Source organism: Amblyomma mixtum, chromosome 2, assembly GCF_055824585.1.
Source record: "Amblyomma mixtum isolate Tamu chromosome 2, ASM5582458v1, whole genome shotgun sequence".
Classification (NCBI taxonomy): Eukaryota; Metazoa; Arthropoda; class Arachnida; order Ixodida; family Ixodidae; genus Amblyomma; species Amblyomma mixtum.
Window position 1 is genome coordinate 241315929 of NC_143013.1, and position 144179 is coordinate 241460107.

A 144179-nucleotide genomic window follows, 5' to 3' on the forward strand; every position below is an offset into this window, starting at 1 on the left:
TGCTTAACGCTCTACAAGCATTTCATTACTTGTAATAAGATTTAACGTAAAGTAGAATGTGTTGATTTTTTTGTCAGGTAAAGCGTTCCCGGTAATCCAATTATTTTTTTCAGTAATTGTTTACTTGTAATCTTCTATTTTGTCTCCAAATACAAGTTGTAACCAGCGCTACAACAAAGAGTATCTGAACTCGGCGAAGAACACCGGTGTAGCATCGAATTCCTTCGCATTGGAGCGACAACGCTTGATCTTTGGACGAGCCGCGAGGACGAGAATGTACGCATATAAAATGCTGAAAGGCGTGCATCTGAGTACCTTTCCCTTCCGCCGTTTGCATTTCTCAATTCAGCAGGACGGCACAAGGGAATGTCATGTTGAAAAAGCGTATGGTTTGTCCCCTGACTACGTGAAATGCGAAACGCTGAGCTTTCCGTAGCTTCGCGGTGATACACAAGGGGTTCATAGGATAAAGCAACGCATTTCCCGCCGGCGGGTTCATTATGATGTGCTTCCGTGAGGCTACCTGTGGGTCCATGAAGGTAAACGGAAATAATGCAGAATAAAACAATAAAACAGCTGCAGGCGATACTGCCAGCGCAGGTAATGCAACAGAATGTTAAGACCCGAATTCTTGGACATCAATTTTAAGTGAAAAGCAACTGTATGTTATTGTAAGGTGCAGTTACAGGAATACTGAAGGTAATGCTTTTTTTTCCGATAGGTAGGAATTCTTTCTTTTAAACTGCGGCTATCACCTGCGTCGAGTAATTAAGGCTCCTTAGAAAACCAACAGGGAATGTTTTTGACGGCAGCAAAAATGTTAATGTAAAACACTACAGAGAATGTTTACTACATTCCAATCGGAGCGAAAGCACGGATTTGTGCTACGTAGAACAACGTTTTTAGATCTAAAAACGTTGACGTAGAAGGCGACGGTGGGCAGGCAGCGCCGCGGGACGGAGCAGATGGGAGTTGATGAAGACGACGCTCTCCAATACACGGGCGCTAGAGAGTGCTACAGTTTAACACGAGGCGCGTTGGCTGCGGTGATAGCCTAGTTTTCTCGCGGAGCGGCCCTTAAAGGAGCTTTGTTCGCGCCGCCGTGGGTTCGACTCACAATCATGCATAGTTTTAGTAGTCAGTTACATTACTGGCATTACTCATTTACTTTTCACTGGCTGTAATTCCAATCCAGCACTTGCTTCCTTTAACAAGCACGAGACTGGACTAAATAAAGAGCAATCACTTCAAAACGTAAGAATCATAAAAAAGAGCGCATGATTGAATTGAATAAAAACATCAGGAGATGTGTACAAGTTTAACGAAAATGCAACGCACGGTTTAGTGCTGAAAAAAAGCTGCACCTTAAATATGAGATAATAATGGATGAATTATATTGCAATACACCTTTTGCCTTAACACCGAGACAGAGTGCTTGAGGACTATATTCTGTAGGCAAATAATGTACGCGTAATAAACTTCTAAAGGCAGCCCTTGCTCCCGGTGACAACTGAAAGCCATACTCTATACTAATATATTTCGAACATGATAACATCCCCGCCATAGGAACTTAATATTTCAAAAAATACAAGTGCTACAAAGATAAAAAAGGAGAGGTATATGAGTACAGGGACTTTGAAGAAAAATATTCCGTAACTATACAGGAGCTCAAAAATTCAGGGGGCACTTTGTTGACCTAAAGGGCCGTGATACGAAAGCCTTAAGCGTAGTGTTGCTGCTTGTGTCCCTGATGTGTGGTTAAGACGTTAAGCTTCGCCTCTAAGAGTACAACGCGACAGTGTCTTGCAACGCTGCCAGGGAGTCCGCAGAACAAGGGAATGTATCTGTCTCGCATACCTCGGTGGACACCTGAACCTCGCCGTAACTGAAAGTGAGGAAGATGGGAGTGAACGAAGACACCGTATTCACCAGAGACGCCTTTGTTCATTCCAAACCATGGAGCAGGCATGGCGGAATGGTAGCCTGCTCGTCTCGCACTCCAGAGACCGGGATTCGATTCCCGAGCTCGACCAGTTTCCTACTCGGTTTTATTTATTTATCTGACCGGACTAGAAAGGTTAATTAGGCTAATTAGGTAATTAAGCAATTAACTAAACTCAGTCCAACTTACTTGGAGCATCACTATACAATCTCTTTAATTGGCTGCATGGTTACTAGCCAAAGTACAATTGGCCCCGTTTGAAATTCGCGCGCTGTGACGTCACGACCGTTTCGACCAATTGAAAAGCGTGACATTTCTGCCGACACCTTCTGCTTACAACAATGAGGCATTAAAGGCTTCCGCCTTAAAGTATCAGGCAAGCATGAAAAATGTACTACACGGGAAGCTGTAGCGTCACTTCCTTGCTATAGTTCGGTCAGAAAGTCTCAGGTTGGTGTCACAGAGAACGGATACGCAGGTTCAAGGCTGTGCATGCAGTTAGCATGCGGGTTCCGGCTCTACAATCATTCCCCAAAATTATGAATACGGACATGTTGGCAGTTATTCATTTCTACTGTCCACTGCTACATCATAACAATGGTAATGTCGATTAAGTTGAAAAGCCGTGGCCTGTTTCCCTGCGCTAATAATTCACTACAGTAATCTCGCTACCTAGGAGGACTAACCGCCCTAGGCTCAACTGTGCTACACAGCGGATTAGCACTACCAGATGAGCACTGCACACGAATTGAAAATCTCAGGGAATTCTTGATTTTGACTACGCTGTGCGAACATCGCTGTGCGAACACCAGAATCATCACGATAAAGGCAAAACAATGCATTGTTAAAAATTAATTCCATATGGTTCCAAGCAGAAACGAGCGCTGGCTCGCAAGGAATTTTTTCCTGAGAAGAACGGTCACATTTACATGACAGCAGTGTGACTCTTAAGAGCCTAGTCCAGTTTCGCAGCTTACTTTCAAGGGATATTTCTTTAGCAAACTCATCTTCTTCCACGCCGTGAGCTCTTATCAAAACCAAACACTTCTCCTGTTTTGCCCGAAGTCATAATCATGATTTAACAGGAAATTAAGCCATCTTATGCTGCGGTTGTCTCTTACCAGCAGAAATAAGCTTCCATTAGTTCACTTGCTCTTTTATCCCAGTGGCGAAACGCAGCCTTTGTAATGAAAGGTAAACCAGCGCAAAACACACGACGAAGGAAGAAAACGACACACTACGCGCTTCCTTCGCCCCGTGTTTTACGCTGCTTACCTTTATTTAGAACGCTGTACGAAATTGCCCAAATTTCTGCCTTGAGGCAATCTTTATGTCGGTAACAGAGTGGCTCCATATCTTTTTTCAGCTTTCCCGCGTCTGTGATCTTTCAAACAGGAACAGCTTGATACAGATGGTGAATTGATGCCTTCACGTGGACGAATGTTTATTCTTAGCCTAGCTTGTCGCATATGTACTTTCTTGCATGACAATGGGAGCTCATACAGTGCAGCGCAGGCCCAATTCATAACCCTTTACCTCTGTGACAGTTGACGCTTAGACCGGCTAAAGCATATCACCTTTTTATGACAGTTCCTAACGACACCGTTCAAGACAAAACAACCTGACAGCTGTATCTTATCAGTATACACACCTTAAGACCAGAAACATGGAAGCTAGTGAAAAGGATTCTACTTAAATTGAGGACCACGCAGCAAGCTATGGAAAGGAAAATTAGAGGTGTAACTTTTGAGCAACACGGCAGAAGCCAACCTTCTCTGAAACTAACGAGTAGAGAGGATGTCTCCCTCATAGCCGTATGCTCCTTGATTTCGATTACTGTTGAGGGCCGCCGCGGTGGCTCAGTGGTTATGGTGCTCGGCTGCTGGCCCGAAAGACGCGGGTTCGATCCCGGCCGCGGCTGTTGAATTTCTGGAGGAGAAATTCTAGAGGCCCGTGTACTGTGCGATGTCAGTGCACGTTAAACAACCCCAGGTGGTCGAAATTTCCGGAGCCCTCCACTACGGCGTCTCTCATAGCCTTAGTCGCTTTGGGACGTTAAACCCCATAAACCAACCAACCGACTGATTACTGTTGATATCGTTATATACGTCAGAAGAAGCACCTCTTTTCATTCTCTTGCCTGCTGAAGAGGGCAGAGTGGCAGGGATGTAATGCGAAGACAAGATAATCGATGGTCTTTAGTGGCAAAGGACCGGATTCCAAGAAAAGGCAAGCGTAGCAGAGTGAGTTAGTAGGTTAGGTTGGCGGATGTGATTTAGAAGTTTGCGGTGATAGGGCGGCCACACCTGGCACAGAGGGGGGTGGATTGGGGTTGTGGGAGACGCCTTTTTCCTGAACGCAGTCCAACCGTCAGGCTCATGGTGATATGTTAGTCAGGGCTAGAGCGCTTACAGAGCAGAAAAAACGATTACCTGGCCTGGGGGAGGTCAGCCATCCGTGTCGCATGCAGTACGTGGAAGTACTGCAGTTTTACTTTCCGGCACCTAAGCATACTTCCATCACATTGAGTTTTTGTTTTCAAAGCATTCCCAAGCGGCGCTTTGCTTATGGGACACAAATGCGCGTTCACAGAGATTGGGAACCAATTTCTGCAGAGCTGGTGAAACCTAGGTGTGATGCATTCATTCTTTTCTTCTTGGCTCTTTTGAGCAACTTGTTTCGAGAAGCACGGGAGAAAAAATTTCCCGCGCCATTTGACACTTTCTTGTTCATCGATGGCACTCGATGAAGTAAATCCGTGTCACTCTTTCAATTTTTTATGGCGAGAAATGTACCCAAAAGTGGATACAAAGTTTTCAGTCGGAACTACAAGAAGTCCCTTGCTTCTCACTTTCTTCTCCTGTACTCTTGAAAGTGAACCGCTTCTGTCTTCATCTCCTCTGGACATTTCGTGAGGCGACCATTGTCCTCCTTTATTTTTGTCGGTTCTGCTTCTACACTTTTAGTTCATTTATAATTTCTACTATATCGTCCGTAAGTTCCTAGGAATATGTGTTAATCAATGTCATGGATTTTCGGACTGACTCGACCTCTTCTTTAATTACCCTTATAAGCGTATTCTTCAGCTCTACCTGAATTGACATTAAAATGCGCTGAGATTTTTCGCGCCTTCATTTATAGTCGAAAGTGCGTTGTCTCCCATAATGTCAGTCACAAACAGGGGAGTACAACACCCGAGATCTATCTATTAATGTCCTAAATAAATAAAGGCGTACACATGTACGTGCAAAGAGCGGAGCAGGCAGTTCATGACAATTCCCTTTTAGGGTGTCCTGGACTGCTCCAGAATGACGGTCAGGGCGTGCTACACACATTAGCTTTTATAGCCCCACCTTGACGTCGACGTTCCTGCTAGCCACGAAAGCGCAGTTGGCCGCTGGGCGTCAAAGCGCAGTTTTCGGCCCTCCAGTAGCTCAAGAGCAAAGCGCAGGCGCGATAGTTATGAGGCATACGCAGCAAGTGCCAGCACGTGCAGAGCGCTTGATACGGATACGAAGCACGACAGCGACGCGGAAAAGATTTTTGTCGATGGCGGTTACGCACAGAGCGAAGCAGGTTGTTTGTGATGGCTCTGTACCGTGGCGTCCTGGACTGCTCCGGAATCACCACAACCACGCCAGACCACAATTTTATCGTTGTTTATCGTTCAATCTTTTATAAAGCTCCGGAAAAATTTATTCAGGCGAAGCTGCTCGCATCGAAAAAGAAACACAGGTTTATCATCATGATCATCATCATCATCAGCCTGAATACGCCCACTGCACGGCAAAGGCCTCTCCTATGTCTCTCGAATTAACCCTGTCCTTCACCAGTTGCGGCCACTGTATCTCCACAAATTTCTTAATCTCATCCCAGCTAACTTTCCGCTGCCCCTATGCTACGCTTGCCTTCTCTTGGAATCCAATCCGTTACCCTTAAGGACCAGCGGTTATCTTGCCTTCGCCTTACATGCCCTGCCCAAGGCCACTTCTTCCTCTTGATTTCGACTAGGATGTCATTAATCCGCTTTTGTTCTCTCACCTGCTCCGCCCGCTTCCGATCTCTTAACGTTACATCTATTATTTTTCTTTCCATAGCTCGCTGCTTTGACCTTAACTTAAGCGGAACACTCTTGGTTAGCCTCCACGTTGCTGCCCCATAGAATTGTACCGGCAAGATACAGGTGTTGTATACTTTTCTCTTGAGGGATATTGATAAACGGCCATTCATGATCTGAGAACCTGCCATATGCGCTTCACCCCATTCTTATTCTTCTAGTTACTTCTCTCTAATGATCCTGACCACTTGTCACTACCTGCTTTAAATAGACATATTCTCCTATTACTTCCAGCACCTTCCTATTACTTCCTATTACTTCCAGCACCTTCCTATTACTTCCTATTACCTCCAGCAACAATTTCGAACTGCTGTTCTCTTTCTAGACTGTTCAATATTACTTTGGTTTTTTGCCTGTTAATTTTTAGCCCCACCGTTCTACTCTGCCCTGACACTTAGGAACTTATACTGATGGAATCTCTGCTCACCTTGGAGCTTTTTTTATACCTGCTGCAGCCTGGGAGGGAGCCTTTCAGGACGAGCCGAAGTGATACACAGCGACATATTTATTGCAGTGCACATGCTACACTGTACTGTTGGAGTGCATATTGCAGTAGCAGAGCCTAGTAACACATTTACCACGCTCAGGGGGGTAGAGGAAGAATAAAAGCAGGGCGGAGATGTCTCCTAAGGCATCAGGCCGCACAATACACGAGGGTAAGTCCACACATGACGGGTACACTGCACGCTATAGCCAGAGCGACTTGACGACGACGAAGTCGAACCGCTGCAAAAGTGTTATGAATAACGACGCAGTGGTAGCGAGAGCAGCTTGGGGCATCCGCGACTCCGGGCGCTGGACGCGCCTGCACACACTGCCGTCTCGGCATGCGCAGAAGTCACTTCCCACCCTGGTGCAGAGGACCATCAATGTGGTTATAGCTTAAGGTACCAACCACCAAAAAGAACCGATCGAAGCCGCGCAGCATAGCCGTAGCCCGTGGAACTGCCATGCGAATGGTCCGAGAAGCTGTTTGAGGGAGTCCGGTAAACCATAAAACGAACACCCTGATGGGCATGTGAAATGGAGCGGGACATACACACCAGAAGGTCCTTCAAAACACCTACTGGCACAGCAGGATGAGCGACGCAGGTTGCACAGTAGCGGGCACATAGAGGCGCGGGAAGGAAGCCGAGCATGAGGCGCCCATCATGGCCACCTCAGAGTTGGGTAGCAGCGCGGTGGCAAGGTAATGCGGTGCTGAAGGAACCACTGTGAGCAGTCTCGCGTTGAGATATGTCTTCGGACGGTCGCGCGCGAAAACGGCTCAGAGGAGCTGCGGGAAATCATGGGGTCCCTCAAGAGCAGCCGTCATGGCTGGCGCGAGCAGCGAAGGAGGCCAGAAGGACACGATGGCTGATGCCGCCGTCCACCCTCAGGCAGGAAGAGGACGGGCCCATGAGAAATGCGGCCACCGTGGGTGCGCCGTAACATAGTTCGAACGAGATTTTACCTTCGGGCACCACTCTTGCAAACATGCTTCCGAACGGCGCACAACTCCCATCGAACAACACATAAGCTTTGTTATCTTTTAAGCACTTCGCACTTTTAATGCATTCCGAGCAGCGACGTTGCCGCCAGGTTCGGAAGCAATAAGCATAGGGTGTTTTCTAGGGAACCTATAAAAAGTGGTCACTTCCCGTCATATACTGCGCCCCACACAGTATACGACTCCACCGGTTCCATTATGATCTCCGCGCACTAAACCGACCGCATTTCACATCGCCACAGCAAAAAGCACAGCCGAGAACTGTCGAACAAAAGACTGCGCCCGCCGGCACGAGCAGCCATTCCACCATACTGGCTTTCCTGAGAAGACACGAAGCAAGCCGCGACGCAGCGCTCCATACTGTGCGCTGCTTTTCCTAAGTTGGGGCCGTTATTCTAAAGATTCCCTTTCGCCGCATATTTGAGGTTTTTATGTTCTCTATAGGGCTGGTGTAAAATGCAGGCATCGTATGAAAAGGTTGATTTGATTATTTTAGACATCAGCCGTGGTTGTTCAGGTCAAGACCAATATGAAGTCAAGCCGTCACTCGAGAAAAGCAATGAAACAATATTGCTGGCTTTACGAACCGCGACGATACCGGGACTACATTTAGGAGCTGGTTAGCTCTGCGAAAACGAAGCAGCCTGCTTAATAGGTACTGTTCCAGCTATTGAAAACGCGTTCCAAGTCACTCCAGGGAAATAGTTAAGTCCTAGCAGGAGGTTCGCGAGGTCAAGGAATTGTGCGGTATGAGTAGAACGGCGCGGTTTTTCGACGGCTGGTCTGAACTCCGAGAGTCAGATTATCAAAACCGTGACAAGCGCTCTTAGCTGTCTGAATGAGCGTATAGATAACAGTCGTTGATAAGTTATACGCACACCCCATTCCTCTCACAATTGCAGGTAAATAATGTGGAACCAACATCAACTAGGTTGGATAAACCCCCATAGGACGTTAGGCAAAATTTATCACGGTTTCAAAAGGTGATGGAACCTCGTCAGGAATCGCAGAAAATTTATGACATCACGTTCTAGTTGTATTTTTATTCTTATGCAAGGGAGTTCATATTTTGAGCATGGAGTTGAATTAGCACATGTCATGTGGACATTCCTATACTGGAAGATTGGTGTTTAGTACGTAGACGGGAACGTGGCACGCTCGCAGTCCGTGGCGTCTGTCGTTAAGCCCGACAATATTTTTATAGGTAAAATGAGGCAACAAGGCCAACATGTGCCGACGAAAAACTCACAACTGAGCAAGCAGGTGCTTTCGCGCATTGGCGATCCTTACAACAGTTCTCGGCGCCACCGCAGCGTGGCGTCCATTTCGTTAAAAACTCCTATCTAGAAAACGATTAAGTTAGGTTTTTGTAATGACAAGTAACGGATAATAGAGATAAGGACTTCTGTTTCATATACAGGAAAGCGGTGAAATGATACCATTTGGCCGTTGGTCCTAACTTATGCTTTTCGTCTGTTCAATGAGGATTCACTTAATTCCTAAATTTTTCATCAGGACCTGGTTGTCAAAAAGTTAATTCAAAGCTTGTACTGGAAGCTACTCTAGCCAGTTTTCAGAATGTATACTTCAGCAGTGTCACAAAGCCCGCCTGTAGCCAGTGTCGCGCAGTACTGATTAGCAAAACGAGGGCTTTTCTGGTGCTGCATCCTGCTTCTGAGTTTTATTGCGTTAGCAATACTACTCCAGGTTTCGCCTCGTCGCGTAGACCAGGTCGATAGGGGCGGATGACCTTGAACAGCCACTGAACAGCAGGTGGCGCGCCGTTGCTTCAGCTGCGCTCCGCCAGATGGCACCGCCGTCGGCGCGCCGCGCGTATAAATGGGTGCTTGCCTTGGCGTGAATGCAAAAATCTGTTCTCAATCTGTTCTGTGAATCAATCTGTTCAATCTGTTCTGTGAATGCAAAAATCTGCAATCTGTTCTCGCTTCGGCGAGCGCGGCTTCGGCCGCTTATCTGTTTTTTGAGCAGCGTCCGCTCCGGCAGACGCAGTTGTTGCTGCGACGCGCGTCTTTTCTTTCCTGTTTCTCTTTCCTCTGATCTTTTAACTCTCTTCTGTCTGCACGATGGCAGCGGTGGTGGCTCGGCTGGAGCCAGTAGAAGGCCCGTGCAATTTTCTTTTCATCCTTCTCTCAGTCACAACAACAACAACAACAACGTGAATGCTTTGCTATGCAGTCCTCCAAGAAGAAATGGCAGCGACAGGAAGGAGCGAGAAAGCGACAACATGCACAAGAGACGCCAGAACAGCATGAAGAACGTCTTGCAAAGCGTCGTGCTCAGCGCCGCTATGGCTCTATGCGCACCGCCCGTGTTCTTCGACAGGAACGGACGCCAATGTCGCGAGCCTACCTGCTCTTAGTCTGAAAGAGAACGGTCGTAACCGCTGTGTGTCATGTCTTACTCTACTACCAAACTATCCAGCTAAGCCACCAGCTACTCCACAAACGAACACACAAGCGTAGCCACGCAGCCATTGCTAAAGCAAATTACCCGGTTTAACCAGGGCTAACCCACTGCCAATTTTTTACTGCCTAGAAACATACCTGATGCACAGACTAACATCTGCAGCGAGGATAAAAGAAATTCGAGGGTACACTTAAATTCCTGCTTAAGGGTATGACGGAATAGCGTCAGTGGGTTATGCCTGTATATGCAATATTGGTCATTATCTACCTAAGTTCATAGATCGCTGCGAGTCCTCAAAACACTGTTGGCGCATTGGTGCAGCGGTTAAGCGATGCTCCGCTGCCCCGACAGGTGCCTGTTTCAAACACAGCCACAAGGTGCAGCTTGTGAGACCCAGGTTATTGGTCGGGAGCAAACTTTTGACCAATCATCAATTTTACTGCCACAGGCTATGGTGGCCAGTTTGCTCACAGTCCGGTGGGAAGGTTGTGATGGTGTCGCAACGTCACGTGACTTAAATTACAGGTTGCTTCTGCGGGGATTTTCACTCACGCTGCACTGACGACGGCGGCTTTTCCACAGAACGGGAACCTTAACACCATCGTTTCAGAAATACGCCATTTAGAAACCCCACAGTCCGCTATCATGCAAATTCTACACGAATTCATGTTTCCCAAATGAGAAAAAACCCTCGCATTCAACAAACGTGCTACATATTAAATAGATATGTATTATAATCTGAATTATGCCGTTTTATTACTGCCTGGTTCTGGTCAGAGTGCGTCGTGACGAGTCCTTAAGAGTTGTGCACCAAGCGCTTGAGTTATAAAAACAAATTTTCATTGTCCGCCGCACTGGAACATGACGAACAATACAGAAGTGGAGCTTCAACTGCGCTGACTACTGGCCATTTTATTTCTCAAGACCAGTTTCATCTTTTTGTACGGTAACGCTAAGAAGCGGGGATACGCGAACATATGAGCTGCATAGCCACAGAGTACAATTAATGCCAGGAAACCACAGCCGAACGAGATAGATAAGTAAATATTGGCTACGGTTTAGCTCTGGTTAAACCAGGAGTGAAGGGAGAGCTCCGCCAAGCCGCCTACTTATGCAGCTGCGACACCTCTTCCCTTCCATTCCCCCCCCTCAGTCGACACAGCGCATGCGCACAGCTGTTGAAGCCCGGTTTCACCGGAGCGCCGCACCGCCGGCAGCAGCATCTGCTCCGTTCCACTTGACCAACCGGCTCAAGGCCACGACGCCGCCACGGAGCTCAAGGGGTGACACGCTGAAGGCTCGAAGAGCTGGCGTAGTGTGTAGCTCTCGCTACAAAACAAGATCTAAGAATGAGGATAACATATTAAGCCGTGTCCACGTGAGTCAACAACAAACTATACGATGATCATGACGGCCCCAGCTCGCTAAAAACTAAGCACGAGCGCTGGGTTAACTGGGTTAGCAGAATTTTGATTAGCCAGTGCACACGCGGTCATTGATACCGAGACGCCGGAATTTTGACCACCTAGGCAAGTGGCGTCATCTGGTGCCACCACCGGGATTCTTGTTTAAACTGCTGTCTACCGCGCTGCGGCGGCACGCTTTGGCGCCAGGGCGCAATTGCTAGAAACTCTTTCAGACAAACAATCCTGTGCCTTCGCAATATCGCTATTGTAGGTAGTAAATTTAAAAAAAAAACAGTTCGCACTAAGTGCGGCTTCACTTGATGATACTTGAAGCAATACAACAACATACGACAATTTTACTAGGCACATATTGATGTCCTGTAACCTCGGCGGACGGAACGTGACGGACAATCTTTCCTTTTATCTTTTAACCCTCCTCTGTCTGCACGTGGCAGCGGCGGTCGCTCGGCTCGAGCCAATCGGCAGGCCCATGCTCTTTCCTTTTCATCCTCCTCTCAGTAGCAACAACAACAATGGGCTTTGAAAATGCAGCCGTTAAAGACATTCCTGCAATAAAACTTAAGAGGGGGCCCAGCCGCGGTGGCTCAGTGGTTACGGCACTCGGCTACTGACCCGAATGACGCGGGTTCGATCCCGTCCGCGGCGGCTGAATTTCGATGAAGGCGAAATTCTAGAGGCCCGTGTACTGTGCCACGTCAGTGCACGTTAAAGAACCCCAGGTGGTCGAAATTTCCGGAGCCCTTCACTACGGCGTCTCTCATAGCCTCAGTCGCTTTGGAACGTTAGACCCCAATAAACCAAACCAAACTAAACTAAGCCAAAACTCTGGAGGGAGCGCGACGCCAAGTGGCCAGCCTTCTCAAGTCAAGTGCTCATGAAGCCTCTCCTTCCCCCGTTTTTCGCTCTCCAAGTCAGTCCCCAATGCTTTCGCATTCTTAGGTTTCAGTGCGCGCATCTGCGCGTCCCAACGCGCTGGAGTCTACAGCAAGGAGTTGTTCGACAGTCAGTTTGGCGCACTGGTCCTCACATGCCCGTGCTCCTTTATTTCTTTTATGCGTAGCATATTGCAATCAATCAGTTCAGCCCTTGGGCGCGGCCGGGCAGCCACCAAACCACGTGACGTGACTTCACGTGGTTTGGTGACGTGACGTGACATCACGTGGTTTGGTGACGTGACGTGACCAAACCACGTAAAAAAAAAGAAAAAATAAAAAAAGAAGAAAAGAAGAAAAAAGGAAAAAAAAGGACGCCTGAGCATGGTGGTGGTTGCCACCACCCCGTTTCAAAGGGGGCGCTCCTATCCATCCATCCATCCATCCATCCATACGTCACGGTGGAAAAGCTGCTGAGAAAATCGAGTGCCGCCAAGCAATACCTCGCGCAAAAAGACCGCGCAATATGCAACGCATTCTTGGCTTAACCAAGCTAAGCCTGGGAATCTTTTTTCTATTGTGCCATGGCTTGACATCATCCTGCTTGCAGTGCCGGAGAGATTTTTATTACATAATCTCAGCTGCACTGTTCGCTGCGCATGCGCAGTGTTTCTATAGCGACAGGGACGTGCCTAGGCGCGTCGTCCAGGCCAGGGTGTCAGACAGCAATTTTTCTCTGGTTTGGCTCGACATTCAAGTTCAGTTCCGATTTCGGCTCCGTAGCGGCATTCCGCTCCCGTTCTAATCGGTTCAAACCGGTTTAGGGCCAAAAAGAAATGCTGAACGCAAATAGGTTTTGATAACCTTGTTCTTCTCTTTATTTTCTGTGTAACGGTGGTACATGCAATAAAAAATGGTTCGTTTTTATTGCGAGATTAATCACTTTAGCCACTGTAATTTGCGGTCTGTGGCAAGAAGACAAGAATGTACAGCAAGAGCCGCAAAATGAACTCAAGAAAATTAAATCCCCTGTGCACATGGTAGAATCCATTTGACGAGGGACCTAAGGTGGATTTCGCGGCTACAAAACCTTCCAGCTTCAGAAATTTTGGAGACCCTGTCGCGCGAATTACAGGCCTTCCCTGAAGTTTGTGTTAGTCGGGAATTAATCTCACGCAGAGTACTTACGCAGGCGCCTTCAGAACCGCCTCATGCGCCCTCTGCTTACCGCGCACTATTCAGAATGGAAGCTGTCCTGTATCGCCTGCTTTATACACACACCTTTCGGTTTTTGTTAATCAAAAAGACTGGCGCTTCACACAAGGACGAGAAATAGACATACACAAGATTAGCGCTTCTCCTCTGCACTCGTATGTATCGTCGTCGTCGAAAGCGCTAGTCTTTTAATTAAAATGTACAACCAACTAGCCCAGCTTTCAGCCTTGACCATTCTGACGCCCCGAAACCAACTTGTCCATGCCTCCCCCCCCCCCCCCCCGCACACCTCCAACATGTATCCGCTTCCGTCGCTTTACGATATTGTTTAAGAATACGCGAGACCCCCTTAATCACCCATTCCCCTCCGAAAAAGAGCCTCGCAGGAACGCTGGCTCTCCCTAACAACTTAGAGACTGTCAAAAGTATTTCTATTTAAATCTGATGTTCAACATCTTTTTTGTAACTCACGTAATATACCTGGAGTCCCTATAGCAAGTATCTCCAAAACGCAGGTAATCGTGGATTCTCGCTAGTACAGAGTAAAATTAAGATTTTTGCCCATGGCGTTGATGTACTCTCTTTCGTTTTGATGAAAAGTGTATTATAAAAAAAGCAGGCTTGGATGGGTTGGAAGCACTTTGTGTCTGCACGGACACAAATTTCCAACATCATCTTTGCGAAGTTGCGTTACGACACTGTTACAAGTGCTGCTTGTGCCAGAAAGAAAGAAGTTTTATACGTTACATAAAATTTTTGTGACTCTTATGGGGCGTACAAAAGAGATCCTATGCGTCGACAGTTGTTTTGCTCTTTTGATAGAGCTTGGTGAACCCGTCATGCACTTTGTGCACACAATATTTTGTCAGGCTTTCTAATTTTCGAAACCGTAAACCATCCCTTCCTGACATCTCTGCTCGATATGCGGTTAAGTGCTCATTTCTTTTTCCTAACAGCGTCGCGCTGATAGAGTCGGTTTCCTCACTCCTCGCTTTTCCTCAGAATGTCTGTACCGGCTCTCCAGAAGGCAGATGGCAAAGGTTCTGATCGGCCACTACCTCTTCAACCCATTTACCTGTAGCCTTACCTAACCTTTCTTGGCACCAGTGTATTAAAGCGAGTTCAGTGAATGGAGATCCAGTTGCTCGAAAAAACCTTTTAGACGTCAGACGTGATGCTTACATGTTAGGACGTGCCTTCGCGCTGTAAGAGGACACTTGTGCCGCGGTCAGTTAATTGCTACCTGTGCGAGCAACTAGAAAGTGTTGAGCTGAGATTATTGGTGTTGTGTAGTGTCGTCATGTTGTGTTCTTTCGGGTCATACATCAGTAGGCCCTAAAAAAGGAAACTGAATCACACCGTACCCAGTAAGATTTCCGCCTGTGGTGGAAGACACCGGAATTCTTTTCGAGCTTTTCGTGTTAAATATACCGTTTCTGAGTGTGTGGAAAACCTTCATGATGAATAAATACGCAGAACGGCTGCTTTCAACGACGTCGCTGTTCAGAAAACACTGAATTTTAGCGCATAATGTATATGCTGCCTAAGTTCGACCTTCTGCCTGGTTGACCTTTCTTAATGTGTGCGCATTCCAGAATTTTGATGTGCGAGCGCGTGAGGCCGTATGTCCACATCGCTGAATTCAAGCCGGTCAGATAAAGCAAGATCAGGGTAATGGAGGTTCCTGACATTTCATAGAATAATAACAACAACAACAATAACAAAATGATGCCTCAGATATGGCCGAGCAGCCTAAGGCATCGGCAAACGAAGCTTTTCTGTTGCGCCGCCACTATTTCAAATCCTACTCGGGGTTTGAGTATGGTAGCTGTATTTTTACAACGCCATCTGTATGCCCTCCCATTCCAAAAATAACCGTAATGTGTGCGTGCGCGTGTGCGTACGCAAGCGCGTGCGTGTGCGTGTGCAACCTCCATCTTTTATGCACACTCCGGTGAGCGCACATCCGGGCGTTCAGTGGTAAAAATGCATCTTCACCCACCTTCACCACTACCCTCATCCGCATGCAGCCGATGTAGCTGGGGCCGTCTTCTGCGACTGCTCGGCGTACGCTCACACGAGTTCCACGAAAGAACGCAAACAGCCTTAAACATCTCGTATCAGACAACAAGAACCCGAAGCGCCACAGCGCCCGGCAGAGAATTCACCATCCAGCAGTCCGAGAACAACATGACGAAGCCGCCCTCTATCGATTCCAACGACATTATTTTTGTAGCAAAACGATTTCACCGCCATAACACAAAATTATTTGATCCCATTTACACTTCATTGCAGTATCATTTATCTGGCCGTAATCAATATCGCATGACAGCGAGCGAATGCATATCCGCATTGTCCGTTTGTGTAATTTATGTAATTGTGTAATTTGTGTAATTTAAACGAACGCTGTCGAATAAATTTATGTTGGCTTCTATCGAAGGAAAACCAGCTACTAACGATGAAAAAACCACTCTTAATGAATACATAGCTCTTGTAAGCTTTGTTTACATTAACAGTTGTCTTTTCTTGTAGGTGGAAAAAAGCAAGAATTTAAGTACGGGTATCGCTGCCAAAGGGCAGTCTCGCAAGTACAAGCGCAATGACAAAATACCAGAATAACACCACGTATCTCGAAGACTGACAAGCGTGCATGAAGGTCACGTGTTTGGATACTGAAGTATACAAGTTTTATTTTGAAACCGTCAGTTCACTTTTAGCACACGAGGAAGATGGAAAGAAAAGACAGTCTGAATGTTGGAAGTCGAGTAAATCCTACACTTGGCATCGCAATAGGCGGCCAGCTGAGTTTAGGTAGATTTTATGTTTCACGGCTATGTGCTCAGCGTGCTCCCGTGCTTTCGTCTTGGCGCGTCTCGATTTAGAAGCGCAAACCAGCAGATCGCTTCCAAGTACCCCTCAAAGTGCTCCTCGAACGAAGTGCGTGCAGCGTCACGCACCGGAGACTAGGGAAACCTCTGCGGCCAGCTAGCTATTGCTGCATGAGCCTCCACGTTTGCTAACACATCGCTCGGCGCGTTTGCTTCGTCAACGCGACGTGCTTGACTGCATAACCAGCGCTACGATGCCTATTGGGTTTTGCCGCCACTGAAATGCGAACCCCGCGGCCTGCTATCAAGCCCGCGAAGTTGGGATCAGTAGCCGAGCGCCACAGCCGCTGAACCAATCTCTCCATTCTCTCATTAAGCTTACCTACGCAACTCAGTACGGCGATTGGTCGGAAAGATGCGTAGCTTGTTGCCAGCTTTCCAGCCTTCAAGCAGAGTGAATTTTTCGGCGCCTTCCATTCCGCAAGGGCCGCATCATTCATCCGAGAAGCATTGCAATATTCGAAGATGTGAGGCAAGAGTTGCGAGGTATCTTCGAGTTAGCGTCATAGCTCACTTTGCCAGGGCCCGGATACGTGCTCTTGTTTGACTCGGCGATAGCGGGGTAAGTTCTTTTGTCGTCAAAGGTAGGTCGAATGCAAGCGTCGCTTCCTGCGGTGGCCCCGGTTGGCCATCTGTAGAGAATACCGATGGCCTCGATCCCTCTGACAGTAATCGACAATATTAATCGGAAACTGATTTTAAAGGTTTTCTTGAAAGCAGAGACAGTGCGGCGAAGAAGTCCAGCTGTTCGTGCTGTTTCCGCATGCCTCGCACGGTTTGCCAAAAGGCGCACATTCAACGCTGAATAGAAGTTTCGCCTTCTACGTCCACTAAGTTTGTCTACGTATCGCCGGTGGGATCGCTGAGCCCACCCGCCGGCAGGTCGGAAGGTCTTCAAGGTTTCTTTTTTTGAGAACTTTCCCTTCTGCACGCCTGAAAATAGCTCATAATCATCATCATCCTTACTAAATACGCCCACTGCAGGGCAAAGACCTTTTCCATGTCTCTCCAATTAACCCTGCCCTTTGCCAGTCACGGCACAGTATCCCCACAAACTTCTTAATCTCAACCGCCTACCTAACTTTCTGCCGCCCCCTGCTACGTTAGTCTTCCCTTGGAATCCACTTCGTTACCCTTAAGGTCCAGCGGTTATCTTGCCTTGAAAATAGCTCACAGCATTTCAAATGCTCGTCGTTTTGTGATTAGCAGCCATTTTTAGCTGGCATTCGTGGACTTGTTTACAGGCAGTAAGCTATTGTCGGGACTTATTCCTCATTGAGGGTTACAGCAGTGATTCGCCTGCTTGCTGCCTCCTTTTATAGGCCCCAATCCGCAGATTTGATAAGTAATTTTTGGGGTGATTTTTGCACACAGACAGCTTATACATGAGTTGGGTAATGGTCACTTCCACCTGTTACCAAGTGAGTGCACCATGCAAAGTATTTGTGCAGCTGTAATTGTTACAAAGGTGACGTCGATGCAGCTGACAGTCGTCGGACCTCGGAGGCAGGTAACGCTGCCGTCATTCAGAGTCCCCACAAACTATATGCGGTGAAAGCGACGTCACTATCAGGTTCTGAAGCCTAGAACTGTAGAGTGGCCTCCCTGGCTGTACATATACTCCAATGAAAGTGTAACCTTGCCCGCCAATCACTGTGACTACGGACAACGTAATCGTTACCACTGTGAGGAAGGACATCAACAAAAGAAGTTGGAATATCCTTGAGGAAGGCTATTAGTAATCTGCTGACGTCCTGTAGTCGTTCTGAGTGATGAAAATAGAACCCTTGCAGTCGAAAGTGCTTCTCGATACGCAATTCTCAGATGCTGAAAATGAAGCGGTACGCTCACAGTAGCTGCCGGAAATTTGAAAGTTTCAAGCTCAAACCGTAAGTGTTCCAGTGAAATAGGGTACATGTATGAAAGATTTGAATGGTCAGTTCAGTTGAGGCTGTCGCTGTAGAAGCCATGATTGCTGCTCAGATATGCGGTGCCCCTGTTGAGCGGGAGATGGTCACTCCATGAGTTCCATAGCTAGGACAGCTATTAGTTCTGGAAGACATTGTGACAAGAAGATTGCGCGCCCCAGAGATGGCTGCAAACACCATAGTGATCAGTAAGCCTTGGACGTCCTGTTTGGTGCTGCCGTTTGGTGCCTTTCAAAGAACTTCCTGTAGATGAGGCGCCTTAGTCTGTGAGCGAGAGCGCCCATTTGTCGAGTCTTACTCCAACAGCTTTGAAGTAGGCGGTCTACCCGCAGGCTTGCAACGTTTCTTTATTTCTGCTGTTGCATGTGCGTTCCCTGATCTTTTATCTCGTTGTGTCGATGCAGGTTGGTTAAGGTCTGCATCAAAACACCGAGAACCACTTCCGGGTTGAACGATGGTTCATAACGCTTCGACGGCCTCCCTTGAACTTGCTGCATAGTGCGTGCAAGTCTAGCAGCTTTCTTTTTAATGCACCCTACGTATGAAGCAGGCTGTGGGTCACAATAGCTCGAGCACTTAGGTTGCGATCTCGATGTGCATTCCTTGTGCAAATGAGGGCCATCACAAATTTGCAGCGGACAGCACCCGTACAATTTTCGTGATATGGCCATGCCTGTAATATTTCCAGTGTTAATTTGGTTCTCTTCACATTTAAGAAACTCGCATGCTTTGGGATGTCTGTACGTACTTCAAAAACACCGCATTTAGGCTTGATTACATGTTTCATGACAAATGAAAGCAAATGTTTTGTAGCGCTAGCAACACGTAGACGCTGAGTCAGTTTACACCTGGCACATCGTGGTTGCTGCACTGCACGTCCACGGTAACTGACTGTCAACGTGCTTCATGCAGCAAGCGCATGCTGACGACACCGAAGACGACGAAGAGTGGCAGGTGAGCAAGTAATAGTAGTAATTAAACATCCAGGAGAAGCACACGATGACTAGACTGAACGGCTTCATTCAGACGCCGGTGCTCGGAAGTCTGTGTGTAAGCGGCATGCACAAAACTTGAAATCCTGCAGGTTTTCATAGTCACTAGGAGCGTTTACAAGAATGCCAAATGCCCCGACAACTTCGGCCTTGCTAGGATGTAGATGTGCTGTCTTAAATACTGACGACAACCAGATTTGGGTTATATATACACACATACGCACATATATGTATATATATGTGTGTATGTGTGTGTATATATATATGTAATAACGTGACAGCCTGTTGGCCTTGTCAATTAGGGGTGGGAGGCTCGTCAAGCTATTGAGTTTTTGGCTTTTTGCTCCTACCCTAGCATTTCTTTTCTGTTCAGGAAAAAAAATGCTGAATAAAGTTGATTGATTGATTGATTGATTGATTGATTGATTGATTGATTGATTGATTGATTGATTGATTGATTGATTGATTGATTGATTGATTGATTGATTGATTGATTGATTGATTGATTGATTGATTGATTGATTGATTGATTGATTGATTGATATCTCAATCCCGAATTGCGCGCAGTAAGATCAACTGCAAGTTGACACTATGAGGTAATGACTCGAAATGGCGCTCTCGGCCTGTTGCGGCCAATTTGTCTCGGCCAATTTGAAGCCCTCTTAACGGCATTCTCGGATTTGGACTTGAAAACGCTCAGCTTTATCGGGATGTGCCCGCACTTTGTCAACGTCGTCAAAGTTCGGTTGTTGTAGGCCTCCAACGGTTGCATTAGGCTCAAAGACGTAGTTCAACATTGTGAAAGCTGTTCGATGTCTCATGCATCCCGTTCCTTCAAACTCCAGCCGCTAATCTGCATTAGTAGCTGAGAGGTTAAAACATGAGGCCGCTGTAACCGAAGATTGAAAATCTCAAAGACGTGCCCTTTGCGAAAATGCGGTCTCTGCCGCCCCGTTTCATGGAAACAAAATGGAAATGGCGCTGTTGTGCTGACAGCTGTTACTACATGTTAACGAGACCCCGTCGTTATTAAATTATATGGAGGCCTCTTGTCGGGCGTCTGTCATATCCTATTATATGCTTAAGGACGTTCAACCCTACATTCCACATGACATACGCGAGGCAAATGTCAGCCCTCGAAATGCAAAACCAAAAGGGCAATCATATGGGTAATAATTTCAGCAGTTTAACAACGAAGCGAAACTTCGAAGCCGAAACTGCTTGCCATGTTCTGTCTGTAAGAAGTGCTCCTAGAGGGAGTGTAGCCAACATCACCGCCAGAAGAAAGTGAACCATTTTAATACACTCTTCATTTTGAACGAATATTGTTTTGGCTTAGTTTAATCGGGTTTAACGTACCAACGCGACTCAGGCTATGACAAATGCTGTAATAAAGGGCTCAAGATAACTTAGAGCATCTGGGGTTGTTTAACGTGCACTGATATCGCACAGTGCACAGTTCTCGAGCATTTTGCTTTCATCGAAATGCGACAGCCGCAGCCGGGATCGAACCGTGTCTTTCGAGTCAGGAGCCGAATAATACTGCCACAGCCACCACGGCGGCTTTGAAAGAAAGTGCTTTGATTCACTGATATATGACTTGCTATTCCTGGATTACACGACTGCAAGAATGCACGCCTGCTGTTGAATGTTTGCTCGTGCATGCAGAAGAAAGAGCACAAGGTAGATAGCCACTAAAGAAACCTTTATAACATTGTTTCGTTACGTCGCTTGTAAGCACCCCGTAATTTTACCATTGCCGGGGTCCCCGCGCAGGCATTTGGTTACAACCTGGCTTGCTCTCCAGTTATGTCCGGCTTTCCAGGCCCAATCGGTCTCGTGGATGCAAAGAACAAGGATGCTAGCTTCAACATGAGCACAATTGTAGACATTCTATGCTCAGGAGGAGCCAACCAGAAACAAAACAGTCCACAGTCGACGAGAGAAACATGCATCATGAAGCAAGAGCTGCGCGCATAATCAAAAGCAGGCGCGAGGGAGGCAAGAAAATTGTGCTCCAACTAAAGAGAGAACGCACCACAAAGACAGAAACTCTGGCGTTTGAAAACCATTAAGAGCTTCAACATTTTCAGAACCTTTATTTGGTAATCTCGCAAGGTTATTGGGCTTTCACAAGCTATTAAATACATCTCTCCTGTGCTTCTTTTGATAAGAATACTTATTTACCATCTCGTGCATCAATGCGTACGAATTTACAGCCGCTGTATTTCTTACCGTCGCAATAGTTTCAAGCTTGCTTATATGCAGAGGGAACATAAGCATTTGCCCGCTGCACAAGTTTCTGCGACCTGCATGCCAGCTGAAAGGGAGGCGGTATTGGCGCTTTGTTTTGCCGAAACAACTGCTTCAGCGGACTTTGTTGTTATAACTTGCCTGTTTTTTCAAACTTTTTTAGCATATATTTTTTTTGTGTGAAAGCAGTACTTCAGTCGGTAAAACCAAAACAGAAAGTTTGCGTGATGCTTCTACTTGAGGGCGAGCTTGGGTGACCTGCGGAAATAAACTAAATATTGCCGCGATTGCTTTTCGAACCCACAGTAGAGCTAACAGATCAGCTTAGCTGGCCTTTGTACGGGAGCACTATGCTATTGACATAGCGGACCAGGCCTCGCGTTCGTCATCATCACCAGCCTGACTACTCCCACTGCAGGGCAAAGGCCTTTCCGAGTTCTCTCCAATTAACGCTATTCTTTTCCAGCTGCAGCCACCGTATCCCCGCAAACGTCCTAATCTCGCCCGCCCACCTAACTTTCTGCCGCCCCCTACTACGCTTTCCTTCTCTTGGATTCCACTCCGTTACCCTTAAGGACCAGCGGTTATCTTTCCGTCGGATTACATGCCCTGCCCAAGTCCATTTCTTCCTCTTGATTTCTCGCTAGAACACGTTCTGCGGCAAATAAAAGTTTAAGTAGATGAAGCACACAAAAGGCAGCACACAGACAGAATAACATAAGACAGGCGTCATTAATGGCTATTTACATTGCACATCGTCGTCTTCAGTAAATTCTGCGGCACGAATAGATCAGAGAAGCCTTACCTCGATCAGAACTTAGCCTGAGCTTAATATCGCGCCATACGTGCCGACGACCCCGCAAATCAATATTATGAGCCAACATGGCAAAACACGCTTTCGCACGTCTACTTGGTTTAACTAAATACTGATGAAATTATTTATCGCAGGACAGGTAGAGGATGAGAGAACGGAGCGTGGTATCCTTAGTACGGGACTCCATTAGTGAAAGCTGCTGCCCTTGCTCGTCCGATGAGCTGGTGTTGAAGTCCTTCTTCCGAGCTGGACAGCTCCGCCTCCCACCCCTCCCGCGATGGCTTACTTATATCAATGACTTTTTTTTTTACAGTCCATATGGTACAGGTCTGCCTCCTCCCCACAAAATCTGCATTTTTACACGATTGACTTCGAGTTTATGGCGTATATTACGTACGGGATAAGGAAGGTCTCAGTCTGTAGTTTACGGAAATAAATCTCCTCGTGTCTGCTCATGGTTTTGGCAGGTGGGGAATATGCCTGCCGCTCTAATCTGAGGTGGTGTATAATGAAGTTTCATTATGCTATTTTTGTGTCCATGAGTATGTACTTCGAGGAGGGATATCTGGTCGCGAGAGCTATTGCCACCTCTTGTGCTGTTGTTGTGTCGGGTCTGACTACTGTAAGTACATCGACTGTCTGCCCTTTGTGAATCAGCGCCACTGTGGCTAGTACACCTTCCGGACCTGCGCCATGTACATAGAATACGCCTTCTTGCATGCCGTAGTGAATTTGGATTCCCTTTGCCCTTCATTGTCTTTGTGCCAGGTGGTACGTCTGGTGCATGTTTCTTAGAAGAGGAGTAGCCTTGAAACATCCTGTGCAGGTGCTTTGGATAGCTTACTTAGTAAGAAGCCGGAGGTGACATTGAATATTCAGGTTTCTCTAGACACTTGTCCCTGTCTATGTGGTTGTCAATAGGACGGCTTGAGCCGTGATGTGTGCCTGGATGAGTTCTTTGATAGTGATTTGGACATACTCTGCCTTAAAGATTTGGACCGCTAAGGAGAGCAGTCGCTCTGTTGATGTTGATAGCGGTAGTCCTATAGGTTTTCAAACATCATTCTAATTGTGATATCGGGATGCTTTATTTCAGGTTTCTTCAGGAGACGATAAGGCTCTACATATACGATACGGCTGATAACAAAATACCTGTATTCTTGTGGCGAAGGGTGTCATTTTCCTTCATACCGTGTTTCCTGAAAACTTGTTCACTCGCGTCTCGGAGCTTTTGTAGTGTGAGTAAACCATTGCCTGTTTTAAGCCCAAGAATTTTGAGTTTCTAAGTCATGTATTGGGACATCGATGATCGGAATTTCTATAGTCTTGGTTCTTCTTTAGTCGAATGATAACAGTCTCTGATTTGTCAGGAAAACACGCGAGTCAAAGACCTTTCGTATAAGTTTCAACCGTCGTTGCCGCTTCCTGGAGAGACTTTTCCATTTCGCCTATGCTTAACGCCGTAGCTCATATCGTTATGTTATCTACGTACAACTGATGATTGACGCCAGTATCATATTTAGTTGGGAGGAGAGATCTATTGTAGCTATGTTGAAGAGAAGTGGAAAGAGCATCGCTTCTTGCTGGACACTTCATTTTCCCCTCTCAACTAGATGAGTATTGTTCATTTCTACTTGCCGTTCAGTGTGGAAGCTGCCACTACGCGAGTCGCCGAGCCATTTTACGGAGCTGACCAAGGGCCATACTGCGCATGCGCAAGGAGCAGTGACGTCACATGGCGCAAGCTGCCGCGCCGCCGTCGTCGCTGCGCAGGTGACTCAGAGGCATAGAGTTTCTGACTATTACCTAGAGGGAAAGCTGGCGACCCCTCTATGGGAGTTTGCATGGAGACCCCTCGAGACCACTTCAGCCACCATGGGCGCTCAAAGCATCATGGGGCGGCGAGCTACCGACTGCAGAACTACAACTTTTGGCCAAAAAATAATAGAAAAATAAAGCTGTTTGATAACTACGAATGTCCGAACATTCAATATCTTGTCTAATGATTGCAACAAACGAACAGAAAAGCATTTAAGTGCAAAGTTTGTCCAAAATAAGAGATGACTAGCTTTCCTATTGGCCAAGTGATGAACACTAAAAAAACTAATATTTCGTAATTAACAGGCGCACTTTTAAAAGTAAATATGTTTTCAAAAATAATATTGTTGCTTAGATACTTTAAGAGGTTTTTTAATGGCATTTCGGAAGAGTAAAACCTTTTATTGGCGTCGTGTGTCGTCGCGTTTTCACTATTATGGCTTTTGCACACTGCATTCGCGCGAACGTCGTCTGCGCACACACGGACAGCGTTTTTGGAATGAAACATCTTAGTAATGATACTCCGTGTTCCCAAAAAACAATGACTGTCTCGCAACAAGTAGCTCACCGCCCCATGATGCTTTGAGCGTCCATGGTGGCTGAAGTGCAGCGCCGCCAGCTTTCCCTCTAGGTAATAGTAAGAAACTCTATGCTCAGAGGTGCCGCCGCCGCGCTCGCCAGTTGCGCATGCGCAGTAGCGGCGCATACCTGGGGTGCCGGGGCCGCTGCCAAGCGCTCTACATCGCCTCTCTTTCACTCTTCGTTGCTTTCGCAATCCTTCAGGTTTAACCAGAGTTAAACCACTGCCAATTTTTTTTATTCCCTTGTGTACACGCGGAAGTGATATGGCCCAGTTGAGGGTAACTTTCTCGTTCGATGAAAGGATGGAGAAACAAAAAAAAGGGATTGAAAAGCTCAAGGCTCTACTGGCTTCTGTAACATACTAACGTGGCCGCGTTAAGGCTATCGTTCTGCCGAAAATCCGGCGTAGTCGGTGTAGGCGATATGAGCGCTAAAGCAGGTGGCCCACCGGCCACTCAGGTCACGTGACTTTGTGTAGTCATCGCAAGCTGCCCACCGTAGCAGGTGCAGTTAATAACTTACTAGTCGCGACAAGTTGACCGGGACGAGTAACCTGAGTGTCGCAGCTATGCCCGACAGGCGGCAGTGTTAGAAGAAGACATCTGCCGGGGCAGTGACGCATGCTTAATCGCTGCACCATCGCTACGGGAGGATTATGAGGACTCCCTTCAACCTATGCAATTCAAAGTAAATAGTGACCAGTTGTGCTTATATAGGCATGTAGACAGAACCTAGGGGACAAAAAAAAAGAATTCTTGCGCGGACGCCTCCTTTGATGCTAGCGCAGTGTACTCTTAAGGGTTGGTTAAGCATTGTGTGAAGGCGTTAGAAACACTATCCATATCTACGTAGTCATATGCAAAGAGGACCCCGGGCTGCTTAAAGGACCGATTAACACTTAGAACAGAGCTTAAGTGTCTGCTAAAACTTTTGGTGGCAGTTCTGGTCATTTCTTCATATACGACGGGCTCCCAGGAGCCTCCAACGCAGATACACCCTGTGGATACGCTTCTGTGTACAAGGCAAGCCGTTGCTTGAGAGGCTAACATCCCCAGTTCTGCCCACTCATCACGCAACTCCAAACCATGGCGTCAACGGCTGGAAGCTTGACCATCTAGGACTCCGTGAGTTCTACCTTATTGCTTCTCAGTGTGCCTCGTACGCCCACTTCGTCTCATGGCGACAAGTTTATGAGGACTGGCTGAAACTACGAGCGGCCCATGGCTTTCAAAACCATGGCTTTCAAAAGGTGGAATGAAGACTGTAAGCTGCAGAATGTCTATTTTGCCCTTCAAGACGTCGCCAAAACACCGTTTGAAATCGTCTAGTCCGGTATATCAGAACCTGGCGAGATTTCAGGCAGCAGTTGATGGACTTTCAGGAGCAGTGCATGCAAGAAGAGGGCTGAAATTTCCCTGCAATCAAGATCTCGCCGGCGAAATGAGAGCGTCGCCATATTCCTGAAAGATGTGAGGCGGCTCTTCAAAGGCGCTGATCATTCAATGCCGGGAGCGAAGAATGTGCGCCAACTTACGCCAGAGGTCACAGAGCAGCCGGTTATTGCGCTTGCGTGGGACCCTCCCAGCGCAGTGGTCGCTTATGCTAGGAAAGCAGGCAATGTACATGTAATCTGTAGCGTACAACAGTGGTCAACCGAACAGGACAATGGCACCTTCCAAGCGTAAGCAGATGAGATTCTCTGTCTTCACGACCAAATGCCGACGGTGCCGTATCCCGCTCCCGACTGACTGAGCATGTCCTATCACATGTATTTGTGAATATCTCACAACAACTTCTGACTGGTATCCTTCTCCACAGATTTCGCAACTCAAACTTCGTTCCTTCGCTCTGTGTTCGTCACCTGCGCCTGCCCCAGCCGCTTTGCTAGGCTGATCGCCACCCGGAACTCTAGATCCCTGCTGCTTTCGCCTGCTTGCCTTCCATCGTGTAAGACATCGCCACGGATTCTTGCGCTCATGTCCCGCCTCCGTTGTTTTTTTTATGCCACCAGTTCGAGCACCCCATCTATCTGCCCTCAAGCTCCCTGAATTCTGATTATCGGTCTCGGAACTTTGGTTTCTTAGAGTCGAGTCATTGTTCCGTCGCCACCGTGCCACTTCTGAGATTAAAATGATCGACCGTCTTTTGTGCGCTCACACCTACTACGGCTGCGATTGGTTGCGATTTCCTACGCTGTCACCTGTCGATCGACCTTGTGATCACCTTATTGACCTTAGGATCACGCTCATGTAGCGCACTGCTGCAACAGAGCCGCGTCGTGTGCTGCAGCTATTTTTTTTTATTCGGTGGAGCTCGGCTATTTCAAGCCTACCGATTTGTTGCGCCGCATGACCACTATGGATGGACATTTGGCTACTTCACATGACAGAGCATTCCTGTGGGAACTCTTCCTACAGCGCTTCCCTCTACAGGTACACATGACCCTGGAATCCCTGACTCAGCTAGCCTTTAAGGTTATGGACATACGTCTCCCCTCCGTGGCTGCAATTGATCACCCTTCTGGCCCTCCGTACCACAGCGGAGCTGCTGAAGACTGCTATGGGGTCTCGCCGATGCTAACGCAGAGCTCACCTGGGAAATGCGCGGCTTACTGCTGGTGTTGCTGCCCTCCAGCCGTCCAGATTGCGTTCACCTCCTCAACACTGCCGAGCCACCCCAATCATCCTACCAGGCGATCCCCCCCTCCCAAACACTTTACTTTTTCTACTGTGGCTGCGGCTCTCGCGCACGGCAATCCCGCCTGCCTTGCGCCTAAGCGGGAAGCGGCCGTTCATAGACCGTCCCCCCGATTCGCCTCCTCTAACTGCGGTCAACGCATCGACCGTACGGACGTACGGCCACAAGTCATGGACTGTTCACATCGGACTGCAGTGTACGTTTGTCTGGTTCTTTGGCATAGCGGACATGCCTCGCCAATCAGTGGAGCCGGATATTTAAGGAACTACAGGCTCGTTGCTGACAAACGGCATAGCCGCAGCCTGGATTCCGAAAAGATCTTAGCCGACCAAGGCGTTTCATGCCGCGCTGCACCCGTCTGGCTTCCCCAAGCTCACAGCATCGTTCCCGACAATTCGTCAGGCGGACTTGCCAAATTTTTGTCCTCTTCCAACCATCATCTATTCAAGCACCGAGAGCTGACACGGTGACACATCAAACTGTGACCGCTCGACCTCCTGTATTTACTCGTGCTCGCCGCCTCACACCGAGAGGTCCCATTCTCGTCATATAAAAATTTCAGCACATGCTGGACCTCCTCTTCACCTGCCCTTCTCCAGGACTTAGCCATCGCCCCTTCGAATGGTGCCCAAAAAGACATGTGACTGGTGTATGGGCGATGATTATTGTGCTCTTAAGGCAGCCACAGTTGCATACCGCTACACAATTGCCTAAATCCAGGATTTTACACCGGATTTTACATTGTGCGCCACCTTCCGTAAGGTCGATCTTGTGAATGCATATCACCAGGCTCCTGTGGGGCCCTTGGATATTCGAAATACCGCCATTATTACACCTTTCGGCATGTTTGTTGACGTTGGTTTCGTTTCCGAAGTCTTACCCGGTTTTACGTGCTGTTTCACCTATCTTGACGACATAGTCGTCTTCGGCCCAACAGCTGTGGCCCACAATTGCCACCTGCGTGAAACGCTCTCATTATTCATCCTTCGGCCTTGTGGTCAGCGGTCCCAAAAGAGACTTCTGTGTCTCGGAGATTGATTTTCTCGGCCATCGCGTCAACGCTCATGGCATTCGCCTGCTAGCGGCTCGGATCACAGGTATCAGACAACTTCCTCGGCCAGCCACAACCATCCAACTAGGCGAATTTCTCGGTCTCGCCAACTATAAGCGCCCTTTCATTCCTGGCTGCGCCGCAATACATCCTCTTCAGGGTCTCCTCACGGCCACACAAAACCTAATTCTTTTGGCGGTCTGTGTTCAGTTGCATCAGAAAAGCCATCCCCGTCGTGACTGGTCCACCTCAAATGTGTCGCCACCACGTGCGTCAGGATTGGCGCATCTGACACCGCTCTCGGCACACTCTTGCAGCAGTTCTTCGCGGGAGCTTGGCAGCCAATTCACTTGTTTTCTAAGAAGCTTCAGCTTCCTGAGCTCCGCTACAACACGCTTCGACAAGAACTGTTAGCAATATAATTGGCGCTAAAACACTTTCATCATTTTCTCCAGGGACACGCCTTTCATATTGTCACGTAGCGGTGTCTGCAGTCTGGAAAGCAGGAAGACAGCGAAAATGGGTTCTAAACAAAACTCCTTATTTTGACTGGCTTGCTTACGCAAAGAACTAAATGAGATTGCGGCGGCGTAGCAACAAGCCTGTTCGGTGGTCGTCGAACCGAATGCCTGCCGCTCTCGGCGGTGATAATTTAATGCTGATAGCGAAATTTTAACATGAAGCGTGGAAAGTAACTAGAACATTCCGGAATGGAACAACGTAGAATCGGCTCCGCCTGGCGGCGATCAATCGAGATTAATCTGCGCGCGTCTTGCACCACGAAGAAAGCGATGAAGCGGCGTGCCGGCCGCTTTCAAGACTGAACAAAGACTACAAAGATTCGCGGCATTACTCCGCTCTCAAAGAAGCATCGACCCGATGCTTTAAAACATACGGCGATTACAAACAAATAAAATAGATTACGCAAAAGTAAGCAAAGTGTGGAAACACAGCGTCCTTTAGCAAGCATAATATGGCTTTAGACGGCCGACATGGACAACTTCTAGTCGTACCCAGCGTCGATGGGATCCACTCATTTCGTCAGTCCAGTTCACCTTGCAGACGAAGAACCTTGTACGGACCGAAATAGCGGCGCAGTTTTTCATTTAATCCACGGCGACGAATGGGCGTCCAAACCCAGACACGGTCTCTTGGCTTGGATTCAGGTTTGCGTCGTGAGTTGTAGCGTCTGGCTTCGGCCCGCTGTTGGTCTTCGATCCGTGCCAAGTACTTGTGCATGCTATTTAAAATATCTTTAGATGAAGGCACTTTATCGGATGATTGGCGGGTTACCAGGGTTAAATCTTTTGCAAAGGTGGCGCCAAAAAATTTGTGCAACATTATCGCCCCATATCACTTCCACAGCATGCAAGATCCTGGAGCATATTAATCACTAGCTTTTAGCTATCTGTCTCGATTGCCAAAAGCTGAACGTGGGTGCAGACAAGGGTATTCGACATACACAGAGCTATTTGAGCAATTCACAATTTTTCAGAAATAATTAGTGAAGGTAAACAAACAAATGATGTTTTTTTAGATTTTCGTAAGGCTTTCGGCATGGTTTCACATAGACAGTTAATTTATAAATTAGGTTTTGCAATAAAGAACAATAAGCTAATAAGCTGGATCCAAGCTTACTTGTGAAGCAGGAGCTAGTTTGTTATCCTGAGCAATTCCATCTCACGCAGTATTCCAGTTAGGTCAGGAGTCCCCCAAGGATCTGTTCTTGGACCGCTTTTGTTTATTATATTTATTAATTATATCGTTCGCGATCTCACTGTTCGTGTTAAGTTATACGCTTACGATTGTGTCCTTTGTGTAAACTTTGGTTGTACTGAAGACCAAAGCAGGATAAATAATGACTTCCAGAAGGTAATGCGTTGGTGTGAGATGTGGCAAATGGCGACAGATTTTGATAGGACAGTCTATATGAGAATAACACTTAAAAAGAAACCTCTCCTGTTCCAGTATGATACTAACAACAATCCGCTTTCCGAGGTAACGTGCTACAAGCATCTCGGCCGCTGGATTTCTAATAATCTTCCCTGGGGAAAACATTTTGATAATGTTTCGGCTAATGCTCATTGCGATTTGCAACACCTGAAGCTCGTTTACTTGCTGATTGCCCTGTTGTCCGACAAATCTTAGAATGTGCTTTAAATATCTGGGATCCCTACACTAAGACCAATATTCACAAATTAAAAAGGATTAGAAAAAAAGCAGCGACATCTGTCTGTAATTCTTATGGCCGCTCACCAGAAAAAGTTGTTTACTATACGTTACTGATAGGAACTATATTTGGCGCTTGAAATGCTTTTTTTTATTGATCAAATGGCAATACAATACTGACATCTGGATATTACTTCGTTACTCTAGTGGCCATGCTACACGCATGCGACATTCAATTTCAATAAAACTTTTGTCAGCAAGAACTAACTGCTATAAATTTTCCTAGTTCTCTAGAACCATCAGAGAATGAAACAATCTTGCCAATTATGTAGTTACATTGAATTCGTTCTCGCTCTGTGAGTTACATTTACAATAGTTGGTAATTTACAGAATGGCTGACTAAATTGCTTTAATGTTTCTATTACGCTTTTGTGCGGGATAACACCAGTGATGTCGTTTTGCTAATGTTTATATACTACTGTAGTATGGTGTTGTAAATTTGTTGTTGGTGACGCCTAGGCTGCTGTATATAGTTTTCTCGTATTTTGTCCTTTTCTGTTACTGTGCAATTATGTGCACAACCCACATGTTATGGTGTTATCTTTAAGACAGCAGTATATATAAATATAATAAAAAGTAATCGGGCAACTCTTCGGGCTTCTGCGCGTTGAATGTAGGTGGCGACGTCAACTTTATCTTCTTGGGTAACATTGGGGAGCATGGCGTCTAGTATGGTCGTGGCCTCCCTCCCTGGACGAGCCTGAAAGGCGTCATCTGGGTGGTCTCCCGCACTGTGGTGTTTTAGGCGAAGACAATGTAAGGCAGCATGATGTCCCAGGTCTTGTGTTCGCCATCGACATACATGGCGAGCATATCGGCGATGGCTTTGTTTAGGCGCTCGGTCAGTCTGCTGGTCTGTGGATGGTATGCAGTTGCACTCCGGTGGCTGGCTTGGCTGTAACGCAGGATGGCTTGCGTCAGTTCAGCAGTCAGTGCTGTTCCTGTGTCCGTGATAAGCCCATCCGGGGCGTGTCGCAGAAGAATGCACTTCACAATATTCTGGTGACTGCTGCTGCTGTTCCGTTCGGTAGGGTTTTTGCCTCGGCGTAGTGGGTCAGGTAGTCGGTCTCTATGATGATCCACTTACTTCCAGACGTTGACCTCGGGAAAGCATCAAGCAAGTCCATGGCGATCTGCTGAAAGGGCCTTGAGAGGGGTTTGATGGCGTTCAGAAATCCTGCTGTTCGGGTGGGAGGGGTCTTTCACCGCTAATGATCTAGGCAGGTTTTCACATAATGTGCGACATCGGCAGACAGTCGGGGCCTGAAATACTTGTCTTGAATGCAGCAGAGATTGCGAGAAAAACCGAGATGTCCAGCTGTCGGCTCGTCGTTTGAAGCGTGGAGAAAGTCTTCACGCGGACTTGCAGGTACAACAACGAGGTAAGCTGTTTTGTTAGCAGTGAAGTTCTTCTTCACGAGGACATCATTCTGTGCAGAGAACAAAGACAATCGTCGCTTGAACGAGGCTGGGGGTAAAGAAACCTCGCTTTGCAAGTATTCAGTCAGGCATTTTACGCCGGGGTCCGAGCGTTGCTGCTGTGCAAAAGAGTTGGAGTTGATGGGTCCCAGGAAGGCGTCCTCATCATCGTCCGGCGGTAGTGCATCTACAGGGGCGCATGACAGGCAGTCGGCGTCAGAGTACTAGCGTTTGGAGTTGTAAACGACTGTGACGCAAACTCCTGGAGGCGCAGGCTTCGTCGAGAGATGCGGCTGCAGGAGTCCTTCAAACTGGCAAGCCAGCACAGTGCGTGGTGATCGCTGACTACCTTAAACGGTCGTCTGTGCAGGTAGGGGCGGAATTTCGGCGTTGCCCCGAGGACGGCCAGGTACTTCTTCCCAGTTGTCGAATAGTTAGCCTCGGCCTTGGACAAGGAACGGCTAGCCTATGCGATTACTTTTTCCAGTCCGTCGGAGTTCTGAACGAGGACGGCACCTAGAAAAACGCTCCTTGCGTCGGTATGAATTTCAGTCTCGGTGGTTTCATCACAGCGCGAGGGGTTCTGTGGGGACTGCAAACGACGCTGAAGTTAGTTGAAGGCTTCCGCTGGCGGCGCTTGCCATTTAAATGGCCTGTCTGCCTTTGTCAGTTGGGTCAGAGGCTCAGCGACTTGCGAAACGTTCTTGACAAATCGTCGGTACTACGCGCACAGTCCGCGGAATCTACGCACAGCTTTGTCGTCGGCGAGCAGTGGAAACAATACGATAGCGGCTATTTTCTGCGGGTCTGGACGTACATTCTCTTTGCTAACGACTTGGCCTTGAAAGAGCAGCTCTTCAAAGGCAAAGTGGCGCTTCTCTGCTTTCAAGGTTAGGCCGGAAGACATGATAGCGTCTATTTCTGCTCGGAGCCTTCTAGATTCTGTTCAAGGTTCGAGGCGAAGACAACGACGTCATCTAATTATACCAGACAAATTTGCCACTTCAGACCTGCCAGCACTATATCCATAACTCGCTGAAATGTCACTGGTGCGGAGCAAAGACCAAATGTCATAACTTTGAACATGAAGAGGCCATCCGGATTGATGAATGCGGTCTCCTGGCTGTCTCTTTAATCGACCCCAGTTTGCCATAGCCGCTCTTTAGGACCATCGATGAGAAACACTTGGCGTTACAGAGCAGCTCTAGTCGGTCGTCTGGTGCGGGGGAGGGGCTAGACGCCGTTTGTTGTGCTGTTAAAGCGGTGGTAGTCAAAGCAGAATCCATGGGCGCCGTCTTTCTTCCTCACTAGAACAAACGGTGTCGCCCAGGGGCTCTTTGAAGGTTGGCTGACGTCGTCGCGAAGCATTTCTTCCACCTGGTCACGGATAGCTTGCCTCTCTCACTGCGACACATGGTAGGCGCTTTGGCGGAGAGGTCGGCCGTGCTGTTCAGTTAGAGTGCGATCCTTGAAAATTGACGTTTGTCGGATTTCGGTGTTGACGAGAAGCACTCGCTGTAGCTTCGAAGCATATTGCGGATAAGCTCTTGTCTGTTCGGGGGCACGGCTGGGTTAATGTGGGCGAGATCTCTGTACGGCAAATCTTCTGCGGATTGGTCGGACAGGGTGAATTCTCGTATGTCGTATATTTCGTTGAAGAAAGCAAACGTCGTTCTTCTCTTAACGTGCCGGTATTCTTCACTGAAGTTAGTCAGCAGTACTTCAGCTTGGCCATTGCGGAAACGTACGATGCCTCTTGTGATGCCAATTGCTCGGTCTAGAAGCAGCCGGATGTTGTCCTCGATGATGGCTTCAGTGTTATTGCCTTTCTTGGGGCCTACTGTTAGATGACGCTTGAGTGGGATAGGACGCTCATTTGCTCCTCCAGGACACTCAGGGCAGCGTGTTGTTACAGAGTTATCATGGCAGAGATGACCTCGTCCATAAAAAGCTTGATAAGCTTGGATCGCAGGTCGATGATCATCTCATGCTCATTAAGGAAATCCATGCCTAAGATCACTTCGCGGGAATATTGCCGCAGCACAACGAAGGTCTCAGGATAGGTATGTCCCTTGACATTCACTCGCGCTGTGCATCGTCTCATTGGCGCAATGAGGGGACCCTCTGCGTTGCGAATTTGTGGACCGTCCCATGCGGTTGTGACTTTCATCAGCTGCGCAGCGAATGTTTGATGCATCACCAGGTAATCGGCTCCTGTGTCGACTAGAGCGGCAACTTTCCGGCCGGCGATAAGCGCTTCTTAGTCGGATATCCTGGCTCTTGCGTTGCACGTCATCCTCGACGTCAGGTAACGGCTTCGTCATGTATGTGAATCGTGGGTAGGGCGTGTCGTCGAAGCTTTTCTGGATGGTGGCGTCGTTTTGAAGACGGCTCACGTCGTGGTCGAAGTTTTCATTGCATGCGGCGTCATTACATGTCATTGTCATTACATACGGCGTGTCGGGGGCGGCGTCTTCATGCGGTATGGTCGTTCAAGGATCGTCGGCGCTTGTGAGCAGGCTCACCTCCATAGGTTGCTGTCTTTAGTTTCCCTACACGCGGGGTGAAAGGGGGGGGGGGGGGGGGGGTATAGGAGACCTTGCTCTTACCGGGGCTGTGTAGTTGCAGCATAGCGGCGAGAAATGCGAGTGTTACGGCGATGGTGAGCGCGAAAGGCGGTTCGGCGCATATTCCTCTCGAAGCAGGCACGAGTCGATTTCTTGCGAAGGGACGTTTTCCGAAGCGTGGTAATGGTGCGTCAGCGGCAATGCCATGAAGACCGATGCGGTGGTACGGGCAGTAACGAAGAATATCGCCGGCTTCGCCGCAATGGAAGTGCAGAGCGTGGTTGTCTGAAGTCCTCCAGGCGACGCATGGGGCATTGGGCATGGGCATAGTTCGTAGGCTGGTCGGGCGAGAGCAGGGAGCGGCGTTCGGGAACAGCTGATTCACGTCGAAGAGGTGGCCTTAGGGTGTGTCGCTGGGGCTGAGGACTGCGTACTGCAGCGTCGTAGGTCAAGGCTAGAGGTTCAGCTGGAGGTGTGGATGACTTGGAGCCAACCGCATGCTGCACATCGAGCACTATTTCTTCAAGGATCGCTACTTGAGGCTGGTTTGAAGACTAATAGGTAGGTGTGCCTCGCCCTATACCCGTGTTTTATGTTGAACCGCACAGATATAGCGGTCTTGGTATCGTATCTTCGCAACCGCAATGTATCTCTTTACACAAAAAAATAGAGCCGTTGCTTTTTCTCATGAGCCACGGGGTGGCAGCACAAGCAAATTTACTTCCTGTAGGTTGAGGTAGATAGAAAAAGGCCTCACCCGCACTACAACAATTAAAAATTACAATTAAAATTTAAAGGTCAATCGCCAAGAACATGTGAAAATTTTGATAAAAATTAAGAGGGGAAGAGGTTCAAAACATGAAAACAGGAAAGAGTAAAGTCACTCTTTAAGCTACTTCAGACTACTTGGGCGTTCAATAAACACTCGTGTTACTTGTTTCTTTTTTGTTCGTCCTCTTCGATTGTCCAAATCATCGATGACGCTTCGTAAGGCCGCTCGACTTACTGAGCAAATTTAGCAGTTGACACGCACGTCGCAGCGAAAAATTTTCAACTTTTTGGAAACTCGCCACTCGCGCCTGCGTGACGACCCAAAACAGGATTTTGCACCGCGGCTGCAGGACTCGCTGCCGCCTTCGCTTGCATATGAAACTAGCTTTAGTCGCGGGCGCAGTATGTTGTTTTGCTGTGCTGCCTTCTGGAAGCATGCTAGCCCCCTGCCTTGCGGCCACTGGAGAGACTTCAGGGAGCAGCGCAGGCATGCTGCGGGTCGTATGATTTCTCCAGCATATTTTTCATCATGGCCTGTCATATTTCAACTACCTTTTGATTTTTACTATCTCTGGTTTTCTGTTTTCTATATTTTTTTCAAGCTTTCCTGTCAATATTTTTCTTTCATGTGTCGTTAAGACACAATTCTGCGGGTAGTGGTCGAAGACGCGCTTCAGAAGCACTTTAACAATTACTCTCTGCCCTAATGTTGAATCACTGGAAGTAAAATGGAAATCGTCCGTGCCCAGTGATGGCTTGTGATATGTAGCGATTGCAGCAAATTTTTGGTATTTATTTAGTGTTCCTAACCCAATAAAATGAAAATATATATTTTATTTCCTTCTGCTGGATGTTATTCCAGTTATTTGCAGGTTGTGTTTTCAATTGCTTTTTTTATTAATTGTGTATTTATAGGCAGCTTTTCTTCCTCTCCTATTTCTGGCGCTTCCTTCGTTAGATGACCTGGTTTATGGTTTAGGGGTGGTTTAACGACCAAAAGCGACACAGGCTATGAGAGACGCTGTAGTGAAGGGCTCCGGAAATTTCGACCACCTGATCTGCTCTTTCATTGCCGGTATATCCACTGCGTGTCTTGACACAGGTTAAAAAATACCTGGTATCGCTAGGGCCTTAGCAGTTTTTTCTTGACTGTGTGTATGACAGGGTTAGTGTTGCTCGGTTTTCAAGAAGCACAAGCGATGACGTTAACAGAAATAGGGAAGCAGATAGCCAATCCAAGTAGACAGGCAGGTGACCTAAAGGGGGAATTGAAAAACTGCAAATAGAAAAACATGGCTTCGCTCCTCGCTTTTGTTGAGCCTGGCACAACACACAGGTTAAAAAATACCTGGTATCGCTAGGGCCTTAGCAGTTTTTTCTTGACTGTGTGTATGACAGGGTTAGTGTTGCTCGGTTTTTTTTATGGCTTTAAGTAACGACTTGCTATCAGTAAATATTTGAAATTTGTTACGGTCACTTTTATCTCGATAAACTCTGTGGCTTTATCTATGGTTATGATTTCTGCTTCAATGTTAATGGAATATTTTGGCAGTTTGTATTGTTTTTGCTCTATTATTTTTTTTTCTTTTTTCAACACTATGAAAGCTGCCGCAACTTTTTGTTATTTTTTATCCGTCTGTATATATTTTAAATTCAGTATCCATGTCCTGTTTTATATACGGCAAGTTTGAGAGCCAGATGATACTTGAGCAATTCATACTTGTGTGAAATCTGCTGCTCAGAGAATGTTGCGTCTTTCCAATGAAACTTTTTTCTTTCCCGAGTTATTCTACACAATTCTTTTTCTTGTTCGATTTCAAGAAGCACAAGCGATGACGTTAACAGAAATAGGGAAGCAGATAGCCAATCCAAGTAGACAGGCAGGTGACCTAAAGGGGGAATTGAAAAACTGCAAATAGAAAAACATGGCTTCGCTCCTCGCTTTTGTTGAGCCTGGCAACGCGCTTCCAATTTTATGCGTAGCATATTGCAATCTTTCAGTTCAGTCTTTGGGCGCAGCCGCGCAGCCACCAAACCACGTGACGTCACGTGGTTTGGTGACGTCACGTCACGGAGTGACACGACGTCACCAAAACACGTAAAAAAGAAAAAAAAGGAAGAAAAGGAAAAAGGAAAAAAGAAAAACAAAAGAAAGACGGCTGAGCATGGTGGCGGTTGCCACCGCCCCGTTTAAAAGGGGGCGCTCCTATCCATCTATCCGTCCATCCATACGTCACGGAGGAAAAGCTGCTGAGAAAATCAAGTGCCGCCAAGCAATACCTCGCGCCAAAAGACCGCGCAATATGCAACGCATTCTTGGCTTAACAAAGCTAAGCCTGGGCATCTTTTTTATCTTTTCTCCGCTCCACTGAGTGAGTAACCCCTGGCCGCCCTGCATTCTCAGCGCTGTTCCAAAGTCACGCAGCCCGCGTGCAGGGCGACATCCTTCGAGTTGTATGCATTCTTCTAAGGCGAAAGCCTTTAATGGCTCATACTGTCGTGACCAAGACGTGTTAGCAGGTTTGTCCGCGTTTCAGATTGGTCGAAATGGTCGTGACGTCACTGCGCGCGAATTTTGACGGGTTTCCACCGAAATATGTGAGACAGTTACTGCGCAATTTCCCTTCCCCAAATACAATTTTCAACTGGTGTCCACCGAGATATGTGAGACAGTTACTGCGTAATTTCCTTTCCTCAAAAACAATTTTTATTTCCTTCATTACGGCCCCTCTTTCTCTTTCTTCTTTCAGTCCCATTCCTCCCTTCCTGTACGGTGCGATTCAGGTGTCCACCGAGATGACAGAGAATTACAGCGCATTTCCTTTTCTCAGAAAGAGTTGCGTTCAAAGGACAACGCATCGCGCCGAACGGGTGGTCAGGGTTGCCAGATGGCTATGACCTCAGGTAGCCAAATTGGCCTCCGTAGTAGCCCAAACGTAGCCAAAAGCGAAATTTTTGCGTAGCCCAAAAGTAGCCAAAAATATTTGTTTTTGTGACGACATTTTTTAAGCATATTGAATTAATTTTAAAGAGGAATATTTACATATTAGATTTCTTTCCCGCATATGATGTCTGAGGGGGTGCGCACGGCGTGTTCTTTGCGTTGTTACGTTTTGTACCCGTCATGCGCGCTAACCAGTGCGGCTAACCAGGTGCGCTAAACAGGTCCTAAAGATGGGGTCGCAGTTCCACTTTGCAGGCGCGGCAGTAGGCCATATCACCTGAGGCGGGTGACAACAGCCAGTCTGCACATGGAAAAGAACGGCGGCGCTATATAACGCAATCGCAGCTCTAGTTTAGGAATATTTCTCCTTTTAAATGTTCGCGCGCAGATTAGACACATCGACAGTGAAAATACCTTACTGTATACTTACGCAGCCTCACATTTCAATTTTATGCTTTAAGGCAATGCAATTTTATGCTTTAACTTTCACGTAGTGTCCACTCTTTATAAAAGAAATCGAAAGGCCATGATCCTTGACCGCCTGAAACACGTGGGTTTTCTCGAACACAGCGTTTACAAATTGTCATTTTGTAGGAGACACGCTCAATTTCTTTAACCTGCTATAGCCTGCATTTTGATTCCAGCATGCCTTTTATTTCTGTCACTGTATAATTGTAACAGAGCACATTATAACGAATTTAACTTTTTTTTTCACGCATAAAAAAGATGCAGCCCAAAAGTAGCCACATAGCCAAAACGAAATTTCTGACGCCAACTCGGACAAAAAGTAGCCCAATTTGGCTATTAATAGCCCAATCTGGCAACCCTGCAGGTGGTGGCGTTCCGTGGGCTCCCTGGCAGCGCTACAACACGCTGTCGCGTTCCGCTCCTAAAAGCAAAGATTAAGCGTCATTATTTGGCAGTTAATTAATGCACCAACAGAATGTGAAGAGAACAATCGCGTAGCAGAATGAAGCACTTAGGCTTACGCCTTTCACTACTTTAGCCGCTAAAGTTCCTCGTAATTTTTTTTCTCCTGCGCTTCTCTGCTCATGTGGCATGTATTTTTCCACGCTTTCGGCGTTTGCACACCTCTTTCGTTCTCGGAGACTACGAGCGCGGCGAGACTCGATTCTGGCGTCCTCTGACTCAGGGAGCCATTTATCGGAGTGTAAAACGTACTGTGCGATGTCAGTGCACGTTAAAGAACCCCAGGTGGTCGAAATTTCCGGAGCCCTCCACTACGGCGTCTCTCATAGCCTTAGTCGCTTTGGGACGTTAAACCCCATAAACCAACCAACCTAAAACGTTGTCAACGCCAACGCCAATGAACACAATGAACGCCGACGGCCTATGGCTTCAGCGCATGCTTCTTGCCCAACGCTGTCAATGCCGCAGCCCACATCTCTCTCTATCTCATGACCTCACGTAACTTTTAAGTGCGATTCAGGCGTCCACTGGCCCAGGGAGCCAGTTATGCGAATTTCCATTCCTTAAAAACGTCGCAGTGCAAACGTTGTCAACGCCATCGCCAATGAACGCAATGAACGCCGACAGCCTCTGCCTTCAGTGCTGTGTTTCTGGCTCAACGCTATCAATGCTCGCAGCCCACATCTCTCTCTCTCATCACACCACTTAACTATAAGCGTGATTCCGGAGTCCACTGACCCAGGGAGGCAGTTATGCGCACTTCCCTTCCTTAAAATGATCGCAGTGCAAAAAGGTTGTCAACGCCATCGCCAATGAACGCAATGAACGCCGACAGCCTCTGCCTTCAGTGCTGTGTTTCTGGCTCAACGCTATCAATGCTCGCACGCCACATCTCTCATCACACCACTTCACTATAAGCGTGATTCAGGAGTCCACTGACCCAGGGAGGCAGTTATGCGCGCTTCCCTTCCTTAAAATGATCGGAGTGTAAAACGTTGTCAACGCCATCGCCAATGAACGCAATGAACGCCGACAGCCTCTGCCTTCAGTGCTGTGTTTCTGGCTCAACGCTATCAATGCTCGCACGCCACATCTCTCATCACACCACTTCACTATAAGCGTGATTCAGGAGTCCACTGACCCAGGGAGGCAGTTATGCGCGCTTCCCTTCCTTAAAATGATCGGAGTGTAAAACGTTGTCAACGCCATCGCCAATGAACGCAATGAACGCCGACAGCCTCTGCCTTCAGTGCTGTGTTTCTGGCTCAACGCTATCAATGCTCGCACGCCACATCTCTCATCACACCACTTCACTATAAGCGTGATTCAGGAGTCCACTGACCCAGGGAGGCAGTTATGCGCGCTTCCCTTCCTTAAAATGATCGGAGTGTAAAACGTTGTCAACGCCATCGCCAATGAACGCAATGAACGCCGACAGCCTCTGCCTTCAGTGCTGTGTTTCTGGCTCAACGCTATCAATGCTCGCACGCCACATCTCTCATCACACCACTTCACTATAAGCGTGATTCAGGAGTCCACTGACCCAGGGAGGCAGTTATGCGCGCTTCCCTTCCTTAAAATGATCGGAGTGTAAAACGTTGTCAACGCCATCGCCAATGAACGCAATGAACGCCGACAGCCTCTGCCTTCAGTGCTGTGTTTCTGGCCCAACGCTATCAATGCTCGCACGCCACATCTCTCTCTCATCACACCACTTCACTATAAGCGTGATTCAGGAGTCCACTGACCCAGGGAGGCAGTTATGCGCACTTCCTTTCCCTAAAATGATCGAAGTGTAAACGTTGTCAACGCCATTGCCAATGAACGCAATGAACGCCGACAGCCTCTGGCTTCAGTGCTGTGTTTCTGGCTCAACGCTATCAATGCTCGCAGCCCACATCTATCTCTCATCACACCACTTAACTATAAGCGTGATTCAGGAGTCCACTGAACCAGGGAGGCAGTTATGCGCACTTCCCTTCCTTAAAATGATCGCAGTGCAAAAAGGTTGTCAACGCCATCGCCAATGAACGCAATGAACGCCGACAGCCTCTGCCTTCAGTGCTGTGTTTCTGGCTCAACGCTATCAATGCTCGCAGCCCACATCTATCTCTCATCACACCACTTAACTATAAGCGTGATTCAGGAGTCCACTGACCCAGGGAGGCAGTTATGCGCACTTCCCTTCCTTAAAATGATCGGAGTGTAAAACGTTGTCAACGCCATCGCCAATGAACGCAATGAACGCCGACAGCCTCTGCCTTCAGTGCTGTGTTTCTGGCTCAACGCTATCAATGCTCGCACGCCACATCTCTCTCTCATCACACCACTTCACTATAAGCGTGATTCAGGAGTCCACTGACCCAGGGAGGCAGTTATGCGCACTTCCTTTCCCTAAAATGATCGAAGTGTAAACGTTGTCAACGCCATTGCCAATGAACGCAATGAACGCCGACAGCCTCTGGCTTCAGTGCTGTGTTTCTGGCTCAACGCTATCAATGCTCGCAGCCCACATCTATCTCTCATCACACCACTTAACTATAAGCGTGATTCAGGAGTCCACTGACCCAGGGAGGCAGTTATGCGCACTTCCCTTCCTTAAAATGATCGCAGTGCAAAAAGGTTGTCAACGCCATCGCCAATGAACGCAATGAACGCCGACAGCCTCTGGCTTCAGTGCTGTGTTTCTGGCTCAACGCTATCAATGCTCGCACGCCACATCTATCTCTCATCACACCACTTCACTATAAGCGTGATTCAGGAGTCCACTGACCCAGGGAGGCAGTTATGCGCACTTCCTTTCCCTAAAATGATCGAAGTGTAAACGTTGTCAACGCCATTGCCAATGAACGCAATGAACGCCGACAGCCTCTGGCTTCAGTGCTGTGTTTCTGGCTCAACGCTATCAATGCTCGCAGCCCACATCTATCTCTCATCACACCACTTAACTATAAGCGTGATTCAGGAGTCCACTGACCCAGGGAGGCAGTTATGCGCACTTCCCTTCCTTAAAATGATCGCAGTGCAAAAAGGTTGTCAACGCCATCGCCAATGAACGCAATGAACGCCGACAGCCTCTGCCTTCAGTGCTGTGTTTCTGGCTCAACGCTATCAATGCTCGCACGCCACATCTCTCATCACACCACTTCACTATAAGCGTGATTCAGGAGTCCACTGACCCAGGGAGGCAGTTATGCGCGCTTCCCTTCCTTAAAATGATCGGAGTGTAAAACGTTGTCAACGCCATCGCCAATGAACGCAATGAACGCCGACAGCCTCTGCCTTCAGTGCTGTGTTTCTGGCTCAACGCTATCAATGCTCGCACGCCACATCTCTCATCACACCACTTCACTATAAGCGTGATTCAGGAGTCCACTGACCCAGGGAGGCAGTTATGCGCGCTTCCCTTCCTTAAAATGATCGGAGTGTAAAACGTTGTCAACGCCATCGCCAATGAACGCAATGAACGCCGACAGCCTCTGCCTTCAGTGCTGTGTTTCTGGCCCAACGCTATCAATGCTCGCACGCCACATCTCTCTCTCATCACACCACTTCACTATAAGCGTGATTCAGGAGTCCACTGACCCAGGGAGGCAGTTATGCGCACTTCCTTTCCCTAAAATGATCGAAGTGTAAACGTTGTCAACGCCATTGCCAATGAACGCAATGAACGCCGACAGCCTCTGGCTTCAGTGCTGTGTTTCTGGCTCAACGCTATCAATGCTCGCAGCCCACATCTATCTCTCATCACACCACTTAACTATAAGCGTGATTCAGGAGTCCACTGAACCAGGGAGGCAGTTATGCGCACTTCCTTTCCTTAAAATGATCGGAGAGTAAAACGTTGTCAACGCCATCGCCAACCAACACAATGAACGCCGACAGCCTATGGCTTCAGCGCCATGTTTCTGGCCCAACGCTGTCAGTGCATCCCGCAGCCCACATCTCTCTCTCATCACCCCATGTACCGATAAGCTTGATTCAGGCGTCCAATGACCCAGGGAGCCCGTTATGTGCATTTCCTTTCCTCAAAAAGATCGGAGTGTAAAACGTTGTGAACGCCAACGCCAATGAACACAATGAACGCCGACAGCCTATGACTTCAGGGCTGCGTTTCCAGCACAACCTTGTGGATTCCAACGGATGCAGCGCGCATCTGTCACTACCACCACGTAGATTAACGCACGATTGAGGTATCCACTGTTCCCAGAGAGCAGTTATGCGCCTTTCCATTGCATTCCAAAGTCCCGCTCTATTGGTTTCGCAGCTTAAAGCGCGACTAAGGCGTCCACTGCTGGTTACAACGGACAACGGTGACGGCGACGCCGCGAAACGAAGAAATGGGCGCCAAAGAGCTGCGCTCTAAACGTCGATGGAATTTGCGAGTGGTGTACTACGTGGTCAATGGAACTAAACAAAGCCAAATGTAAAGTACTGCGTGGGTCGCGCATGTCGACCCGCCCCAGTTCTTATCATCTTGATAACATCGAACTAGAATAAGTGTCTTCATACCGCTATTTAGCCGTTCACATAAGAAGTGATCTAACCAGGTCTTTTCACATCAATTCAATAATTAACAACGCCAGCCGTGCGCTTGGCTACCTTCGCTGTAACTTTTTCTCTGCCCCCACGTCACTGAAACTTCTCTATGAATCTCTAGTTCGCAGTAAGTTGCAATATGCTGCGTTCATCTGGGATCCCTTCACGGAAAACCTAATCAGTTCCCTCGAACTAATTCAGAATTACTCGGCACGTTTCATCCTTCAGGACTATAACCGCACGGCTAGCGCAACCGCTATGAAGAATACATTACAGTTAACATTTCTTGCTAGCCGTCGAAAGCACGCTCGCCTTTGTTTAATTCATAATATAATGTACCATAACCCCAGACTGCGCCGCACTCTTTTACTTCCTCCGTCATATGTTTCATCACGAGTTGATCATGTGCACAAAATTGGCATTCCTTTCTTTAAAACAAAATGCGCTGCAGAGTCTTTCCTTCCACGAACAGCGAAAGACTGGAACCACCTTCCCAGAAGTACAGCCTCCATCATCAAACAGCGTTCTTGTTCCGTCTTAGCTACCATTGTTAATTGTAATTGAAACGCCTTGTACTCAACCACTGTATAAAACCACTCCCCTCTTCAATGCCCTCGGGCATTGAGAGTAAAATAAATGAAACGAAATGAAATGGCAAATTCATACAAATACGTTTCGCTGTATCGATATGATTTCAGTCTGAGAACTTCATATTTCATTTCCTTTTCAGCTACGTTTTCTTTAATGTATCAGATTTTGAAAAGGGCTGTTACAACACCCTATTTTTTAGACTTGGTATCCTTCGTTCTCAAAGGAAGACGGCTGCAAAAAGGACGAAACTCTCGAGCGCGCTTCTTCAGGGCAGCAGACTACCTCTTCAACGTTAGGAAAGCTGTCCTTGACCGCAGCGCGAATCCTTCATGGATTTCTCTGCACAGTTCATAGGGCTTTCGCTCAACTTGTAGCAAATGAACCAAATTTGAAGCGCTGTTCCTTATATGGTCCTAGCTTATCCATTTGCCTGTTGCCAATTTGTCGGTTTTGTTAATGGTTGTTGGAAATTACTCTAACGATTTCTTAGAAGAAACTATCTGTAGTACCGGAAAACATTAATTTCACATTTCTTGTGGGCACACCGCCATGACGCGGCGTTCGGGTCGCATCAGCCAAATAGGGGCCCTGCGACGTAGATATAGCATGAGTTCTTTATTCTTTGTATGCAGAGCAAGAGACATCGTGACTCTGAACGTCCAAAGAGGTCGCCAATATCGTAATATTTAATATGGTTACGTGGTGGCCAGCCGAAGAATGAGGCGTGATTTACGATGGACAACAGATGATTTAATGGCCACTGGCCTAGCGCGAGCGCTCCTTCCCGCGCCACTGCCAGGTACGTCTTCGTAACATTACCCGGGGCCACCGAGCGATCGTCCCGTCTCGTAAATAGAAGACATCGACGAAGGGATGCGCGAGACGGCGATGGGCTTCCAGGGCAGAAAAGAAGTGGCAAGGTGGTGAAGTGCTGGCCGCCGCGGGAGATGAGACGATAGGCGAATGTGTCCCGGTCCACGAAGCATCCGGGTCGTAGGCTGCCAGAAGATGACGACCTAGGTCTTTGGACGCACCGAACGGCAGGGGCAGGGGAGCGGTGTCCTCATGTGTAGGCGGGGTCTTGGGTCGGTCGGGTCATTATGGTCCCGGCAACGTCGTCAGTTCTTCGTGTCTTGTGCTCCGGGCTGGGGACGGGGCTGGGGTGAGCCGCGAGTCGGGTCAGGTCGGGCGGGCTGTGGCACGGCCGGGCGAGGCGGACCAGGTACGGCAGACGTACACGGCAGGCGCAGGACGCCTAAGCTTCGGGACCAGGATGGTGATGAAGGGACGCCCGCACCTCACACCAAATGTTACGTGGCGGCCAGCCGAAAATTGAGGCGTGATGTAGGATGGACAAGAGATTTGTTGTTGTCGTTGTAGCCTTTGACAGGACAGCAAGGTGTGTCGATGATTTAATGGCCGCTGGCCTAGCGCGAGCGCTCCTTCCCGCGCCACTGCCAGCTTCGTCTTCTTCGTAACAATATTTTAATCTTCTCTAGAAATGCTCGTTTTTAGCTCATGGTGTTGTAGCGCAGCGGGAATTTTCGGCACAGGCAATGAGTTGGCATCCAGATTGGGCGCTGTCTTACTGATTGGTGGGGCGCCCAGTTTTAATACTATTCTTTTATACTCGCGAAATGGATCCAAAATATTATGCCTCTGAGTACTCAAAGCATTTTGCATGCCACAAAAATGGAAAGAAGCAGAGAAAACGAACGAAAACTAATAAGAATAAAGCTTGGGCGACACTTTCCGTTCAGTTTCGAGCCTTCGTGGAGGCGAGCGCGGTTCAAACCATACCAAGGTGGAAGCGAAAAAAAAGCCAGTCGACACACCTTGCGCAAAAATGTTTAGAGGCCATACAGGAGACGGGAGGTGAGTTTGAGGAGGACGGGGGGAGGGGGGACAGCCGAGAGCATTGCAATCCTACCAACAAAGAAACATCGGGTAGCCTCCTTTGTTGTTAGTCACCCCTGCGCTCTCGGCGGCGCTACGTACACGGGGGACGCCGCCGCCAAAATGCGCAGCTGTGGACTGCCCCGCCAAAAGAACACCTGCATGCAAGCTTCCGCTATTCTGCCTCTATTATACTTTCGCTGCGTGTGCGCTAAGCGCGGATATGATTGGAGGCGCCCAATCTCAGTACCGGGTGAGTGAAATGAGTGAGTGAAACGCGTTTTCGTCTGATCTTTTCATTTCGAATTTTTAAAGTGCAATAACTTTCGTTTGCATGCTCATATTTCAATTTCTTTTTGGACTGGTGTCAGGAACGCATGACAAAAATATATAACGATAATAATCAGTACCGAGGAAAACATCACAGTGCCCCTTTAAGGTTCTCTGCCGTGAGATTTCAATCTATACTACTGAAGTAGAAAAAAATTTCATTTTTATTGTGCGCGAAATTTCTCCAAAGTTCTATGTCACATATCGCCTCTCCATGGGGAAGGTTATGTAGAAATGAGAACTCTAGCGCCACTTAGTGCAAAGAATGCCCTATATTTAAAAGTGCTGAGGATTCAAACTATCACCGCACACCATCCGAAACTTAAGTAAGCGAGCCGGTGTTTCACTGGGAGCACGGGCAGTGCCTGAGGGTGCTGTGCTGTCTGCTATCCTCTTCAGTATACTCCTTCTCCAAATCCCCATACTCGCCCAAATTTCAGCTTCTATGCTGACGTCATCCCTGTCTGGGCCAATCAAGGCAGTGGTGCTGACATAGAGCACAACCTACAGTCGCCCCTCAACATTATCGATTCGTACGTTCGCGCTGCCTAGCCTGCTCTCCTTCCAAGTCGGAACTCTGCCTCTACCGCCCCAGCCCGCACGAGCCCGCGAACCCTCCCACCTCACTCACGCTAGGAAACCACCTCATTCCCCTAGACACCAAGCATAGCGACACCATCCAAGCTCTCCAGACCCAAATCCAGAAAATCACCACCTAATTTCGCGCGAGGTGATCGGGCGCGCCGGTCTGCGAGAGCGGAACACTCTCTACCTCACCGAAGAAGCCTACCTCACAAGCCGCATGGCGTACTCTTTCCCCTACCTCCCCTTAAAGCAGAAGGAGCGGGACCGCATGAGCACGCTCCTCAGGAGCTGCACGAAGATCGCCCTCTGCCTACCCCCCGCACCTCTACTGCACGGTTCCTCAACCACGGTACCCACAACAAGTTTGAGGAGTGGGGAGAAGCCAGCCTAACAGCACAGCTTATTCGCCTGTCGAGTACTGCGGCAGGCCGCACTCTACTGTGTCAGCTAAGAATCACCCCGAAAATCCATCCTACCGAGGGGGTCACCCTACTTTCAGATCTACGCGCCCAACTCATCTTCTTTCCCATCCCTAAGAACATGCACCCCGAGCACGGCGAAGAGAACGCAATGCAGCCCGCGCCAAATCTCTCCACTATCTGTACGGCGACAGTTTCGAGGTAGCCTACGTGGACGTGTAAGCGTACTTGTCGGGCTCCCACATGGTCCTCGCCGTCACTAACAATCAGTCCCGATTACTCGCATCAGGTTCCATCATCACAGACTCAGCCGAAAAGAGGAAGCGGCCTTTGAGCTCGCTCTCATCTCCACCTTTGCCACCAAAGTTTTCCCTGACTCAAAATCCGCCCTATCCAATTTCGCCAAAGGCCTGATAACCCGCACCGCGTCTGGGCTTCTACGCTTCTGGCACCCCACCCGCCCAGTACCCTTATCTGGGCCCCCGCACCCGCCGGCCTCCCGAGTAACGATGAGGTTCACTCCCTCGTTAGAGGTCTCACTTTCTGGACCGGAGTTGGATCGCCTCCGCCATCCTAGGATTGTCTGCTTACCTCAGAGATATCCATACCAACTACTGAGATACCAGGCCCGTTTACGCAGCGCCGTCTCCCACCCTAACCCTAACCATAGTCCTTCAATGCTTTCCCTAACTCAGGCATCCCAATGGCGCCGACTCCAGACCCGCACTGCTTTCTACCTTATTCTTATTCATGCCCGCTATCTGGATCAGTTCCTCTGCTCCTGTAAGCTCTGTGGATAAACAGGAGACTTTATTCACATGCTCTTTACATGCCCTACCTTCCCACACCCTCCATCCCCAACCACGGCGGAGTCACACTGGGAGACCATCCCGGCCAGCTCCGCTGCTGGTGACCTGCGCCGGAAAATTACCGACGCCTTGAAGCGGATAAAGGGCTATCGTTGGCCTTTAAGGGCAGCCCGCTAAGGGTTGCTTCGTGCCATGTAAAGGGGAGGGCAGGGTTTGCACCCTCTGCATTGCTCGGAAATAAATGTTTTCACCACCACCACCAATTCAGTCATCTCGATAAACTTTTTAGCTTGTTGTTACCCGCACAAAGTTCTGAAGTACTTTAACTTTGTGGGAGTAACGGGTGCGTACGTGAGGTATCCGTTGTTTTCTTCTCTCCCTTAGAGAAATTTATCAGCGTCATAGAGCATGAAAAATGTGCCAGGAGGGCAAATACGCCTTGACAAATGCAAGAGCCATTCATACGTTTAAAGGCTATTTCTGTTTGATAATGTGAATGGAGACACCATTAAGATGTCGTTGGATGCGGCAAAGTAATACAGCTCAGTGAAGACCATTATCCAATTTCTAACTTTATTTTACCAAATCCTGCATTACCAGTTAATATTGTCCGCAGTTTATAATTATTGTGTTAAGTTCCACTCCCCACTGCGGTGCCTCAGGGGTTATGGCTCTCGACTGCTGACCCAAAAGACGCGGGTTCGATTCCGGCTGGGGCGGTCGAATTTCTATGTAGGCGAAATTCTAGAGGTCCGTTTACTGTGCGATGTCAGTGCACATGAAAGAACCCCAGGTGGTAGAAATTTCTGGAGCCCTTCACTATGGCGTCCCTCATAGCCTGAGTCGCTTTGGGGCGTTAAGACCCCATATACCATCAAACCTTAAGTTCCGCAAAACTTTCTATTGGTATGGCTGGTGCCACTTTTTAAGCTCATAAACAAACTATTTAATAAGTTGAGTTTCTTTATGCATATACGCGCCTTAAGGACCATCTAAAATAATATCTCTCATGAAAACAACTGATTAAATTCTTAATTGTAAGAATAAATGTAGGTAGTGATGAAACTGTTACCGCTGCGAAGAGACAATCACGCATCTCTTGTGTGAGTGCTATGTCTTTGTGAACGAAAGACGTAAGCTGCGTTGTGCTCTGGACCGCCTTGATCCTCGCCCTTTCACAGAGGCCAAGATCCTCGGTCCGTGGCTACAGCAGTCGAGGGCAATCAAGGATTACAAGGCACTGTTTTGTTTTTTTTTTAGAGAGAAAGCCTTAATTGACAGATTGTGACTGTTTTCAACTCCTTCTCTCTTCCTTCTTTAATCTCCTCATTCACTTACACTGTGCAGGGTAGCCAACAGGAAATCTTCCTGGTTAACAGCCCTGCCTTTCCCTCCCTCTGTATCATCTATCTATCTCAAGAGATCAAGCATGCATCATGTTTTACAAAGCTGAGAGTGGTATGGTAAAAATTACTACATCTCCCGTAATCTGGAGTAGATGTAAGCATGAAATGGTTACGGGCATAGCACATCGTGCCACCGCCTTCAACCGCTTTTATTGTTTCAAAAGGAAGGCGCGTTCAGCGGCTGTTCCAGGTTTTTCTTCTTGCCGCGTCGAAGCAATCGCCTGCAATTGTGCGGTCTTAGGTAGGCATTTGCGGTCCGTGACGGCCTTGTCACCTTCCTAAGCGGCCGCATAATCATGGCGTTGTTAGCAGGGGCGAGCAGTCTTCTGCTTTGCGTATAACTCGGAAAGCAATCTCTTTCCTCAAGACGCTTTCTAGCTCTCCTTTAATCAGGCTCCATTGCTCGGCTTAAGCATCTGTGACGCTGACGGCATCAAAATGCAGAATGGTGTAGAAGCGTGCGGGGCCACGACGTGACGATGGCTTGACAAGAATATTGGAGAAGCAGCTCGTTCGAGTGCTCGCCGAGCTTGTATACCTCCGCCTGACAACGTGTGAAACGCCACGAGCTAACGCCGCAGCACGGTGACAGACTTGATTCGAAACGCCCGCACATGCTTCTAACTGCTGCTGCTGCCGCCCCAACCGCCGGCGACGGGCGGTCTTCTGCTTGCGTGAGTGTGTGAGGACGGGGTGCCATCATTGCCGACGGCGCGGAAGTCCTTGTTCATGAGTTAATACGCCGGTCCTCTACGAGGGCTTAGAGAGTGGAGCAGTCGTCTCGTTAAATCTCATGCGCTGTCACAATGATTCCGTTTCGCTCTAGGATGGCGGGAAATTCGCGCCCGAACGTTGGTTGTTGGTTCTGGTTCGACGTCATCTCAAGGTCATCGACAACGGTGGCTAAAAGTATTTGATGCTTAAAATATCAACCAGTTTTTCGCAAATTGTTGAAATAAAGTGAACATCTGGGGCGCTATGCCGGAAGGCCCGAGTTTGGCTCTCGCCCGAGTTTCATCCGAGTTTGCGATGACGGCAGTCAGTGAACGAAGATAGCGCGGAACGTGCGCAGGCAGCGGACAATAAAATGTAGAGATAAAGCCACGTAAAGGCGATACAAGCGCACCCTGCGCGCCTGTTTCACACTTCAAACACAATACACTGCGCAATACCAGGCCGCAGCGCTACCTGAAGTTATCAGCGCCATATCAGCAATCGCGAAATCGTGACTTCTCTGCTATCTATCTGCACACTCGCCGCTAGCCGTTTGACACGCCTTTTCGGGCGCGTCAAAGGCGTGTCTTCTCTTTCAGGCTCTATCTGTCTCTCCATTTCCGAAGACGAACAGTGCGCACTAGGTGCGCTCTTGTATCAACCCTTCCTCTTCTCTCGAATACGCTAAAAGGCAACAGATAAAATTATGAACATTTTGTTCATTTCCAAATGTATTTTAAAATCTGAATCCAATGAAGCGTTGTTGGAAAGCATAGCTTTAGGAAATTAACAAAGATTTGACACTTTCTGCCGCTAGAGGCGATAGTGAGGCCATTACTTGCAGCGTGGCTTGCATACGAACTAGAGCGGCAGCCCACCGTGTCGAAAACGAGAGAGCTCCTGCGCTGACACGCCGCCGGTAGCGCTGCCTTCGACTGGAAAGACTGGGCAACTACTACACGCTGAATCTGTCTTATTTTTCGGCCATTGCGATAATATATTCTATTGTGTCGTATATCAAAATATAACAGTTATGCATCTTCTGGCTTGCATAATAAACAAAAGCAAAAAAACTGAACTCACTGCACCCCCGCGTCACTGCTGCTCTCTGCAGTGACCTCAGGTGGAGCTCTCCGCTGCTACGGCCGCTGCCGCACCCCGCTATGGCCAACCATTGCTTTTAGTACGCCCTTGGCGAATCTCAGCGGTAGAAATTGGCCGTCCGAGCGGCTGTGATGCGGTGTGAGAAAAAAAAAGTTGCTGTTTGGCTGTATTCAATGATTCATTACGTATGCCTGATGTGTGTGACGCCTCTTAGTGCACTGCGGATGCGAAGAGCGTGCTACCCAGCGACACAACTCATCCTATGTCATCAGACGCTGACTAAAAGCTGTGAAGGGGGTGGCGCTCGTATCTGCGTAGTATTTGTTAACGTCGCGCACTTCAAGGTTTTGCGGACTGGTTTGGTCACTAACGTCGATCGCCGTTGTATACCGCAGGGACATCGCATTAATATCACTCGGGCAGGTGAGGGATCCTGTTTGTAATAATGGAATCGGACTTATAACAGAGAAAGGTGTTACGGTTGTGAAGGACGCAGTGCTTGCGTGCTGGAAATTACACACTTTATTGCACTGGGTCTGGAGCAGCGATCGTTTGTCGATCCCAGATGTGTTTGACACACTGACGCTGAGCTTTATCACCGATGAAAGGACGGCCAAGCCAAACACCTGTGATGCGATGTTGTTGGAGTAGGACGTGCTCCAAGCACCGGCTCGCCGTCGTGCTCCGTGTTTGACGCCTTGCAAGCAGGTGTGACGCGCCTTCAGCGTTGCGCTGTCTCTTACGTGGTTGCAACAGGCTATAGTGTTGTGCAATCTTGGTATGCGAGCGAAGAAATCGGCGGCTTTCGCCACGTTGCGTGTCCTTCGCAGAGGTGCTTAGATTAATCAGCGATGACGTCCGTTTTGCCTGTTATATTTCGATGGTCAACATCGTCGATGTCTGTCAGCAATCAGCACAGCCGCGCAGCATAGCTGTAGCAGGCAGGAATGTTGGGAGTGGCCCACCCATAGCGCGTACGCCTATAATTTATGTACGGCACGCCGGGGGCGTGACCAATGGTTTTGATTGACAGGTGAACTCGGAGCTAAACTCGTGAACGGTGAAGTGCCCCGAATTCATCTCGGGACTGTCATGGTGGCAGCAGCAGCAGCCAGGGTAATCGCTTCCTCTGACGGCAAATGTCAGTACGGCCGGCTGGATCCGTTTACTGCCTTGACCGACGACGAATTCCAGCGACATTTTCGCCTCTCCAAAAAATCGGTACGATGGTTGTGTAAATAGTTAGGCGACGACCCACGCCTGCGGAGAGTGCGTACCGGGCTTCATTCGCTTTCGGTCGAAGAGCAAGTCCTCTGCGCCCTCCGGTTCTTCGCGGCCGGGAGCTTCCAGGGGAGCGTCGGCGCTGACCGCTTTATTGGACGCCAATAAAGCACTGTGAGCCACTGTGTGAGGGACGTCTCCGACGCGCTTATCGACGCGGCTGTGCAGAAGCGGTGGCTCGCTTTGCCCACGACTGCGTCCGAGCGTGCGTATGTTGAGGAGTGTTTCCTTCTGCGCGGCGGCATCACAGACGTCGTGGGATGCGTCCACGGGACCTACATTAGCGTAAAGGCCCCTTCGAAGTCCAGCCCTGACATGGTGAAGGCCAACTATTTCACGAGGAAGGCACATTATGCATTGGAAATTGCAATCAGTAAAAAATAATTGTTCTCTACCATTAGTTCAATTGTGCTACCATTAGTTCACTCATCTGAGGGCGTCGCCAGAGCTCGGGAAGATTCCGAGTTTCAGCAAACTCGGGCCTTCCAGCATAGCGCCCCAGAGCCTCGCAGCCTGCGAGGAATCTTGACGTCATACGAAATGTGTTCATGCAGGTGCCCTTACGAAGAAGTGATGACGGGCCATTTTTTTGGTATTTTCCTCGGACCTCCGAGGTGTGTATATTTCATAAGCCCTTAATATTTCTATTGTGTATTTTCAAAATATACAACACGTGGCTGGAATGGAAGGTTGGTGTTTCTGCCTTAGTTTGCAAAACAAATTTTTGGCGCACCCGGATCTTTGCCACGGTAGGGCCGAATGGCGACAAGTTATGTCTCTAACGAATTCCACGGATCGTAAGCATGCGACATCACAAAAGGTCATTAGCACAACGTAGCTGACTGATGTCTGCTTTGATATTTGTTGCGACATTACATTTCACTTGCTAAAATATTACTCATACGTTAACTGACATTACAACTTCAACTATTATCACGATCGCGGGGGTCAAAATTCTATGCTTGCTTTCTTGCTTTCCACTTAAAACGTAGAATGTGCCCTAAACGGGGGTAAAGAACCTTATGCTCGTGCTACGCGTCTTCTGACCTCCTTCTCAAAATGAAGTATAGCGCTCTGAAAAGCATTCATGCGGCATTCAATTGCAGCTTTGTTATTTTTATTTTCGTTTTCAGATGACGTCTAAATGTCATTTTCAGCGCCTCCTGAGACGTCATTAGCAGAAAAGGTGAATAGTTCAAATTCCTAAATATATTTTCAAAATGACACCTGGAGCAACGAAGGAGAGCCGGTATATATATGAGTGGGCTAGAGATAGACTACAGAATTTGTCCCTCAGACGAACAAAATGAGATTCCCTGCCATGTTCATCCTGGGTCTCATGTTATTGGCACATTTTGATATTACGTGAGTAACATGTTCTACGTCACTAATTTTTATAATGCTAAAGAACTTCTATATGTTTCTTGTGGCAAGCTCCCGCAATCTAGACGCGTATGTGCCATTCGTTTTCGCAGCTTACCGAGGAGGTCTTTGAGTAGTCCATCCCAAATGAGGTAGTGGTTGTCATGAGCCAGTCACAAACACTTTTTTCTTGCAACATGATTTGATTGTTAAGTCCTGTTGTACTGACTTCAACTGCATCTTGTATACAGACCCACCAAAATTTCCAGGCAAGGTAGAGTACCAGACCATTGTACCCTCGCAGATAATTTTGCATGGTGCGTTAATTTCCATAGGGCGTAACCTCGCTTCGTGAAGTTATTTCACACAAAGTTTTCTGTTGTTTTAAAACACATTTGCTCAACGCGACCTTCTCCATTAATAAAAGAGCTGACCTCTGGTCTCATAGTACATAACAAAAGTTATGACAACTACGTGCGTGTTAAAACATTGAGCACATGTTATCAATTCTACCTTTCTTCTGCTGTAGAAGAAAATGATGGTTTTTTATGTTTTATTCGGCTCACTACTACAATTTATTTGAAACGGCGTTACTAGTGACAAAAAAAGCCGCTGATAGCCTTGTTTTTTTTTATTTAGTCTTGGTTACACGCACTGAAAAAAACGAATATAAGTCACTCTTGGAGTGTTGCGGGTAATTAACTCCGCAATGATATGAAACAAGCAAGCTTTAGGTTTAACCGATAATGTGCTTACCAGAGCTAAGCAGTTGTCTGATAATGCCTACGCGACACGCAGAAATTTTGGTTAGTAAATGATAGACATTGGTATGGCGGAAGTACGCGTAAATAATGTCATTTTATAAATATTCTATATGCAGATTCACACTGTATTCCCGCTTCATGACAGTAGGGTGTCTAGACTGGTAGTGTTTATCAGGTTCCCGTCTAGGCGAAACATGAAGAGTTACAGCGAACTTCTTCCGAAGTGATTCACGTGCAAAACTTGTGTCTTTTTAAGCCGAGGCAAAAAAAAATATTTATTCTTTGATTTCCGATTGCAAGGGACCGACAAGGTAAGATCTTAAGTGGCAAATTGTGTAGAAGCAACGACACTGGCTTGTCTGCATCAAATAATGTCTGTGATTTGTGTCATCAATAAACATGCAGTATATGTGCTGCTAGCTTGGCACTCAGGAGAAAAAAACATGAAGTGTTAGCGCACTATACCTCTTTGTTAATATTAGAAATAATGTACAGAATATGGCTTATGCCTGGCCTCTAATGCAGCGCCTTTGACGCAGATTCTCGCGGAGACGTGTTTTGATCACTTTTCTCCTCCCTTTCCTACTATTCCAACAAATGGCTACAATGTAGCAGGACAGAAACTTATAAAAGATATTTTCAGGCCCCAGACATACAGTTCTCACAGTTCTTCTCGGAAATAGGCATGCCCCGGATTATCAATGATAATTAAAATGTTTGCTCTGCTTGCAAAAGCATTACTTGCACTACTTGCAAAAGCCCTACTTGCAAAAAACCAAAATTTGCTTTAAGTCGATAATGCTCCGTTGAAAGAGCGCATCTATGCCTTGATATGCACAAAGCTTATAGAGCCTCTCGCCCTCCCTCAGGGATAGGCAGTGATAAGAGCGCTGCGCCACAAACTTCCGTATTCAAATCTTTTGTGTAAATCCATTGGAGTGTATCTACGCACTGGACAGTGGAGTGTAACTGTATTGTCATGCAAAGCGGTCTGAGTATGACCTGCGGCGTTGCATTCTCACAGCCTCCTTCTAAAGTGGAAGCTATATGATGTAGCCGTTTACTTGTAATTGGTATCACTGTAGCCGCAGAAGAAACGTTCAAAAGCGAGAACTCGTGTTCATTGCCGAGCAAAAAGAATTTCGCCATGTGGACAATGGGCCATATGGGGCAGCGTTTGGATTTAGGCTTTTCAAGATTTTCCTTGTGCAGTCTTGAGCTTCGGTTTGCTTCCCTGTTTGTGCACATAACACCTAGTAAAAAAGTGGCGGGGTTTTAACGTTGTCAAACCGAGTAGGCACGCGAAAGCATGTGTTTAGCTTGGTTGGCTTGTTACTTCTACACGGTCTGTTGCCACGCTAAGTTTGGCCAAGGTCACCCTCCCATTGCCTACAACTACACGTGGCGCGACATCCCTCCGAATTTACCCGAGCTTCCTTCTATTGGCCGCACGTTGCGCGACATGCCTCCGAACTGACCCGAGATTACCCCAAGTTACTCCGAGGCTTCACATAATATTTCTGGTTTGGACCGTGTTAAGTAGTGCTTTCGCACTAAGAATTCCGGTCCCCACATGTTCGTCCATAACAAAGAAGTTATGTTTCTGGGATGCATATTCTGTTTAGGCTTTCCTGGAAAGCAGGTTTAAGCTTGACTGAGCCTCCAGACGGCAGGAGTCCTCATTCGACTGTAGGTGGGCCGTCTGGATACATTCACTGGTGATGTTTCCTTGCATGGGGATGTTTGCTTATCGACCCCTTTCATGAGGACGCAAAAGGCTAGCTGCAGCACCGAAGCTATCTTTTTTATTTGGTCGGCGACTTGGTAGCACTGAATGTGGAGGCCTAGTCTGGCCTAAGTGATGTTTTCGGTCATGAATATGAAACCAGAAAGGCATTTCGAACACTACCACTCTCATCCGAGACAGCGACGTTTCTGTCTTTTTAGGGCACAGGTATTCCCGGTTGACGATCGCGGCTACCACCTTGTGTTATTAACTCTGAATGGAGCTGATCCCACTGGTTATGTAACCGACATGGTAGAGCAAAAACTGCAAGTTGCTTGGACAATGTTTTCTTCGTCTGTGCCACTTTCGACCGCTAAATTGATGCTTTGTGCCGCGGCAGGTTCACTTCATCTAGCCCTGTGTGTGCTGCGTGACTTTCGAGATCTGAATTCGGGAAGAGGGCCTTGCTCGTCGGCGCCGTTTTATGCGAGAGCATTACTTGGCTCACTGTGCGAAAATCCCGCCGTCATCAGAGACCCGTGACCGAAACGCGATACGCAAGTGACATCATCATCCCTTCTGGAGCAACAGGCCACCGGCGTCTCCAACGCCACGTACCTCAAAGCGTTATTGAGCTTCCGCAGGCCGTATCAGCCAGATACACTTGCTTTCGCATTTTCACATCATGAGAATTGCTAGGTATCCCTATAATTTCTTCACCTCGATTGGCAGGGTCAGTGACTACTCGATTGGAACTTCGGAAGCCGATGGCCATTTGCGAGTTCCCCTCACTAGACCAAAGCTGTAGCATTACGAAGGTCGGAGGGTGATGCGAGTGCTGCTAGTGACTATTGCAGTGCGTCGTCCCGATTTATAATCAAGGTAATCTGCAGAAGTGGCACTTAGAGGGCTTCCCAAACGGTTCACATTCCAGGGTTTTAGAATAGGGGGCCCTAAGAAAATAGTAGGCCCTAACGATACGGACGCGCACAAGGGTGATATTTAAATTGCAGGTTTTTTCTATGCAGCGGCACTTTGGTTTGTTGAATGCAGCGCCACTACGGCCGAGAAACGAAATGCTAAGAAATAATTGCATGAAAGTTTCGTTTCATATATCGGGTAACTTTATGGCACCGCTAAACTCGGAAAGAATAACCGAAACAAACGAGATATACAAGAAATCCATTTGATGCAAACAGACGATATGCGTAAAGCTTTAGAAATGCGAAGTGCGCGCCGCCATCTCTAGCCGCTCCGAGAACTAGGCCCGCCAGGTTGGTTGGATCGAGAACGCCGAAACCGCTGCCCAGTGTTTGGTTAAAATGGTGGCGCTTCCTTTGAAGCGCTAAATACTGATGCATTATTGCGCTAGGCTGTGCACGCTCCGAAGTAACTACGATGCCTGCGGGGAACCAGATACATTTCATCCTCTTTCACTGGCGCAAAGTAGAGGAGGCAGACTGTTTCAGCCGATCTGCACCTTTGTTGTTGAAGCACATAGTCCTGTTACAAAAAGCGCATTCATTAATTTGCCGCCAAACCGTGGCGATTGGATCTCAGTGCCCTCCATCTGAAAACTTCGATTGCTCCTTCCGTGGCGAGCTAAGTGCACTCAAACCACCATAGGCCGATTACTGCTAAGGTTTCTACGTGTTCAGTTAGGTTTTTCTTGTGTTTGTTAAATTATTTTAGAAGTTGCTGCAAGGTGCCACGCACTATTTTCCTCTAATGTGATGTGGTCGCACTCGTGTGTATTATGCACGTTAAAGCGTCTTTGTGATGTGGAGCACATCATCTCTAAAAAAACTCCGGTACAAATCATTTATTGTAGTGCGAAAGAACTACTTCACAAAGTGTGACCGGTCTACCGAGTATGTGTCCAGCATGGCCATGAGGGTGACCTTGACCAATGGAGAAATAAAAGAGGTACAAGTAATGCCGAAACCTCAGTGGCGTGAACAGATCAGCTTTGCTGGCCAACGCACGAGAGCACTATTCTATTGCTGCAGACGTTCATGCTTCGTGTTGTTATTGTTGTTGTTGTTGCCTTGGTGGCATCGCACTTACCCACGACGGGGGATAGGCCAGGGTTCAGCGAGGAGTGCCAAAAGACGGGAAATTGGAGCCAAGCTAATGGATTAACTTTGATTGCCAAGCTAATGATATAACTTTGGGTAAGAATTCAAAGGAATTAAAGATGGACTTATGCATTAAAACAAAAAATAAAAAAAATAATCTCGCGCTGTTCAAACTGCGGCGCGGACAGGCCACATCAGCTTACCCTCGATCAGAGCCTAACCGGAGTCTAATACCGCTGTCAGATGTTCCGATGATCCAGCAAAGCAAATCCATGAGCCAACCAAGCTAAACACATGCTTTCGCACGTCTACTTGACTGAAATACGCTAACTCTCTGCCACTTTATTATTTACTTAATTTTTTTTCAGGGTTCCTACAATCGTTATTCCCGGCGACAAAAATATGATAAAAAAGTTGATAATGCTGCTAATTTATCGTGAAGGAAGGATGCATTTCAAAAGAGAGAGAGAAAGAGAGAAAAGGACGGAAAGGCAGGGAGGTTAACTAGGCGATGCCCAGTTGGCTACCCTACACTTGGGGAGGGGAACAAAGGGGAAAAAAGGAAAAAGAGCAGCAATGAAATGAGTTTTCTAAGTGTCCAGCGACCACTATGTCACAGGGACAGAGGGCGCGCGCTGAAAACTTAAAGATTATAGGCGGGAATACAACCCCGAGTCCCTTAAGAAATTCAGGAGCGCTTTCACCGCTTTCCTTTGTGAGGAAGGTTGTGTCCAAGGCCCCAGAACGTTGGACTCTGTTAGGACGCGAGTCCAAGCGGTGCAGAGTAGCAATTAGGAAACCGCGCTCTCGCTCAAAACGAAGGCAGTCACAGAGGACGTGTCCGATCGTTTCGTCACAACCGCACTGGTCACACGCTGGAGAGTCAGTCATGCATTTCAAAATTACAAAGTACCAATGTGCGCTGGAAACACTCTGGGTCACCTGTTTTATTATCGTCGTGGCAAGCTGTAACAGCTAGTTCCGCGACAAAGCCATTTGTCCACCTTTGGCAGCAAGCGAATTAAGTGTGAGAAGTAATCAACGTATGCTAGTTTCACACCTACGCACACAACTTGGCCACCTAATCAAGTTCATGCACCTAGTGCCATTTCTTTCTCTAAACAAGCGCGCTCCTCATAGCGGCAAGGAAGGGGGAATTCAGGATCTCTCAAGTTGTTTATACAACGTTTTTTCTGGGTGCACTGGCAACATCTTCTTGAAAAATAAAAATGACGTTCAATAGCGCACGTAAGGAAAAAAACTGCGTCTTTGCTTGAAATATTTTAAAAGGATAGCGGATCGGGCTAGTTGGTGCAGATTTCGCATTTTTCGAAGCGCTAAAACAACAAGGACGCAGAGGGAACAGACAGGGACGAGCGCTACTTCCAGCTGGAAGTAGCGCTCATCCCTGTCTGTTCCCTCTGCGTCCTTGATATTTTAGCGCTTCGAAAAATGTAAAAAATTTTAAATTACATATGCATACTTGCCCCTCCTTATATCGACTGCTAACAGCGCTATATCCGCCTCGTGAACATGGTGCACTAGAAGCTAAAATGGCGAATATCAGCGTTGGCAACGGCGCCGGGATCTGTATCGGTGATCGCCCTTTGCATTTATTAGAATGTAGTTATGGCTGGCCTATCTATAGCCCATTCTTTATAAATATGAGTTCACTTTCTCGCAGGTAGCCTGAAGTGGTGCTCACGTTCCGCCTCTCTCCTCAATAAAAAAATTACTTCAGATAGTTCATATTCTGATCTATCATTACTTCTCGTTAGAAGTTTGATTTCATCAAGCCGCGGCTCACAGTTTTCATCGTTCTCATCCTTGCAAGAGTGGCACGGCGCGGATAGATTCTGGAACTAGTCCGATGCGTTTCATATCATACTTTCATGTTTCCTGGGACGTACAGCCCCCGTCAAAAGTATTCAGCCCAAGCGCTTTGCTTCACAGCTGTTTAGCTTGGCTTCCTAGCGCATCAAGCAGTCCAAAATTTGGGAGGATTGAGGACGAAAAGCCATTCCTCTTTCGAGCGATTACGATCAGTGAGGATTAATAACGAGGCATGTGAAGTCTCTCAAGCAAAGCCTCAAACCATTTTGGCAGTGCACTTTTGACTGGGGAGGTGTGCGTTGGCTCAACGCCCAGCTGGTTCGACATATATTTTCCAACATGAAAGGCAGATCTTGTAGGTCGCGTCTGTGACACACTGGACGTACTGTTTTGCGCATTTCGTTCCACAGCCGGAAGTCATAGGGTCACCACCACTGACCTTCTAGCACATTTTGTCCAATTTACATGACGCAGAGAAGGCCATAGGGACGTTGTACTTGTTTCCAACCCTTCTGAGATTGTGTGACACCCTCTGAAAACACAGTATCACCACTCGTTTCGCGTTGCTAAGTTGTCCTTCACTCCGTGTTCTCTGACACTCCCTAGGTTTTTTGCAACAGTGCCCCGGTTACCGCCGTCAAAATGTGGCTACAGAACTCTCCTTCGCACACTCTGGCTACCTCACCCTGGAAGGTCGCGCATAACGTGTGAGGGCATGACATTAGTAGTGGAGATTGCAGAGACAGGGTCACATTAGCCGTCTTCACTGTTTTTGATTGGACCCAATTAGTGGGCAAAACAAGCTTTCTATCTCTATGTAGGTAGCGCCACCAAGCAAGCCTTTCTCCGAACTTGATGCTGAGGTATAAAAATTTCAGGCAGTTTTAATCACTTAACTCAATCGTGATAGAGAGCGCCTTAGGACGTTGTCCGAATTGCTCTAATTTTTTTCTTCGTTGGTTCCTCGTAACTACCTGTGCTACGTTACTTCAAAGGCACTAAAAATCATACACATATCTCAAAATCTTTAGGACAGCTCCGTCGTCAGTTATTGAAGACGAAGTATTGTCTGTTGCTCAAGAAAAGCGTTGCACAAACCTTGAGCGACACTTGATCCTATGCACATACCCTGGCCCTGTGAAAACCGCCGGTTATCAAGCTCTACAAAAGTCGCTTTCATGAAAACTCCACAAGTGACATTGTAGACATTGTAGTGACATTGCAGACACTTATACCAAATATTCTGGAAGGTAATCTTTTCATTTCTTTCTGAACAATCTTGCTGGCGTAGGTTGCGACGGCTTTCTTTACTTCCTCTCTCTTCCTCTTTTCAGAGCTGCTCGGCCACCTTAACTACCTTACCAATATGAGAAGCGACATTCTTCTCCTTTTCTCTTACGCGTGCATCTAATTTTGCCCTATTACTAGTCTCTCTTCCTGACCACTGTGTGGCTTCTCCTTTCTCTAGTGCATGATCAATTTTCTGCACAGTATAATTTTCTGCGTCACTTTTCGTACCCTTATTAGCTTCACCAGTTCAGCTCTTCTATTCTTTCAGTGGTGCTGGAGGCTTTGACGCTTTGACATTTCTTAATCATATTGTTACGGGGATGTTATGGGGAAGTCTCTATTGACGGCTGCGTTGCGATGGCCAGCACTCAGTTCAGACTCCAAGGGCCCAGCTTCACACTGTCAACGTCGTCGTCGTCCAACGCACCGCCACTTCGTCGTTCACGATTCGTTCACGAATCATGCGCGAATCCAGTCCACTTATACAGTAACCAGTTCACCGGTAGCACTGTCCCCCTCGGCTGAAGGCAACGTCCCGGCGCGTGTTAGGCGTGCGATGTCGAGGCTGGGTGATAGGGCTTTAGGCGAGCCACATGAACGACTTCGGATGTCAGCGGACCTGACGGGGACTTTGGGTGGAGCGGCGTGATCTCATAGGTTACGTCGGGCACTGCCCGTAACACACGATAAGGACCTGTGTAGTGCGGCAGAAGTTTTTCACATAACCCCACACAACGGGATGGGAGCCACAGCAAGACGAGAGATCCGGCAGGGTAGTGCACATCACGGCGCAGACCATCGTAGCGGTGTTTTTGAGCCTCTTGAAAGGCGGAGAGCTTGTGATGAGCAACCTGGCGGGCGGCGTCTGCTCGGGCGATAGCATCATGCGCATAGGTAGTGACAGGGCCGGCTGTGGGCAGCTAAGTGTCGAAGGGCAATAAGGTGTCTCGTACAAAGAGAAGGTAAAAGGGAGAGTAGTCAGCGGTATTATGGCGCGGAGAGTTATTGCGAAGGTGACAAAAGGCAAGCTGATGTCCCAGTCCTGGTGGTCATCGGATACATACATGGCGAGCATGTCTGTCAGCGTGCGGTTGAGGCGCTCCGTAAGGCCGTTCGTCTGAGGGTGATAAGCCGTGGTGAACTTGTGATGAACGGAGCACGAACGGAGGATTTCGTCAACAATACGGGAGAGGAAACAGCGGCCACGGTCGGCAAGGAGTTGACGGGGAGCGCCATGGTGTAATATGCCGTCGTGCAGAAGGAAGTCGGCGATGTCAGTGGCGCAGCTGGTTAGAATGGCGCGAGTTATCACGTACCGCATGGCATAATCGGTGGCGACGACAATCCACTTCCCTGAGGAGGACTCCGGGAAACGCCCAAGTAAATGAAGCCCAACACGAGAAAACGTGTCGGAAGGGATGGCAATAGGCTGCACGTGTCCAGAAGAAAGAACTGGGGGCTTCTTTCGGCGCTGGCAGAGGTCGCAAGTGGCCACGTAGCGTTGGGCGAAGCGGTACAAACCAGGCGACAAGAAACACCGGCGCACGCGGTTGTACGTACGGGAGACACCAAGATGACCAGCCGTAGGTGCGTCATGCAGTTGTTCGAAGATAGTGCAGCGTAGGTGTCGGGGAACGACTAGCAAGTGCTCAGCGCAATCACGGCGCACGTTGCGGCGGTACAGCGTATTCCCGTCCAGCAAGAACCTGGCCAAAGAAGTGTCACGCCGGTCTGTGCTGAGGCGGTCGACGCGAGAGCTGAGGGTGGGATCCAAGCGCTGTTCGTCGGCAATGTGGGAGAGGTCGGAGATGGAGAGAACACAGGCGTCTGACTCACAGTCTGTAGAGGAAGGGGCATCGACGGGATAGCGTGACAGGCAGTTTGCATCTTGATGGAGGAGACCGGACTTGTGAACTATGGCAAAAATATATTCTTGCAATCGCAGTGCCTACCGGCGAAGACGGGCAGTAGGGTCCTTGAGAGAGGAGAGCCAACACAGGGCGTGGTGGTCAGTTATAACAGTGAATGGTCGATTGAACAAGTATGTGCGGAATTTTCCAATGGCCCAAACGAGAGCGAGGCACTCGCGTTCTGTAACGGAGTAATTCTTCTCTGCGGAAGAAAAAAGAAGAAAAAAGTGTTTTCGTCTACTTTGTCTGCGTCGTTTGCGCTGTTGGCATTCAAAAAAGACGGCTTGCGTACGCAAATCACGCAGTGCTGGCCGCGTTGTCGCTGAGCAAGTATGGCGCCAATTCCGTGACTACTTGCATCGGTGCAAAGTTCAGTCGGGGCAGACGGGCTGACATGGGCCAAGAGAGGGGGTTTGGTGAGGACGGCGATAAGGCTGGAGAATGAAGTAGCCTGCTCTGGTCCCCAGGAGAAAGGAACGCCTTTCTGCAACAGATTGGTGAGAGGGCGAGCGATGGCTCTGAAGTTCGGGAAGAAGCGGCGAAAGTAGGAGCAGAGACCGATGAAACTGCGTGCATCGCTGGGCTAACAGGGACAGGGAAAATCACTGACGGCACGAACTTTATCAGGATCGGGTTGTATGCCACTTGCATTCACCAAATGGCCGAGGACTTTAAGTTCGCGGTGGCTGAAAGTACATTTTTTTTAGTGTAGTTGAAGACCGGCGCGGCGGAAAAGTGCAAAGATAGACGAAAGGAGAAGCAGGTGGGTTCCAGACGAGGGCGAAAAAACAATAGTATCAGCTAAGTAACAAAGACAGGTCGTCGACTTGAAGCCGCGGAGTAACGAGTCCATCATCCGCTCAAATCTGGCAGGGGCGTTAAAAAGTCCCAAAGGCATGACCTTAAATTGGTAAAGCCCATCAGGGGTGACGAAAGCTGTTTTCTCGCAGTCTCTAGCGTCAACAGAGTTTTGCCAATAGCCGCTACCAAGGTCGATGGAAGAAAAGTAGCGGGCGCCATGTCAACAGTCTAGGGCATCATCTATGCGTGGAAGGGGATAGACGTCTTTCTTCGTGACCTTGTTCAGAGGCCGGTAGTCGACGCAAAACCGCCAACTTTGGTATTTTTTTTCCACGAGCACGACAGGAGATGTCCAAGGGCTGTTGGAAGGCTCGGTTATATCGCTGGCCAACATCTTGTAGAACTCTCGCTGGATGACCTCGCGCTTTGGTAGCGACACACGATAAGGCCTCCGGTATATAGGTTTGGCATCGCCGGTGTAAATGTGGTGAGTGACTACCGATGTTTGGCCCAGAGGAGCAGGACCAAAGTAAAAAATGTCGGAGTAGGACACCAAAAGGTTGTGAAGATGCTGTGCGTGCTCGGGTCTCAGGTCAGAAGCAATCATCGCAGAAATGTATTGCGGAACGTCGGCCGGGTTGTCGGGCGCTTGCAACACAGTAGAAGGCGGTCCAGGTGAGAGCATTGACGGTACAGTCTGTGAGAGAAGACAAAGTAGCAAGCGATATGCCTGCACGAAGGACAGGAAGTTAGGTGCTATTCTTGGTGACACTCACGATGAGGTGCGCAAGAACAACATTGAGGGAAAGAACGGCATCGGTGGGTGGCGAGGCAAGATAATCACCATCAGGAACAGCAGGAAACGGTGACATACGCAGGTAAAGGGTAGAGTCGGGGGGCAGGCGAGGAGCGTACTCGGTGGAGCGAAGGCGGGGCGTAAAGCTGGAGGGTGTGTCGGTTGAGCAGAGAGGCTGGAGAGGCATGTCCAGTCGAAGAAGGCCTCTGGAGCAGTCGATAAGGGCATAATGAGCCGTTACAAAGTCAAGACCAAGGATCACATTGTCAGAGGAGTGTTCGAGGACGGTGAACAAAACTGGGATGTGATGATCGGCACCAGTGACGCGGGCAGTGCACAGGCCACTGACGGCAGCAGTGCTGCCATCGGCAACGCGAACGGTGGGCGAAGCGGCAGGGGTTTGAACTTTTTTGAGGCGACGGCAAAAAGATGAGCTGAGAACCGATACTTGGGCACCAGTGTCAATGAGGGCAGAAACAGGAACACCATCCACAAACACATCGAGGAGATTACAGGAAGAAGGCTGGGGCAGTAGAGGATTTACAGGTCCGGGTGCCAATGCAGCGTCACCTCCGGGAGCTGCACTGGCTAGTTTCCCGCGAGGCGGCCTGCAGAGGATGGTAAATAACTGTGGTGCGGAAGAGGTGAGTGAGAACGGTGGGCTGTCGAGGAGGGAAAGCAGCTGGATCTCTGAGGAGGCGATGTGGACTCGTCGCTGGGTGGGTCATTCCGAGGCTTAAAGCGACGGGGTCCATAGTCATAGCGGCGGTCAACGTAGGCCAAAGGTCGGGGTGGTGCGGACCAACGGCTGCGGCAGTGGCGAGATATGTGGCCTACGCGCGAACATCTGAAATAGATCAGCCGGTCATCAGGGGTACGCCACTCACTTGAATTGCGGTATCGGTAACTTGGGACGAAGGTGTTGCTGGTCGTAGCGGTAGCGATCACGGGAGAGATGGGGCTCGTACTCCGAGGTTCGACGTGGTGGCTAGAGGGCATGCCCAAGTTGGCGACCTCCTGGCGGACGACAGCTTGAATAAGTGATATTGTGGCGAGGGTGTTGTCCGACAAGGGCGCGTTGGTTGTAACAGGAGCTACGGCCTCCAGTTCACGGCGTATGGGTCGGGGTTTGAAGGCTGCCTCAGTGTCGGCAGATCCTCGCACGTGGAACTGGCAGCTGTGTTAGGCTGGCGGTCAAAGCGGTGTGCAATGCGCCGGTGCTTGGCCTGCTCGAAGCGTCGACACACCTGCAGAACGTAGTCAACCGTAGAGCAGTCCCGGCATAGTAGAAGATGGGAGGCATGGTGGGCAATGCCTTTGAGAATGTGGCCTACCTTATAGTCTTCGGTCATGTTGTTATCTACCTTCCGGCACAGTGCCAAGACGTCTTGGATGTAGGTGATATATGATTCAGTCGGCGTTTGGGCGCGAGCTGCAAGTTCTTTTTTGCCAGCAAGCTGACGGCCAACTGGCTTCCCCAACAGGTCGCGGAGCTTCTGTTTGCAGACATCCCATGTGGCAATTTCTCCTTCGTGGGTTTCGAACCAGACGCGTGCGGTGCCGGCAATATGAAAAATAACATTGGCTAGCATCAGCCTGGCGTCCCACCTATTGTGCTAGCTAACACGGTCATAAAGCGAGAGCCAGTACTCGACGTCCACGCCATCTGTATCGCAGAATGTGCCCGGGTCACGAGGGTGGGCTACGACGACAGTCGGTCGGCCGCGTCGGTAGCCATCTCAACAGGTCGGCTCGTCGGCTCGTCGGGTCGTCGGCATGTCGGCTCGAACCCGCGACCTCCACCAAGAGATTTTACGGGGTTGTTATGGGGAAGTCTGTACTGACGGCTGCGCTGCAATGGCCGGGCACTCAGTACAGACGATGATGATGATGATGATGATGTCCTCAGCCTGAATGGCACATACCCACGGCGGGGGATTGGCCAGACTCCAAGGGCCCAGCTTTACACTGTCAGCGTCGTCGTCGTCCAGCGCACCGCCACTTCGTCGTTCACGATTCGTTCACGAATTATGAGCGAGTCCAGCCCACTTATACAGTAACCAGTTCACCGGTAACAATATGTTTTGTCCCCTGAGAAAGCTTGCCAGTATCCTGCCTAGCTCCCCTATCGACTACTTCCATTCAGAAAATTTGAGAAAATAATTTATTAGTTGAACACTAAGGTCGACATGCCAGGTTATATCGGAATATCTGGTATGAAAGAAGATCATAAATTCTGCTACTTTTCTTCTTACCTCTGAATCTTTGGTTTGGTTTGGTGTTTATTTTATTTCAGAAATGAAAGGAGAAGCCAAAGCAAAAGGCGGTAGGCCTGACTAGGCCTTGGCTCCCTGATACAGGCGGCTGCACACATCTTTCAGCGTCTATGCAGGACAAACAAAGAAACTAAATAATATAACAACAATATGACACAAACAAGCATGAATTGAGTACATCAATGACATCAAATAAAATCACAATATGAATAAACAAGCACGAATTAAATACATCAATGACATCAAATAATATAACAACAATTTGACGTAAACAAGCATGAATTGACAAATTTTATGCCGCAGGACGTTTTCATGGAAACAAAGACTTGTCAAAAACATATATTATAGCGAGTATAGGCCACAAAACTAAACAGGATCCTCTTCCAAATATTTTTTATGCATTTTTTAGATACCTTAGTTGATGAGTATTCCCGTTCTAGTGAAGTTTGGTTGATGACAAATGGTACCTGGAAAGTTCATTTCTGTTTCCCGTAGTTAGTCCGAGTGATGGGCACAAGTTTTTTTCGTGTTCTCAGATGGTACATTATGGCAGGCCTGTCAGGTAGAGTGGCATACAATCGGTTATGGTGAATATACCACAGTAAACGAAAATAATAAATTTGTTGTACTGCTAGAATAGCATGTTTTTTGTATAAGGGTTCTGTAGGTAAATATCGCGGTCTCCCAAATAGCCTTCAATGGCTCTTAGAGCTTTTTTCTGGAGAATAAGCAACCTATTAAAGTTACCGGATCCAGTGGTTCCCCAAACAAGAATACAGTATTATATTTTGTAATAAAAAAAAGCATAATACAATGAAACCTTGAGCCAAGTTGGTATTAAGTTAGTAATTTTGTAAAGACATCCTACAGTTTTACTGAGATCTTTCACTAAATTGGAAACATGCACATTCCATGAAAGGTTTTCATTGAACCAAACACCTAGAAATTTGTGGTTGGACACTTGTGCTATGATATTGTTTTTGTATTTTATAACTACAGCACATTGTACAGTAGAGTTGATGGGCCTAAATATTATGTATGTGGTTTTCGTGAGATTCAGGCCAAGTTTATTTGCCATCAACCAATTCTCTAACCTATTTAAATAATCACTGACACTTATTGCTAATCTAGGCAAGGAACATTCTGTGAAAAAGGCATTTGTGTCATCAGCATACATTATTAGATCGGGTGACAGGCTTTATGCTTGCTGTTTCCCTCATCCTCTCTTGAAGTCTAGTCTTCAAGATTGTACGAGACCTTACAATCTTTTAGTTACCACATCTCACCCCACCGAAGCACTTTGAAGTACATCGAAGTATTTTGAAATACTTCGATGAGTGAAATACTTTGCGGTCGCTCTGGGCTTTTGATCATTTCCTTTTTGCGGCCCGCAGTGTCCAAATGTTAAAAAGTCTCCGGAGGCGTTGCAATAATATTTCTTTTTTTTAGTGACCATTATTTTGATGCTCAGTACAAGACCGCTGGGGTCACGTTTCGATGAACACAGAAAGGAAAAGTGTATTTTATTGCGTAGTACGTGTTAAGAAACCCAGAGTGGCCTAAAATACGCTCTTCCCCAATGGAGTTCCTCATAGACATTCATGTTTTTTTAGAAATTCAAGGCTCCCAATCGAAGCCAATCTTGGAAAAGGTGGCTGAGTGTCGAAATATCGAAAGAAGGCCCTCCTACAGTGGCTTATATGAGACTTCAATAGCCCAGTCGAAAGCGTCAAGATAAAATCGAGCAGATTCTAAGCTCCTGTTGGTAAAACTGGCTGTTTGTTGAAATAGCCCAGGCCTCCGGTGGCCTCTAATTCAGAAGGCGGTGACACTGATGGAAATCAATCGCCTGTCGGGCGTTACAACGCTCAAACTAGAACGCCACAGAAATGGAGCCTGCTGCCGGATTTTGCGCTTTAGAACCGGCGATAGCGGCCTGTTGTTGCTGTTCTTCAACCACTAAAGCGTACCGTCCAACTACTCGTATCATTCAACGTGGCAAGGCGGATGCGTCCGAAGTTGACCGGAGTCGCTGTGTCACCGACGCTGATTAAATTTGGTCAAGAGGTCGTGCAGTTAGGCTTCCTCTCAATCCATGTGAACCAATAACTCTATGAAAAAACTCTGATCCCAGGATTCATTACTTTTCAAGACATTCCGGGCAGCAGGGTAAAAAAAATTATTGTATTTTTTTCTATTATTTTTAAAATTAATTATTTTTCTATTATTTAAAAATGCCTCTCTAGCAGATACAAATACAAAATATGTAAATAGGCGCAGAGTAACTTCCTTTCTAAACCCACACCGTGGCCCTGTTTCATCTGCGTTGCTGCTAGAACAACCTATGTGCACATGACCTTGCTACATCGTATCAAAAGCCGGACGCCAGCCTTCTTTGTGCAGACCCGAGCATTCCCCGAGCCCACAACTTCCAGCTCAGGCCCGGCGCAGATCCGGCGAAACACCGCATTTTGCGCGAGCCGTGATTGCTCCAGCCCGTGCAGTGATCTAATTTCGGTTGCTTTCACTTTTAGTCTAGCGATTCCGGCTTCTCTACGCCCACTGACTGTGCTCCCATTTGCAGCACATCATTTTTATGAACCCTAAATTATTCCCTCAGTGGTCTGTGCTAATAACTTTCTTGTGTTATTCCTGCAACCTACGCCATAGTCGCATTGTGACAGCTCACCTGCATGCTTCTTCCACACATTGGCAGCTACTTACGTCGGCCGTCTGTTTTGTAATCAGCCCGAATTTTGGTCAAGTGGTTTTTGTTCCGCTGGCTGTCACCACTTCGTGCATGGAAAGGAACAATAAAAAAAGTGCGTTGATGTCATCTCTGACGTAAAAAAAGAAATACAGACCAAGTGGCTGCAGAACAGAACGTGATAGGCCGCTAAGCCGAGCGCCACAGCTTCCGCGCTGTCTCTAATTCCTGGCAATGGTATAGTGTTTTTACTTCTCTTATTGCGAATTCCATGTCTCCATTTTTAAAAGCGTTCAGCCATATGGTTGGCATGACAGGATTCCGGCACGTAGGCCTCCACAATGGTCACTTTGTAGCTCTCATTAAACTTAGTTTCGATGGCTATTCCATCTGACTACTGTTATCGAATTCACCTATGATTATCATCTATTTACTTACTGATCGCCAGTCCCATACCTAATTCTCGTCTGTTTGAAAACTCACACTAGCACAGTACGTGCCGGCCCTTTTGTATTGGATATGCTTCGTCTGCCCTCCTTAGCTCACTTTGTCGTACGACATCCTATTAAGCCACTCGATCTCAAACTCCATGCTAGCTTTTATTCGATAAGGTTGTCCACCACGCACAATTCACACGCACACAACCACAAACGAGGTTCGTAAATCGTACAGAATTATGCCCACCCCAAGTGACTGGCGGTGACAACAGAACATGCAAAAGCATTTCGCCCTTCTCCCGTGTTTTGACGGTCTGGGGAGGGTACCACACCACCCTTCCCATGCCATGAAAGCCGACAATTGCAGGCGTATACTCGCCAAGCCAACTTAAACATGATCAACGCTTTCTCTAACAAAAAAGCGCGGCACTAAGACTCACATCGGCAACGCTCTGACTGACGAAGTGGTGAAAGCGACAGTTTCCGTTTACCGCCTACTAGAACAGCTATGACAGTGAGCCACTAATTTGTTATCAAGATCCATAAACTGCTGCTGTGTGCGAGACAATTTCTATGGTAGCTGAAGCATACATGATGTTATTTCATGGCTAGTATTAAGGGTAAACCAGGCATTTAATGTGACGTGCTACTGTTGGCTAGCACTCTAAGCAAAATGTGCTTACGTTCCTTTAAGTTAGAAGCGACATCAAGATTTCAGGTCACTGCTTCTCTTATTCAGGCATCTAAAAAAGGAAATGAATGGTGAATATTATTGAATATTAATGTATATGAATGTATATGAATGAATATAATAACACGCTGTCCTACACTCGTGCAGAACAGAGAGCAATTCGCTCCAGAAGAAATAAGGGTCTTGTTTTAACGTCGGCACAAGTTTTACAGTAATTTAGACGCATATTTGGAAATAGTTATTTTTAACAGTGTTAAAGACTTATCGTTCTCCTCAAGTAAATGGGTCCACATAGGTGCCTGATCTGCGTGTTGTCTATTCCAGACCATAGCACGTGATTACCTATAAGGTGCCTTCATAAATAAAACCTCATAGGTACGAACTTTTGGCAGGTATTCTACCACAGATACTTGTTTTATTTTATATTATGATATACGCACCAACGAATATTTTATTGGTACGAATACTTCCAATGAAATATTTAAGCATTCTGAACGATCAAAAACCAAGGAAATGAACAGCTGTACGCCTACTCAGTAAAATAATGCCTGAAAAGTTTCAGGTCCCAGAGACTTTTTTTTCTTTTGAACCCTGCAATCACTAATACTGTTAATCGGCGCTTATATTGCTACGTGACGGCAAGCCGATAACTGAGACGAGACGACAGCTGCTTACAGGATTATTTAATGGCGGACGGCCTGGCGCCAGCACTTCTGCACAGTTCGTCATTTTCTAGGCCGTCACAATATGTAAAATTGGTGAAATTCATATTTGTTTATGAAATAGACGCCCATGAATGGCTCGGAACAAACCTTATTTTTGAGCGCAGCTGCACCAGTACTCGAACTGCAGGCGACCGCATATGGAACTCGCAACGCCCGGCGGAGGCGGCTCTGGATTTCGTCGTCAGCAGTGCGCACCGCCTACCGCCGCTGACGAGCCTCGCTTCAGGCAAACGGCTAGCGCCTTTACAGGGCGTGTCACTCTGGTTCCATTTCTGGCGAGGGGCTCATACCTTACCGATGATGTCATCGGCTAGCAGACGATGGCGCGCGCGCTACGCCCTCCTCCTCCGCTTTCCTTCTCGCGCACACTCCGCTGTCGCCGTCTTTCGTTCTCCGCTGCTCTCCGCGCTCGGTTACGCCAACGACGTCGAAAGACGTTGTTCAACCCGGGAAAAGGCGCCTTATAGCTGCGCTCTAAAAAGAATCTTTCAGCCGTAATAAAATAACAACCTTAATAAGTCAGGTAACACTAATATGCGCGTAACTTGTGGTGCGGTGAAATATGCGCGATAGTAGCACCCCTAGTGATTCTTAGGGCCCAAGATTCACCATTATTGCAGGCTATATGTGGACTGGGCTTCCCGTGCGTTTTCGCCACAGGTCGGAAAACAGCCTGTTCATATAACAAAAGCTGATTTTCCGGGATGCCGCGTGTGGTGCCACAAAACTGACATTATAGCAGAAGTGATGATGTAGTTTACTAGCAGGCACTCTCAAACAGAATTATTTATAACTGTACTTATTATTACTAACCAATCTGATGTTCTCTGACGACAGCAAAACGAGCAACGGCAGCCTTTGCACAAAAAAAAAACTGACCGAAGGTTATTCCGAATGTGTAAAGCTGGAACCGCATGACGCAATTTCAGGCGCGATTGCCGCGCGGATGGTGGGACGCTCGCGTCATTGTGACGCGTGCCCAGCATACCCCATCACGAAATCACGCCGCCGCGTGGTTCTACGCGAAGTAGAAAAAAACGCCTCGCGCGGCGCGTCCACTGACATCACGGGCGGCGTCCACCAATCAGCGTGTACTCACATGTCATTTTGGTTTGCCAACAGATGGCTCTACTCTCCGTGCATCTCATCGGAACCTTTTTGGAGGAACTTTGTCGTTATCTCTCCGTTAACAACATATTCAGAGATATTACAGCATTTGCGCCTTGAAAGGCAGACACTCCCGAGACCCGCTAAGGGTCTTAGCAGATCATAAGAATGTCACCTTCTCAGGCTGCAAACTATGTCATTTAATAATTCAGCTACGCTTCATGCCATTGAGCGCGAGTCCTTTTCGGCACAGTGCAAATTTTGTGGCCAGAAGGCAAACTTATACCATATGGTATGGGCTCGCGAAAAACGTTCCATGCGGACTTGTTGCGGTGAACAGACCGTTCGTCACGCAACCGGTGCAGGCCCGTCATACACCTGACGCCACTCCACTGACTGGCGTCCGATTTGCACAGAAGAGCGATCGCTGCAAGCGTAATCGCTCGTCGCTGGGTACAGAGGGCGCCACAAATCTGTGGCGGAGAACGGTGTGTCTCTTCTTTCCTACTCGTTTCTCCTTCGTAATAAGCCCACAATGCCGTGCTATCAATAAACATGTCATAAACAGCTGGAACTGTACGATGAGGCATATCGGCGAAAGTTTATCACCGATAAAGATTAATTGCCCACTGTCGTTCAGTGGCTAACACTGCTCTTGAAGTGAAAACCCTCAACATTTTTCTTTCAATATATTTATGCAGCATTCCACACGAGCTTCCAGGACTGGAGAGCACTAAGATGAAGGTCGCTGGCAATGAGGACCACAACAATGTACGCCAATACTTTGAAAGCAGAAAAGGGTCCGGCAGAAAAATGAAAAATAACACACTCCGAAGGAAATGGAAGCAAGAAAATATAAAGCCTAATGGTTTGAACGTAACTATTCTTGAAAATGGCATACCTGTGACCAACGCGTCCTACGGAAACTATTCGTCTCAATTTTTGGGAAATTGGAGCCTTCATGCGCAGTGCCTTATGCCGGTAAGTAAGAAGAACTTCGGAGAACTGTGTTCACTCCTTCAGTTTTGATAAACCCGCCCAAGCAGGATTCTACCTTTATGGGTATATTTTTAAACGCTGTTTAGCAAACTTGACTCACAGCAAAAAGTTAGGGATTACGATATAAGCAAGTGTAACACAACCTTACTCTGACGAAACACCTGGGAGGGAAATTTTGAGCGCATTTATGCTGCCGCTGCTATAATGGCTAGTTTCGAAGACTCCCATGCAAGAGTTAAGGCACCCACATAAATTGGTACGTAAGCTCGCTATTAAGTGACCAATGGACATTAAGGCCTGTAGCTTAAGGACAGGTTATCATTGACCTTGCCAATTTCAGTGTGTCGCCGAGAGAATTTTTTCTAGAACCTTACTGCTTCCACATAAAAAAACAAGCGGAATGATGTGATGTCGTTAACTTGAAGTACTTTATTACACCTTGAACGGTATAACTTTACCACTAAAGCTCGAGCGCTGCGTGCCATCTTGCTGTTTTCGACATGAATATAGGCGATAGCATGATCCGCTACAGAAGAGGTGAAGAGATCTTCCGGACAGTAAGCGCGACGGATCATAGTAAAATCGTCCGCTGGTTGTGCTTCCGGTCCCAACTTTCTCCGCCTGTTCTCTTGCGTCCTCGAAGACACTGTATTGATATCTCTCTCTACTACTCCATTTACGCTGGACCAACGCTGTAGTCTTGCATTATCCAAGATCAAGGTAGACGCCGCATCTACTATTCTTCGTGATTTATTTTGGCATTAAATGCGAGCTGCAGTTAAGCCAAAGCGAAACTGGACCATGTTTTCTAGGACCACGCTGTGTTGAGACGCTGGTGCTTGTAGTGGCATATGTAGGTCGTTTATAAGCCCACTAACACTCTGGACACGTTGTGAGGAAAACACACCTGATATCTACTCAGTTCTACAGGTTTCGTGGCCTTTCGTGGTGCAGGAAACAACGAATGTATAATAAGCGATGAGAGACTTGTTCAAACACGCCAGAAGCCGCGGCTCCTGCCCATATCTGCAACAGCGAGCCTGCGCCGCTATACTAAACATTACAGCGCACGCTTACCTTTATGAACTGCTTATTTCTGCGCTCTCGTCATGCACATATAAAACACGCGCAGGCCTTGCGACGGTGAATTGCTATCAGTGATACCCCAGCACAAGTATATTAGTGGACAAACGGTGCCAGCCTGTATCGTAACTATACGAAACATGCAAACAGTACAAGAAAAAATGCACCGAAAGTATTTAGCAGGCGATTTTATCATGATTCTTTTCGTTTCGTTGGAAACACACCTCACCCTTTGATGCTAACCTAACAAAGTGCAGCTGTGCATGCCATAATTATGACAGCATTTACAGGGCTGCGACGAGATCAGCAACGTAATGGGGCAGTGATCAGCTGCGCCACCTGCGGTGGCTATCTCACAGCTTGAACAAAATATCTCTTTTCCATAAAAAAAAAAAACATTAGCGGATAACGGTTGAGCGCTATCTGTCGTGAAACCTTCCGGTGGCAATAATAATGTATTTTGCTATGCATTCTCAAAATTATGCTCGCTTTATTAAGCCAGCCTAATATGCTTAATATGCTTGCCAGCTTAATATGCTTAGCCAGCTTAATATGCTTGCCACTGTATTTTAATTGTCACTAAAGATGCCCCCACCAATATACATTTTAGGTCAACTGTAGATCAGAAAAAACACCCGTCCTTGACTCTACACTAAGACAGCTTCGTGTAGTTTGTATCTTTTTCTTTGCGCTACTTAGAAAGCCAACCAAATACGAACGTCTGCAAGGAAATGTCCCCTGAAATTTTTCTGCGTGATATTAATTAATGCTACATGAAAAATACTAGAGAGCGTTGGGATACAATGTAACTTATTCATCTGGACAAAGTAAAGCCCACCGCTCGATTTTCGATGTTGCTGACACCCTGCCAGCGATAACGCTAGGTCGGTGGCCTTGTAAGCAATATTCGCGGAACACTCTGCACCGGCTCGGGTTGTTCTTAATATCCTATACTTCATTATAGCAGAGCAGTTATTTGCATAATGGCCGCAATTTAGTATGTCAAAGTCGTTTCCAGGAATAAAAACGGTGTCAATTCCGCAAAATCTTTAATAGTTACAGCTTTCAGCAGTTATGAATCTTGCCCATGTTAGCCTTTACTTCATATGCGACATGGCGGAACGCTAATAGCTTTCACGGTTATGTCAGATATGGTACACAAGTGCCACTACTACTTACCCTTAAAGACTTGTTGAAAAGCTCTTATTTTACTGTTGTCTGATTCGTCGGAATGCACTTGCAGTATGTCGCCCGGTATTTCCGCTGGCAGCAGCTCAAGGGCTTGAGTATCCGGTAGCAGATGCCACGGGCGGCAAAAATTTTTTACTTCTGTTCTGTTTTCTTTAATAAATAACCGCATACTACGTCCTATTCGTCAAGCCTTATTTGTTTGTTTAAAAGTTTGTTTGTTTAGCATAAAGCATGCTTAAGTATAAAGCATCAAGCAGTTTTTTCTCTCCAATTGGTGAGTTTCTGTTCAGTGCAACAAAATGCGGCGCCGCTGCCGCCGCCATTGTCTGTAACGGGGGAGCAGTTCCAGTCAAGCCGACGATTTTTGTTGGCTTTTCTGCCGCGGTCCTAGCACTATGATGTAGTGCTGAATAAATAGAATTGAAAAATTGAATTGAAATTGAAAATAGGGATACACAAAATCACGGACCTAAAAAAATTGTTTAAGGGTCCCTACCACTGCAAGCTAAAACATATCATATAGACGACAACAAAAAATAACGCACTATATAGCAGTAAACATATTATGGCAATAGGCACTGAACACTACTGAAAACACCAAGTAAACCTCTTATTTTTCGACAAAAAAACACAAACCAAAGGACTAATGAATATATACTAGGATGAACTGAGTAGAAAATGTTTTAATTGTTCGTGAAAAGCATGAAAGTTCATTGAAAGGCATGTGGCAGGAAATTCACTAAAACCACATAAGGGCTAATATGAAATTTCAGAAATGTTTTCTGCGTTAAACACTCTTAAAACTCGCATTCAAAATTCAAAATATTTGATATTATATTCGTACTACAGTCCTTTCTGTTCTAAAGCGGATGCGGATGTCAAACTTTAAAATCGTGAACCATGCACCATGTCGCAAAGAGTGCGGCTGTGGTAGAAACAAGAATGGCACTTTGAGTTATTGCACATTTATAAGTGGTGGTTGACACCTGCATTTCTGTTTAGAGTAGTCCGATAGTTCTATTAATGTATATTATATGCAGCCTGATGATATAACAAATTAAAATACACAAACTGTCCTCTGCGATTTCTTTGGCTGCACTAAACCTAACTGGCCGTTTTTACCTGTCCTGCAATTTTAGAACTTCATAACCGCTCTTTCATACGTTTGTCAACAGTGCAATGTTCGACACCCTGAAGCGTGCACAAGCTTGGAAAAAGTAAACTGCACCTGTGTTCCCATGAACGAAAGTCCATATGGCCGAAGCGTTGGTGTGTGCGCCATGGAAGGCGTACCACTTGGAAGCCAGAATTATGGAAGCACCAGTGCATGGTTACCGGTTGGACGACCTGTGTTTAAACCATATGACTAATAAAGTGATCTGTTATTTGTCTCTCCGCCGTTTATCAAGCGTTCTCACTTGCGATGTCACCATATACAGGGTGTGTTCTGAAAGTAGTAGGACTGGTTTTTTCCTGGGCGAATGGGCGAACGAGAGGTGGTCTGCGCGTGCAGGATCGTTGAAGAGGGATTTTGGGAATGCTGAGGAAAATCGCCAGTCGGCTCTCGGCCGTTGAAGAGAGGAGGTCGCTTGTACAGTGAACCCCTATCGAAGCGCCTCGTCACACAGAATCATGGAGCGTTTACTAGATCAGCGATATGAGATAAAATTTTGTGTAAAACTTAATAAAACAGGCAAAGAGACTCGCGACATGATTAAGAAGGCCTACGGTGATGCTGCCATGGGTAGATCAGATGTTTTTGAGTTGCGCAAGCTGTCTATGTTAACGGCCACCTGTCTAAGTCCGTCCCAGTAACATCCGGTGTCCCACAAGGATCTGTCCTTGGTCCCCTTTTATTCTTAATATATATTAACGACTTGCCCATGCATGTTTCCAGCAGCATTAGAATGTTCGCCGATGATTGTGTCATTTACCGTACCATTAACAATCGCGATGATCAACACACCCTTCAGGCAGATCTTAACAGTGTATTAAATTGGTGCAATAATTGGTTGATGTCCCTTAATCCTACTAAATGCAAACTCATGTCTTTTTCTCGTCGTCGCAACCCTTATCGTTTTTATTACTCTGTTTCTGATACACCGATTGAGCTAACAGAATCGTATAAATATCTGGGAATCACCGTCTCTCCTGATCTCTCATGGCGCGCTCATATCAGTAACATCATTTCAGCATCAAATAAAACACTAGGTTTCCTGAAGCGTCACCTCCGTCTTGCCCCACCTGAGGTAAAGCTGCTCGCGTACAAATCATTGGTAAGACCAAAATTAGAATATGCATCTGCCATCTGGAACCCACATCAAGTATATCTAATCACTGCATTGGAATCTGTTCAAAATCGTGCCGTCCGGTTCATTCATTCCTCATACTCGTACGACACCAGTGTTTCAACTTTGAAAGTGAAATCCGGATTGCCACTCCTTTCATTTCGTCGCCGCATCGCTAGCCTCGCTCTTTTTCACAAGTTTTTTTATTCTTCCCTGAATCAAGCACCGTACATCACAGCCGCAGCACGCATATCTCACCGCACCAGTCATCCACTGCAAGTTGCACGCCCATCGTCGCACACTACTACTTTTTCTGCATCGCTCTTTTCGCGAACAGCTTCAGACTGGAACGGCCTTCCCTATGACATCGCCGTCATCGCTTCGCCATCTGTTTTTCAAGCGCGTGTAACAAATCATCTTCAATGTTAATCATTGCTGTTTTTCAAGTGTATTCCCACCCCTTATGTAACACCCCCTGAAAAGGGGGCCTTTAAGGAATAAAACTGAACTGAACTGAACTGTTCCGAGAAGGTAGAGTATGAGTGGAAGATGACGACCTCTTCGGATGCCCTTCGACCAGCAAGACCAACAAAAATGTTTCGCGAGTGAAAAATGTACTAAACAGTGATCGTATGATGAGTATCAGAATGATTGCGGATGAGTTGAGCATTCCACAAACCTAAGTTTTTGAGATTGTGACAGAAAACTTAGCCATGAGGAAAGTGTGCGCGAAGTTGGTGCTGCGAGTGTTGTCAGAGGAGCAGAAGGCCAACCGGAAAGCGGTCTGCCAGGATCTTCTTCATCATGTGAATGAGGAGCCCGATTTTCTGGACAATGCAGTGACTTGTGAAGAGACGTGGGTGTCTCAATACGACCCTGAGAGCAAGTGGCAGAGCTCAGAATGGCACATCGCTTCTTTCCGACGCCCCAAGAAAGCGCGAATGAGCCAATCCAAGCAAAAGTCCATGCTCATTTTCTTTTTTGATCAACATGGAGTCATCCACAAAGAGTTCGTACCACTCGGACAAATAATTAATGCAGTTTTTTGCGTGAAAGTCCTCAAAAGACCGCAAAAACGCATTGTTCGTGTCCGCCTAGCCATCGCAAGCAATTAGCGGCTGCACCATGACAACGCGCCGAGCCACAGAGCGTTCAGCGTAGTTGAGTACCTTGCCCAGCACAAGGTGGCAACACTGCCTCAGCTCCCCTACAGCCTCGACTTGGCCCTGTCAGACTTTTTTCTATCCCCGAGAATAAAATCGACGCTCAAGGGTAAGCATCACAGATCGGTAGAGGTGGTTCAACATGCCGTGACGAGGGAGCTAAACAGCATTCCGGTCCAGGCGTTCCTGGAGGCGTACGAAAACTGGAAAACTCACTGGCTGCAGTGTGTAGATGCGGAAGGGTGTTACTTTGAAAAATTGCAATCATTTGTACTATTAACATGAATCAATGTTTTTTTTTAAAATGAGTCCTACTACTTTCAGAACAGACCATGTATAGCATGTGGTCTGCAGTAAGTAATCATCCTTCAAAGATATGCGGCTTCTTAGCTCTATTTTCTGTCTCTACTTTTTTATTGCTTCAGTTTTGGACATTAAAGTACAAATATAAATTTCCCATATTTTTTTTGGCTTGCCCACCCAACTACCATTTCGTCGCAAGAATTTATTCGATAAGTTTCATATTGATGAGCTAACATTAAAGGGGATAGAAGTAGCTGATGCTTTATTAAACAGTTTGTTTTTTGGCAAAAAGCGCTTATTATGAGAGGTCCACCAACCACTTACAAAGGTTCTAACAATGCGTTCATGATGCCGACCACGGCGCATGAAGTCACTTTACTATCAGAACATCAAATAGCAAAAAAGTACCCACATCGATGATCCCGGATGCAGGCATTTAAGTGTGTAGTACGTATTTCACCCGTAGTAGAACACGTAATAATTTTAATTCATTTCCAAGCTACCTTTCCTAGATATCCCTGACATTGAAGGCTACCATTGTTTTCTAGGTAGCGAGAAGAGAAATACTTATGATTATCGTCCTATTCTCACTTTTTCTGTTCTTTCGATATGTACCAAAAACTTGCTCCTTAACCTTACAGACAGCTTTTTCAGCCTGCTCTAACAGACAACACTCTGATAGTTTAGTTTCAGAAAGAGGTGCTCAATGGAGACAGCTCCCCTAACTCAAGAAGGATACACCTAAGAGTCTTTCAATAAGGGGTCATATATATTAGGCGTATTTATGGTTTATTCTAAAGCTTTTGATTGTACTGACAACAACACTTCGCTAGATAAATTTTAATGTACTGTTGTTTGAGCACCATTCTTCGATTTTTATTTACATTGTATATGAAACATCGCTCTCAAATTCTTGGCAACACATGATTCTGCGTATGAAATAAAACTGCGTACAGCCATACTGTAGGCAAGCCTATTAGACCTATAGGTATTTAAGTTGTATATAAATGATGTTTTAAGACTTGCTGCCCCACCGGGTTATTTATGCGGTTATTATGAGCCTATAGCTGTAAGGAACTAATTCCTAGCACCTAATGAGCAGAGCGATTTCGCCACTGGACAAACCCACACCTGTAACACACTTTAATCATAAAGACAGCGAGAACAAAGGCTGTGTCCTTCGGGGATAGATCAAGTATCATTGACAGCAACCTAAATCTGAAATTTGGTTCGACGAATGCACAGTTAGTTCGCAAATTTAAGAGCCTCACCGTATTTTTGAGCAACAAAATTCTTTGAATCAGCAGGTAGAAGATGTCATAAGGAAGCTTTCTAATGTTATCCGAATGTTGTGCAAGAAGCATTGCTTTCTACCAGAAAATTTCAAGCCATTCTTCTACAAATCTCTAATTCTGCCAGCGCTAATTTATTGTCATATGCTTTAGGGTAACGCGACAAAAACAAATTAGGATTATTTACGTTAGTTTGTGTTTACGGGTTTATGGGGGTTTAACACGTGGTGCTAGAAAGAGGGCAGCATTCTGAAGCCGCAAGGAATTAGCCTAACGCGAAGCTCCCACTCACTTGTCCGGAGTCAGGTTATCACTTGCACGCTGCAGCGGCTGATAGGCTGTGGAATCATTCTCACGAGTACACATTAAAAACGAGAAGGGTCGCATCGGCCTTCAGTAGAGTTCGACAACAATATGTGGCTTTTCTGTCCGCGCATTCGCCACACGGTTTGAGCGCGCTAACACTTCAAACTAGAAGAACTCATTTTTTTTTTTTTACGTGGGTGCGACCTCGTGTTGCCCACTTACCAGAGCAAAAGGCGGCGCGAAGGCGACCTTCATTCCTCACGGCATCATCCCCGGCGTCGTCGGCTGCGTCGACGGCACGCTTATCGCAACCAAAGCGCCGCGGTTGGATGCATAACGTTATAGCGTTAGCGTGATAGCGAACCAAAAGAAAATGACATTAGCGTGCCGTAAGAAACTTATCCCCACAGACAGGTTTAGTAGAGCGTTCTAAGAAGTTTAATAGTGATCGACGTTTGCAGGCGAAAGGTCATGGATTCGCAAGGTTCTTGGCATGGAAGCGAAAGGTCCCTCTAAAGTGGTCCCCACCAGCACTAACGTGCCAAAATACAATATTTCAGAGTATTTTAAGCCAATTATTACCGCAGCGTTTATTTTCGCCACAAAAATGACCCAGAAAGCGAAATAAAGTTAAAGAAGAAATGTACTACAGTGGTGCCATCTAGTCAAGGAAATGTTAACTAGAAATCATTCGAGCGAGAATATTTTCCATCACAATGCGTTTAATGTTCTAAACATTTATAGATTTTTTATCAATTGCTGTGCTACATGATTTAAATACATAAAAGGCCGCGACAAAGCTATAAATATATGTTTGTTTCGTTCAGGATGTTTGTGTTATGTTCCAGGCAGTTGCAGATGGTTGCAGTGCAGCTAGAGGCCCCATTAGGCTTGACTGCTCCAGATTCTAGAGCGTATCTCAAAAACTGGGCTGAATTGCAGCTTAACATTTATTGTCCAAGCAAGGTAAGTCAGCGAAAAGCAACAACGCCAATATTTCCCGGTAAACATGCCGACCGGAATAGCAAATACTGCTGAATCGGCTGAAGCGGACGGCTCTGGCTTGGAAGGACGCCGCCACGTTTTCACGCTCAGGACGCAAAAGCCACATCTGCTGCTATGCCAACTGGGGATTTTCTGCGCGAGGCCTCCACAGAAAACGCCCCGCCCAAAAAGAAGCGCCTCACACAATCCTCCTCCATTCACTGGGGTGACCTCAAGTGCTGGAGGCAGAACTCGACGCCATATTCGAGGCTAAGCTGGAGGCCAAGCTATCTGACTTCGAGGCGCGAATCGGTGCCAAACTCTCCACTTTCGCAGAACCAATAATGACGCGACTCGAGACTCAAATGGAGTCTATTTTCTTTCCGAAAATCATGAGCTCGTTCGAAAATAGACTCGAACAACTGGACCTCCGCCTCCAGCGCAGAGAACAAACTCAAGAAGCCCTCATCCCTGCCCTGCAACATCATATACACACCTTTCCTTTCGCAATACCCCCATTTCCCTCCCAAACCACCACACCTCCTATCCTGAGCCCACCCACGCTCCAATATGGTGGGACGGGACAATAATCAGAGCAACCTCACACTATTAAAATGGAATTGGAAAATGGAAAGTGGGCCCCGCTACAGCAGTTCCTACCTACCCTCACCACTCCCTCCCCCCAATCCCCCGTCATCGTCATCCTCCTTCCTGCAGGATATCCAGTACAAAGCCCATCTTTCCAGCTACAATTCCCAACACTCCTACGACACGGACACGCCACGCGTCACTACACTCGTCAACAGAACACTCACAGTAAGCCGCCACGGTGGCTCAGTGGCTATGGTGGTCGGCTGCTGGCCCGAAAGACGCGGGTTCGATCCCGGCCGCGGCGGTTGAATTTCTTTGGAGGAGAAATTCGAGGCCCGTGTACTGTGCGATGTCAGTGCACGTTAAAGAACCCCAGGTGGTCGAAACTTCCGGAGCCCTCCACTACGGCGTCTCTCATAGCCTTAGTCGCTTTGGGACGTTAAACCCCATAAACCAAACCAAACCAGAACACTCACAGTATAGCACATTCCATTCCGCTCCTCAGTACCGCGTATATTAACAGAACTATACCCCGCGTACCCCAGCAGCAACCTCTCTACATCGCTAACATTTACCATATCCCATCAGAGCCCATACACACCTTCATTATCATTACCCTCCTTCCTCACATCTGTCAAGCAGCCGGCGCACTCCCCTACTTTTTGGCGGTGACCTATATTTACAGCACATTGACTGGAGATACCGCTACACAACACCCAGGGGAAGGTGCCTCTGGACAGAAATACAGGCACTTCAACTTACTACACCCAACAACTTCCTGTTCCTCACACGCATCAGCACCAGTGTGCAACTGGACACCAGTCCGGACATCACGCTGAGCCATGCCATACGAAACGTGACATGGGAACGCACCACATAGAACATGCGAAGTGAGAATTACCCTACTGATCACACTTCCCTGTCATGCACCGCACAAAATTACCCGCCAACTTTCACACATTCAATGTGATGAGCTGCGCATCATGCGCAGGGACCTCCCCAACATGTCCATTCAAGACATCGATGGAAGGGCTGAGGTTCTTCTCACTGATGTCGCCGCACATACACAATACATTGACACACCTGCATGAAATAGATAGTCGACTGGCACATATCTGAGAAGCACACAACCGTCTACAAACCAGGTGGAAGCGCCAGAAACACAACCGCAAATTGCGGAAGCACCGCGCAGCAATTCATGCTCAGCTCAACTCTCACACCGAAACTTAACCGCAAGAACTGGGGCGAAATCTGCAGCGGGATGTACGGTAACCTTAGCAGCAAACAACCTTGGCAGCTCCTGCGCCACCTCATTGACCCCATTCATTCCAGATTAGCCACGCATCAACACATCACCCGGCTCATTCGCAACGCACCACTCACACCCACAGACCTAATCAATCACATCATAACTACACATGCTGCGCCGGGCACAAAAACCCCAATCCCAGCATATGCAGGTACACGTAACCCAGACCTCGACGCAGACATCAAAGAGCAGGAGGTCCGCTCCACCATAGAGTCGCTGCTTACCTCTTCAGCACCGGGGGCCGAAAATCTCGAACAGAATGATACGCAACATAGACGACGTGTCCGTCACCCAGATCAAAGATTATTTCAATGCATGCTGGCAGACAGGCACCCTCTCCCAAGCATGGCGACACGGTAAGACCATTTTCTTCCCAGAAACCAATAAATCTCAGTTGGATTGCAAGGCTCGGTACTATCACCATTCCTACTAAACGCCGTTCTCATCCCCCTAGCTGCTTCTCTCAACCGCATACCACACCTTCGACATACTCTATATGCCACCGACATCACCCAGTGGACTACGACAGGCAACAATGATCACACAGAAGACACTCTCCTACAGACAGCCACACACACACACAACAGCGCGCTCGCGCTGTAGGCCTCACTTGCTCCCCAACCAAATCCGAACTCCTAATCCTGTGCCCTAAACCCTCCACCCATCCTTGAATCTGTAATACTGTTGAATCTGTATTTATATATTATTCAATGTTTATAACGAACGTCCTCTGTTGTATTTTCCTTCATTTCATTGGTTGCATATGCTTGCTTCAGTTGATTGTAGTTTTCCGTAATATCTTCTATATATTGTGTAATATTGTGCAATATTTTTCTTTCTTATGTTGACGCCTGGGCACGCTATTTTGTGCACTTATTGCATGGGCCAGAACTAGTAGCTTGCTAAGGGCCCAGATGCCTTTATCACCGCTTTGTATAACCCTCATCCAAAGTAAATACACTGAAACTGAAACTGAAACACCCATCACATAAGAGTGGACGGACAATCGATACCAATGGAAACACAATATGAATACTTAGGATCCACTTGCAAAATAACGGGCACAATACATTTACTAACAAAAAAATTATAAAAAATTGGCAACGATTACGTTACTTCCTAATGCAAAATTTGAGCGCAGCTCATCAGCTGTTTCAGCTTTTCGATAGATTGAAGCAAAGAATTCGAGCAAGACATGTATGTACAATTACAGACAACTTGTTATTTTATACACACATATTCCTTCTTCAAGAAACACTCCCCTAACAGTTCTTCATTGTCGTGAAGAAAGCTTTCTGGTCGGAGAAATAGATGGATATATGCTCGACTTGCTGCACCAATGCCTGCTTCTCAAAGACGAGTTCTGTGCAAATATTTCGCGAGGTTGTCACAGCTGTAGGAGCCGTTACGAGCGAGTGGAACGGGTTGTTCTCCCGCATAAGTGGTAATAAATTCCCGCTTGTCTTTATATCTACATTAAAGTGCCCACTTCGGCGGCGCGAACGGCAGGGTCTTCTCAGCGGCGGCGCTTAGCCTGTGCCTCAGTGACGCGCACTCATGGATCATCTCGACGGCGGCGACGGGAAGCTTCCGCTTCGGCGGCACGCACCTCTGGTTTCTGGAGGTGACGGCGCTGGGTCTCTGCTCTAGCAGCTCGTTTAGCAGCAGCGGCAGACGAATGACTTCTACCGGTTTCCTCGCTCATGGCTCACAAATAACTTGCAGAGAGTAAGCTATTTATAAAGGCAGGCGGTTCGCCGTGACAAAAGGCGGCGGCTATGCGTTTCGGCTCGGGCGGTTGTCACCCAACTTCGCGCACTTGTTGCGTGCGTTCCCAGACACCCATAGAGCGTGTGGGGTTAGCGGTCTCGGACTCAAAGAAGATGCCCTCGACTAAGCGTGGCCAGCTCAGCGGACACTAGCTACCAAGTGACAAGAGGTTTTTGGTCGTTTGGTGCCCAGCTTTCGCAGGTCGCAAGCCACAGATTCGGTCGGAGCCAAAGGTTCATAAAACAAAGTTTATACAGCAATGAGACGATACAGAAGATTTCACAATCACTAGTACAAGCACATACAAAGTGACTAACAAAACAATGCAACTTGTGCAGTTACACTTGAGAGAGATTACAATACAAAAGAATTATGGTACTTAAAGTGCACTACCACAAGAGAAAAGCAAACAAACAAAACAGTTTTTTCACTGAAGCTGGCGGCTCGGGTGGTCAACGCCTTTCTTATATAGGCTCGCTACACGTCTGTCGGTTCTTCGCACCAAGGCAGGCGTGCACATACACACAGTGTCGGCTGTGCAGTCTCCTTCTCGAGCTGGGCGCGCGTCCTCATTGGTCAAAGGCCGAGAATGGCTTCGAGAAGCACCTGGAACTTTCTGTAGTGGCGCCGCCGTCGTCGTGCGAGTGATGAGGTTGGGGGCATCGCTTAGAGCACACAAGGCTACGCCCTCTCTGTCAACATCGCGTAGAAACGATTCGGACAGTGTAGAACAATCGACGGCAATGCCCCCGCGCGCCGCGTCGGCGAGCCGTGTGAGAGGGGGCAGCCACACGCACAAGGCTAGTCGCTCCCCAGAAGGTTCCTCCTCCCCCGTTTTACGACGTGGCCGGCGAGAGCTGTCCGCACGGCGCTGTTTTTTTTTTGTTTCTTGATAAGGAGGGGAGGAGGTCGCGCTTTTGCTCTCTCCTGGTTACAACCGACAACGGCGACGGCGACGCCGCGAAACGCATGAACTGGCTCCTAAGAGCTAACTACGGGCTCAAAGAACACATATGCTGCCTCATCCACGCCTTCCTACTGAGCCGTTTTCTATATACCATCCCCTTTCTCAGACTAGACCGCAGCGAAACAGGCACGTTAGAAGCCTTCCTTAAGAACGCGTACAACATCGCTCTCCATCTCCCCCCTCACACACAAACGTCAAACTGCCTACAACTAGGACTACACAACACCACACATGAGGTCGTTGAAGCCCACAGACAAGCTCGATACCTTCGGATCTCTAAAACCTCTACAGGCAGACATATTCCATATAGACTCTATATCTGAGTGCCCGCAAACCGCCCTCAACTTCTTCCCCTACCTTCACACATACATTGCAACTTCCTAATTAAACAGCTCCCACGCAACACACACCTTGAGTACCACGCCACTAGCAGAGCGGCGCGCGCATGCACCCTCCACAAATACTATGGGTCCCAACAACACGTGGTATCATCGTTGACTCCTCGATTTCATTGGACCAGCGAACCTTTTCTCATTTATTTCGGCATCCTCATCTATCATTACATATATTTTTATGCCCTTATCCTACCAACATCGCTTAAAAAAACGCTGTATGAGTGGACGCGGCCTGCCCGGGCACGGCTGCTGCGGAGGTGGTTGTAGGCCACACGGGCTGTATACTTATCTCCGCCGTACTTCCACTGACCTCCACTCCAGAGTCAGCAGAGGAGGCTGCAATAGCCGCCTCCATTGTCTACACTGAAGCCCGGTAACTTCTTTCTGACTCTAAAATCGCATTATTAAATTTTGCTAGATGGAGGATCCGGAAGACGGCCTACTCCGCCTTACAATCCCTTCCTGCTAGACCACCCCGCCAGGTGTAGCTAATCTGGGTGCCTGCGCACTCGGCAAACCCTGGTAACGAGGCCGCCAATGTCCGCGCCCGAGGGCAAATAAACCGGGCGGCTGTGAAATCGAGCCTAGACGACTTAAGAGAGCGCATGCATACCATCAGCGAGCTGACGCAGGCCTATCAGGCCGAACGTTACCTCTACCCTTCACCCCACCCATCCCTTACCAACCACCGCCACATCTTGTGGCGCCGCCTACAGACCCAAACACTACCCACCGCCTACCTACTATTACCTACTATCCCGCATCCACCCGGGTGCCTTCACCAATCCTGTTCCTTGTCCCCTCACGCCACCGCTACCTTAACACATATCCCCACGGAGTGTCCGGCTGGTCTTCCCCAGCCGGGCTCGGAGCTTTCTACCTGGGAGGAATTGGCAGCCTCACTCCCCGCGACTGACCCGCATCGACAGAAGACCGCCGCCGCGCGGGCCGCGGATATGCTCCAGCGTCACTAACTGCAAGACATCTAACGCAGTGGGGCCATGCCTGGCCCGGGCTTGTAGCCCACACCAGTGGATAATAAAAATTTTCTTGCTCTCTCTGAAAATTGCCTGCGTATGTTAAACCTATTTCCCCGTTAGCGTTCAGCGCATGTGCACTCTGGACCTGCCACTCTGCTATGCACGCAGGTAGGCGAAGCTCGTAATACTAAATTTCAATTCAATTTCAATTCAATTTTATTCTCCAGTTATACACTGGAACGTTCTCCGGGCTAAAAGGACCGACTGGGCCTTGACTGAGTCCCGGAGTCGTTTACAAAGCAGCGACAGGCAATATATACGGAGAAATGCTACCCAGTACAAAATCAAACTGAGTGTACACATATAATATGTACGTGAGAGGGTACGTGCTCTACGTACGCGTTCGTTAGCTTCGTTCACAAAGAAGGAACTCCGGTAAAACTTAACAACCGGTTTATTGGACCGAACGGTAAAACAACAAAATTTTACAGAGAGATTGGAAGCACGGCCTTTCCGTTGAGCGTCTCACAAAACCACTGTACCTCGATGCCCAGCCGATTACTCCTTTCTCCCTCTTCCGCCGCCTCTCCCGCCTCTCCGACCTTGGACACTGAGAGTTCCCAGAAAACGGCGACCGGAAACAACACCACCTTGTAAACCGAGCTGCCCGACCTCACAGCCCGCCGCCCGGTTCAGGGGACGGCCGCGGGATCCCCTTTCGGGTGCCTGCCGCTTGGTCGGCTCGCGCGCGCACACTCAAACACTCACACGCGCACACACGCGCACACACACGCGCACACACCCATGCACAAGGGTACCTGGCCGAGCAAATCGCGTGTCGAATGGCGCCGCATCTTGTCTTCCTTTTCGTCTCCGACACACAACCCCCCCCCCCCCCCCCCCCCGAACTGATGAAGTCATTTGCTATTCGGAGAGTTCCAGAGGGAATATTAGTTGAATTGGCCGCCGAAGTCTTGTTCCTCATGGCATTCTGACCTTCAAAGCTCTTGCCCTGTTGTCTTTTCCAGTAAAAGCCCTTCCTCTGCTCCTTGCGGATCCAACATATTTCAGCCTGATCCAGTTATTCGGCGGTAAGAGCTCCGACTTCATCGTTGCGTCGTCTCACCCTTGAGACGAATCGAAGCCCTCAAGCTGTTACTCTGATCAGACTTGTGAAGGAGCTGTAGAGCTGAATGTCCATTAATGCAGGGGAAGGCATGTGATATGACGTGCCTGGCAGCGCCTTCGTTGGCTGTTTTCGCTCCAGCTCCGCATCGGTGAGCGTGTTCTGCATCAGTCCCTGTGGCCATTCGCCATCAGGTTTGCGAAGCCACTGGGTCCTTGTCCACCACACGTCACTGGCCGCAAGGCGAGAAACGCCAATGCCGCGCGTCAGGAGATCCACGGGATTCTCGTTTCACGGGCAGTGGCTCCATTCATAGCCTCCGGTGACACGCTAGATCTCGCAGACACGGTTTCGCACAATCTGCTGTCAGCGTACCGCGTCTCCTAGTGTCCAGTAAAGCGCGATCGCTGAGTCGGTCTACAAAATTACGCGATCCGGGTGCTGCCTGAGAGTGCTTAGTATGTATCTGCATAGTCGAGCGGCGAGCAAACATACCATGAGCCCCAGCCTTGCTAGAGTGAGTTCTTTTAAAGGAGCCACCCTCGATTTGCTCATCACTATAGTTGAAGTTAGGCCGTCTTCCGAGTCGATGGTAAGGTATGCGACCGCCCCGTAAGCCGCGGGACTGGCGTCTGCAAAGATGTGTAGATCCGTCCTTGCTGCTTGCCCGCCGACATCCGCTCCATAGTACCGCGGCACCTGTATCTCAGGGAAATGTTTCAATTCGCCGTACCATGTGAATCAATTTTCGGCTATATCTCTTGGTAGGGGATCATCCCAATCCACGTTTTGTCGCCACAGATTCTGAAACATGATCTTGGCCCGCACGATAAAGGGTGACAGCCATCCCAGCAGGCCATAAACCGCGCCGTAGTTAGTAGCATGGATCGTTTGGTGTCTGGTTTAGCTGTTTTGTCTGCAACGCACGGCGCAAAGGTCAGGTGATCTAAAATGGGGTCCCATGCCAGCCCTAGTACCTTGAGTACAAGGGCTTGGTTTAGTTAGAGTCTTGCCCAAATAGCTGGCGCAGCCTCTCGTTATTTGACAACCACTAGTGCAGCTTCATCGAGGCGGCGTGGAAGATTGCGTTGGCTTGCGTGTATAGCTTCACGGCTTCCTCTTCGTCGTCTGCACCAGTTAGCAGGCCATCGACATAAAGGCCTCGCTGCAGCTGGATCGCGGTGTGAGGAAAATCTGTTATTCTTCTACCAATTACTTAGGTTCGCAGTGCCAAGGTATGGAGGCAGTTTGTCTGCTCGGCACCGTCCGCAATAGGCCCTTGAACAGTCCATCCAGCTGATGTTTCCATCGCCCTCAGTCGTTTCCCCAGTTTGACGGATCTGCCTGTCGTTAAGTCTCATATGTGGTCAGGCCCAATGAGCAGCGCAACATTTTCCGTGCCGCCGTCAATTGAGAAGAAAGCTGATTTGCACCCATGGGACCTTAATTTCTGCGGTACATTTCCCGGTGGCGAAGGAATCGGTTGGTCACAAATTACACCTGTTTCCAACACTCCGAGTTCGCGCTCGCATCCGCGCTTTGTCTTTAGAGTAACTCTTACTCTTCCGAACTCTCGTTCCTCTTGGTGGCCTCCAAACACAACGACGGTCAACCTTTCATGCGCAAGAAGCGTGCATAGTAGTTTCCGCGAGGTGTCAGCGATAATGTAAGAGCGCTGACTGCCTCCGTCGAACAAAACTCGCCGCTGAGCGCCGGAAGCTTCTCCACTACACAACCTAGTCGCGGTCTGCAGCAAAACGGTTCTTTTGTGAGTGCAGCTGTCTCCTGTGGCTGTCGCTTCGAGGCTGATTTGTGCACTCGTCACTGTTCGGCTCGCTTCGGGTGGCATGTTACTAGAGTACGTAGGGTCGCACATCGTGCTGGCATGCTTCTTGCGGCATTTGTTGCACTGCACGTTTACGCGGCATGCTTGTGACTGATGTTCAATTTTATGTGCACCTGAAGCAACGGCCGGACGAACGCAGAAGTCGTTTCTTCTCTTCTGGAGTTTTTGAGGCGTCACAGTTCTGCGTTTGGTGCTCGTTAGAGTCACAGAAGAAGCAGGTCAGCGGGGTTGCACTCTGATGCAGCATCGCTGCGGATCGGATATGCTGGTCATGCGTTTTTCCATGCGGCTTGTGACTGTCTTTCATGTCTTCTCTAGGTTGTTGTCTCGGGTCCATGCCTTGCAATGCAACCAAGTTCTCTCTACTTTCCACCTCTACTCTCGAAAAGGAGAGTAGCTTAGAAAATTAGGCGACGATACCTTTTCCGCTGTGGTCGGTAGTGTGTTACGAAGTTTCGGAGACGGAGCCTTGTTGCTCGCTGGCGAGGATGTCGGTGTCGACAACGCACCTTCGGCTGAAGTCCAGTAAGATGTCCCGGGGCATTACTCGCTGTACAGTCGGAAGCAGCATTGAACTGCAGGAATCCAACTTCCGCCCGACCGTTTCGAGGCCTCTGATGTGCGCTGCCAGGGTATTGTAGAGACGGTGGAGGCCACGGACATCTTCCGAAGAACGCACTGGCTTCAAATCAATTACCTTCTTGAGATGTTCTTGAACAAGATGTTCCTCGTTGCAGAACCGTTTCCTCGGGAGTTGGATGGCGTCGTTGTAACATCGTGACGTCGATGGAACGCCAGCCAGTGCCGCTGCCGCATCGCCTGCAACCGATGCTCGTAGGTAGGTAGGTATCTATGTCAGTCAAGTCTTCGTTTTTGTTAACTAGCTGCTGGAACACTCCCCAAAAGGGTTGTCAGTCCGAGCGCCGCCCGGTGAATTTGATTAATTCAATTGGAGGCAGCTTCACTCTCTTCTTCACTGACATCGTTAGGGTGGCTGGCGTGGCCGTTTCGATGGTAATGCCACTGCCCGCTGAATCCACGGCAGTCAGCGTTGTTGATGAACCACTGTAAATTCGAAGTTGCAATCCAGCAAGGCAGGATATGACACGGTCTTGATACTCGTACACTTGCTGGTATTCGTTTTCAGCATCTTCTTCTGGTACTAATTGCTCAACTTCTTCGTTGACACGCTCTAGCTGTTGCTGCAGCTTGCTGAGTCGAGCGTGAAACGATACAGCTGGTGTACTTGTGAGGGACGCTTGGCTCTCCTTTGTTTGGTTGATGAGCTTCGTAATTTGCGAGCGCAAGGCTCTTCGTTTCATTACAAGGCGCACCATTCTCTTATAAGGTTCGTTCAGCCAATTAGTTTACCGGATTGATGACATCGGAAGTCGTCGTTGCCGAGACGTACGTGAAGTGGATGCGTTGAGCGCGAGCTTTGGAGCGGTGAAGCGATGATCTCACAAAATCACAGCAGAAGTCCCGGGTTTCGGTACCAAACTTATTTGTGCGTGAGAGAGTACGTGCTCTACGTAGGGGTTCGTTAGTTTCGTTCGCAAGAGAGGGAACTCCGGTAAAACTTAACAACCGGTTTAATTGACCGAACGGTAAAACAACAAAACTTTACAGAGAGTTTGGAATCACGGCCTTTCCGTTGAGCGTCTCACAAAACCACTGTCCCTCGATGCCCGGCCGAGTCCTCCTTTCTTCCTCTTCCGCTGCCGCTCCCGCCTCTCCGACCTTGAACAGTGAGAGTTCCCGGAAAACGGCGACCGGCAACCGCGCTGCCCGACCTCACAGCCCGCCGCCCGGTTCAGGGACGGCCGCGGGATCCCCTTTCGGGCGCCTGCCGCTTCTTCGGCTGGCGCGCACACACTCACACACGCACACACGCGCGCACACACATGCTCAAGGGTCCCTGGCGGAGGAAATCGCGTGTCGAATGGCGCCGCATCTTGTCTCCTTTTTCATCTCCGACATAAAAAGTACAAACTGTAACGTGCTTTGTGTCGACGACGAAGCGGAGGAGATCGGAGAGTAGAGGAAAACGAAGCTGGTCGGCCTGGCTGGTTTGAGCTCTCCGCCCCGTCATAAAACCTCTCGAAAAGACGTCCCAGACGTGCTCAGTGCCAGCTGAGTACGTAACAGTTTTGGTGGACGTTGCGGGGTACCAACACGGATCCCTCTGGTCCTCGACGCAGCCGCAGAGTTGTTGGATTACCGCCCCTTCCATTGGATATGCCTCGGGACGGCGACGCCGAGCAAGCAGCACCCGCGGCGGGCCACTCGCCGCATCACCGCGAACCGCACACCTTTGCGGGAAGGTCCAACGAAGACGTCGACAAGTGGCTCACTAATTACGAGCGGGTAAGCAGGTACAACCGGTGGGATGCTACAGTGAAGCTAGCCAACGTCGTATTCTTTTTGGAAGCGACAGCCCTGATTTGGTTTGACAACCATGAAGACTCCCTCACCACGTGGGACCGTTTTACCGAAGAGATAAGGAAGTGTTTCGGTGATGGATCTGCCAAAAAGAAACAAGCTGAACAAACGCTGCTTCAACGGGCCCAATTACCTGGTGAGACTTGCACCATGTACATCGAAGACATCACAAAACTGTGCCGGGTAGAGAATTCACGGATATCTGAAGAAGATAAGGTTGGGCACTTACTTAAAGGGATCGCATAAGATGTTTACAACTTCCTTATTAGCAAAGACAGCTTGAAGTCTACTGCCGACGTCATCAAGCACTGCAGAACATTCGAGGCCCTGAAGCTTCGTCGTATTGTCCCAAAATTTGGACGCCTGGCCAATGTCACCTCCGTCGCCAGCGTTGACTTCGCTGCTCCAGTGCCGATGGCTGACATGATTCGACAAATTGTGTGCGAGGAACTCCTCCGGCATCAAGAACCTGTGCACCGTGATGACGCACAGCAGGACGGTTGCGCATTGCAGGCAGGGCCCGCGACACCATCCACTTCTTGGGTTCCAGCTGGCAGTGCGCAGAACTTCGCCGACCGGAGACCCTGCGATTTACGGTCCGCCTCCCAGTCTGTGGAAGACGGCGCGCCTACACAGGCGGTGACTTCGCGCGACAGCAGCCTCCACCTGAGTACAACCAACGTTTTGACCCCGCTTGGCAGGCGCCATACGTTGACCGCTGGCGCCCTGCCCCAGTGTGTTAACGCTGTGGCATGACAGGACACATATCCCGATATTGCCGCCGACGAGGCCCGATGCAACAAGACCGCCGCCCATGGCCGAACCCTTCTCTTAACCCCGATGTTGAAGTTCAGCACCCAACGCCACCATCTTCTTGGGGTAACTACCGTGCGGCACTGTTGCGAAACTCCTCGCCTGCCTCTGAGCGCAGCCTGACTCCAACACCTTCACGTAAACGACGATCGCCGTCCCCTCGGCGCCGCTCTCCCCCTCCGGGAAACTAGACGGCGCGGCCGATGGAGGTGAGGCCGCCGGCGATGCGATGACATCACTACCTCTTCCCGTGTTTATGCTAAAGAACAAACTCTGAAGTGCTTATCGACGGAATTCGAACCATGGCGTTAGTAGACACCGGTGCGACTGTATCTGTAATGAGTTTCACCTTTAAGAATAGTTTGGGACGAAAAGTAATGTTTGGCTGGGATCGGGCTGTGGTGTTTCGGGTGTTGGTGGTGAAAGATTAGTTCCACTTGGTGTCTACTCCACGAATGTTATTATCGGTGGTCAAATGTTCAGAAGTGAATTTACTGTGCTGTCCCGTTCTACGCATGACGTCATACTTGGGATTGACTTTTTTCAGCAGCGTGGTGCAACATTAGATTGTCGTACAGGAGGGATTTCATTGAACGCTACTCTGATGTCGGCTGTAGTGGAAAGCTCCTCTCATGATTTCGGAGCGTTCTCTGTGTCGCAGGACACAGTTGTTCCGGCGAAGACCCCTGTGAAGACTCCAAAGTTCAGGCTATGGTTAATAAGTCTCTTTCCACAACCGAGCGCCGGAGTTTGGTGGAACTGCTTTCGAAGTATGCCACTGTGTTTGATTTTTCTAGAGAAAATCCAGCACCCATTCCACGTTCTCGTATTCATCATGTGATCGACACGGGCTCCGCACCTCCAATACGACAGAGGCCTTACCGCGTATCGCCGACCGAAGATGAGCTAATAGACCAACAAGTTCAGGACATGTTAAACCGAGGAGTTATCCAGGAATCTTCAAGCCCTTGGGCGGCTCCAGTTATCCTCGTCAAAAAGAAAGATAATACGTGGCGATTCTGCGTGGACTATCGTCACCTGAATGCCACCACCAAAAAAAGACGTGTATCCGCTCCCACGCATAGACGATGCCATCGACTGTCTTCACTCCATATGACGGTGCGGGCAGGGCACTTTTTTCTTATTTCTTTTTTAAGCCGAAACTAATATCTGTCTTCACTCCGCCTCATACTTCTCCTCGGTTGATTTGAGATCAGGTTACTGCAAATACCAAAGAACCCGAACGACAAAGAAAAGACGGCGTTTGTCACACCTGACGGACTGTATGAATTCAACGTTACGCCTTTTGGACTTTTCAACGCACCTGCCACATTTGAAAGATTTACGGACACTATTTTGCGTGGTCTGAAGTGGCAGATTTGTTTGTGTTATTTGGACGATGTTGTGATCTTTGGGAAGACATTTAACGAACATAACAGCCGCCTCGCTATCGTCCTCGACTGCATTGAAAAAGTGGGCCTGGTTCTCAACTCTAAGAAGTGCCACTTTGGCGAACGCCAAATAATTGCCCTCGGTCACTTGGTTGATAAGGACGGTGTCCGGCTGGATCCCCAGAAAGTTGAGGCTGTCACCAACTTCACAGCGCCGAAATCAGTCAAGGAACTTCGCAGTTTTTTAGGGCTATGCTCGTATTTTCGCCGTTTTGTTCCGCGGTTTGCTGACGTCGCCTCCCCTCTCACCTGTCTTCTGCAAAAAGACGTGCCATTCCAGTGGACCCCTGACTGTGAGTCTGCATTCCGCCATCTGAAATTTCTCCTAACTTCGGGCCCTATCCTACGCCATTTCTGCCCGTCTGCTCCCACAGAAGTTCACACCGACGCCAGTGGTGTCGGAGTTGGCGCTGTGCTCATCCAGCGCCACAGCGGACAACATCACGTGATAGCTTATGCCAGCCGGTCGCTGAGCAAGTCGGAACGGAACTCCACAGTTACCGAACAAGAGTGTCTCGCGGTAGTTTTTGCTGTGCAGCGCTTTCGTTCCTACCTGTACGGCAATGTTTTTACCATCGTAACCGATCATCATTCGCTCTGTTGGCTCGTAAACCTCCGTGACCCATGCGGCCGACTTGCCCGCTGGGCTTTACGGCTACAATAGTTCAACTTCACTGTCGTGTACAAAAGTGGCCGTCAACACTCCGACGCTGACTGTCGCACCATGGGGGGGAAATCTGACTGTGCAGCCTGCTCGTGCCCCCCCCCCCGCCACCGAATACGGGCCGGTGTAGTTTCGGCTACTAGGCTTTGTTTCGGTGCAATGCCAGCAGTGGGGATGGGATGGCCGGGACCCATCCTCTGGGGATGCAAACCCCCAATGGGAGTGGCAGCGACTCCCAGACGACTGTGAGGGCCAGTCGTGCACGTGAGGTCCGATGCCTGAGCGGAGGCAGGCCTGGGTTTATACTCAGGTTGGACCCACGAAATCCAGCCCGGAAGGCATGTCAAAACGCCAAAAGGTTTTCAAATACATGCTACCTTCCTACCTCTGCGCGCGGGGGCGTGCAAGTCTGGCTACCGACGCGTCGGTTTCTGGTTACGGAGAAACCAGGTCCGCGCGGGGGTTCATAGTGGCCAGGCTCTGAGGACCGCCGCCTCGGGGAAGCGGCCTTACGGCCGGCCGCAGGCTTAACCGCCTGCGGGATGCCGGGGGATGAGGGCTTAGTACTGCCTCGTAAGAGTCTGGCGAAAACCGAAGATGTGTGGAGTACCGGAGGAGTAGGCCCGGGTCATCTCATCCTAAAAAATAAAAGGCGCTGTCAACGAGCACTGCGCGCAGTCGGTGGCGGGCGTTTTGGCTGGAGCTGATCACAGCTTTATTGCAGGTGAGAGTTGTATTTTTTGCACTCTCAGATTTGCCTTTTGCCCACCACCGACTGCGTTTCTGTTTAATCGTTTTATTTTGTGACCATGTCAACTTGCTTCAAATGTTCGGAAGCATTGCCCTCCGAAGGCAATTACTTAACATGTTCGGGTTGTGATAAGGTGTTTCATTATAAAAAAAAATGTTCAGGGGTTACGGCAAAGTCTGCTGCCGAAAGAGGGTTTGAAGCATACGCTGACTGGTGCTGTCTGCAGTGTGGCTTACAGAGTGGTACAGATTCAGAAAATGAAAAGGCTAGCTCGTCAAGAACTCTTGAGGAGCTCTTTGCCAAGATAGAGAGCTTGTTGCCAATTAAGGACGCCATCAGCTCACTTTCTCGCAGAGTTGATGAGTTGTTGTTGCTGAAATCTAATGTTGAGTCGCTGGGAGAATCAGTTAAAGGTATTCACGCCTCTATTTCTTTTTTCTCTGAGAAATATGATGACTTAGTTAAATCCACTGCTGAACAGCAGACCACAATCCAGAAGCTTCAAGATGAAGTGCTTACTCTGAGCACCACAGTGACGGGCCAAAATGAACAGCTACTGCACCTTCAGAAAGAGATTAATGACATGGAAAAATACAGTAGGCTGCAGAACTTAGAAATACAGGGGTTCTCTCTTAAGGTGTCTGAGGCACTAAAGAACTTGGCAGAGAAGCTGAAAATTGAGCTAATTGATTCAGATATCGAAGCAGCTCATTGTCTTCCGCAGAAAAAAGGAAAGAAACCAATTTTGCTGGTGAGATTCACTTCTGTCGCTGCAAAAGAAAAATGGATGAGTCATCGAAGCCAGATCACGCCCCTAGTGCAAAAGGGAGAGCTATCTGAAATGTACTTTAACGACAACCTCACCACATCAAACAGGAAACTGCTCTGGGAGGCTAAGCAGAAAGGCAAGGCAAGTAATTTTAAATTTGTTTGGGTCAAACATGGAAAAATCTTTGCTAGGAAGACCGAAGTCTCTTCTATTTTTCGAATCCATGATTCTACTGATTTAGATAAACTAGTTTGAATCATGAACTGTACCTTTTCTCTTTGCGCCAATATTGGTGAATTTTGTAACTTAGTCTCGCCAAAGGTGGACGCATTCAGTGTAGTTCATGTAAACATACGCAGCTTACGAAAACATTGGAATGAATTTTTGGCTGTTGTTGACAACACTAAGAATACCATAGATGCATTCATACTTACAGAAATTAACATCCCTTCCACACTTCTCTCCTCTTTTTCGTTACCCAATTATTCTAGTTTCTCTTACACACGCTCAAATCGGATAGGCGGCGGAATTCTTGTTTTCGTTCACAGCAAATGGAATGCTTACCCTTTAAAGTCAACATTTTGCTTTGCTGAGTGTGTTGCATTGCAGATATCACTTTTAAGTTCGGAGGTTACACTTCTAGGAGTTTACAGGCCTCCTTCCCAAAATGTGAAAGAATTTCTTTCTGAGCTCGACAATTTTTTGGGCTCCCTATTGCCAAATCATGCTATATGCCTCATTGGAGACTTCAATATTGACACCTTGTCACCAGCACGTTCATCTGTTTGCGAGTACCTCAACACTTTGGCAAAACATGGTATTGAACCAACGATAAAAGACTATACAAGAGAAGAGTACCTGGGAAAACATTTCGTAGCTTCTTGTATCGATCACATCAATATAAGAGCTCCGTTTGCCCAGAATTTCTCTTCTGGGATTACATACAAACTTTCAGATCATTACTTTGTAGGTTCTCATATCCTTTTTCCTTCTTCAAATAAATCATGCCTTAATAAGGAGCAAATTACATATACAGACACTGCCACATTCGATAAACTTATAGCCGACTTTAACTGGGCCTCTTTCCTCGAGGAAGCGAATTCTTTTAACGTATACGATAGATTTGTGCAGGTTGTCAGTTCCATAACAGCCTCATCACAAAAGGTCAAAGTGATTAAAAAACGTAACCCAAACCTTCCTTGGTTAACAAGGGACATTCTAAAGGCCATTGCAGAAAAAGACGCCCTTTGGACACGTTGCAAGCGTTCTCCCAACAACACACGCCTCAAAGATAATTTCAGGTTATTTAGAAACAAAGTTACTGCCATGATTCGAGCCTCGAAACGTAACTACTTCAATTCAGCTTTCCATAACAACCAACACTCTTCGCGTAAAACTTGGTCAACTATCAATTGCCTTTTTGGACGAAACCCTAAACAATCCATTAGCGATGCATTTGCCAAATCCTTCAAAGACCTTCCCTCTGCTGCCTCTGAGTTTAATGCATTTTTCTCTCAGGTTTCCAGGAAGTTTCCATTATCCCACTATGAGGTTCCTCGGTCTTTATATTGCACAGCTTCTTCAGCTTTTCTCCCCTCTATTACACCCCAGGACCTTCACAGCATAATCTTTAGCTTCAATTCGAAGAAAGCCGCAGGTATTGACAATATCAGGATGAGTGACCTCCAACGGAACTTCACGAAACTGCAGTCGGTACTTCTTTTTATGTTGAATGGTTTTATCACTAAATGCTTCATTCCACACAATTTAAAAGTTGCCATAGTTAAACCGCTACATAAAAGTGGCTCTTTAAAAGCTATTGAAAATTACAGGCCTATTTCAATTCTACCTGCGATTGCGCAGATTCTTGAAAAGCACCTATTCCAAGTTATGAACAGTTTTGTTTTCACGAATAATATCTTATCAGAGGCACAGTTTGGTTTTATTGAAGGTAAAGGAACTGTTCTGTTATTAGAAACCTTTACTGATATCATTTACTCATGCTTTGATAATAACAAATTCGCATGTGGTCTGTTTTTGGACGCTAGCAAAGCTTTTGATTGTGTTCGGCATGACCTACTGCTAGAAAAACTTGATGTCATGGGCTTTAGGGGTCCTTTTAAAGATTTGCTGAAAGAATATTTTTCTAATCGGGCTCAAGTTGTTGAAATAAGCGGGCATCGAAGTTCTGAATCATTTTTGTCGGCAGGTGTTCCACAGGGCTCTGTTTTATCGCCTTTGCTTTTCAATTTATTTGTAAATGATTTATCGAATGCTGTCGCAAAATGTTACATCTTTCAATACGCCGATGACACGTTATTGTTGTCAACAAATACTTCGTTGCCTCTGGCCATGGATGCTCTTAGAACAGATGTGGTGCATGTTATGAACTGGTTCTTAAATAATTCTATTGCAATTAATCAACAGAAAACTAAACTCATTTGTTTTCGTAATCCTCATAAAAAGCTTTCTTTTGTTGAACCATTGTTTTTACATTCTTCGCATTGTCTTAATTGCTCTTGCATTCCAATTAATTTTTCAAATAGTGTCAAGTACCTTGGTATACTTTTTGACAGTGATATGTCTTGGAACAGTCATCTTACCCTAGTATGCAACAAGCTTCGTGGTTTATCATGTGTACTATACAATGTTCGTTATTTATTACCTTTTCAGACTCGCAAGCTTATTGCACATGCTCTCATTTATGGGATTCTCAGATATGGAGTCACTGTTTATTATCATTGCTCAAAGACTTGGCGAATGAAATTAAATGCGATATTAAAGAACATCCTTCGATCCGTGGCATACAACACAAATGTTTCACCTGATTGCAATTTGTTTTCGCTTTTACAGCTGCCCTCTTTTGATGCCCTCTTCCATCATGTAGTCATTCGTGCTCACTTTTGGGAGAGTACATTTTTGGTGCCTTTCATTCCTGTTCGTCCTTTTCGACATCATCCCCGTTTCACGGTACCTCGCTGCTACACTCACTATGGCCACTTCACTCGTAATTATTACATACCAAAAATGTTTAATTCTCTGCCTGATTCAATCTTTTCAGTTTCTTCGTTGTCTCTATTAAAGAACTTCTTAAAAACACATATGTCGGTAACCTAAACTGCTTCTTTGTTCTTGTTTGCCTTTGGTATTGCGGTTTGTCATTGTTTGTTTGCTTTGTAACACCTATTGTTTAATATATCTGTCTTTCATCGATTGCCGAGTACTGCCCTACAAGCCTTTATGGCTTGGGCAGACTTGTCTTAAAGATTGTATTCTGTTCTCTGAAAATAAAGGTGTTTATTATTATTATTATTAAGCCACGTTCTTGGTTAGTGGCCCGGTCGCCCAGCCTTGAACACTCTCTCCTCTGTAGGAGAAGAGTAAGCTAGGGGAGGAAATAAGTGCATGGATGGTTGGAGGAAGCACAGATGGACCCCCAGGAGCGACCAGTTCGTTCTGGACCTCCACGGCGATCGGGACTATCACACATACTTCCGGTGTCCGAAAAACCGCGAAAAACCTTCGACGGCTAGTAGCCGGCAGGTGGGAAAGGCCTTCTAGTGTGCGAGAGGAGCCCCAGGTAGCTACTGACCCCGTGTTAGGTTTTCCTGTCTCCGACGGTCGGAGCCCGTTGCGTATGGTGGGTGGTCGGGCATCCCGTGAGTGGGGCCGCACCATTGGGCAATCTCGATGCTCTCCCTGTCCTGGCCAGGCGGGCCATTAATGGAGTCGAGACAATTGAAGGATCAGAGCAAAAAACTCGCTGTCCCCATTCCCTTCCCACGTCCCATTTCCCTTTCCGCTACTTCCCAGGGGAGGTCAGGGGAGCCTCCCCGGGCCCGCTCTCTCGGCTGTGGGTCGCTAATGTAGCATTTTCCCTAATATTTTATTTTTCCACCCACGGGTGGTCAAATTACAACTTGCCTACGGGCCTCCTCTTTTATTTTGCAATTGGGTTAAGCCTGTTGTGTGTAAACGGTGCAGGCAGGGGCCTATTATTTTTATTTCCTTTTCAGTTGCCCCAACCTATTCAATGTCGCACCATTGGGCAATCTCGATGCTCTCCCTGCTCTGGCCAGGCGGGCCAGTAATGGAGTCGAGATAATTGAAGGATCAGAGCAAAAAACTCGCTGTCCCCATTCCCTTCCAACGTCCCATTTCCCTTTCCGCTACTTACTTCCCAGGGGAGGTCAGGGGAGCCTCCCCGGGCCCGCTCTCTCGGCTGTGGGTCGCTAATGTAGCATTTTCCCTATTATTTTATTTTTCCACCCACGGGTGGTCAAATTACAACTTGCCTACGGGCCTCCTCTTTTATTTTTCAATTGGGTTAAGCCTGTTGTGTGTAAACGGTGCAGGCAGGGGCCTATTATTTTTATTTCCTTTTCGGTTGCCCCAACCTATTCAATGTCTCTCGCGCGGGGGGGAAATCCGACTGTGCGGCCTGCCCGTGGCCCCCCCTGCCACCGGATACGGGCCGGTGTAGTTTCGGCTACTAGGCTTTGTTCCGGTGCAACGCACAGCGGTGGGTGGATCCGCCGGAATCCACTCTTGGGGTTGCGAATCCCCAGGAAAGGTGCAGCAGACTTTCCGCTACATTGTGAGCGTGTCGCGCCCACGATGCCCTATGCCTGAGTGGGAGGGCAGGTCCGAGAAGGGAGACGGACTGGGCACGTGGAATCCGGCTTAAAAGCAGAACTGGTGACTAGAACGGCTGTTTGCTTTTGGCGTGGTCGACGCGGTAGACGCGGTCGGGACTTAGCTGTTTTGCCGAGCGACGAGATCGCCCGGGCAGACGCGGTCGTTCCAAAATTCGCAAAATTGAAAGTCACGGTTCTCTCTCGGTACGAGGGCGTACCACCCAGCCGCGGACGCGTTGGTTTCCGATCACGAAGAGCTCGGTGCCTCGCGGGGGCATGCGGCTGGGCGATCCAAGCTTGGGTTTTGGGGAAGCCGCCCTTGGCCTGAAAGCACGAAAAGAGATGGAGTAAGTAGCAGCAAACTCCGAGGCCAGTAAGCTCCGAAACGCGGGAAAGCCCGGCGGCTGTCTGAGTAACGGTTAGAAGACTGGTGAAATCGCAGAGGGCATCAAGCCTGGCCCGGGCTCGTGCAGATATACCTTGTGGTAGCACGTGTTGTCACTGCGGACATCAACCGAGACTTCAACCATGAAAGAGTGGGAGTATGGATTGAAGTTTCACATACTCTGCCAGGGTGATCGGTCTCGATCGCCGCGAAAACCGTGAAAGGATGGCTGCAGCGTGTGCGAGTACTGCAGGAGTAAGAGCCGAAGTACCGAACGAGTGCTGCGAAATATCTGTCTCTTAGTACTGTGGGAGGGTCGGGGTGGCGAAACCTGGCTTGGGGGAGGGGATCCTAGTCGAGCCCCTGTAGGATTTTCCCTGTCTCGGACGGTCGGAGATCGCCGGCAAAACGTTCTCTGTGGTGTGGGAGTTCGTTCGACGCCGAGGGCCCACTATTGGTGCACTGAGTGCTCGCCCCTCAAGGAGGCCTGAAAAGGAACTCAGGGTCAAATCAAGCCAAATCTGGTCAAAATCCTGCTGTCCCCAATCCCACCTAATTCCCATAACCCAATCCAACGTCCAATTTCCCATCCATTTATCCCATCCTTTCCGCTACTTCCCAGGGGAGATCAGGGGAGTCTCCCCGGGCCCGCTTCCTCGGTTGTGGGTCGCTGATGTAGCATTTTCCCTATTATTTTATTTTTCCACCCAAGGGTGGCGAAAATATGTTTTGCCTACGGGCCTCTTCTTTTATTTTCCAATTGGGTTGAGCCTGTTGTGCGTAAGCGGTGCAGGCGGGGGCATATTATTTTTATTTCCTTTTGGTTGCCCCAACCTAACAAATGTCTCTCGCGCTTGCCGCTTCCGACGACTGGTTGCGACGGCGACAACTTCGACGACTACCTCGCTTCGGTATCACCAACGTTTCCTAATCCTAACCAATTGAAGACTGAACAGCGCAAGGACACGACGTTAACGGCCCTCTTCGACTCCGCCAGTCATTCCACTGCTGCATGTTTCTGTATTCGCGCCGGTTTACTTTACAAGAAGAATTTCACACCCGGCGGTGCACGGTTTCTTCTCGTCGTGCCGGAAAGCCTTTGCATCCCTGTCCTTCAACTGATGCACGACGATGCCATGTCTGGCCACTTGGGAGTTTCTCGTACTCTTCACCGCACACAAGAACGGTTTTACTGGCCCAAAATGCGCCAAACGATTCAACAATACGTAGCCAGCTGTGTCCAGTGCCAGCGTTTTAAGCTTCCTACGTCGTGCTCGCCAGGCCAACTGCACCCTGTCACACCTCCGACCACACCATTTGAGCAAGTAGGCATCGACCTGTTAGGCCCTTTTCCACGGTCTGCGGATGGCAACCGCTGGGTCATCGTTTGTGTTGACCACCTAACACGATACTGTGAAACAGCCGCCATACCGTCCGCCACTGCTTCTGATGTGTCTATTTTTCTCCTGCGCTCTCTCATTCTGCGTCGTGGACCTCCTCGCGTTCTCATCAGTGATCGTGGGCGCCAGTGTACCGCGGATGTTGTGGAAGAACTACTTCGTAGCTGCGAATGCAATTTTCGTCACTCGACAGCGTATCACCCACAAACGAACGGCCTCGTCGAACGCACAAACCGCACCCTCACCACTATGCTGGCAATGTACGTCGATTCTAACCATAAGAACTGGGATGACATCCTCCATTTTATTACGTATGCGTACAACACTGCCCAACATGAAACAACTGGTTACGGCCCATTTTACCTTGTGTACGCTCGCGTTCCCCGCCGCTGCATCGACACCATCCTTCCTTTTCTATCCACAACGAGCCTCCCATCGCCGCCACACTCTGCCGAGCTGAAGAAGCGCGTCGAATTGCCCGCCACCGCATTTTGGACTCACAGCAGCGCTCTAAACACCGCTACGACACCCGTCACCAGCCCATCTCCTATGACCCTGGCGATCGAGTGTAGTTGTGGACGCCACTACGAAAGCGTGGCTTGTGTAAGAAGCTTCTGTCCCGCTACACTGGCCCTTTTGTTGTGCTTGAGCGCATCAGTAATTTGAACTACGTCGTCTCGCGCCTTACTGACAGTGGCCGATGCTCACGAAAGACCCAGGTGGTGCATGTTGCTAGGCTGAAACGATTCAGTCCTCGGGACACTGCTTAGCTCGCCGTGGGCGGCTTCGTCTGCGGAGGAAGAATGTAACATATGTAACGTGCTTTGTGTCGACGACGAAGCGGAGGAGATCGGAGAGTAGAGGAAAACGAAGCTGGTCGGCCTGGCTGGTTTGAGCTCTCCGCCCGTCATAAAACCTCTCGAAAAGACGTCCCAGACGGGCTCAGTGCCAAATGAGTACGTAACAATACATATATACAAAGCACCCAAAATAGGACACATCTAGAGAGTCATATAACCACAAAATGCGAGGCAGAAGGCAATTACAACTTACTGAAGTATTCTTGTAGCTTTTTGCGCGAAAAGTTATTCATATATTTATGACGATTTAATATAACAGGTAGATTGTGTTTTAAGGACTGCAATCTATAATTGCTGCGAAAATGAGGAACGAGCCAAGGGTCGGTGTTACAGGTAGCAACATTGTGTTCATGGCGTGTCAATGAAGATGCACGTTTAAAAATGATTGTAACTGTTTTCTGGAAAAGAGAAATGACTTTAAGATGCGATATTTATAAAAGTGATGAATTCGGATAATATTGTAGTCAGCAAAACTATCGGCGGTGGTCAAGCCAGGATCAATGTTTGCTATGTGGCACACAATTTTTTTGAAGGACACTGATTTTATTTATGTTGGTTTGTGTTGTAGTAGCCTAAACTAGGTTGCAATAGTTTATTTGAGAGAAAATTAAGCCATAATATACTTGAAGCCTAGCTTTTACAGGCAGTAACATTCGACAGCTGGATAGCACGCCAGCAACGACAGAAAGTTTTTTTTCAGATATGACCCATATGATTGTTCCACCTCAAATCGCTGAGAAACGTTACGCCCAGAATTGTATGTTATTCGACAAGTTCGATAGGTTGGCCTAGATATCGTAGTGTACTGTTCATCTTAAAAATCTTATTTCGGGTGCGAAATAATATCGCTTTGGTTTTGCTAGCATTAAGTTTAAGAAAACTAGACGGACCACATGCGCAGTTTACCAAGTATTTTATTACATTTTAGAACTAGTGCGTTTGGGTCACTGCCGGCAATCAGGAAGCTGCTGTCGTCGGCATAAATGGAAAATTTAACTGTTCTCTCAATTTCCACTAAATCGTTAATGTACATATTAAAAAGAACGGGGCCCAATATACTTCCCTGTGGCACGCCGCAGACAATAGGTAACAAAGAAGATTGTTAACAAAGAAGGAAGGTAACAAACAAGAAGGATCAAGCGAAACCTTGAAATAACAAAGAACATTTTGGCGAGAATAATAATAATTAAAAAAGAACAAAAAAAACCTCGGAGACTTTTAAAGGAGTTAGCAAATCAACCTACCAGTTGCAATTATGTAATCATGGAGATTCCCACAAATTGAACTCAAAGCAAATCCTTTGGCGCTCGTTCGGAGCGAGCGCCAAAGGATTTGCTTTGAGTTCAATTTGTGGGAATCTACATGATTACATAATTACAACTGGTAGGTTGATTTGCTAACTCCTTTAAAAGTCTCCGAGGTTTTTTTTTGTTCTTTTTTAATTATTATTATTCTCGCCAAAATGTTTTTTGTTATTTGACTTCAAATATTCTTCTGTCGTTTTTCATGAATACATTTTTCAAAATTCACGTTTAATCCTATGAAAATTTTCTTATGTATACCACTACACCTTGGCCAATCCCCCCACGTGGGTATGTGCCATTATAAAGAGGTGAAGAAGAAGAAGAAGAAGAAACCTTGGTTCCACTTTATAAATCTGTTCACCGCCTTGCAGGAAAAGCCATTCTTTTATAATACATCTTTACACCCGTGAGCAAAACACAGACCACTTTTAGGCACTTGGTATGCTAAAGTAAATAAACACCAGCCGGTGCCAAATCCGCGCTAACAGGTCTACCTCGACAAGGCGTTTTCCGGGGTAGTTGCGCGATGTAGGCGGAGCTTTCTTTCAGGCTCACGAAATTATTGCCCACTGCGTGATGCTCTACACAACTAAGAGCTTGAGAACAGCGTCGAGACCGAAACACATTGTGAACGATAGAGGGGACCGAGAATAGAAAAACTGAATCCCGCATAGTTCAGACGGCTATAGCTACGCCTTTGAGATATGATGTGAACGACTGGCAAATTCGAACAACTTGTTGTCCTTAATTTTAGAAAAAAGTTGCTGCTCGCTTCAGTCAGATTCTTTTCTTCAACAATTTCATCCCAGGAATCGGAAGGTTTCAAGGCGATCGGTACCAGTCGCCAGAACCAAGTAAAGGGTGTCTGTATCTCTCAACGCACAAGGTGGACAAACAATAGAAGGCCTTCGATTCTAAGTTATTTGAAGCAGAATAGGAAGTCCTTCTCGTGAAATGGTATGACAGTAATGCTGTAGTTATATTTTGTGACAATTCAGTAGAGTCCATTCCTTCGTAAAGGCTTGCACTGAGGCCGACAGTAGCCTATGCATGAATAGCCACAAATTGTGACTCCAATGAGCCTATATCTGCAGTTATTACGAAGGCCATCAAGAAAAAAAAACAGGGGAACCTAGCATCTCCAAAGCGCGTGTCAGAAGGAACGGAGTTTGTGTTCTTCACCAGACCACATGCCCTTGGGACGAAAAATTGGCTAAGTTTTTTTTCGCCTAGTTGGGAAATATGACGCTACGAAGCGCATGCAGACTTCGAATCTCGTCTGAAGCTCCGCTTAATCTTCAGGGTTTCACGAGACTGCTGGCCCCTCGCATGTGCGACCAGCTCCTCAGAGTAACACCCAGAGCAAGGCTCTTGTGACAGTGCCGACTGTTGTTCTCGATACTAAAGGCCAAGGACCAAGACATCTGAGAAACCAGCTTAGGTGCACGTTGTATGCCACATGAGAGCCAAGTAGGAGTGTAGGAGGTGCATTTGAATTTTATTTCTGGTGCATTAGCGCTAGAAAAAACATCATAAGGGAACCAACAGGGCATAGATGCGAACATAAAGAAATGGAGTCCACAAGCGCCTGTTCTACCAGATTTACTACAACCACGTAAGTGCTGAATCAGTATATATTATTTCCCGCGATTTTTTTAGTGTATCTACACTTTCTTTAGAGCAGTCATAAAATTTAGACCAAGTTCTAACTGTACATTGTGAAAGCGTCCTAAATAGCTAAATAAATGTCCCACAATTAACTTTGCCTATTGCATCGAGTGTGATACGAGTGTGAACACTTGTGCTGACCACTGTTTTCCTACTGGAATTGTGATTCGCGTTGGAATAAGCAATAGAGGAGCAGTTCAATAAGCAAAACTTATTTTTTCTTCTTCACGATCACGTAGCTATTATTGAACAGTGCTTTCAACACAGACGACTAATATCAAGAAAATATTTCTTCACGTTTAATCCCTGCAAAACGGTTACGTTATAAGCAGCACAGCTTATTCAAATAAATATTACGCTTTCACCTAGTTTATTTTTTCTTTACAAAGAAAAGTTCGCTATCCCAATCTTTGTTTGAATCCCCTGTGAGGAACGAGAATTCGAACACTGAGAGGACAATAAACAGCAAAATTTTCAGATCATATCAGTCTGTAATGAAAGAGAGTGACCGATTCTTTGCCGTAAGACACTTAGCGCTGTGCTTTCGTCTGGGTATGAGTTCTGATTTTAAAATGACGATGGATACATTTACCCTTTCCTAACTTTTAGGTGAAATTCTTGTTTCATTGGCAGATATAAATAAATAACAGCATGCCCTAAATGTAAGAGTGTGCAGAAGAAAATTAATGGGCTTCAAGGTTTACAGCTAAAACACAAAATTATAAATAATATTCGAAAATTCAGTTAACGGATCGAGTACTGATGACATCTTTTTTATCTACTCAAGAGTCAAATACCAAGATTCAGACAGCTGCTTCCTGCTTTGCGGATACAATACTTAGTCAAACTGCCTTGATAACCACTCTCTAGAACAACTCAAGAAATAAACTGCTACCTAAGTAGCGTGACCGCTCCAAAAACACTGCCAGCACCCTGTCAGAAAGTGAAACTATGTAGACTCTACGTAAGATTGTAAAAGTAATGCTAGCCTTTAATTCCGCGTTATCACGCTGCTGACTCTATGTTGTCCTGATTTGTTCATTGTAGTCCACCACAGAATGAAGGCAGAATATTTTTGGGAGAGCAAGTTTTTTTATTAAATCCTGAAGAAGGCTGCAAAGCATTGGTTCAAGCCGTCATTATTATAAGCACTTTCTTCGGGAAAAGCTTAATACATTGCTAAATAAACATCACGTTTAAAACTCCTTCACGGTGTTTACATGTGTGCAGGCATCTACACTCCAACGTGACTTCTCTGTAGGTCAAGCAACGCTTAGTTTGAAATCCCACAAATTTCCTTTCAGAAAGTGTCGTCAAGATGACAGGAAAAACTTTCGTGCACGAGTGTAATCTGAAGGGTAGTGGAGGGCCGCATATGCCAAATTATGTGTTTTCTGACGTCTCTCAGCCGCCCTGACATAAAGCCCTCTGGACAACAAACAATAGGTCCAAAGCCAGTCCACATTTCACTACGTTCAGCAGCTGTTGTTTTAAGCCCATCGCAGGTGAGAACTGTCTTGTGAATGCGGCGTCAGAAGAATGACTTCATCGCAGGAGCTGTCGTTACACGTCGCGAGAATAATGAAATGACGTTGCAGCTTGCATAAGGCGACCAGCCGCTCAAGTGACTCCCCATCACCACAGAAGCCTCCAGTTCATGCCAGCCGTTACGCCATGAATTTGTTTATAGTATTATTTGCGTCCTCATTTGCAGTTGTGACGTGTAAATTCAAGTAAGTAAAGCAGACTATTTCGCAAATTTTCTTTCGTCATAAGAAATCAATTTTGTTCGCTAACGATGCAAAAACTATTAGGTTTCTCGTTTTATGATCAAGCTGTTAACTTGAAGCAAACGAAGTGCGCAGAGCAAAATGCGCTACGAGCTGCTTGATTTGCGCCAAATATTTCATCACAATCCTCTACTTTGCGACACAATGGCCATAGAGGCTTTTTATCAGAACAAAACGTTCTCCATTCACAAAGGAGAACCATCCGAATAAATTACCGCCACAAGCACCGTGTTAAATGTCGCAGATTTTGTGCAAAGTACCTTGTTTTGTGAAAACGCCTGCGGTATTTGGGCCTGTAGGTAAAAGCGTAGCAGTTTATTATTTAAAAAATTTATTAAGTGGTAATTTAAAATTCTAGTGTGCACAAAGGTTACGTCGCCTTGGGGTACAGGCAATTACTGTCTCTGCAAAATATTCTTTCGTTCAATTCTTACAACGAGACTGGTTGACCCTTTTCCATCGTTGCTTTTATGTTGAAGCTACTCTCGCTTTTAAAGTATAATTCGGAGCAGTTCATGTTATGATATGTTATGTTGTTATTTTATGTTATGTTATGCTATATTCAAAAGCATCTTAGGTTCTGATTTCATGCCACTTGAGTTAGTTGGCTCACTATGATGTCTAGCAGTTCTGGCATCTCCTTACCCCGGCGGTCTAAATTTATGTTCCAACAGAAGTCCCGAAGATTACATCAAAACAGAAGAACATGACAAAGGAAAGTTTTATTTTTGGAAAGCTTACACTCATGTAGAAGCAAACTCGCTAGCACCAGAACGCTTCAACAGGAAATGGAGCACGCTGAGGCCACCTCCGCCGTGGTGGCTCATTGGTTATGGCACTCGGCAGCTCATCCAAAAGACGCGGATTCGATTCAGGCCGCGGCGGTCGAATTTTGATGGAGCCCAAGCTCTAGAAGCCCGTGTGCTGTGCGACGTCAGTGCGCGTTAAGGAACCCCAGGTGGTCGAAATTTCCGGATCTTCACTACGGCGTCCCTCATAGCCTGAGTCGCCTTGAGATGTTAAAGCCAAATTATCCCAAGCAACCTGCGTTTTTCTGGGCAGATTTGCTATTCTAACCTTTCCTAATCTTTTTAAAAAAATTGACAACAGCTTCTAAACCTACCATGGCTGCTGCTCTTGAAAATCTCTCTTGAATTTCCTAGAGACTAAGGAGCAAGAATTTTCTCATAAATGAACGAAAACCTTGGTACCTATTTCTTTTGTGAATGTGTCTACATATTAAGCTTCACAACAGAGCAATAAATCTATCTGGCCATGATATTGTTTGCGTACTTTGGGCACACTTTAACCTCGTTTAATTCGAAGCTCTGCACAGTAAATTATTTATTATTCAAGCGCAGAGACTCAATCTCCGTACGTCTTGTGTTTAGCTCTTCGCAGGGAGAAAACGATATGTCAATGTTCTACATGACTCTCATGAACATCGCTTCAAAACTCTGTACCGGGGCCCCTGTAAGTAGTAATGTTCATTGTTTATTTCCCAGAGGATTTCTGGTAACGTGCTCATTCTGCGTTCAAATTTCTTCAGTTGTCAGTAACCTCAACCGAAACTTTATTGTGGCAGCACGATCCAGAGGGCGCAGTCTGAGTAATAAGTATAAAAACCGATCAGTAATGATAGCACGGAGAAATAGCGTCTTTTGCCCGCATTCATGGGGCTCGCTGAAATAAAAACATTTAATGTTGTGTGCAATTATTACTCCTAAAGTCAATAAGGAGCGCAATGTAACAGAGCTTCTTGTATTTTTACGCTTTATATGGCAGCCATAAAGGGTCACTGAGAACACTATCAATATATTGCTTTGAGTAAAGATTAATTATCTAGCTCTCTCTCAGTATGTTGACACTGTCCGGCAAAACATGGCGCTTGTCCGGCTTCCTGTGTGATGTTTCTTTGTCAGTGCTAATAAACATGTTTCAACCGTAACACAGTGAAACGCAGGAAGGCGGTAGGGTCGAAACCCGTTCAAGGGAAAGAAAAGTAGACAGGCAGGCGTCTGAGTTCGTGCTCTGTAAACAGTACGCAGTTGGCCACAGGCATCCAGTTGTAAGCCCGTACAAAGCCCTGGCGCATAAAACTATTTTCTTTGATTCGTACACTCTGTTTGTTATTTTTCAACTCAGGTGTCTTGATAGACGTAATCCTAAATACTAAAATCTCCGACGAAAAGCACAAAAATAGATTGTAGAAACAGAAAAAACTCTGAGCGCTGCATATCTGAGAAGAACACGTACAATTGCTTCTTTTAATGCAGCAATGATGTGTTCACTCGCCTATATTCATTTGCAGTGCGTCCCTCAAAACTCATTTCTGGGATTCTGCGGCGTTGGATGCACCTGTCGGCAAGCGAAGGATAACTACCGCTGCCTGTCTGTGTTTGAAATGGAGTCAACATGAAAGGAGCAGGCAGCGAGTTAGAGGCCAGGACCCTGCACAGCGCGTTTAGGACTGAATAAAGAGCTAGATTGGGGTTGTGTACGTCGTTTGCACTAAACATTTTTAAAGCTTTAACTAATGGTGGACTTGCGAATACCGTTGTCTAGTGTGACATGCGTGTCACATATTGGCATGCCGCCAGAGGGAGAGGGGGCACACAGCTACGAAAACAAAGACGCATGTTTTGACAAACTGCGAATACATGAACACTGATGTAACTACACTACATAGAATGTCCAGTGAAATGGGTCCCAGCTCGTTTCACTGTAGTTCTTCGCATTTGCATTGCGTGCCTGTATACCCAGAAGACGGGGCTGGTGGCAGGCATGCCTGTCGTGTTGTCGCCCTTGCCAGTGCGACACAGTACGAATACCTGCGGGTCAGTGTGCGGGATTGGTACAGCGGAACTGCCCATGACCAGCTTCAGCGAGAAGCTGGAACACGCCGGCGGCTGTAATGTATCCCCTGTGCGGCTTCTACAGCACCGTTAGTCCACATGAACATCTGATCATTTCGTCAGTTTCTTTTTTTCTTCTTCCAGTCGCAAGGGCTCTGGCGTGAGTACGCGCTGCAATGCTCTCTCTGTATTAGCATCTGCTCCGCATCCGGACTTCGTCGTCCTCTCTTTGGGAACGCAAGTGAGCATAGACCAATACCAGTTCTTAAAAAAGGCACACGCCTACCAACAAGCGGGCGTGCTTTCTCATAAAGGATTAAGAAAGCGAAAGTATGGATTGAAGCGCTTCAGTTACCTGATTTATTGTTCCAGCTCATTCCTTTAAGAACATTTTTCCCGTCATTTATATTCAATGCAACAGCGCTGCAAAAACATTATAATGGCTCAATTTTCCTTGATTTATAAACTGCTAACAGGCTTCCGTGAACCATCGCGTTCTCATGCGCGCCAGCAATGAGTATTGGAAATGGAGTACTCTAGGGGCACTGAAAGTACTCTCGTGATGGTAGGCAATTGATAGTCCACTACAAAATCGGAAGCCTGACATTAGTCCCCACATATGCAGTATCTCGAACACGTGCGATTTTAGTCCGATGCAAGCTGCGTGCCATTTTATCCATGAGTTGTTTAAGCCGGTCGTAAAGATTAGGACTTCAACAACGGCAAAGTTACGTGCATTAATAAATTCGCGCCGAAGAAGGCATGTTCTCATCAATTTACCAACTGCTACTTGGATAAATAGAAAAAAAACATAGCCGAGACATATCAGTCCCTAGCGGAATCGTAACGTCAGAGGTACGCGTTTGACTAAAGTATAACGGCCAAAAGTGTAAGTTAGGTTGCATGTAACATCAATAAAAACATTTGCGCTTATTTCATAAGTACGCCTCCTTCCACACGAATTTAAAAATATTTCGAGCGGAGCTCGTCTTCAGTGCGATGTTTTCTTTCTGAAACGCCAAAAAACGTAAATTACGCTGCCAGTGCAACACGTTCCCCACCCTATCTCTGAGAACACTGTTGTCGATTTGGTGCAGGAAAACATTCGGGAGAGCTCTCATGGTACTGCATTCGATACATGCTTGTTGCGGTCCCGTATGGATAAGATAGATAAACTGTGCGTTAACGCTAAGGTCCGCTACCATATAAATACTAATGAAAGATCGCGCTTCTCGCACCTAGCATCTACTTCAAACTATGTGGGTGATGTCGCGCTTTTATTTCAGACATCATGAGATATAACTGCATAAGACTGTGCGAGAAATGTCTAACATACTTTTAGGAACGAGCAGAAGCGAACTTGGAGTCGTCTTCGATACTCCTAAAAAAAAAAAAGCATGGTTTGTGATAAATCCGGCACCACTCTCCAAACAATAGGCCAAAGCCTGGTGTAAACTTCCAACTTGCACCTATCCAAATCCCCAATTGTGGAGCTTCTATTCGGAAGGACTCTACTCAGACAAATGCAAACATTGTGATATGAAAGCCGATCTAAATCATATGATCTGGAACTGCCTTCAGCCCCTACCCGCGAGTCAGTTCATTACCGACTCTGCTCATTGGGAGGCTCTATTGCTCAGTCAGCCCCGACCTGGGGACACAGATCAAGCTCCTCCAGCTGGCTGAAGACGCCGCCGCTGCCCAAGGGATAGCGGCCGCCGTTTAAGCTGGGGGCGACTTCGGGTCGCTCCTCTACATCCGCTGGAAATAAAGTTTCACCACCACCATCACCGACCGGCGCTGTGCTCAATTCCGAACCGAATTGCATAAGAATAATGCAACTTTGCTACCGCAGCAAATGCGAAAAATATATTGGCTAACACCAAAGCAAGCATGAATCAAATATTTTTAACGAGTATTCTAACAAGTAGTACAAGTAATAATCGCGGAAAACAGCGAAGAGCTAGCGGTGGCACTGCGCTACAGAGCTAAAACTTAAAACGACCCTGAAGCAGTTTCTCAGGAGAGTACATAGACTCGCTCGATCGCTGCATTCTTTCTTCATCAACACCTCAGCCATACTAAGAGATTTTTCGACGCTCATCATTGCTGTCCGGTAGGAGCGGTTATATAATATGTTTGTAAACTGCATCAAAATTCTCCTTAATAGGCTGCTAGCCGCCGAGACCTTTTATTTCGAAGACTTTATTTTCATACGAATTAAGCGACTGATACTGACTTATTCAAAATTTTATTTAAATAAACCGGTTCAAAATGTTCAATACGACCTGCGCAAGGTACCTTTTAATATCACGACCACGAGCTTCTAATCTATTTTCACATCCGACTCACCTTATGATGTAAATCCCCATTTATCTTCTCTTTTTCAGTGTTTTGCTTGTGCGCCGAAAAATTTAATAGCCCCAAAAAGTCTTTACCCTTACTATTATGCTTTATCCCGAAATTCTTTTAACACTGCCACATGCACTCAGTCTATCGCGCAATGCTTTCACAGTTCCTCATTATTATTCTTAAGACAACGCGCCAGCGCTGATTTTCTAACCTAACCTATACTTTGGTGTAAAAAGACATGTACAAGGCGACCTAAGACTACTGCAACACGCTATGAATTTCATGCTATTTATTAATGTTCGCACTTTCAAGCAGCAACACTGATTTTTTTCGTGTTAGTTGCGCTTTTTCCAAAACAAAGCTGCGATTTTTACTGCCATGAAGGTAAATAAAGGTAAATTGGTTTTTGAGGAAAGGAAATGGCGCAGTATCTGTCTCACACATATCGCCGGACACCTGAACAGCGCCGTAAGGGAAGGGAAGAAGGTAGGAGTGAAAGAAGAGAGAAAGAGGTGCCGTAGTGGAGGTCTCCAGAATAATTTCAACCACCTGATTGGTGCAATATTTTTCAGAAAAAAAAAATGGTCTCTGTAGAACTGCGGTTCTCCACCGTCAGCCACCATAAGCACGGAATGCTTATTCCGAAAATTCAGTCAGTGCAAGTGCATAGCGTACTCAAACGATTTCAGGAGACAGGAGGCATCAAGGACTGAAGCGAAACGGCCTCGAACAGCAAGAACACTGGAGCTCAAATTTTCCGTCAGTAAGAAAATCAAGCGAACTCCTCTGAGAAGAATGCCAAAACTGCCCCGGCAGCGCGGAGTTAGCAACCCCACTATGCAAGTAATCGTAACAGATGATCTTGGACTCCAGGCACGCAAACCAACAAAAATAGCTGTTCAGGGACCACGTGAAGGCCTGCAGACTATAAAACTACCACAAGATTAAAGAGCTGATGTGCGGTAAAGCACTGAAGCGGGTTCCCCTCCCAGGTGACGATTTTACAGCTTAACCTGTCTGGAATTCACAAAACCATTGATGATTGCTGCCAGTCGGTTTTCGTTAAAATGAAAGAGTGGAAAAAACCAATTTCCCCAAGAGCATCATGATTTGGGGTGGAATTCCAGGCCTTGAGAAGATGAACCACGTTTTCGTCCCAAAGGGGGTCGAAGTCAACGCCGAGATCTACCGTTGGCTGATCATGAAGGGGGCCTTCATTAGCTGGGCTCAAGACAATGCACAAAACATTTACTGGCGGCTGTAACAAGACTGGGAACCTGCCCACGGGGCTAAGAAGACCATCCAATAGTGCGAGGCGAACCTCCCCGGTTTCTGGGAAAAGGTTGTATGAACGTTGAATTCTCCCAATCTGAATTTATTGTACTTTGCTGTTTTGCTGTTTGGGAGATTCGGGAGCAAAAAGTGTGCTCTTCCCACCACAAATTAATCGAATCCTTAAAACGTGCTCTGGAGCACCAGACTTCATCCACCAGACTTCATCCCGCCAGACTTCATCCCACCAGACTTCATCCCACCAGACTTCATCGCAGCAAATTTTCAAAACTTTCAGATGCGTCTGGAAGCCTGTATAAAAGCTGAAGATGGAAATTTTGAATGAAATGTGAACTTTTTTGTAGTATTCAGTAAAAAAAATCGCGCCTCAATTCGTACGTTTGTTGAAAAGTTAGTTTTTGTCGCGCTACAGTATGTTCCGGTCGCCCTGTATGAGCTGCATTACACATACTTTTCCTTTCAACCTCAAATGGTTTTCATGATGTCCAGCGGAAAATATTTGTACTGTAGCTAGTATTTTTGTCTTCTTCTTTCCACGACAGTAAAAGAATTTCCCTCCGCCCTTAGAGGAATGAATAAAAATACAAAATCATGACATTTCCTACTCGTCAACAAGGAAATGCGTGCATGTTCATTTACGTTATGTTTGGATGGTGTTGCTTATAGCCTCGCTAATTTGTTTCTCTTCAATGTCCGGCTGTGTTTGACTATGGCGGCCATATCTGTTTCTGCGGATCAGTATCAAATAGAAACGAAATGATGTGCTCTTTGTCATTGGTACAGACGAGAAGAGCATGGCAAGAAAGAGAAAGTGGTAAGGTCTCACCGTACTTAAACCGAATAGACGTGCAAATGCATGCGTTTAGCCTAACTGGCTGACAATTTTGATTTTCTGGGCTGTCGCCACGTCTGGCGACGATATTAGTTCGAGGTAGTATTAGCTCATGAATACGTTGATGTGCAATGCACAGCGCGAGATTATAGTGTAGTTAACACGAGGCGTGAACGACTGAGGCTAGTGCATAGCGCTGTCGTGCTGTGGCCAGCGAAGGTGATCTGTTCGCGCCGCTGCTGGTTGGAATCCCAGTCGCGGCAATATTTAGTTTATTTATTTATTGTTTCGCCAAGGTAACCCTCAAGGTCAAGCTTCACACAAACTTGGTGACCCGATTTGACCCTGCAATTTAGTGGTTTCGCACTAAAACGCTCTAAAGCTGAATAAAGCCACCACATACCTGTTATTAATAAGCACAGGTATGAGCAGCTGATATTAATAAAAGGCGGTGTTTAGGTTTGGTTTGGTTTATGGGGTTTAACGTCCCAAAGCGACTAAGGCTATGAGAGACGCCGTAGTGAAGGGCTCCGGAAATTTCCACCACCTGGGGTTCCTTAACGTGCACTGACATCGCACAGCACACTGGCCTCTAGAATTTCTCCTCCAAAGAAATTCTAGCCGCCGCGGCCGGGATCGAACCCGCGTTTTTCGGGTCAGCAGCCGAGCACCATGACCACTGAGCCACCGCGGCGGCGTTTAGTGGCCATGTCCTCAGTAAGCATTGCTCTTTTAACACTACCACCTGCACTCAGTTCTGCTTGCTTCTTCTAATTTCCTCGTTCTAATTCTAATTTCTGCTTGCTTGTTCTAATTTTGTTAAGCGCAAGTTGTTTAAAGAAGATGCTTTCTCATTCGGGCGGAGAGTCGTCCAAATTAACCACCACGCATCCGCAACTACCCGGCAAAAGCCCAGGGGCTGCGGCAGAGCGCGTGCGCCGCTGGAGGGAAAAGGCCAAATCGAAGGAGACCGCAAGAAGAACGCGAGGCGAAAGCTGCTCGAACAAAAGTAAAAAGCATTCAAAATGAACCAACACGAAATGCGAGAGCTTATGACGTGGGCGGCGGACCGGAGGGCCAGCAGCTGTGCAGACATATATTCGAAAGGGCGAGAAAATGAAAAAAACAACAACAAAAGGGCCCCGCCTGCACTGCCAGAGCTGTTGAAGACAGATGGTGCCGGGGCGGGAAACGAAGCAGCTGTGTCATAACAGGGCGCCGGAACAGAGAGATCGGCAGCTGCGTCGAAAGAAGGAGCCGCCGCTCGCAGGTACGGCGGAACAAAAATGAAATGTGGCAGACAGCCTCATAGTGCTTACGATAGAGGTGACGTCGATCAAGCGAATCAACGGCGTGTGGAAGTTCGTGCTCGCGGAACAACACGAAAGCAAGAGGCCAGGGTGCTGAAATGTCAAGACGCTGTGGGTAGTATCTTGACCGTAACAACAAATTCCGAATTTGCAAAGCTTGCTAGAACGCAACAGCGAAAGAACACACAAATAGCTGCCGGTGGTCATAAGCACTACGGCTGTTCTGATCGTCTCTTAAGTTGTTTTATGCTACTGGTTTAAAAGGAAGGCAGAGAGATATATTATGCGCAGTGCTGACGCCTCAACTTTTCTTATGAATGACAATAACATATTAAAAAACGCTGCCATCCGTTTAAGCCCACTTGTGTAATGAGCCTACTCAGCAAAAGGTGGCGCTGTGCTGCTACTTGTCTGTGCTGCGCTGCTGCGTGGCCTTCTCCTCCAAGCTTTCTTAAACAAACCTTCTGTTTCCTAATCCTCCCAAGCCGCTTCCCACCTTTGCATTGCTTGTAACGGTTGTTTTTGCTTTCCATTTTTAAGCCGCCGCGGTCGCTCTGTGGTTACGGTGCTCGGCTGCTGACCGGAAAGACGCGGTTTCCAGCCCTGCCGTAGCAATCGCGTTTAGATGGAGGCGATATGCTGGAGCCCAGTGTAGTCTGCAATGTCAGTGCAAGTTAGATAACTCCTGATGGTAGAAATTGAGAACCGCTTGGCAGACGCTTATAAACGCTTCTTGAGAAACCCTTCTGCATGTCTACTAAAGACGCGCAAACATGTCAAGCACCTGATTCGTTATATCGCCTTTTAAGTAAGCTTCTTTGTTGATTAGTGATGTATCTTCTTGATCATTCAGAAATATGGCAAGTCATTGTTACTTCTATCAGCTCCATGAGTTATGTCCAATGCTGCATTTTTCTATCTGAAAGAGGATGCTGCAAGAACACATTTTTTACTTCATATTTCGCAATAATAGGCTCCATTAGCTTAGATTGCTGAGAAATGATGAGTCCATGGATTTGAATGACACAGCTGTTTAACAGTGCAGAAGGAGACAAGAACTTTGGAGGGCAGAGTTCTAGACCTATCGGTTAGAAAATAGAAAGACGAAAAGGGCCAAAGGACGCAGACACATACAAAGGGTAGTTCTCTCTGTTGTCACCTGCCTCTGCACTGCGTATTTTGCTATTTTTGTTCGTTTCAAAATTTTCAAACAGTGTGTGGCCAAATATGCGAGCGATGCAATGATTTTCTGCAGGTTTTCAGTCCGAGCAGCAGGCTGGTAATCTTGGAAACAAGCACTGGGACATTTACAGAGCCTACCAATTATGCTCTCTTTGTGCATCGTAATTAGCTTACTTCGCTTGTTTTATTGAAACATAAAAAAATGGCAGTGGTTTAGCTCTGGTTAAACCCGGTAAATTGCGTAAGCAATTGTGCGCGCGCTCTTATGGCAATTCTTCGGCGCGTTGCCTTCGCCTGGTAGCATTGCGGCGTTTCTGAGCAGTCAGGTGTTGAGATTCATCGGTTATGGATGACGTGGAACCACTCTGCGACGTAGAACGTTGTCGCCAAGCTGCATCCTTAGCACGACGCTTTGCAAGACGTTCTTCACGCTGTTCTGGCGTCTCTTGTGCACGTTCTCGCTTTGTCGTTTCTTCCTCTCGCTGCCACTTCTCAGAGGATTGCACAGCTAAAGGTCAATGGTGGCACCGCCGCGCGACGGCAAAGGCTGAAAGTGCAAGTAGTAAAGCTTTCGCTTTAATAAATAAGTAAACTATTGCCGCGACTGGGATTGAAACCTGAGGCGATGTAATGTCAGCCTTGCTGACGAGTGCTCGAGAGCACTCCGATCATGCATTCTGTCAAAATGCAGCACATTCCCGCGCTGTGCATTGCTCATCATTGTCACCATCAACTTCCATTTGCGGCACGAACAGATCAGATCAGCTTAACCTCGATCAGAGGTTAAGTTGTGCGTAATATCGTAGCCAGACGCACCGACGACCTAGCAAGGCAAAACCATGGGCCAACCAGCTTTAACGCATCCAGTTTTCGTACGTCTACACGGTTTGTGTGCTTTAAAACCCTACAATTTTTTTTGAAAGTAGAATTAACGTGCTGCACACGCAGTCCTTTCTTTTTTGTGTGTGGACGGCGACAGCCTCTATAATCTCACGAGCCCGCTTATCTTTTTTTTTTCTTCCCAAGATCCAGATGTGGCCCCGATTGGTGATTCAAGCGTGCTCGGTCTGGTGGCAGTGAAGAACCAGGAGTCCTCAAAAGAAAAAGGTCGGCTGGTTCACGACATTACGGAGGCTGTGGCTGTCCAGAAAAAAAAGAAAGAAAAGGACTGCGTCACCACCACGTCTACTGCACTCTCTGAAGGAAGAAAAGAGTTGGTAAACAGTTTTTGGCCTGGCTCATGACTGGGTTTAAAATTTTCGCATCGACCATTCTAAAAGACTACGCATCTTTCCAGCCACCTGCAATAAATTTAACCTCGTTCAGCTGTGTTTCCGATGGTGAATTCAGCTTATTTTTGACGCGGCTTCCGTCTCAATTTAAGCCTTGGGATTTTTAAATTCTTGCACTGCTTCCATTTCTAGCTACTTCATTCCTGTGCACTGTCTTCATTGTGGTTTTCGATCTTTAAAGCCGTGTTTATGTTCGCGCCTTCATTGTGAATTTAACATAAATGTTTTTTTAGCCTCTGGTTTTGGGAATGTTCTTCCTGTATTTTCAATTTTTGGTTTCCACACTTGCGCTTGGTTAACGGTCGGAAGTTCATTAGCCCGTTTGCATCTCTGATTTCACGTATCCTCAAGATGTTAAAGGGAAAGCATTACTGCACCCATTGCGAGAAAAGCTTACGGTGTGTGAGTGTTTGTACATACACGCAGATGGTGCAGGAAATCCCAGCAATCGCAAGAAAAATAGCGCGACCTCATCAAGAGGCCATGTGACGCACAATGCAATCGTACAACCGCCTCTTCAGACATCCCTATATATGTCATTCGCCTATATATACTCTCCACAGGCTAACCTCAATGTTGCGCCAGTTTTCCCGACAACATCCGTACGAAAATTGCGATGCAACAAATTGTAGCGCAGCATTTTTGGTGCTGTAATAATATTTATTGTTCCATATAGCTTACATGTGCCAGTCAAGTTTGGGGCTAGCTTGCGACAGGGATTCCAACCGAAGACATCATCATCATCATTAGCCTGACCACGCCCACTGCAGGGCAAAGGCCTCTCCCATGTCTCCCCAATTAACCCTGTCGTTTGCCAGTTGCGGCCCCGTATACCCGCAAACTTCTTAATCTCATCCGCCCACCTAACTTTCTGCCGCTCCCTGCTACGCTTGCCTTCTCTTGGAATCTACTGCGTTACCCTTAAGGACCAGCGGTTATCTTGCCTTCGCATTATATGCCCTGCCCGAGCCCATTTTTTCCTCTTGATTTCGAATAGGATATCATTGAAACCTGAGTTTGCCCCCTCACCCACTCCGTCCGCTTCCGATCTCTTAACGTTACACCTATCATTTTTCTTTCCGTAACTCGCTGAGTTCTCCTTAACTTAAGCTGAACCCTCTTTGTTAGCCTTCACCGACCACATATGCATCTTCAATTGTATGCTGTTGACCCCTTCCCTTAAGGACCGAATGAAGTGTCCACCGAGATGTGAGATGGTTACTGTGCCATTTCCTTTCTTCCAAAACCACTTTTCTTATGAAAGCTGTGATAAAACTTTTCTTTAGTTCCGGGTAGTATCATAATTGCTTGTGTGTGCGTGGGTGATATTCGTGTTTGCCGGTGTAAGTACACCAAAGGGCAGGAATGCATTCCCGAACGTAAGCAGTCATAAGTATCTGTACCGAATTTCTTGTTTGTAACAGGTTTCTGTGTTATCGTTGACGACAGTCTAGGCGACGTTATCCATGCTATTTCTTTGTTGCTCCGGTATTGGTCATGAGGATAGGGTCCTCTCCCAGTACCTGTGCCTACTGCACACAAATTTTTGAAGAGCTCAGGGAAAGTGTGCGGCAGCATTTCTTGCTTCGCTACTATTTTAATAGGTTAGTAATTTGGATGAATTATTCTGCGCCGCAAATAAAGCTCACAAAAATAAAAGCTATTAAAACATTTTGCTGTGCGCTGTCGTAAGATGTCCCTAGCAGTTGCTTTATGTTTAGTGAGATACATCACAAAAGGAAATTGTTTACTGCAAGCTCGACAAATCCTCTTCTCAGAAAGATGAAGTGAGGAGCACGCGTAGCAACAACGAAGGAATGTTGTGGCGGTTGCTATAGACAAGCCGTGCAAAACAAAGCCTTTTAATAGTCTTCACTGGCCATGAAGTTCTCTCAGGTTCACAGGACAGTGATGGAGTAACGTGTAAGACACGTGCTCACGAAGTTCTCTCGCACAGCCCATGCAGACGCGCACTCAGGGGGTCCACAGCTGTCGGAACGCCTATTTTGAGAAGTGTGCAGAAACGCCTTCACTCAAAGTACAAAGGTGACCCTTTGAATATACTAGGAAATGTTTCTGACGTTTAACCTGAAGTCACACCACAATAACAACAATGTATTCTGTGCGCTATTCGCTGACGTCAAACGCCCTTATATTGACGCGCTGCATAGTTGCATCCTTTTTTTATCACTTTCTTATCTTCTCACTGGGACATAGAAGACGACTCAGAAGGCGAGAATTTAAAGACGGAAACGAAAGCCTCAGCGCATGGTTGTTTTCTTGCGTTATTGAAGTAAATCCACAACACTTTAAAGGAGAAAAAAGAAATGGAGAACCCTATCATTCCTTTTTGAGCGATGTGCTCGCGTTAGAGGTTTTTGGTTCTTGCTTAAGGTCGGGGCAGTTCTTATTGTTTGGGTGTGTCCTTATCATTTGGGCCTTTCTTGTGCCGTCCTTTACGCTGTTTTCTCTGCAGTGCTGAAACACCAACTGTCACAGCGGTCTTCTTATTACCGCAATCACTGTTGGCACGCATAATTATGGGTCTGGCCCTCCTGCTAACATTTCGCTGGTGTAATCGTCCAATGGCTCATTAATATCAGCGTCATGCACATCATCCAGTTCCGGCGAATCAAGCCCTCTCTCATTGCCTTCATCAGGTCTCCTATTGGTAAATCATCGTAAGACGGAAAAATCCGCTTCTGCTACTTTGCGATTGGTCATTCTGGGGCCGGTATCTTCGGCGCGTGTGAAGAAACGACAAAACATTTTTCTCTCCTTGCCGTCCGTTCTTTTTTCTCGTCGTGTAGCTTTTCAAGCATACGTTTTTCAGATAAACGTGGTTGAAAGTCTTGCTAGTACTTCCTTTACGGACAACACAAAATGGGAGCCTTGGGCGTTCTCGAGATGCAGTTTTAGCTTCACTCCGCATTCCAAGAACGTGCCCGCTTTGTTTGGGCAACGGCTGGTTTTGGGAAGCTGATTCCTTTACTCTGGGGAATGCTGCACGTACCCTTTTCCCTGGCGTAACTACTGCACTCCTTATGGGGCTCTAAAGTCCGCTTTAGCAGGAGTTCTGTATTCGCTTCTCCTTCCTCTACAGAGAAGTACGAAGGAAGTCCATTTCCCGCGGTAGGAACACGCACAGTGGTAGAGGGGGATGCAGCAGAGCCAGGGAGCAATTGTATACGGTCCCTCAAATGGAATAAACAGCGACGCCATTAATCCCTTAGAACTTACTCCTGGACATTATACAGCAGCCAATCTGCCCGAGCCCCATCCGAAGAAACCAGTTTTTACAGCTGCAGAATCTTTGTGCCGTCCTGACATGCATCCTGCGAACTGGGCTTCTAATTACTTTTACCAAATAGACCTTGACACTGCCCCTAATTCGCTATAGCCGCCACGGTGGCCCAGTGGCTATGGTGCTCGGCTGCTGACCCGAATTACGCGGGTTCGAACCCGACCGCGGTGGTAGAATTTCGATACAGGCGAAATTCTAGAGGCCCGCGTACTGTGCAATGTCAGTGCACGTGAAAGAACCCCAGACGGTCGAAATTTCTGGAGCCCTTCACTACGGCGCCTCTCATGGCCTCGGTACCCTGCTGAAAAAAAGTTCTATGATGCAATAACCTCATAGATCATTGATCATAGAATATCATACAATCTGTATGATATATCACACGAATTGTATGATATATCATACAGATTGTATGATATGTCATACAGATTGTATGATATGTCATACAGATTGTATGATATGTCATACAGATTGTATGATATTCTATGATCAATGATCTATGAGGTTATTGCATCATATAACTTTTTTTCAGCAGGGTAGCTTTGGGACGTTAAAGCCCATAAACCAAACCAAACCTAATTGGTTATAGTACGTGTCAGTGAAGTGTCTCACGGCCTCAAACCTCTCTGCATTCATCGCCAGTGCCGTATCCAGCTTGATTAGAAGAAGGCGTCAGTCCTCTTAGTGACAATTAGTCAAAATTCGCGTTCAGGTTGTCGATGAGCTTTTGAGTTTGAGTTTGAGTTTATTAACATTTTAGTTCTCAGTACAGAAAACTAAGGGCCGGGGACAAAAGGTACAATACCTGTACCTGGCTGGGTCCCCTGACCCCACAACAAAGTTGGTAGCGATGCACTCCGAATAAACAAATCATAAACTAACGAAGAAAAACGAACAAAGCACTTTGAGCGAAAACAATTTAGCATGATATTTGAAATTGTGCACAACACTCGTGCCAACATTCAAACAAAATAAAAACTGTTTTAGCAAAACCTTGTGCAGAAACCATCAGAAAAATACAGAATCCATCAGTAGAGACACTTATAATCAATAATGTACAACAAATAAGTATGATAAACATAAATCAAATACAGTCCATTCCACTCAAAAGCAGTCACTCGAAAAGAAAGTACACATTATAAAAATTCACAAAAACCGTGAACCCAACTACAACCACACAATGAAAATTTGGCGCAAAAATCTTTTCAATGTATTAATAGAAGGATAATTGATAGCTTCAGCTAACACCGCGTTCTCGTTTAAAGCGTTGGGAATAAGGTATTTCATACTTTGTAATCCATAATTTGTTCGTAAACGTGGTAATATGTAATTTATTTTCCTGAAACAAAAGCTGTCATTTTTCATCAGATATGTATTATCAAAGCTGTGGGAATTTTGTTTCCTTTGGGTGTATATGTAGCCAACATGCCCCTAGAAGATCCGTCACTACTTGCGCAGCGTCCTTCTTGTTTAAATAAACAGCACTTGCTCCAGGCCCGAAGCAAGTGTAAGGAATACGTATCTCCCAGACGGCTCTGTTTTTGCAAAATAACCATGTTTACCATGTTTTTTAGAGCGAAAGCTCCACTACTCGAGGTAGAACTCAGAGTTTTGCGCGTTAACCTTAAAGCTCGACCAAGGTCAAACCTAGTCACCCACCCCTAAGACTATCAATGTACGACTATGTGTCTAGCTGCACTTATCCATGATATGCCTGTACGGTATATTCATAGCTAATTGCCAGTGGCCACTTGACCATGACCATGACCTTTAGACATGAGGTTCGCGTCACCTGATGTAACGTCATGCGATGATGTAGCAGCGACGTCACCGCATTCTTCACTCTGAATGACGCCGGCTTTGCTTTCGCTCGTCTACTAGGTTGAGCCGGGTTGAAACTGAGACATTTTTTTTTACAACGAACGCTGTTACACAAAGTCCTGCCCTACCCATTTAGGATTCACAGCGTAGATTGGCAATGTCCTGTCACGTGTCATCAGATGACCAACGCCTGCTACGTCACCGTGTGCCTGATGAGATCATTGCGGAGCTTTGTGGAGATCATTGTGGACCTTTTCTTTATCACTATTGTATCACCAGGCAGTACAAACAATACTTAATGCATTCTCTTCATTATCTTCTAACCCTCTTGGGAGAGGCCATTAACCAACTTACTCTTATTAACGCAGACCCGGATACTGCACGCCTCAATAAAAGATTTCTCTTAGTTTGTACCCATACCTTTAATCACAGCAAAGAAATATACATGCTTCTCGGATCACGGATTTTATCGTACACTTCACTAAATTCAGGCTCTGGTAGAATGCCCATGATTACCCGCCGACCTCGCACACTTTATCAATCAGACGACATTGTGAACAGCACAAGACTACACCCACCATGATAAAACAACACTAAAGCCCTTCGCTAACCCTACTAGGCACTTGTAGTAGAACAACTTTATTTATCGGAAAGTGTGAGAAAGCGAATCACGGGATATTCGGATTAAATTACAAAGTGGACTATCTTCCATACTGAGCGTTAGGGTGGCTACACAGACACAGCCTTGCAGTAACTTCTTTAGCCATGCCCGCCGCCCGGAGTTGTACCACCGGCTCCGAGCTAGACAACGCCGTTTCTCGCTGGTCTAGGTTGAAGAGTCGCAAATTCTCCGGAGGTTTGTGAGCGGGACATAAAAAAAAATGCGATTGAGAGTGGCTTTCCGTGTGCCGCAGTTAACGCTGTCAATGCAGTGCATATTGCAACCGCGCAAAACGACGAGAGACGAAGAGAGGAAAGCACAGGACAAGACGCCCTCGTCCCCCGTCGTTTTGCGAGGTTGCAATATGCACTGCATTGTCAACCACCAATTAGCTTGCCTTCACTTGTTACATGTTAACGCTGTCCGGTCTGAATTCGTCCAGGGCTACTTTAGAATAAAGGTAAAATCAATTCATCGAATCTCGATAGGTGCGCTCGGCTCATTCCAACCGAGACTTTTGGTTATAACTGGAAGAAGCGGCCGTAGACTGCATAACATGTTCCCTAGAAGGAAAATTTCTCCCTAGTCAAAAACAGCAGTGGTTGTAAAATGGTATGTACTACATGAAGGTTTACTCCTGATAAGCGCGCCTCATATTTTTTACAAGGATATAGCCGGCCTAAAAGCACACTAAATATTCATCAAACACTATCGTAAATTTTAATTTCTCTATTAATACCTAGTTGTTCACCAAACATAAGCTATCATTATCGACGCAGCTTTTAGCCATAAGTTGCTAAGCATCCAGAAAATTAGCATCCACAAGTGATGTCTCTAAAATAATTCATATGCGGAGCATTTGTTCGTACTCTGTGTGGTCCTCATAAGAAAACGACTTAACGTGCATGTTAGAAGCCTTCAATAATGGGGTTTCACAGTTGATTACTCGAATCTACAGCTGAAGTACTAGTATAAGATATTTCGAACTAGAAATTTCAATACATTCTAAAGACACTCCCTACCGTGGCTTTTTTTACGTTGTTCCATTATATGTCTGTAGCACAAGGCCGCATTTCCTGCCGTTCGAATGACATTTGTGCATATCCACACGGCTTCATCATACTCTCTTTCAAACACATCTTCGACAAAATGAAAACCTTCAGCTCGTTTTCGTCACCAAGTGCCATCGAACTTTGGAATGACATTCCTGGTGAATTCGCTGTCGCTTCTAGCCCGGATTTTTTCACAACAAAATGGTGAGATATTCCAAAGATCACTTAAGTTTATTTGCCTATTATTCCTACTTTTTTCTTTGCATATTTTCTTTCTTTCCGTTACTTTCATCTCTGTTTAGTCTATTGGACTTCTATTTTTGTATTCTTTACGCCATAACTAGCTTTACAACGCGGCTGTCGGTCGTCAGCACAGGAGCAGAAGTTGGTAGCGTGAACACTACTGGCGAAAAGCACTACTCACTCAACGCCTGGGTCATTCACCTTCATCGTCCTGTGTCGGAGCTGTTCCTTTCTGTCATGTCAAATAAACTAGACAGCAAGAATATCCTTGCTAAATATCTGCTCGGGTCACCTCCGGGCTTGTGGTCTGCTCCTGTAGATGCATAAGAAGGCGACGGAATCGCTGTGCGGCAGGCTGAGTCTCTCCCGAATCGTCTTCTCTAATTCCCGGATGAGAGCACCCCGTAGAGGACGGTCACTAGCTTATCTTTTCTCGTGGTATTCCATCTCAGCCGCTCACTCAGCGCATGTGCAATTATACCCGCTCCTTCGGCTTCCCTCGTGTAATAATTTTTTTATCTGATGAAGTTCTGGCCCCTTTTATTTCCGCTCGCTCTTTTCTGTGTCAAATTTTGCCTTCTTGAAAGATGAGAATGGGCCTCTTCTAAAACATCCGCGTCACCAGTACCTCAGGAAACAGAGAGAAATATTATGTTCAAAGGAGAGGTCAGTGGCATTTTAACTAGGGAACCGGAAAAAGAACCAGGACCACCTTTAACCTCAGTCAACGAAATGATCAGGCAGGATTTTGCAAAGGATACTACAGACCATATTCACACTATCAACCATGTGATAAAAAATGATAGAGAAACATAACCAACCTCCGTATAGAGCGTTCATTAATTACGAGATAGCATTTGAAAGTGGGAACCTGTGAAGTCGTGAAGGCATTGCGGAATCAGGGTATAGAAGAGCCTTTTGTGAAAATATTGGAAGATATATGTAACGACTGCTTAGCTACCATAGTCCTTCGTAAAGTTAGCAGTCAAATTCCAATGATGAATGGTGTCAAGCAGGGAGATACGATCTCGCCAAAACCATTTACTGTGTTAGTTTACAGGAGGTGTTCCGAGGCCTGGATTTAGAACAGTTGAGGATAAGAGTTAATAAAGAATACCTAAATGATTCGCGATTCCCTGATGACATTGCCTTGCTAAGTCACTCAGAAGATGAGCTTCAAAGCATGGCAACGATTTAGACAGGCACAGCAGAACGGTAGATTTTGAAATTAACATGCAGCAAATGAAAGTAATGTTCAACAGTCTTACAAAGAAACAGCAGTTCACAATTGGTAGCGCGTTGGTGGAAGTGGTAAGGGAGTGCGTCTACTTAGGGCAAGTAGTGGCCGCTAATCTGAATCATTAGAGAGAAATAACTAGAAGAATAAGGGTGGGGTGGAGCGCATATGCAAGTTCTCTCAGATCATGAATGGTAGTTTACCAATATCGCTCAAGAGAAAAGTATTCAACAGCTGTATCTTACCGGCACTCACCTATGGGACAGAAACGGGGAGGCTAACGAAAAACGTGCAGCTTAATTTAATTACAACGCGTCGAGCTATGGGAAAAAAATGAAAGGTGTGAGAGACCGGAAGCGGGCGAAATAGGTGAAGGAACGAATGCGGGTTAATGACACCCTAGGGGAAATCAATAGAAAAAATGGGCTTGGGAAGGGCATGTAATGCGAAGGCAAGATAACCGTTGATCCTTATGTGTAATAGTGGACTCCAAGAGAAGGCAAGCTTAGTAGGGGGTGGCAGAAAATTTCAAGCCTTTACCCAATACATCGATGATGAATTGTGGACTGAAGGTAAAATACCCAGTCAGTCGAAATATGCAGAATTGATACTTACCCCCAAACCCAAAAAACCACCATCCCTCTCTGCTTTCAGGGCCATATCTCTAACCTCCTGCTTAGGCAAGCTATACAAGCGATTTATCCAAACACACCTGCAAAACTATATTGAAGGAAAGATTCTCTTTCCCTCTCCTATGCTAAGTTTGCGACAAGATCTCTACATGCAAAACGCCTTTCTTCTACTCCAAAACTAAGTCCTCAATGGGATACCCTTCGGTGGAGAACACCTACTTCTAACACTAGATAGGCGTCTGTGCAGCATTTCCCACTCTGCAGTCCTTGCAGGTCTAAATCAGATAGACTGCGCCTGCCGCATGTTCGAATACATCGCAACCTTCCTCACCACCCGAAAACCTCCGATAGGCATCGGATCTACCAGATCGTCTCCCTTCACAAAAGTCGAAAGAGGCACTTCATAAGGAGCCGTCATATCACCACTGCTATTCAATATATCCACAGCCTCTCTCGCCCACAGCTCTCCACACTCTCCCACACCCGATATAAAATTTATGCGGATGACGTTACTATCTGCTCAACCCGAGTATCCCTCGCTTCCATGGAGGAAGGGCTATAAACAGCCATCACTATGGGCGAGCGACCATTTGGTTCAGGCCAATGGTATGCAATGTGCACCGGGCAAATCGGAAATCATGCGTATTCATGGGCCCCGCAATCATTCCCTCGGACCAATCGTGCTTACAATTCCCGATCACACCATAGCGGAAAAATCACTCATTCGAGTGCTTGGCCTCTGGAGACAGCATGATGGCAAGCTTACCAACACCACCCCTACTCTAAGCACGCCCGTGTTGGTCATCGCAAGGGCATTCGCGAGGACGACAATACCCGCCTCGTCACGGTCCTGGTCATGAGTCGAAACCAATATAGTCTCCCATTCCACGATGATAACCGCACTGCCAAGAGTAGAAAGATATCGTTATCCGTACCCTCTCTAAAACAGATCTGGGCCTCAACATATGTACATCTACTACTAGACTCGGATCTCTTTAGGTTCACAGTACGTTTTCGGAAATCCAGGATACTGTTTTCTGTTTTCAACTCCCAACGGTCTTCACTCCTCAACACCTCGGTGGATAGTGCCATTCTTTCAAGAATAGGCAACCCGCAATGCATCAAGGCCCTGGTTCTGACCCGAATTCTCCCCACCATTATCCGCTCCAACCTTCACATAGACCCTGTCCCTCGTCGCATGAACCACGAGTCACAGGACTACGACATCAGGACCGTCTTCGCAGCCTCCGTAGACAATACGGCAAAGACAGCACGGCCATGCATGTGGATGCGGCTTCGTATGCAAGGGCCTCATAGATATCCTACGCTGCGGTCAACCACTCCAACACCCCCTATTTTGGAGCGTCCTTCGGGCCACCGTACCCGGCGGCAGCAAAAGCCGTCGCTATAGACGGCACCATCAAAATGAGCGGCGCCCAACACCACGGCTTCTATATTTTTAAAGAATGCCAAGCCTCCTGTATAGTCTACGCGAGAGGACTTGTCCCGCGCACGGCTTTACGCGCATTGGGCGACCATCTTCAACATGATCATGTCGCCTGGGTTCTAGGGCATGCAAGTCTTGACGGCAATGCTAATGCCGATGCAAAAGCTCGAGGTTATACCTGCCGAGCGGGGCACACTGACTCTCTTCTCTACCACCTCTCAACCCATTTTGCAACCCAGCTGGAGACCCTCCACCTAAACAGGCGTCTCTGCCCCGTGCTTCATAAGCACCTTTCCTCAGCGGGCTCCTACCACCTAAAACGCATTCAAACACTCACTTTCCCTAATCTCCACCACCTACAGCGAATTCACCCAACATTATACGCAGATACATGGCCCTGGTAAGCAGTATTCCTGCCTTTACACCCATTACATTGACATGCAAAGCTAAACCGAACTACTTAAAGTTACCCAACGAGGCGCTGGGGGAGTGATAAGTGAGGCTGGCCAACGGCACCCTAGAAGGCAAGGAGGCGCTAGGAGCCATCGCGAAAGAGTCGCCGAAAGCTGCTGTAGTCCTGAACTGAATACCCCACTGTCCGCTGCGGTCTCCTTTTAATTAATAAATGTTTATTCTCTTTCTCTTCCCTCCTGCCGACACTAAGCAAAGGAGACGACGTGAATTCCTTTGCGAGTCATATTAGAATGTTTCTTCCGATCGCACAAAGCACGAACGACGCTTGTACTAAGAAGAATCCATCTGGGATGTTGATCGCGATGGGTGCTAGATAAGCACATGTAAATTTCTGGCTCGTGCCTTTTCACGGTATAGATTCAAGTACATTCATAGTGGAGATTGCTGACCTTATCCTCAACGCTCCATCTCAAACAGCTCACGTTTGCGTTCGCTCTGGCGTCATTAGGGTCTAGTGCACTCCGTCACAGTTCCGTACTGGTTTTTCTTGATGCTTAGTGTACGAAACAATCGTGACAAACTTAATATATTACAAATGTTTGCTCTGCGAACATTCGCAGTTCTTCGAAAGAATGCGATTAATATTACAGTATACCAACTATATCAAGGCATGTTTGCCCTTGCATTCTCAAGATCAAATAAATCTGCAACAAAGCAATCCAGAATTTGAATGACGCAAAGCATTCGAAAAAATTACCAGTTTGCCAGTCAGAAAAATTTGACTTTATGCCTCAAGTTAATCAAGCATACTTGGGCATCCGCTTAACCTACATCTAAATTCTCGTAACCCTACTATCCATTAGTGCCGGAAAGCTGTTGAGAGGATTCAAGGGAAAATCTTTAGTCGTGGTAAACCACCCATTGTCCCCAACTGTCCCAAGAACATTAGCTGGGACGTGACAGTCTTTCTTTTTTTTTAAGCACCCATGGGCATAAGTTTCTCAATGCTGCTCCGACGGTCAATGCACCACGCGCCACTTAGACTCCGCTGAGTCGCCATTTCTAGACTAAATTTACGATCAATTCTATCACCGGAAACGTATGTACGCTGCGAAGTATTTTCAAAGGAGGCCATTTTTCGGGAAACAGAAGCGAGAGCACACGCACAATCAGATGAAATGCGCAGGAGACTTTCGTAAATTTCTTCATTTTATTCATATGTTTTGTACTAAATTAGGAGACTTAAATCATGCACCCCTTAGTTTCTGAAGTTACATCATCGAAAAAGCTACAAAACTGGCACTCCTGGTTGGAGTGGCACTTCGCAAAATGAAACATTCTTCGACATAAGAATGATTAGAGAATAAACATGGATGTATACGCATGAAAAGTCTCCCAACCGAACCTTCATTGCCGCCGCGCTGGCTCAGTGATATCGGCGGTCGGCTGCTGACCCCAAAGACACGGGTCGATCCCGGCCACGGCGGTCGAATTTCGATGAAGGCGAAATTCTATACGCCCGTGTACTATGCGATATAAGTGCACGTTAAAGAACCCCATGTGGTCAAAATTTCCGGAGCCCTTCACTACGGCGTCTCTCATAGCCTGAGTTGCTTTCGGACGTTAAACCACAAAAACCAATTAATTTACCTATGCCACAATCTTTAAGCTGGCCCCACAAATCGAATCGCACCAATTAGCCCCGAAGAAAGCTGCTGCCCTTAGACTAATCAGCCCAGTCAGCGCAGCCTTTGCACCCGCGGGTTATAATGGCAGCCTATTGCGCTGTGTTTTCAGCGTCATTGCCTTCATTGGCTTTTATCGGTGCCTCTCGAGTAGCGCTTTGGCAGTCCGCGACTATATTCACCCGAATCCGAACAAGTTTGCTTCACGTCGTATGACAAGGCTGCAGATTTGTGCCACCAGCGTTCTCTGACCAACATGGATAAAACCACACGGAACGGCGGGAGACGAACCATCGCAGCAGGGTAACAAAGAACTTCAAATGTTATTGATGTAAGCGAATTCAATTCGTCTACACAATGCGCTATCGAAATGCGAGCCCAAATACCAGCACATTCTTTTGTTCTTCTCTTGAATATGAATATCGTAGAAATCGGCGCGCGTGATCAGTACTGCGCCGGAACACTCAGGTGGCATCTCAAGTAGTACGTACCAAGTAGAGAACAATAAGGGCGCATTCCGGCGATGATACACAAAAAATGCCGAAACACAAAAAGAAAACCTGTCAAGCCTGTATGAAACAGGTTCTCTTCTGCATATGTCATGCGACCGTTGGGTTCATTCCAATCGTCTGTAAATTTTTGTGCAGTTGAGTCTTCTGCCAGGTCTGCATTCGCTGATCTGACGCGCACTCGAAAGCAGAACGTTATTAGATCCGACCGGAATTCTTTGAAACTTTATGGACAAATATCATAATATTATAAATATCATTCAATACTACCACACAGCGGGATTCATGGGAAGAAAATGACAGTAGCACATCACATGATTTATAAGCGGTACCACGTTTTTATCACATGCATCCACTGATTTTTTATGCATCAGTGCGGGCACACCGCTGTCACGACGGCTTTTTTGGCTGTTGATTCGGCCGCCGCTCATTACCAAAATGCATTTTTCTTGGCCGTTGGAAAAAGAAATCCGCTGTCTTTGCCCAGAACAGAACGCCGTATTTGCAACAAAGGAAACATACTGTCTGTTAGATTCAGTAGCACCAGCCCACCTTGTTATCTGCTATTCAAAACAAGTACGCAATTTTAGCGGAGCCAAATAAAAGGAAAGAAAACAAAAATACGAGCTTTCTTTGTCCGCTCAGGTTTTCATCGGTATCCCTTATCAGAACTCAGTTCAAACTTTGCGCTGTGTTTGTCGTTTTTCTCCTTCTGCGTCGCCGTTTGACCCGTGCGCGTGTTTTCTAGATATAGTTCACAACCAACACTGAAGTCAAGCTCTAGTAGTTGCCTGTTTAACTGAAGTGGACTTCAAGCTGCCATGAAAGGGTAAATAAGCATAAGACAGTAATTACACAGCACAAATCTCTCACCCTAACGAATAGTGCTGACGTCACACCAAAGCGACCTGCAGTCACTACAGCATCCTGAAACTTATGGTTTGCCAAATTGAAACGAGGATGAGGAAATGGGCTTATAAATGAGCATGATATGTCGTTCTAGGTATAGTGGTGTGTAGCTCCTGCAATGTATGTGAGATATGAGAGAATGAGAGACGCCATACTGGATGTCTCCAGTTTTTTAACATGCGCTGTGCTTCTTCTCACGTGAACAGCCCACTTTGCTTTTTAAGCATGAAATGCTTTTAGCCCCCGTTGTCGGCAGTGTGGTGACGTCACGCCGAGACCGAGAGCCATCATCCGGGCACTGAAATCCACTCATCCGGGCATTGAAATCCACTCATCCGGGCATTGAAATCTACTCATCCGGGCATTGAAATCCAGTCATCCGGGCTCTGAAACGAGAACATCCGGGCACCGTACGAGACTTAACGAGATTTAACGAGACTCTGTAAGCCCTCCTACGTGACCGGCATGCAAGCGCCGGTTGGTCTCCAAAGGAGTCACAAAAAATAACTGCTGCCAGTGCCTTCTCAATGTTTATGAAGATATCAGTCGCTGTGCGTTTGATAATGCACGAAATTATAGTTTCCGATTTCTAGTAACGCGTGCAAAAAGCACATAAATGCCACGATACACTTCGTTGTCATACGTGATCTCTTAGGGGCTTCGCGCATCGAAGCAAAGCCGCGCAGGTGCACAGGGGCCCGGGGGAGAAGCGCTGCGTTCAAAGGGCAAGGCATCGTGCCGAACGGGTGGTGGCGTTCCTCCCTTCCATTACGGTGCGGTTCGGGTAACCACCGAGATGGCAGAGAATTACTGCGCCATTTCCTTTCCTCAAAAAACCTTGCGTTCAAATGGCAAGGCATCGCGCTGAACGGGTGGTGGCGTTCCTCCCTTCCTGTACGGTGCGGTTCGGGTGTCCACCGAGATGACATTAGGCCCGTAAATATTTCATGCTTACTCTACTCTCGGTTACGGGAGAGGCAGAGATTTTTTATTTTCCTGCATCTACTTTTCATCTACAGGACGATTACCACAGCGTCGCGGTTTCCCAGTCTATAGCAAGCCTACTAAGTGAAAACTTCAAAAAGTTCAAAGAACGCGTGCGCAAGCACTGGCTGATGACTGTTTGTATGAGTTTGATGACTGTTTGATGACTGTTTGTATGGGGTTTCCAGGCCCCAATTAAAGCTTGCAAAATATATGAAGTTACACAGGAATGTTTATGTGCATACCGCTTTCGAGTTCCTGTTCAGTGTGATCAATCATACACGGAGGCTGATCATTGCTCATTCAACTACCGTTCTGAGAAAAGCGAAGCAGCACGAGTAGTAACATGTAAGGGATGCTACAACGTTTGCAACCGACAAAAGCTGTGGAAAATGCCTTTTGATACTCTTCCTTGGCCACGAAATGGATACTCATGTAGAAATCACACAGAGGATTGTCTGCGTTCGGACGGTCATAAAGTAATATGTCAAAAACCCTTAAACGAGCCCTCATGCGAAGAGATCAGCATTAAGAGGAGCCGCCAAGTTCACAATGCCTGTCTGAGACGTTGAAGGAACGCTTCATCATGCAAAGTACAAAGATGACGCGTTTTCTGTTCTCGGAAATATTGCTAGCATTCATTCTAGACTCAAACCACTGCTCGAACGCAGTACTGAGTGCGATTTTTGCTGCCCTAAAAGGAAAGGCTTTTCCAATGGCGTGAATCTTGGTTTTGTTCATTTTTGTAATGTACTTGTTTTCTCGCTTATACTTGGAAGACTGCTAGAAACAGTCGACTGGAATTATAGGAACGAAATTCTCAGTACGAGGTTGTTTTCAAGCGAGGTCGCAATAAAAGCTGAGCACTTTAGGACTACAAATAAAAATTAAAATCTCCTCACTCTTGTTTCAGATATCGTGATACTGTAAAGAGTTTTTAATTATCTTGAGACTGATGCCGCCTTTATCTTTTCTACTTTTCTTGTGCCTTGTTTCACGCTGTTTTTCCGACGTTAGTCAAAGAGAAACTGACCCAGGAATCATCTTTATTACCCTTATCTCTGTATAGAAAAGGAATTAATAGTTTGCTCCGCCTGGTAGGTTTTCCCTGGTATGATCAGTCAATACCTCGTTAATTTCAGTGCCATCCATACCAGCCACTTTCGGTAAATAAAGCACTCCTCCACTCCCCTCAATTCAGTCTCATGGAGAAGCAGCGGTGGGGAACTAACAGAGTTCTGGATGGTCTGGCTTGCTATAGTGAACGTCATTGAGCGGGGTAGCGTCTTCAGAGGTCGGAACTCAAGATTCAAGTCTAGCAAGCGGCGGTTTGCCTTGTGAACAGGTGTCGAGTCCGCGGGGGGTAGCCTGGCGTCGAAAGCTCGCGAGAGCTATTCATGCGTAAGAGAAATACCCAGCAACCGCACCAAGCTGTCGTCGAGAGCCGGCAGATCTTTAGCAGAAAGGCCAGAAGGGCAGACGGGGCCTTGCACAGCCGGGACGCTCAGCCAACCCACGGGCAGGGGAATACTAGGAAGACCAGTGCATGCTATTGCACCACACTGCGGCGCCAGTGAATGGCTAACATTGAAACACTACCCAACATGCTTCATCTAGTCGTGGCGGAATATGTAGAGCACTCCCTTTGTAGTTCACACAGAATGGGTCCCTGAGGCGTTCTCGAGGACTGGTTGCGCTTTCGCTGCGCATTCCAAGGAGTTGCCCGCCTTGATTGGGCCCCAGCGCAATTTGTCCGGAAGCTACTGCTTACGCACCGGGAAATGCGGTACGCCCCCTTAAGTCTGGTCGAATCATGGTAATGCCTCCAGATTTCTAAAATCCACTCTAGCAGTAGTTCTGTTTAAGCTTCGCCTTCGCCGTCTTAGTCTACTGAAATGCCTAAACAAACTGGATTTCCAGTGTCGGCCAACAGGAAGAAAGGGAGAGGGGGTGTGGCACACTCGCAGTGCTTCTATTGCAGGTTCGTTTAGATTAAACCGGGGCACCACTAATAATAGAGGACTAGCTCCTGAAAAATATCAAGCCTCCATTGTGCCCAGGCCCCCCCAGCCGTAGCATCTCATATCCTTCGTGCTGCAATGACTATGTGTATCCCAGGCATGGCTCCTGCGAACTGGATTTCCTAGAAATATTTTCAAAAAGTCATTGACACTGACGCCAATTCACTGTAATAAAAGTTATTGAAACTTTTGCCCGCCTTAAAGCTGTACGTCTTTATCGCTGGCACATACAGCCTAGTTGCAAGAAGTAGCCCGATGACAGCCATACAAAATTCAAAATCTGGTCGTGAAGGATCTTGAAAGGGCAACAAAAAAATATCAAAGTAAGCAAGACTGATGATTTAAAGTTAGTACTAATCACGTTATTCTACCCGCGAACGTGGCTGCGTTGCTGAGAAAGCCGCAAATGCAAATCTCGTAAAACTATCACATTCAAAGCGCCTGCGAAAAATGAACAGCTGGGTGACATCCTTAAAATCCAAACAAATGAGAGGCGCCACTTCTAAAATCTGGAAACTCGACCGGAGACCGAAAAGCAAAAGTTAACGTATCAGTGGCCACAGCGGCAAAGTGCAAGTGCGGGCCGTCTTTGCCCCTCTATTTTGATGAAAGCTCTCCGCTGCATCGTATCGTTTGGGTCTCGTTACAACACGCGTGCGCGGTAGAAATAGGCTGCGTGCGAACAAAAGAAACTGCGTGAAGTTATCAAGGGCAGCATCAGACTGCAGAAAAAAGTGCTGATCGCGTTTAAGCAGCGATACATCGGCAACGGTAACGCTAGCGTCTCTCCTTCGTGCGTTGTGTGGTGTGGTGAAGCGTACACGTAAGCTTCAAGGAATCCTAAAAAGCATGTTAGCAGCACTCGCCCTGTAACGTATTTCGTTCAGCACTACATCTCAGTGAAAAACTGCAGGTGTATTTCTCATCGAACGGTGCACTGCACTGCCGATTGTGGAGATTTTGCTGTGTAACTAGAGAGTAAGCATAACAGCAAACAGCTCTTTTGATTGGCTTTGCTGTGAGCGTTGCAATTTCTACGCTCGTAAATTAATTTCTGTGCTCTAAGAGTAAACAAATCAGTGTACATAACGCCCAACTGTAACCTGCAGCCTGCCGCCTGCCGCCTGCAGCAGTCTGCAGCGGATGCACACATAATCTTGACAAACCAGCATCAGTCGGTTGAACGCTTTTCTCCGGGATATCCCTGTCTTGCGTTGTGACGCCTCTCGCACTGCATCCACGGTGACCCGCGCTGGGAAACAATTTTCTTCAATGAGCCAAATGAGAGGTGGTGTTACAGGAATGTGGTATTTTTCAGATGCATTTCAGCCCATCTAAAAGTATATTAGCCTCTACACCGCGCAGAAAACATTGAATACCACGCGCTCGCATCGTTGACGGCGCGCATTTTCCCGCGAGTCTGCTTGTGTGCGTGATAAAAAAATAATAAACGTTTTGCAAGTTCTTAACACCCGCAGCATGCACAAGACAGCCGATAGGACGCCTGAAGTGAGAGCAAAACCGATTCACCCGTTGTGTAGCAAGCACGCAAGGCGTACAACGGCTACACGTGGCCTGCATTAGTACAGAGAATGTAGGATGAATGATTCAGCCCATTCGTTTTAGTGTGACCTTTCTGTCCATCGTCGATTTCCCGATGCTCTGATTACGAGGCTCTTCGCATTTTCAAAGGTGTTAGCCTAGATGGTTTCCTAGAATTTCTACGCTAGTTGCTAATCGAGACAGCGAAATAGCGTTTGCTCGTGACTACGTCACTCGTTGTCGTCGCTGCACGCACCTTCAAGTCGCGGCGCTGTAAGAAAAAAAAGGGCGGCTGGCTCATGATATTTCTGAGGCTGCGGCTGCCGACAAAAAAAAAAGAAAAAGACTGCGTCAGAACAGCGTCTATTGCACTCTCGAAGAAAGAAAAAGCATTGCTGACAGTTTTTGGCCTGACTCATGACCGGATTTAAAATTTTCGCCGTGAATGTTTTTAAAACACTGCGCATCTTTTAAGCCACCTGCATTAAATTTTTGCCTCATTTAGCTGTGTTCCCGTTGGTGAATTAGATTTATTTTCGACGCGGCCTCCGTCTGAGTTCAAGCCTAGGGTTTTTTAAGTTTTTGCTGTGTTCTCTTCTCTAGCTATTACAATCCTATTACAGTCACACGGCCCCCACTGGCGACGATGAAGCGGGTGCTCCACCGTCGCAGGACCTCGTCTTCTGGCAGCGAAACCCAGTCTAAGCATGCCTGCTTAAACAGGCGCGCTCGCACGTGCTGCAGCAGGGGTTACTACATGGTCCGTTGTGAACAGCCCTGCAAAGACGCAACGCCTCTCTGGCGCCGCAACACAAAATTACCTACACACAATAACAGGCTCACAAACGTCTCGCGCGGCCTGCTGCGGGAATCCAGGGAAACAAAAAACATATGCGACATCAGTCGCCAAAATGTCCTCGCCACCATGCATGCACTCGAACACTGCGCGCTCTAGGGTCTCAGTCTCACCGCACTGCGGACACCGTGAGAAAGATGTGATTCCCCACGCTGCGATCCGGACTCCCATTGGCAAGACCCTCCAGTCTCGCAGCCAGCCGAAGTAACGCACACAGTAAGCCGATAACCGTCACTTCCGACAATCCTATACATGTCGTTCACCTTTATACACGGTGTCTACGCTAACTTTAGGGAAGGGTTAAAAAATAGAATATTTGAGGTAGGCCAGGGAAACCATTTACATACACCTACCAACCGGTTTGCGCATCTTAGACAATTTTTTTTCTTTCGCCATTAATTAATTAGCAATTAAGATAGTCTTTCTAAACGCGTAAATATTGACTTTAGAAAGCAAATGTGAATAGCAAAGTTGGAGAGCACCTCTAGAAATCCCCATTCCATTTATTTGCGATAAAGAAAGCCTCACGTGTATCGTTTTTTCCGAGCTCCGAAGAGAGTCCGTGAAATCAAAAAAAATCACGTGACGCGGATCCGCGGGCCACGATTGTGCCGCTGTCATCCGTGGCTTGAGTAAACGAAATCAGCTGCTGGCAAGGCGCGACGACCTCAGTGCCCCGGCAGGCCGGTATGTCAACGGTGGTTTCGGCGCCTGCGCGAGCCAGTCTGCAAGCAGGGCGGTGCAAGTTGCAACGAACGCGCCGGACATTGTGAGCTATGAAATGGCCAAAGGTGACAAACACAAATGCGACGAGTGTTATTAGCCACTGAGAGGCAAAAGAAGATAAGTAAGTTCGCTGCAACTTGCACCGCCGGGCTTGCAGACTGGGCTCGCGCGGGCGCCGCAACCACCGTCGACATATCGGCCTGCCGGAGCAATGAGGTCGTCGCGCCTTGCCAGCAGCAGATTTCGTTCACTCAAGCCACGGTTGAGAGCACCACAATCGCGGCGCGCGAATTCGCTAGTCACGTGATCTTTTTTTTATATTTCGCGGGCTTTCTTCGGAGCTATTGCCTATGATGCGCTGGCCGGTTGGTAGATGTATGTAAGTGGTTGTTTAGAAAAAAATTTATTTACATATGTACACATGTCAAGATTACCAGATACAGTGACATTTACAAGAATACATGACAATAAGGATGTAAGGCGAGCCAATTAAGCAGGAATTGCTTAGCTCAAATGTTTTATTTCTTAACCGTTGGCTAAAGTTAGCGTGGACACCCTGTATACTTCCCACTGGCCAACCTCCATACTGAGCCAGTTTTCTAAACACAATTCGTACCAAAATTGTGACGCAACCGTTTGTAGCGCACCATCTTTGGTGGTGTCAGAGTATTTCTCGTTGCATACAGCTTACATGCGCTAGTCAAGTTGGATGCTAGTTTGCAACAAGGATTCGAACCGTCAGCATATGCATCTTCAATTGTATGTCCTCCCATACTGATTACCTCTTCTCTTAAGGCGGGGATGAGGTGTCCACCGAGATGTGAGATAGTTACTGCGCCATTTCCTTTCCTCCAAAACCAGTTTTGTTACGAAAATTGTGACGAAACTATTTCTTGCACAGAGTTCCGGGTGGTGTCATACGCGCGGGTGTGCGCGTGGGTAGTATGCGTGTGGGCTGGTACACCAAAGGACAGTAATGATTTTGCATTCCAACATCTAAGCCATCTTAAGTGTATAATAATAATATTAACAGTAATTAATGATAATAATAATATAATTTGTTTTTGAGGAAAGGAAATGGCAATTGACCATGCAATAATCTGATTATGCTGTTTTGAGTGTTGGTTCTGCGTCTCGGGTGCAATCTGAATGCTTTTATCTTTTTGGAAGTTCTTAACATTTTTCTGTAACTTTTCTTTCTGTTTTGTTCTCTTGTGCTGTATTGAATTTTCCTGTTAATGTACTCACCCCCCCCCTACAATAATGCCTCTCAAGGCGCTGTATGTACCTTGAATTAAAGAAAATGGCGCAGTATCTGTCCCACACACCTCGGTGGACACCTGAACCGCGCCGTACGGGAAGGGAGGACGATGGGAGTTAAAGAAAAACGAGAGAAAGAGGTGCCGTAGTGGAGGTGTCCGAAATAATTTCGACCACATGGGGATGTTCAACGTGCACCGACATAGCACATCTTACGTGCGCCTTGCGTTCCGCTTTCATCGAAAAGCGGCAACTCAGCCACCGCGGCGGGTCCGTCTTAAATGTCTCTGCCGAATTCTATTTTTTCTGTAACAGGTTCCCGTGTTCCCGCTGATTCAGTCCAGGTTACCTTATCCATGCTGTTTCTTTGTTGCTCTGCTATTTTTCATGGGGATAGGATCTTCCTCCTATCAATACCTCTGCCCACTGTATACAAAGCATTGAAGAGCTCTGAGAATGCGTGCGCCAGCATTTCTTTCTTCACTACTAATTAATGGGTTAATAATTTGGATGAATACGTCTCCGCCGCATATAAAGCTTAAAAAGATAAAAATTATTAAAGAGATTTTGCTGTGCTCTCCCCTAGTATGTCACCAGCCGTTATTCTATGTTTAGCATGATTCATCACAAAATGAAACTGTTTATTGCACCCCGACAAATGCTATTCCGAGAAGGGCGAAGTGAGGA